At 33.7% G+C, this 143,375-nt stretch overlaps 13 protein-coding genes and 3 pseudogenes across 19 annotated transcripts; 8 read left to right on the forward strand and 8 right to left on the reverse strand.

The window, feature by feature from the left end:
• The first annotated feature begins 4,817 nt into the window (after nt 1–4,817).
• On the forward strand, nt 4,818–12,046 carry LOC110665792 (DEAD-box ATP-dependent RNA helicase 3, chloroplastic). Its single transcript, XM_021826052.2, has 10 exons — nt 4,818–5,494; nt 6,098–6,234; nt 6,355–6,769; nt 7,180–7,278; nt 7,988–8,212; nt 9,123–9,500; nt 10,151–10,294; nt 10,393–10,488; nt 10,586–10,851; nt 11,594–12,046. The coding sequence occupies exons 1-10, from the start codon at nt 5,003–5,005 to the stop codon at nt 11,670–11,672; spliced, it is 2,331 nt and encodes a 776-aa protein (XP_021681744.2). The 5' UTR covers nt 4,818–5,002; the 3' UTR covers nt 11,673–12,046.
• Nucleotides 12,047–13,404: 1,358 nt separating this feature from the next.
• LOC110665775 (uncharacterized) lies at nt 13,405–17,270 on the reverse strand. 3 transcript variants are annotated; one of them, XM_021826018.2, is made up of 3 exons: nt 17,015–17,270; nt 15,534–15,638; nt 13,405–15,453 (listed from the first exon to the last, which is right to left on the reverse strand). In XM_021826018.2, the coding sequence occupies exon 3, from the start codon at nt 15,318–15,320 to the stop codon at nt 13,536–13,538; it is 1,785 nt and encodes a 594-aa protein (XP_021681710.2). In that variant the 5' UTR covers nt 15,321–15,453; nt 15,534–15,638; nt 17,015–17,270; the 3' UTR covers nt 13,405–13,535. The 3 variants fall into 3 exon arrangements, with proteins under 3 accessions (XP_021681710.2, XP_021681718.2, XP_021681723.2); XM_021826026.2 differs by having other exon boundaries at nt 15,534–15,641; XM_021826031.2 differs by lacking the exon at nt 15,534–15,638.
• Nucleotides 17,271–28,407: 11,137 nt separating this feature from the next.
• On the reverse strand, nt 28,408–29,957 carry LOC110665767 (putative F-box protein PP2-B12). The gene is made up of 3 exons (XM_058144621.1): nt 29,620–29,957; nt 29,261–29,379; nt 28,408–29,163 (listed from the first exon to the last, which is right to left on the reverse strand). The coding sequence occupies exons 1-3, from the start codon at nt 29,902–29,904 to the stop codon at nt 28,647–28,649; spliced, it is 921 nt and encodes a 306-aa protein (XP_058000604.1). The 5' UTR covers nt 29,905–29,957; the 3' UTR covers nt 28,408–28,646.
• A 2,351-nt stretch (nt 29,958–32,308) lies between these two features.
• Nucleotides 32,309–35,856, forward strand: LOC110665758 (probable serine/threonine-protein kinase PBL26). The gene is made up of 5 exons (XM_021826004.2): nt 32,309–32,772; nt 33,445–33,638; nt 33,754–33,943; nt 34,351–34,742; nt 34,880–35,856. The coding sequence occupies exons 1-5, from the start codon at nt 32,658–32,660 to the stop codon at nt 35,546–35,548; spliced, it is 1,560 nt and encodes a 519-aa protein (XP_021681696.2). The 5' UTR covers nt 32,309–32,657; the 3' UTR covers nt 35,549–35,856.
• A 1,809-nt stretch (nt 35,857–37,665) lies between these two features.
• On the forward strand, nt 37,666–41,729 carry LOC110665748 (inactive protein kinase SELMODRAFT_444075). Its single transcript, XM_021825996.2, has 10 exons — nt 37,666–38,014; nt 38,098–38,255; nt 38,349–38,443; nt 38,737–39,215; nt 39,300–39,893; nt 39,986–40,149; nt 40,280–40,356; nt 40,479–40,626; nt 40,834–40,983; nt 41,096–41,729. Exons 1-10 carry the CDS (start codon nt 37,837–37,839, stop codon nt 41,465–41,467), a joined length of 2,415 nt encoding a protein of 804 aa, XP_021681688.2. The 5' UTR covers nt 37,666–37,836; the 3' UTR covers nt 41,468–41,729.
• A 1,991-nt stretch (nt 41,730–43,720) lies between these two features.
• LOC110665717 (uncharacterized) lies at nt 43,721–50,565 on the reverse strand. Of its 2 annotated transcripts, XM_058144623.1 has the most exons (9): nt 50,277–50,513; nt 49,472–49,718; nt 48,234–48,335; nt 47,824–48,058; nt 47,327–47,742; nt 46,300–46,355; nt 45,903–46,213; nt 45,479–45,798; nt 43,721–45,285 (listed from the first exon to the last, which is right to left on the reverse strand). In XM_058144623.1, the coding sequence occupies exons 2-9, from the start codon at nt 49,658–49,660 to the stop codon at nt 43,978–43,980; spliced, it is 2,937 nt and encodes a 978-aa protein (XP_058000606.1). In that variant the 5' UTR covers nt 49,661–49,718; nt 50,277–50,513; the 3' UTR covers nt 43,721–43,977. The 2 variants fall into 2 exon arrangements, with proteins under 2 accessions (XP_058000606.1, XP_021681647.2); XM_021825955.2 differs by having other exon boundaries at nt 47,327–48,058; nt 50,277–50,565.
• An 875-nt stretch (nt 50,566–51,440) lies between these two features.
• Nucleotides 51,441–69,311, forward strand: LOC110665738 (sterol 3-beta-glucosyltransferase UGT80A2-like; annotated as a pseudogene).
• LOC131168939 (sterol 3-beta-glucosyltransferase UGT80A2-like) lies at nt 69,114–70,435 on the forward strand. The gene is made up of 3 exons (XM_058144624.1): nt 69,114–69,241; nt 69,938–69,985; nt 70,071–70,435. The coding sequence occupies exons 1-3, from the start codon at nt 69,239–69,241 to the stop codon at nt 70,269–70,271; spliced, it is 252 nt and encodes an 83-aa protein (XP_058000607.1). The 5' UTR covers nt 69,114–69,238; the 3' UTR covers nt 70,272–70,435.
• Nucleotides 70,436–71,442: 1,007 nt separating this feature from the next.
• On the reverse strand, nt 71,443–76,648 carry LOC110665731 (protein LUTEIN DEFICIENT 5, chloroplastic). Its single transcript, XM_021825980.2, has 16 exons — nt 76,303–76,648; nt 76,051–76,213; nt 75,726–75,942; nt 75,525–75,596; nt 75,320–75,430; nt 74,792–74,983; nt 74,495–74,656; nt 73,789–73,884; nt 73,616–73,717; nt 73,304–73,336; nt 73,126–73,206; nt 72,945–73,027; nt 72,575–72,706; nt 72,249–72,309; nt 72,063–72,128; nt 71,443–71,817 (listed from the first exon to the last, which is right to left on the reverse strand). The coding sequence occupies exons 1-16, from the start codon at nt 76,442–76,444 to the stop codon at nt 71,629–71,631; spliced, it is 1,902 nt and encodes a 633-aa protein (XP_021681672.2). The 5' UTR covers nt 76,445–76,648; the 3' UTR covers nt 71,443–71,628.
• Nucleotides 76,649–105,187: 28,539 nt separating this feature from the next.
• LOC110665699 (probable UDP-arabinopyranose mutase 5) lies at nt 105,188–108,673 on the reverse strand. 2 transcript variants are annotated; one of them, XM_058144625.1, is made up of 3 exons: nt 108,352–108,673; nt 106,621–106,750; nt 105,188–106,403 (listed from the first exon to the last, which is right to left on the reverse strand). In XM_058144625.1, the coding sequence occupies exons 1-3, from the start codon at nt 108,463–108,465 to the stop codon at nt 105,337–105,339; spliced, it is 1,311 nt and encodes a 436-aa protein (XP_058000608.1). In that variant the 5' UTR covers nt 108,466–108,673; the 3' UTR covers nt 105,188–105,336. The 2 variants fall into 2 exon arrangements, with proteins under 2 accessions (XP_058000608.1, XP_021681618.2); XM_021825926.2 differs by lacking the exon at nt 108,352–108,673 and adding an exon at nt 107,138–108,101 and having other exon boundaries at nt 105,188–106,522.
• A 1,272-nt stretch (nt 108,674–109,945) lies between these two features.
• LOC110665668 (uncharacterized) lies at nt 109,946–114,116 on the reverse strand. Of its 2 annotated transcripts, XM_021825887.2 has the most exons (5): nt 113,978–114,108; nt 113,631–113,710; nt 111,246–112,582; nt 111,032–111,135; nt 109,946–110,265 (listed from the first exon to the last, which is right to left on the reverse strand). In XM_021825887.2, the coding sequence occupies exons 3-5, from the start codon at nt 112,579–112,581 to the stop codon at nt 110,050–110,052; spliced, it is 1,656 nt and encodes a 551-aa protein (XP_021681579.2). In that variant the 5' UTR covers nt 112,582; nt 113,631–113,710; nt 113,978–114,108; the 3' UTR covers nt 109,946–110,049. The 2 variants fall into 2 exon arrangements, with proteins under 2 accessions (XP_021681579.2, XP_021681573.2); XM_021825881.2 differs by lacking the exon at nt 113,631–113,710 and having other exon boundaries at nt 113,978–114,116.
• Nucleotides 114,117–114,826: 710 nt separating this feature from the next.
• Nucleotides 114,827–122,895, forward strand: LOC110665687 (protein PELOTA 1-like; annotated as a pseudogene).
• Nucleotides 122,896–124,619: 1,724 nt separating this feature from the next.
• LOC131169248 (dynamin-related protein 4C-like) lies at nt 124,620–126,922 on the forward strand. Its single transcript, XM_058144626.1, has one exon. It carries the CDS (start codon nt 124,771–124,773, stop codon nt 126,784–126,786), a length of 2,016 nt encoding a protein of 671 aa, XP_058000609.1. The 5' UTR covers nt 124,620–124,770; the 3' UTR covers nt 126,787–126,922.
• A 7,276-nt stretch (nt 126,923–134,198) lies between these two features.
• On the reverse strand, nt 134,199–138,666 carry LOC131178769 (uncharacterized). 2 transcript variants are annotated; one of them, XM_058144628.1, is made up of 5 exons: nt 138,302–138,666; nt 137,955–138,034; nt 135,530–136,867; nt 135,316–135,419; nt 134,199–134,549 (listed from the first exon to the last, which is right to left on the reverse strand). In XM_058144628.1, the coding sequence occupies exons 3-5, from the start codon at nt 136,233–136,235 to the stop codon at nt 134,334–134,336; spliced, it is 1,026 nt and encodes a 341-aa protein (XP_058000611.1). In that variant the 5' UTR covers nt 136,236–136,867; nt 137,955–138,034; nt 138,302–138,666; the 3' UTR covers nt 134,199–134,333. The 2 variants fall into 2 exon arrangements, with proteins under 2 accessions (XP_058000611.1, XP_058000610.1); XM_058144627.1 differs by lacking the exon at nt 137,955–138,034.
• LOC131178458 (uncharacterized) lies at nt 136,275–136,866 on the reverse strand. Its single transcript, XM_058143424.1, has 3 exons — nt 136,810–136,866; nt 136,333–136,767; nt 136,275–136,280 (listed from the first exon to the last, which is right to left on the reverse strand). The coding sequence occupies exons 1-3, from the start codon at nt 136,864–136,866 to the stop codon at nt 136,275–136,277; spliced, it is 498 nt and encodes a 165-aa protein (XP_057999407.1).
• Nucleotides 138,667–140,253: 1,587 nt separating the features above from the next.
• The window catches only part of LOC131178459 (protein PELOTA 1-like), a 10,240-nt pseudogene continuing 7,118 nt past the window's right edge, over nt 140,254–143,375 (forward strand).

Here is a 143,375-nt window from a genome sequence, read left to right on the forward strand (position 1 = left end):
CAAAAGTTATAAGTTATGGTTTAGTATGAAATTGGGAATTTGATGATATGTTAATAAAGTGATGTTGTTGAGATCAATTATGGACTACTTGAAGTACATAGAATGTGATTTGAGGTTGGTAAGAGTGTGGAATGGTAGTATTGGGAGTGTTGTGTTTATGCAGGATTTTCTGGACCTTGAGTCCAGTATGGTTTTTAGGCCATAAGCAGAGTTGTGTTACTCTAATTAGTGTGAGACCAATTGGAGATGAAACCTAAGACAATTTGAGACAACTTTGATGAAGCAATCTTGCTCAGAAAACAAACTTAAGATGACCTAAAAATTGGCCAAATCCAGGTAACTAATTCTAGACCTGGTAAAAGTGACCAAATGAACAATTGCTCATAACTCAGTGTAGAAAGGTTTAATTGACCTGAAATTTATATTAATAGAAAGCTTAGACAATTTAGAATAACCTTCATGTAGAACACAAACTCAAATTATAGATTTAACCTAATGGAATTATTCACCAAAGTCAAGACACTAAATCTGGCAGAACCAATTCTGCGCAAAATTCTAGGTACAGGTCAATCCGGCTAGTTATGGTAAAATTGTCATAATTTGAGTTACAAAATTTCAAATAGAGTAATTCAAAAAGAGAAATTGAACTACACACAATAAGGAACAACTTTGATTAAGAACATTTGACCAAATTCTCACTGTAGAATTGCCTAATGGAATAGTGAACTCTAGCACTCAAAACTGAAAATTTTGATTTATTTCCTATTAGTTAGAAGTATTGATTGGCAACCAATGCTAACACTTTTGTGAACCAAATGTGGAAATTTCATGTGGTTAGAACTCATGTAACTATTATGTATGAGAAAGCCAATTTTTAAAGGGAAATGGTAATGTGAATGGTAACCCTAATGATATAGGAAATGACATAATAAATTAGAAAAACTATTAGGATGGTTAATATAAATAATGTGATCAATGAAATAATTGTTATAAATTGTGATTTTTGAATTTAAGTGACCCTAAAACATAAAAGAATGTTTTGAGTACAATGGTACATGAGAACCATTATTGTGAATTGTGATCAACACAAATGATATAATAAATGAATGTATAAATTATGATAAATGCATAATTTATGTAAAATTATATTCTAAAAATTTATATTTCTGTTACGAATAGAATTGAAATATTATAAATTATAATTGGAATTTATTGTAAAATAATGAAATAATAAAACAAAACACATTAACATTTAATGGTACTTATGTGCCCATGTATTGCCTAGACACGTGTGTCAGATTATAGATAGATTGGCATGTCAATAGGGTATTATTTTAGAAGTATTGCGTAAGGGTTTATGCCTATATTCATAGTTTTATACTCGCACTCATGGTTTTTATGCCGATTATATGTTATCATGGCTTTTTAGCTATACTGACTGCATACGCGGTTGACTTTTTGCTTCCCATGGTATGACGGCCCGAGGCACCGCGGTGTCCAATGGCAACAACCCGTTATCCAGTTTAGTCAGTCAGTCATAGGTTACCTAGGTAGTGTAAATTATTGAAATTTTTTAAAGAATATTAGTAATTAAAAACATTAGAAAGTGTTAAATGAAATGAGAAAAAAGATTAGCAATGGAAACATAACTGAATCAAGTAGTATAAATGAAATTTTCAGAATTATAGGAACTGAAAATACAATACTCCTATAATTAATTTGTATATCGAATATTATTACTGTATAAACTCAGCACTTCCAAAGAGGGACAAAATAGAATATAAGATAGTTGATATTAGAAATATCATACCAAATTTAATTGATACCTGATGATCTAAATTATACTTTAGAATTATACTTCAGTCTTTCTTATTTGTATATATTATTTTCTTGTTATATTATTGCACCACTAAACAGAAATGTTTAGCGCGATGGATTTGTTTCTTTCGCGCAGGTGCTGAAGCTAAAATTCAGTGGACAATAAACTGAAATTTTTGGAGTCTAGATCTGCAGAAGTGTCTGAAGTATTTCAGCAATGAATATAGATAGGGCTCACAAAAGTTATTTTATGTATTTACAATTAGTTATTAATTGTAATGTAAATTATGGTATTGTAATTAATTATATATCATGTAAATTGTGAATTTATGAAATTAGCTTGTAAATCATGTAAATTATAAAGTTTGAGAATTTTGATACATAAATTGAGTATAAATGGACATGTATGCAAATGAGTTACAAGAATTGAATGTGTGATGAGATGATTATGAAAATAACTGATGAGATTTTATTGTGAAAATATTGTTGAAATTTCAAGCAGGTGAATAGTAAAATACGCTAATGTGAAATAAAATAAGGGAAACTCTACTGTTTCTTTATAGAAAAACAATTGATATTAAAATATAATAATTTGAAAATGATTAAAGGAATAAAGTACAATAAGATAGGGTGCTCCAGCACTGAGTGTGACATATCTTACTCGGTTACATTATAGTCGAGTGAGGGGTGTTACATATCACTCAAAGACAACAAATTAAAAAAAAAACTTCAGAGGCTATAGATTGTCATTCCAGTACATATAACACAAGGGATTTGAACTTTGGCAGCAGGTGCTGTGAGTCTCCTAATACATCATAATCTCACTAAATTCAACAATAAGAATAATCAATTTGTCAACTTCAAATGTCATGGGCAAGTATACAAACAATGGAAAGGTTCCATGAAAACCATAAATACTACCACTTGAATTGGATCCATTGGAAAACCCACAATGCTTACTGAGTTCAGTGACATCCACAGAAATTTTGGAGAAATTGCTATCAATGTAATTCTCATGACATTAGCTCTACTACATGCCAACATGCTGAATAACCTCGAAGAACATGCTGCTGGAAAAACCCACTTCCAATCTTAACAATCTCTTTCCAATGACAACACCAAGAAAAGCTTCAAAAACAAAAAAGCTAATGCCATAATGAAAATGCTAATGGCAATGATTCAATGTAAAATCAATGAGATTCAGTCCATAATTGAAATAATTTGCATCAGACAAAAGCCTCATTAGACAATAGCTTTCTTGAAATGAGCATGGTTAGGAGGGAAGAATAGAGAATCGATAAAAGCGAAGATTAGGGAAGAAAACTGTGCTAGAACAAGGAAGATAATAAGTTATTAACAATGGAAAGTATGGATTTGGAAAGGGTAGAACAAAGAATTGAGTATGACAGCCTCAGTCATCTGCAACTCATGCACCAGATGCATTGTTCATACACAACCATTTCATTTCATTAGAAAGAAATATTTCAGTGTTAAGAGTTGATAGATACAAAATAAGATGCAAGCATGCCTGCAATTTCACTGTGGAAAGCGACACATTGCTGGCATGTAATGTCTGAAAACTAGAAACAAATGCATGCAGATGAATGTTGAATATAGAACAAAAGTGTCCGTAAAACGCAATAAGCGTCTTGCCGTTTCCAAGACTTAATGTCTTTTATATCATTGACAATCATCTTCCTTTCCATTATGAGGATGAACCCCTTTTTCTTATATTAATTGGGATTGAACTCCATTGAAAGTATTTTAAGATTATTTATTTTGAATGCACAGTACAAGGAGTAAGATATTAAAATCATTCCAGGAAAGAATTAATCTCCATGTGTGTCAGTTGATTCGAAAATACTCTTAACCGTACATACCAACAAAAATATGGCTTAATTTAAAAGTTTTAAATTTAATTTTCTAAATTTGTAAATATAAAAACATTCAATTGAATTCATTAATAATTTATTTGTTAAACGTAAATTCTCAATTAAGCTTTTTATCGTGCTATTATTTAGAGGATATTTATTTTAATTTATAAATTAGATAAATTATTTTATTAACTTTAAAAATAAATTAATATATTTATTTATTATATTTTTTTGAGCTTATAAACTAAACTTCTAAGTTAAAAGAAAAAGATAATAACTTTTTATTTTGGTGCTATTATGCCTATAAAAGGAAGAGGAAAATGGTAGTAGTAGGAGGTAAAAAAAGGCAAATTCCCTTATTTTATTAGAAGGAAAATAATGAAAATGCATATTGGGTCTTTGAAAAACTTCAAATCATTTTAATAAAAATTAGTTTGCACTGTTTTACGAGAAATATTAAAATATTATAATAATAAAATAATATATAAATTTCTAAATGTTATATAATAAAACAATCTATATATCATAAATAATAATATTTATAGAATAAATATAGAATAATAATAATATAATATATACTATATAAAACTAAATAAATAATTTCTAAAAATAAAATTAAAATAATAATAATGCCTTTTTCCTTAAATAGTTATTTTCTAATAAAATTTTATTTATTAAAAATAGAAATAATTATAAAAATATAATAATTTTATTTTTTATTTTTTATTAAAATATAAAAATAAATAAATAAATTTATTTCCTTTCTTTCCTTTGTGAAAAGGATTTATAAAAAAATAATAAAATTTCTTGCCATAAAAATTTTATTTTCTTTATAATTTTATTTTTTTAACTTCTCTTTTTTACAAAATACATTCTAAATATAATTATAAAATATTTTTATTAAATAAATAAATTATTTATAAATATTTTAATAAAATATATAATTATTTAAATTTTTATAAATTTAAATTAAATTATAAACACTAATATTATAAATTTATGTCAAACATTCTGTAATTTATCTAAGAGGAAATGAACCTTGCCTTTTATTAGAGTCGGGTTAAATACCGACAAAAGAAAAAAAAAAAATTCTTTTTGTTTAGGGTTTATATTTTCCTTAACGGCAAAATCTCTAATAAGAGGTGAAGGGGAAACAGGATAGTAACCGAGGTGGAGCTGTGTGAGTCTTACATTTTCAAGGCGGCACTTTTCCCTCACACTCTGCCATTATCCTCTCTTAAGTCTCTCTTTCTCATTTCCTCTCCATTCCCACTCCCATCTTCCTTCCCAAACTCACTTTACCTACACTAATGGCTTCTTCGGTGATTGGAGTTTCCTCTATCCTCCATACTCCTTCTATAGAACTTTCATCTAGGAGGCCCCACTCAGCAAATCCCACTTTATCCTCTTCTTCTTTTTCCCTGCACTCGTGTGAGAAGTCTCACTTCAGTTCTTTGGTGGCCAGTGGCGGAGGTGGAGGTGGAGGAGGGAGACCCCCTTTGGTTCTTCAGAGTAGTGCCCACTATAAACATGGGCTTTCTTTTGTTCCTTCTGCTATTGCTACTTCCAATTCTATTCTCAGTGAAGAGGCCTTCAAAGGCCTCAGTGGCGGCCTCCCTGATTTTGATGATGATGATGATGATGATGATGTTGGAAGCAGAGACTATGAGTCTGAAACTGAGACCGCCGGTGGTGAGAGTCTTCCTGATGAAGATGAACTTGCCATTTCTAAGTTGGGTTTGCCCCAGAGACTTGTTGACTCTCTTGAGAAACGTGGAATTACTCATCTTTTCCCCATTCAGGTATTCTTTTTCTATCTCTCTCTCTCCCTCTTTTAATTTTAAGTTTTCGAGAAGAATACAAACAGAGGAAAGGTGAAACTATGTCGTCTCATTTCTTTGTGAGACATCTAAACGAAAGTTGAAATTTTGTGGGTTGTGCCCATTTGTTTTGTATTCAGTTTTTATTCACTAATGTTTGTGAATGGCTATCCATTTCATCGAAAATGTTGCTATTGCTTTTGAGGAAATGCAAGATTGTTTGGCTCAACCCTCTCTATTTTTTATGCATATGTGCGTACTTTTCATGCTTTTTCTATTTTAGTATGCACTTGTTTTGAGTTTGTGTAGATGCTCTTTCGCCATCTTGTATACTGTAGTTCTATTAGCTAATCACTTACACAGACAAAATATCCCATTATACTGACACGCTTGGCATTTTATCTGTTCTGAATTGAATCCTATTGGAGGGTTTTCCATTAGTTTGGTGAGAATGGCAAATATTTACGTAGAATCATGGTGGAAAAGGGTGACAATTGGTGGTTATTATTTTTCTCTCAATTTATATTTAGTATCTTTTAAGGGCAAGCCTTTTCTTTTCTTATTTGTTTCTCTTCAATGATATAGAGGGCTGTTCTAATTCCGGCACTAGAAGGTAGAGATCTCATAGCTCGGGCAAAGACCGGGACTGGAAAGACTTTAGCCTTTGGTATCCCAATAATTAAACGCCTTACTGAAGATACTACACAAACAAGTCCACAGAGGTATAAATCAGATCTCAATAATTTAAATGCTTTGTTGAAGATGCTAAGCAAACGAGTCAATAATGTCACCAAATGCCATTGAATTCTGTTCAATCTATTTATTTTTTTGGTCCTTTACAGACGAACTGGTCGGCTTCCCAGAGTTTTGGTCCTAGCACCAACTCGGGAATTAGCAAAGCAAGTGGAGAAAGAAATTAATGAGACTGCACATTACTTGAATACTGTTTGTGTTTATGGAGGGGTTTCATATATCACACAGCGAAATGCTCTTTCTCGTGGGGTTGATGTTGTGGTTGGAACTCCAGGTCGAATCATTGATTTGATCAACAGCAATAGCCTTAAATTGGGAGAAGTTGAGTATTTGGTCCTTGATGAAGCTGATCAGATGCTTTCATTTGGTTTTGAGGAAGATGTGGAAGTAATTTTAGAAAATCTCCCATCAAAACGACAAAGCATGCTTTTCTCTGCAACCATGCCTACTTGGGTGAAAAAGTTGGCGAGGAAATATTTGGACAACCCTCTTCAAATTGATTTGGTAAAATCCATTTTCTTCTTATTCTTTGTTCGCTTTAATTTTTTTCATTTTCTTTGATTGTTTTTACTTACTAATTTGAGATTTGCATGTTACTTAAGTTGAAGTTGTTGCGGATTTGAAAGTATAGCTTATTCATTCTGCAAATCATAGTTTGAAACTTTGCCTAGAAGTATGCTTTGAAGTTTTAGATGTGCTGTCTAAAAGGGGGACCTTAATATGTAGTAGGAAGTGAAAGATAATGTCACTATATGGTATTTGTTGTCTAATGGCTACATCTATTATGTCAAATGTATAGATGCTAGTTTTTGTTCTCTGAAGAGTGATAATAAACTAAGGATGATAGTTTACATGTATAAGATTTACTGATTTTGAAATTAAACCTTGGATTTTGTTGTTGATACCTTTTGCAGGTTGGTGACCAAGAGGAAAAGTTGGCAGAAGGAATCAAACTCTATGCCATATCAACCACTGCGACATCAAAGCGGAGCATTCTTAGTGATCTCGTGACAGTATGAATCAGCAATCCATTCCATTGAAATCTATTTATCCAATTACTTGCTGAACTTCCTATGAAAGCTGGACCCTGCATGAGTTTCTGCTGTTTTGATGAGTTTCTTATATTCGTATGCATTTCCTGATAATTTATGAAGGATTTTGCATGTTCAGAATATAAATATTGCATGTTAAGATACAAAATTTCGCCAAGAATCTACAGAGAGTAAGAGTTGTTGGAAAGATTGTAGGGTTTTTAAGTTGACTTGGTTACTTTGTTGTGATTAAGAGGACACGGCTGACCATATGCAAGGAATGAACATTGGGAAATTGGACTTGTGGAAGCATCACCATGAAGCATCCAAAATAACGCTATCACTATCTTGGTCATGCATGTCGCATTTATATTATCAATACAGGGAGTCATATAATACTAGGATAGTGGGATTTACTTACACAAATGTGTAGATTCTCATTTATAGTTTCTTTATTTGTATTTGTATTTCTGAAGAACAAAACTTGATTTTAAAATTAATTTCATTTTGTTACAAATTCAAGTTAAAAGCACACATTCAAATCTGTGGCTGTTGTTTGTCTCTTGCATGCTATAAACCCATTGTGTTCATTAATGCACTTCTATGTTATTCATTATTTGTAGGTTTGGTATTGATCATTTTTTGGGAAAACTCAATGTTTTGAAGAACTGAATATTGTCATTATGCTCAGGTTTATGCAAAGGGTGGAAAGACTATTATCTTTACTCAGACTAAACGAGATGCTGATGAAGTCTCAATGGCATTAACAAATAGTATAGCTTCTGAGGCATTGCATGGTGATATATCTCAGCATCAGAGAGAGAGAACTTTAAATGGTTTCCGGCAAGGAAAATTTACAGTGCTTGTTGCCACAGATGTTGCTTCTCGTGGGCTTGATATTCCAAATGTTGATTTGGTAAGGTCATGAAATTGCATTCATAATCCTTATATTAAGAACTTTCCATTCCCTTGAATTTAATAAAACTTTTTTAGTTGGCAGTGCACTATTGCACATTGTTGAACTAGGAACAATTTTTTTTTTTTTTTTTTAATAATTCCATAATCTTTTTTGTTGTTGTTTTTAAAAAATTATTAAGGATGGCATGCAGAACTAGTCCATACCTTATCAATTAAAAATCTAAATCTAGGAAATTCTTATAACCGCTGTTAATAAAGATTAACTTATGTATGCAGCAGAACAATGTGACATTACATTGCATTATTTTGGAGAAAATGTTGAATTTATTATTTTGCAGTGTGTGAACATTTGAAGGAGTTTGCATTTACGAGGTGCATGTTTGGGATGCCCTGAAGCTACAATATCTGAGACATTGATACTTTTTCAGGGTTAATGCTCTATTTCACCTCCTGTACTTATTGGGGATGTTTAATTTAGCCATTTTTAACTTTTTGTTCAAATTAATCAAGAAGTTTCAATTTAAGCTCAATTTAGCCTAGAAATAAAGAAAATCAAGAAATTGAATTCTTGATTTTTGGGCTAAATCAAGAAATTGAACTTTTTTTTCTAAATCAAGAAATTTAGCTAAGAAATTTTAATTTTTGGATTAAATTGAGCTCAAATTGAAATTTATGTGTTAATTTATGCAAAAAGTTGAAAATAGGCTAAATTGAACATCTCCAATAAGTGCACGGTTGAAATTGAACATTTAGCATAATTTGTCATAGCTAGTTTGTATTTTGTTTTTCACACACGACCTTTTCTGTGGAAAATTTTCCATTTCCTCTAATTCTCACTCCAACAGTCAAATTCCAATTGGATTAGCAAAATGTTAATAACCTTTAGCCTCTTTTGCACCTTTTTCCAGGTTATCCATTATGAACTTCCCAATGATCCCGAAACTTTTGTGCATCGATCTGGTCGTACTGGACGTGCAGGCAAGGAAGGTACTGCCATTCTGATGTTCACTGGCAGTCAAAGGAGGACAGTTAGATCCCTTGAGCGTGATGTGGGGTGCAAGTTTGAGTTTGTTAGTCCACCAGCAACTGAGCAGGTTTTGGAGTCATCAGCTGAGCAAGTGCTCGCTGCTCTAAATGGAGTGCACCCTGAGTCTGTTGAATTTTTCACCCCAACTGCCCAGAGATTGATTGAAGAACAAGGCACAAGTGCTCTTGCTGCTGCACTTGCACATTTGAGTGGATTTTCCCAACCTCCTTCATCTCGGTCTCTTATTAACCATGAGCAGGTAACCTCCTGCCATCAAATTTCTAAATTGTATTTTGCAAGTCCTTGGTTTTTCTGGTGGGCATTTTCATTGTGAAATCTGATTTTAGATTCTGACCAATGCGTGATTTTATGTTTAAGGATATCATGGCTTTCCTAAGTTTACATACTTATGTTTGGATAAGGAATCTGGAGATCAAGAGTTTAAAATTGAGTTTTTAGTTCAAATTGTTAAATGTTAAATAAAGATCTGGACTTGTAAAAGAGTGTGTAATTGAAATTACAACTTGTTAACCAGTACAAAACAAGTTTTCCTCCATTTTATCAATTTCCATTAATTAATATATCCAGCTAAAGAAATCATCTGTATTATGAGCACCATTTAAGCAATTTAAAGTAAAATATATGACCAAAAAAATCCTTTCATTTAAAATGCACACCCATTCATAGGAACCTATAATTGATATATTATTATTTTACCAACTACTTACTTAGAAGAGAACTGCTCAAGGAAGTATTTTTGTGCAATGCTAGTGATTACGTAGCAGTTCAAACCTAGAATTTGTTTTCATGTAGAGTTGTATTGTTCCTTTTCTTTATTTGGATTCCTATCTATCTAGTCAATATTTGCAGTCTCGTGCAAATAATTTGAACTGGACCCTTGCGTTTCAGGGATGGATAACATTGCAGTTGACAAGGGATCCAAGTTATTCTAGAGGGTACTTGTCTGTTAGATCTGTCACTGGTTTTCTTAATGATGTTTATACTGCTGCTGCTGATGAAGTTGGAAAAATATATTTGATTGCTGATGAAAAGGTATGGTTTAGCACCCTGTTGCAAACATTTTGAGTTAAGTGTTTATTGATTGATGCATTGACTTCTTCAAAATGAGTAAGTGATTTTTTTTTTGTCAGGTTCAAGGGGCAGTTTTTGATCTTCCAGAGGAGATTGCTAAAGAGTTATTGAATAAGCAATTGCCACCTGGAAATAATATTTCTAAAATCACAAAGGTCTTTTATTTTGGTCCCTGTCTTATTATCTCTATATGAACACATATTACTGTTTATTGACTTGAGGTAATAAAATATTTTATTGAATTGTTTGCAGTTGCCTTCATTACAAGATGATGGGCCTCCTAGTGATTACTATGGCAGGTTTTCTAGCAGGGATCGAGGTGCTAGAGGAGGCAGTAGGGGAGGCCAGAGAGGTTTTAGAGCTTCCCGGGGTTGGGGCGGTGGTCGAGATTTTTCTGATGATGCTGAAGATACATATAGGCGTGGACAACATGGTCTTCGAAGCTATTCAAGAAGCAGGAGCAGCGATGATTGGCTGATTAGTGGTAGAAGATCAAGTAGGCCGTCACCACGGGACAGGTATATAATTCTGCATAAGAAACTTGGTGCTTTATCTGGGGTTGTTTTATGGTGCTTCTTATGTTGACTGTCTGATATGGCTGAGTTGATTCACATTTAAAGCACAGAGAAACAATTTTTTTTTCTCTTTGCTGAAATCTGATACAAGAATGGAAGCATGAGAATTAGTGTGTGCAGTGCTCGTGGTTGTGAAGGGGTAAAACAAAAGTGTCTTTACCAAGATATCTTGTATTAAGCCATTATGGAAATAGGATGTCTGTGCAGTGCTCGTGGTTGTGAAGGGGTAAAACAAAAGTGTCTTTACCAAGATATCTTGTATTAAGCCATTATGGAAATAGGATGAGGAATTTTTATTTATTATTAATATTTTTAATCTTTGTCAGAACTTGCTTCCATTTCCATTGTTGTAACAGGTGACCGTCTTCAAAAAGTTTTTTGCCATTTTGTTTTTCCATTATGAAAAGGAGTCATATTTAAGCTGGTAATTGTATTTTCGAGCGGAGTTTCAGTCCCCTTAATGGGAATGATAGCAGTTGTACACTCCTGATGCTGCCATTTTTGCCTTTTCCTCCCATTTTATGATTTTTCTAATGGAAGTTGTGTTTGACATTTATGTTTTCGTATGGTTAAGGCTTTTGAGGATGTTTTTCTTGTAGAATACTAGAATGTTATCACAACTTAATTTTGATCAAATATACATATATTTATTTAAAAACTGAGTATATTTTGATTTTCATTACAGAAGCTTTGGAGGTGCTTGTTTTAACTGTGGGCAGCCTGGGCACAGAGCATCAGATTGTCCTAACCGGGGAGCCTTTTAGTTCTGATCCTGTAAAAATCAGGTTTGTCAGCAAACAGAACAAGTTACAGGTTGCTGGTGGGAGTTCCTGTTCAGCTCTTTTGTTTGCAACCATAGGCCCTGTAATTTTCCCAGGGAAGGAGTTGGGGGAACCGAGTTTTAATCTCTACCCTTCTCTCCCTCCCTCTCCCAACCACTGCTGTCTGAAAGGATAATCCATTGTAATGGGATTTTATTTAGGCAGTGACATTGTTAATCTTTGATTCTGTTTAGTTGTACGTTTTCTTTTGCTCCCTCTCACTCATATTTTGCAAGGGAGATTCAAACCACATACCTCTTGTTATGTAATTATTTGGTTAGAATTAACTGAAAAGTGAAGTGTTAGAAAGTTAAAAATGATTATCCCATTAGCTAGAAACCCTGTGATGTGGCTTAGAGATGGCCCAGAAGTCATATTGCAAAGAAAAAATAGAAAGAGGCTTAATTAACTTGCAATCAACTGTTCCATTTAGAATATTAAAAAATTAATCTGATTTGAGTGTAGGAAAGCAAGCCATGGGAATGCATAAGCTAACAACATAGCTCTTCTTCTATTTAACAAGTACTAATTACTAAACCAAGTTTAAGGAACTTTAACTTTATAAAATTGTAATTATCTTTATATTTGTGAAATTATAAATTTAAATCCACATTAATAATAAAAAAAAAGTAGAAATGAATTATATTGTAGATAGCAATCTTAAAAACAGAATGAACAGTCAAAGAGATATCTATCTTCTCCGCAAGAAAAATAGTAAATGCAATTTAATATCATAGGCTAAAATTCCTAACTTCTTCTAATCCAGAACTCCTAATATTCTAGTAGCTTTTATCAAGTCAGATGCCTTACCACGATCAGGAACTCATTAGAAGTGGTCACTGTCCTGTTTGGAACTAGACCGAAAAGTAACCGAATTAATTTGAAATTGAATTTGGTCAAATCCTGATTTACTGAAATAGGACTTAAACCAAATTAGAACCAATCAATCCAGTTTCCGATCAAATCATTTTTTCTTTAAAAAAATAAAATATCAAAATTAGATTGAATCAAAATCAAAATCGAAACCAAAATTAAAACCAAATTTAGATCAGAACTAGAATCAGGGAGACCCTTTGATCCGTTTCTGATCCCTCAAACCGCCAGTCCAGTTTTGGTTCCGGCCTGGAACCAACACTTCAGTTTGACAAATCAACACAAAGGCAAATTAGTCTGATAAGCTTATTATGCAATCTCCAAGTACTGTTGTTGGCTTGTTGCAACATTGAGCTAGTGCTTCTCAATCAGTTGGCCAAGCTGTGATTCTCCTTCCAGACATGTGCTCGCTGAACCTGTCAGAGATTGTACCGTGCAGACTACCATTATCAAATCTAGAATGAAAATTTGACCATCAGACACATTTGATGCTCTACCTGTCTCATTCAAGACATTCTTCACTGAACTTGTATTTTAAACCCTATAAAACACTGTTAGTTGCTTTCTGCCAGTGGAGATATTGCTAATTACAGGATGACTAGTCTGCATAGAACATTGACAAACAGAAAACTCAGCACAGCCAATTGATAGATTTAAAATATCAATTTCCTGCATAATAACTACCATGTAATGCAGAAAAATATGCATTGAAAGTATTTCTGACTGGTTACAGTAACTAGACCGTTCTTATCAAACTAAATGTGAAAAACACAAAAATGCTTCTACCATATGCACATAGAACTATACCAAAAGGATTAGATCCTTGTTATTCTATGAAATAGTTCAAACATACATCAGATTACAAACACACCATGGATTCTTTTGTAATTCCAGAATAAGAAATGAAAGAAATGTTAAGAAGCTATCTCCTGTTCATAGTGGCATTGTGCATTTCTTTTGAGAATGTCCTAACAAATGACAGCGACCACATTGAACAACTCTCTTCGGACGCTTAAAGTTTTCTACACGAAGCACCTTCTTTTTTGGTCTTCCAGGAGGCCGCCGAGTTTTGGGTGGGCGTATTGTGATATCAACCTTGGCACCTCCACCTTCAGTTCCCTCACCTGGTTCCCTCCATAGGCTTTTATCTGGAATATGGTTTATCATCTGTGAGTAAGTCTCTCGATAACTTGCAACTGTGAAACAGGGTTCTGCAAATAGATGGGCATTTTGTCCACAAGAAATAAGTGCAGCAGCAGCATGTGCACAAGGTAAACCATAGAGCTGCCAACGGCGACACGAGCACACACGACTTCTTATATCCACAATATTTGTCCGCTCAGTTGACACAATCTCAAACTCAACTTCGTTTGCACGTAGGACTTGATAGCAACGGGCATCTGCAATTGCCTCCAGAATCCGCTTCTCAGCAGATGGAACAAGAATTGAGGTCCACCTCATACCAATATCCCGACGATCATTAAACCAAGATGCCAACTGATTACGCATATGCTCCATCATTTGCACAATTGGAAGCTCATGACATTCGAGAGCCCAATTATACAACAACTCAGTGATCCCCAATGTAAAATGGCCATATCGCATGCCCTCAAAATATGCCACTGCCCAAAGTTGAGGAGGAAAGTGTTGAAACCATGTCATAACATCTTGTGAAATCTCTACCATCTCAGAGATTTTGCTTTCAAATTCAGCTGTTGTAAGGGCATAAACAGCATTCCAAAATATATTCACTAACTTTGTATTCTTAAATGTATCACGGAAGTTTTCACTAACAAAACGCAAACAAAATCCATGAAAAGCACTAGGAAAGTGCGTTTCAACTGCCTCTACAATGCCTCTTTGCCTGTCAGACAGTATTGTAAGTCTAGGCATGTTATCAGTATTTACTCCAAGGAGCTTACGTAATTCTGACATGAACCACATCCAATTTTCATCACTTTCTGTATCAACAATAGCAATGGCCAGAGGAAATAATGCATCATCAGCATCAACAGCTGCAGCACAAAGTAATGTACCCAAATATTTTCCTTTAAGATGTGCTCTGTCAAGTTCCAGAAGTGGCCTACAAGCATTTATAAACCCATAAATACATGCACGATAAGAAATAAAGAGGCGCTGGAAACAATTTTCCTGTCCAGTAGCAAAAACCGAAGCAATGCTCCCTGGGTTTGTTTTCCTTATCTGCTCACAATACACAGGCAGAAGGCGGTACCCTTCTTCAAAAGTACCATGAAGTGCAGCCATGCTGCGCTCCTTTCCACGCCAAGCTTGCATATAAGACACAGCAACCCCATGTTGGTCACGGATATCTTGTAGGATTTCCTTTGGTTTGTATTGTGGATTATCCCGAATTCGGGCTTCTACAGATCTGGCTACCCAACCTACTGATGCTTGCTGATGGTGCAGGTTGCGGACTCCTTCACATGTATGCTCTCCATGTAACGTTCTAATTGTAAAGGTTGGACCTCCGGGGCATTTTGCAACATGGACACGCCACGGACAACCTTCTTTGGAGCACTTGGCTATAAACCGGCTTCGATCTGATTTCACTATCCGAAGATCAAAATGCAGGGCTATAGCAATATCTTTCAATGTTCTTCTGCAAGTTTCAACATCAGGAAATTCTTGTCCAATAACTAAACTATGTTCTATCAAAGGAAGAGAAACATCAGGCACAACTAAAGCATGATCAGCCATGAATCCACCAAAATAAGGAGCACCAGATTTATGTGATTTCCCCTCTTCCTTTGTGCTGCATACAGAATTGAATCAGTTCTAAAATGATATTTCTCAAAACACAGCTACTGCAAACTCCAGTCAGATATGGATACTGCAATAGAAGACCACGAGTAAGGAAACTAAAAATAAACATAACTCCAGGTCAACACATCCAAAGAAAAAGAACTATACCAGGTTCAATTAACAAGCAGTGAAATGGAAAGGACCATCTTGACAGAATAAGATCATTGCAATCAAATCCACTGGTAATTGGTTTACTCATTAAGAACAAAGCACCTGCTGGACCAAGAAAAACCATGAGCAAATTTTGTACATCTCAGATATTTTTATCGTAATGCGTGCAGGTGTAGGTGTTTTTGGTTGGGGTGGGGCGGGGGGTGGGGTTGTTGTGTGCGGGGGGTGAGAGAGAGAGGGAGTGGTGAATGGGAAATTAAGGATCTTGGGATAGTTCAGCTTTCAAAGGTCAAAACCAAATAAAATCAAAATTTAGAGTAACCAAACCAAATAGACAAAACAACATTTGTTTAGTTTGGTAATTAAGTTTTCACCATATAATGCTTACCCCTAGAAAGAACATAGACAACTTCGATAACAATTATAAGCAGGGATGGGAAATCTCCTTCTATAGCCACTTGATTTAATTGAACCTCAGCAGCGCATAATCATCAAAATTTAACAAAATTAGATTAATTTTCTTAGAAACCAGGAAACTTTGTTTGCTAATCCTACAGCATTCTTAATTTGCTTTTGCATAAGTCTTCTCCATGTAAGACACACTCATCACAAATTTTAACATTCCATCTTATAGTCTGATAGACTCCAAAGCAATGTTCTGTACCTACTGTTCACCAAGTCAATCTGACTATTGGTAAACTAGGGAACCCATTTGTTAATTGAAAAATTATATTATTAACCCTAACATGAAAATTGAAATGTCCAAGAGAAATAATAGATTGTTAGATCGGTGAAGAATCCTATGTGTTGAACAATCTTCTTCCAATTACTTAACTTAGAGCATCCTTTGATAAGTCTATAAATTTATATCTCTATACCAAATCATCAAACCCAACTCTATCATAACAGCCATTATACTTATGGATCATCATTAACCATTCAGCAGTCACCCAAATAAGGGTCCTAATTACGCATTCCCAGTGGACATCTTCAAAGTTGTGGACTGCGTTTAAAACTCAAGCATTCCCTCATGAAGCGAAAATGCAAATCCCTTTGACGCTAAACGCCACCCAGAGTAATAGCAAAAAGACCTATCTAAGTCCCTGCCACTTCGCAACAACTTCTGACTACTATTCCTAAGCCAAATCGTCACTAATTGAAAGGTTTGAATTCTCCATCTGCGTGGACTATAATTCTCTTCAAGGTAAATGCAGCTCAAGAAAAAGGGAAAAATGCTTATGAAGACCAAAACCAAAATTTGAACGAAGAAAAAAAAAACAATTCCCAAAAACAAAAAACGCAAGGACTATAACAAAACCCAAAAATGGAAAGGGAATCGGCATTCTCATAACGGATCCGACCCCCCAAAAGAATTGGAAGAATCCAATTTGAGAAACCCACAAACAGTAACCCAAAATCTCAAAAAAGCAGCAGTTGTATACTTGTACTGTGTAGAAAAAGAGGAGGAAGAGAAGCACCTGTTATGGCCTGTGGTGGTAGTACAGAAAGGGTTTTGGTCCTTTTATGTTCTTGCTTCCTTCCTTGTGTGATGGGTTTCTTCTGTTGCAGTGGTGTTGGGTATTGGAGGACCTGAGGCCTTTAAGGTCGTGGGCAATTGAAGGAGATGGAGGTGGAGGCGGAGATGAAGGTGGTGGACCGAAACTCAACAGAAACCTTGCCAGAGATTGTTTTCTCCGATAATCTTATGTGAAGCTTTCTTTTCATTTTATTTTTGTATATTTGCATTATGTACTCTCACTTTCTTCTTTTTCTAAAATTGGTCCCCTCTCTTATCAATTAATTGAAATTAAACACCTTAAATTACATAAAATATATACAATATAAACTCGAAAATGGATTTTATAACTGTTATATTGAATAATTGTATTAAATTTTCAATTAAAATATGTTTAATGAGAGGATAAATTTAATAAAATTAATTATTTTAACATTATAAAACTCATTATTATATAAAATTAAATTTAAATAACAATGACAATTTTCAATTTATCTTCCATAATATATATAAATTAGAGATTTGTCTGCATTAATGCACGTGATTATTAATAATTTTAATTTATATATATTTTTTAATTTTAATATATAAAAATAATATAATATTTTAATTTTTTTATTAATTATTTTAAATTTTATTTTTAGTGCTTTATCTCTTAGACTTTTTAATAGAGATTTCATAATAAAAACAATTAAAATATATTTATACATAATATTAATTAATATATGTTAATATATTATAAATTTATCTTATAATAATAGCTACTTATTATAATACTAATAAAGTAACTATTAAATAATTTATAAATATAATAGAAAATACTATATATCAATACTATGAAAGAGAATATCACGTATTATGTGACATCCTTACTTTAGATAGTCCGTACATTCTACTGTTTCGGTGACTAATGTTTGTTCGGATAGTCAGAATGTCTGAATGATATTTGAACTAAAGTGAGGAGTCAGAAATAAACCAAATAATAGTAAGAAAAATTAAGAAAAAATTTAAGCAATGAAATGCACTAAGGTTAAATGAGCCAGAGTTCCAGCGATGGGTGACCTAATGTGAAGCGACTGTAAAGGCAACTAGTAACCCTAGACCCGAGGAGAACCCTGTAAAATAATTTTTGCGACTCAGTAAAGAGTTATTACAACCTAGATGACCATAGAATGCCAAGAAAATGCTAAAAAAATTTTCTAAATCGGTACAGACGATTTTAGCTCAATAAGTTAAATGAAGGACATTTTGGTCATTTCATCTGCAGAGATAATTTTTGACCAACTTGTCCATTCAAGTAAGTAAGGATTATAACATAAAATGTGAATAATTTAATTAAAAATGATAAAAGAAATAAGAAAAAGAAAATAAAAATAAAATAAAATGAAATTTAATTTAATTATTACATAAGGATGACATCAATAAAAAGCTTCCCACTAATTAAAATTTAACAAGCCTACTTATAAGAGACAAAAGGGATTAAAATGTAATAAAGATCAGCTTATCTTCCTTTTTCTTTCTCCATAGCCGAACCCCTTTTGCCATGCCATCCTTCATTGATGAGCTTATCAAGCTCATAAAACCCTAAGTCCTCTTCATATTTCTTATAAGTCCTAACACAGAAACTTAACTATAGACCTTGATTGAGAGTTTGGGAGTAAAAAGAAGACATGAATTTGAAGTTAGGGAAAGCTGGGAATTCTTCAATTGAGGTTAGTGTTAATTCTCTTTTCTCTCTCTATGTACTCTTTGTTAAGATCATGAATATGATGAGAAATTGCAAAAATTGAAACAAAATATGCATGTTTGATTAGCTTGAATTTTGGGCAGCCTTATATAGGTTAGGGTTTTGATGATTTAGTTGAATTGAAAATGGAAATTGATGACCCCTTGACATGAATTCAGTAATTAGAACATTGAAGTGTATGTGTAGTGCAAGAATTAAAATTTTGGGAATTAGGGTTTTGAGTAAAATTAGGGTTTTGTTCATGTGATGGTGAATGAACATTTGAATAGTCAATTAGTGACCATTTGGTAAGGTTTTACTACAAAATGAAGTGAATTGTGGCATTAGATTAAGGATTTAGTGTACTGCCCTGTTGTGCTTGCAGGTCTGGACTTGAGTCCAGTGTGATTGGGTAGCCCTAACTTGGTTTGTGTAGCTTCAATTGGTACAAGGCCAATTGAAGGTGAAACTAGGGTCATAATGTCACAACTTTGATGAAGAAACCCTGCCCAGAAAATCAACTTAGGATGACCTAAAAATTGACTAAATCTGGGTAACCAATTCTGGACCTAGAAAATTGACCAAATAAATAATGTTTGTTCAATTGGCCATAACTTTGTCTAGGAAGGTTATAATAACCTGATTTTTGAACAAATGAAAAGCTTAGACATATTAGAACAACTTTCATGAAGAATAGAAACCCAAATTCTGGCTATAACCTAATGAAATTATCCACCAAAATTAGAACACTAAAACTGGCAGAACTAAATTCTACCCAGAATTCTGGAATTGGAACAATCCGGCTAGTTATGGCAAAAATGCCATAACTTGAGTTATAAAACTCCAAATGGAGTGATTCAAAAAGGAAATTAAAGAAGACACATTAAGGAACAACTTTGATGAAGAAAGTTTAGCCAAATTCTCACTGTCAATAGGTCCAATGGAACAGTAAACTTAGGTGACCAAAACAGAAAATTTAGAAATACATCTAGGGAACTTTGAATTGTAATTGGCAATTAATGCCAATAAATTTAGAACCTAAAATGTGGTATTATGGTGTGATTAGGACTTGACTATCTATTAAGTATAAAAAAGTCAATAATTTTGTATGAATAGTATTGTGAATAGTAATAACTAAATTATGTGAAATAATATAATAAACTATAAAAGCCATTATAAATATTAAATATATGATGTGATTAGTAACTTATAATTTTTGAATTTGAATGACTCTAAAACCTAGGAGAATAATTCATATGAAGAACCTTAGGCTAACATGTAACTGTAACATGTCCAAATGATTGGACAAAGTTGGGATTCCGAATGCCTGGTTCTGGAATTAGAAGGAGACAATGAACCAGTTATGGTTATTTGACCGTAATTGGAGTTCTAAAACTTTGATTGACATAATTCAAAATAATATGAATAATTAAGATGAAGAACTAGGACTTTATTGTAAGAACCTGAAATCAATTCTGAGCCTAAGTGCTTAGAATTGTATGAGAAAGGAGATAGAAATTTCTGAAATTTATAGACTGTCTAGGGTCATTAATCAATTAATTATGATTAGAATTATACTATTTTAAGGTGAATGATTTAAAAGGAAATATTTAAATTAACATGTAAAGCAACAACTTCCATGAAGAAAGTATGGCCAATAGACTATGCATATTGGCCAAATTTTTAGAAGGAAATTAAGGCCAAAAATTTGAAACCCATGAAATGTTCATGAATTATTTGAAATATGAATGGTAATTTATCTAAATCATAAGGAATAGATAGTTAGAACTTATATGCTCATTACAAATATAATTCATAATACATTAGCAATTCAACTCGAAATATGAAATTGTAATTAATATAAGTAGATTGTCAAATGTATAATGAGATGAAGTCATCATGAGGATTTATGTTTCATTGTAATTATAACAATAATAATAATATCCTACCCAATAAGTGGTACATGAGAGGAAATAAAAGTGAATTATAAATACTTAGTAAGCAAAATATTTTTTGAATTATGAATGGCAATTTATATAAATATTATAGTGAATAAGCTAAATGAAGGACATTTTGGTCATTTCATCTGCAGAGATAATTTTTGACCAACTTGTCCATTCAAGTAAGTAAGGATTATAACATAAAATGTGAATAATTTAATTAAAAATGATAAAAGAAATAAGAAAAAGAAAATAAAAATAAAATAAAATGAAATTTAATTTAATTATTACATAAGGATGACATCAATAAAAAGCTTCCCACTAATTAAAATTTAACAAGCCTACTTATAAGAGACAAAAGGGATTAAAATGCAATAAAGATCAGCTTATCTTCCTTTTTCTTTCTCCATAGCCGAACCCCTTTTGCCATGCCATCCTTCATTGATGAGCTTATCAAGCTCATAAAACCCTAAGTCCTCTTCATATTTCTTATAAGTCCTAACACAGAAACTTAACTATAGACCTTGATTGAGAGTTTGGGAGTAAAAAGAAGACATGAATTTGAAGTTAGGGAAAGCTGGGAATTCTTCAATTGAGGTTAGTGTTAATTCTCTTTTCTCTCTCTATGTACTCTTTGTTAAGATCATGAATATGATGAGAAATTGCAAAAATTGAAACAAAATATGCATGTTTGATTAGCTTGAATTTTGGGCAGCCTTATATAGGTTAGGGTTTTGATGATTTAGTTGAATTGAAAATGGAAATTGATGACCCCTTGACATGAATTCAGTAATTAGAACATTGAAGTGTATGTGTAGTGCAAGAATTAAAATTTTGGGAATTAGGGTTTTGAGTAAAATTAGGGTTTTATTCATGTGATGGTGAATGAACATTTGAATAGTCAATTAGTGACCATTTGGTAAGGTTTTACTACAAAATGAAGTGAATTGTGGCATTAGATTAAGGATTTAGTGTACTGTTGTGCCAGTGGTGTCCGGACTTGAGTCTAGTGTGTTTGAGCAGCCATAACTTAATTTGTGTAGCTTCAATTGGTACAAGGCAAATTAAAGGTGAAACTAGGGTCATAATTTCACAACTTTGATGAAGAAACCTTGTCCAGAAAATCAACTTAGGATGACCTAAAAATTGACTAAATCTGGGTAACCAATTCTGGACCTAGAAAATTGACCAAATAAATAATGTTTGTTCAATTGGCCATAACTTTGTCTAGGAAGGTTATAATAACCTGATTTTTGAACAAATGGAAAGCTTAGACATATTAGAACAACTTTCATGAAGAATAGAAACCCAAATTCTGGCTATAACCTAATGAAATTATCCACCAAAATTAGAACACTAAAACTGGCAGAACTAAATTCTACCCAGAATTCTGGAATTGGAACAATCCGGCTAGTTATGGCAAAAATGCCATAACTTGAGTTATAAAACTCCAAATGGAGTGATTCAAAAAGGAAATTAAAGAAGACACATTAAAGAACAACTTTGATGAAGAAAGTTTAGCCAAATTCTCACTGTCAATAGGTCCAATGGAACAGTAAACTTAGGTGACCAAAACAGAAAATTTAGAAATACATCTAGGGAACTTTGAATTGTAATTGGCAATTAATGCCAATAAATTTAGAACCTAAAATGTGGTATTATGGTGTGATTAGGACTTGACTATCTATTAAGTATAAAAAAGTCAATAATTTTGTATGAATAGTATTGTGAATAGTAATAACTAAATTATGTGAAATAATATAATAAACTATAAAAGCCATTATAAATATTAAATATATGATGTGATTAGTAACTTATAATTTTTGAATTTGAATGACTCTAAAACCTAGGAGAATAATTCATATGAAGAACCTTAGGCTAACATGTAACTGTAACATGTCCAAATGATTGGACAAAGTTGGGATTCCAGAATCTGCCTGGTTCTGGAATTAGAAGGAGACAATGAACCAGTTATGGTTATTTGACCGTAATTGGAGTTCTAAAACTTTGATTGACATAATTCAAAATAATATGAATAATTAAGATGAAGAACTAGGACTTTATTGTAAGAACTAGGACTTTATTGTAAGAACCTGAAATCAATTCTGAGCCTAAGTGCTTAGAATTGTATGAGAAAGGAGATAGAAATTTCTGAAATTTATAGACTGTCTAGGGTCATTAATCAATTAATTATGATTAGAATTATACTATTTTAAGGTGAATGATTTAAAAGGAAATATTTAAATTAACATGTAAAGCAACAACTTCCATGAAGGAAGTATGGCCAATAGACTATGCATATTGGCCAAATTTTTAGAAGGAAATTAAGGCCAAAAATTTGAAACCCATGAAATGTTCATGAATTATTTGAAATATGAATGGTAATTTATCTAAATCATAAGGAATAGATAGTTAGAACTTATATGCTCATTACAAATATAATTCATAATACATTAGCAATTCAACTCGAAATATGAAATTGTAATTAATATAAGTAGATTGTCAAATGTATAATGAGATGAAGTCATCATGAGGATTTATGTTTCATTGTAATTATAACAATAATAATAATATCCTACCCAATAAGTGGTACATGAGAGGAAATAAAAGTGAATTATAAATACTTAGTAAGCAAAATATTTTTTGAATTATGAATGGCAATTTATATAAATATTATAGTGAATAAATGAATCAAATAAATTTGAGAATGGGCAATCATTAATCAATCGACTATAACCAGAGTTATTTCAAAGTAAATAAGTAAGAAGAGAAATTTAAGTTAATCTGAAATCCATGAATGGTTCATGGATTACTTGGAATATAAATGATAATCTACATAAATATTGTGATGATTAAATGGATTATATGAATGCATGAATGGGACGTTAGTTCTCATTATTGGAGAAAAGAAGAATGTTTTGAGTACTATGGTACATGAGAACTATTGTTGTAAATTATGATCAATATGGATGATATAATGAATATATAAATTATGATGAACATATAAACTATGTAGAATTATGATTTAGAAATTTATGCTTCTATTAGGAACAGAATTAAAATGATAAAAATTATAATTGGAACTTATAATGAAATAATAAAATATATTAACATTAAATGGTACTAATGTGTCCATGTATTACCTAGACACGTGTATCAGATTGGATAGATTGATATGCCAATATGGTATTATTTGAGCTGTACTGCGTAAAGCTTTGTGCCCACATTCATGGTTTGTATGCTCGATTATTTGTTACCATGACTTTTTAGCCATATTGATTGCATACGTGGTTGATGTTCCGTATTTCACATCCTATAGTATGACGACTCGAGACACCATGGTGTCTAGTGCCCAGAGACCCGCTTATCCAGTTTAGTCAGCCTGTCATAGGTTACTTGGACAGTAAAATAAATTAAGAATATTAGAAACTAAAATATTAGAAATTAAATAAACGAGTTAGAAATACCTGAAATAAATTAGATTAGCTCTAAGAAATTATTTATTTGAAAGACCTGAAATGAACTAGATTAATATTAAAATTTATCTATTATGAAATAACTCTAAGAATTTTAATTATTATGAAATGATCTAAGACAACCTAGGAAATATTGAAGAGGTATTAAAAAGATTAGCAAAAGAACTATAACTTAAATAAACATTGCAAATGTGTCATACATAATAATATAAACATAAATTTAATAATTTTAGATTATTTTTATATTGTATATTATTATTGTAAATTTATGAACTAAGCACATCCAATGAGAAATAAACAAATTAGGAAAAAAGATAGTTAATATTAGAAATTTTGTACGAGATTAAATTAATTCTGGATTACCCAAATCATGCTTTATTTCTATATTTATTTGTATATTATTTATTTGTTATATTATTGTACCACTAAGCAGCAATGCTTAGTGCGATGGATTTGTTTCCACGCGTAGGTATTGAAGATAAAACCCAGTGAACATTAAACTGAGATTTTAGATTTCTGATCTGCAGAGTGCTCAAGGTTGTCACCCCCTCAGCAATGCATGTAGATAGGGCCCATATAAGTCATATTATATATCTTGTATATAACAAATATTTCTTATGTTATAACGTGACTATGAAAATGTAATTAATATGTATGTGATGCAAACTAATAAATTGGCACTGTCATATGTAATTAATTTGTATATCATGTAAATTATAAATTTATATAATTAGTGTGTAAATCATGCATCTTAATGAAGTTTGAAAATTTTTATGTATAAATTAAGCAAAAATGGATTTGTATGGGAATGATTATGTAATATGGAATACGTAAATGATATTTGAAATACTGAGATGATTATGATGTGTATGAATGAGATTATTACTGGAAATTATTGTTGAAATTTTTAAACAGGTAAATAGTGAAATACGTCAAATGGTAATAAAATAGAGGAAACTCCGTCAGTTTCTCTTTAGACTATAATTTATAATAAGAACAAATTATTAAAGGAATAAAGTAAGATAAGATAGGGTGCTCCGGCACCGAGTGTGACATGCCTTGCTTGGCTACATTGTAGACTGGTGAAGAGTGTCACATATTAGTCATGTGATAATACTATAAAAAAGAATATTACGTGTCATTCGAGAATTGCCCATAGACGTGGATATGAACAATTTTAATTTATATATATATATTTTTAAATTTTAATATATAAAAATAACGTAATGTTTTAAATTATTTATTAATTATTTTAAATTTTATTTTTTATTATTTTTATCTCACAAACTTTTTAATAAAGATTTCATAATATGAATAATTAAATTTTATTTATATATAATATAAATATAAATATATGTAATTAATATATATTAATATGTTGAAAATGACTACTTATTATGATATTAATAGGGTAATTATTAAATAATTTATAACTTACGTATAATAGAGAATATTATGTAATAATACAGAATATCACGTGTTTGTCATATGGTAATACTATAAAAGAGAATACCACATAATATTTTTTTTTGAAATACCTTCATGTTTTAGCATTGTCAACCAAAAGACTCTCTCCTTTCGCTAAAGCTTAACATCAATTTAGTTTTAGGGGAGTTCCAGGCCATTTGGCCGTCGACCCTATTCGCACCTCGTTTTTAGTTTGTGTTCATTTGTAGTTTTTCTTAGTTGTTTTTTTTTTTCATTGTCTAGTTTCCTTAGTCTCCAATTTGGAGTTTTAGTAGCCTTTTGGATAGGGCTTTATTGGACCTGTCTATGACTAATCTGCATGTTGATTGTTTGAAGCGTGCAATCAGTTAAGGGGGCTTCCTATGCTGCTTGTTATGAAGTAAGTGGTTGGTTTCTAGTGTTTTCCCTACCAGCTGGCATCTCAACAGTTGATCCATTGCCATTCTAAATGGTTGTTGATCTCAAATCCTATGGACTATATGAAATTGAGAAGTTTAAGCACTGCCAAGCCTCTCCCAGTTCGCTGGCACCCATAGTCCTTGTTTATTGAATTCAGCTTTGAGCCTGGTTTCTGGCTTGCCTGTGCCTTAGAGTTGACATTGTGTTGGGGATCTCTGCTTGGTTTGGGGAGAGGGTGTTTAGCTAGCATTTCCATGTATTGGTGGAGTTTCCTCTTTTAGTGTTGTGGTGGATGTCTTTACGGCATCTGGTGGAACCTAACGCAGTGGCGATGCTTTGTTTCCTTCTATGTTATGCGGGAATAATGGTTGGGATCTGTTTACTTAGAATTGGCCAAGGTTTCAAATAAGGGTTAAGCATTAGGCTTTTGGTCTAGACTTTAGAATTTAATTATGCTCTCCAAGTGTATTGTGATTTGTAATGGACTTGGGACCATGTAAACTTGATTTCTATAAATGGTATCTACCTTTTTTTGTTAAAAAAAAATATTAATTTGTCTCGTTGATATCTTAGCTTCGACTTTGATCTAGCTTATGAAAATTAATTTATAAACACTAAGTATTTATTAACTAATTTAAATTTATAAGTACTTAAAATTTGAAATATTTATGTATTTGATTTGTGTTTATAAGTAATTAATAAATAGTTGATGTGTTTGATAAAAAAATGACATATAAACATATTTATTATTAAAATGATTAAAAAGGAAACCAAATGTCATCTATGATGAAATTTTAAAAATTAAATGAGAACAATATTATAATATACTTAATCAATCAAGCTAATTTATGAGTATAGTACTTATAGGCATAAAAATATAAGTTGGTCCTTCAAGTTACATTTTTTCCCTCAATTTATTTTTTTTTTTCTTTAACTTACAAGTAGGGGAGAGCAGTTTTCGGTTTAAACCGAAAAATCGAACCAAACCGAGTCAATTCGGTTCAATCGGTTCGGTTCGATTCGATTATTTTCATAAAAAATAAAAAATCGAATCGAATCGAAATTATTAATATATATATATATATATATATATATCAAGGAAATCAAAGAAAACCGAATCGAACTACAAGATTTAGGTTTGATAAGTTTAAAATCGAACCGAATCCAATTGGAAATCAAATGCTCAATTTATAAATTTTGGTTTGATAGGTTTAAAACCGAACTGAACCGATATTTTTATTAATCGGTTTGGTTTGATTTTTAAAATTTTTTATTTTTAATTTTTGATTTTATTGGTTCGGTTCGGAACCGAACCGACTGTTTGCATACCTCTACTTACAAGGTTAGCTTATAAACTAAAAAAATATCATAAGTAGACAAATAAGTTTATTTTTAAGCTTAAGTTAAGATAAACACCCTCTTAATTATTAATTTAAACTAAGTCAACTCAATTTTAATCTAATTTTTATCTGACTCAAAAGAATAAAAAAACCCATTCCAATTTAAATATATAAAATTTCAATTTAAATTTATTATTTTATGTGGTTTATATTTTGAATGTATCTTTATGCACTCAATTTATAACATTACCTGAAAGTTTTATATTGTAATCCAATTCAAATATTTTATGAGTTCTGTGATAATAGCAAGTCTAAAACCAATATAAATTTTATATTTTATCTATTATAACAATATCGTAAAAAATTTAAAAAATATAATTATGATTTAAAATTTTTAAGTGATTATATATATATATATATATATATATTTTACTTTTCCTCCCGTATTACTTAATTTTACTTAATTCTCAATTCATGTCTATACTAAAAGCCTCATACTTCATCTGCTTTATTTTGAATCCCCGTGTGGAACTTCTTCACAAAGAAATTTAATTTTTATGTTACATAACAGTTTTATAATTTATAATTATATAATTATATGTATTAGATTTGTGTATCTATTTTAATAAAATTAAATCATATTTTAATCAATCAAACAGTTACCTGATATATTGTAATTTTATAATAAAAGTACAATTTGCTAACAGTATCAAAGTACTCCCTTTTTTTTAAAAAAATAAAAATTTGCTTATTTGTTCAGAAGAAAATCTGGAAAAATATAATTTATTTTATAGTCATGTGATAAATGAAGTACAAATAAAAGTTATGCCCATTGAAATTTCAGGACCATGGATTAAGTTTGACGAGCCGTCTTCAGGGCAAGCGCTAATCCAAATAAAGCAAAGTACAACATGTACTCTTTTTTTTTTACACAGATAGTTGAAAGTCAAGCATCAGGATTAAAAAATTAATATTATGGATATCAAATCAGCTTTCAGCTGAATAAATTTGATAAGCTTAACATCAACCGAATGCATTGACAGCAAAAGTTGAGAGGCTTAGCACAACCAAGATACAATACCATCTCTAGAAATGAGAGTTGAATAACAAAAAAAAAAAAAAAAAAAAAAGGACAACTTCAAGATGATTAGGCCTAAGTCAAACATCACCATGCACCAGATACAAATACAATCATGACTAAACAATTTTTTTCTTTGGAAAGGAAGAGTTGAAGACCCTTACTTGCTTAGTTGTTTTGATATTTGTCCTCTTTCGGCCTGATCTCTATACCTTGAACAATGAGCCCACCTTTCCAATCACCTCCATTCACTTCTGAAATGCTTATTTCCAATTCCCCATCTTCACCTTCCCTGTTAAAGAACTCGCCAAGTTCCATCTCCAACCACCCATCTTCTCTTTCCTGTGAACGATTATGACCATTGTTCTTGTTCTCCCTAGTTGATGCAGGTGCTTGCAACCCCACTGCATGGCTGCGGGGGAATAACCCCACTCGCATCGCGACAATTTGGTATCGCTGCTGTCGCTCTCTTTCTTCATCCAAATAAACACTTCTCCTACAACCTTCAGTTCCGGCGAGTCCCACTGTGACATCTACAGGCTGGTGTTCAAAACCATAGGCTCCTGCTGTTGTCCTATACACAAGATAAGCTACATAGAGCGTTTCTCGGGATAACATATAAGTGTTAATTTTACCACGGATTTCAAGCCAGCACACGCCAATAAGCTCAGCTACGTCTGCAAATCTGCTCACAAATTCATAGTCATCCAAAAATCCTGTTATAATGATATACTAAAGGGGGTATGAGGATGATGTATGCAAGAAAAGAGAAATTGGCAAACCTGGATTTGAGTTCAGAAGTCCATCTCCAATATCTAGGAGTATCACCCCACACAATCATGAGGTCCCTCGCAGAAAGCATGTAACATTTCTTCCCACTCCATTTATGCAGCGAAAAGCTCTGTAGAGTTTGAAGGGGGGAAATTGCAGGCACAAAATGAATTCAATTTTCAATTTTTACAAGAAAAACAAATAGACCGTTGTTGGGCCAAAAGAGGAACTACACTGTTAATGTCATGATAAAATCTCCATACTAAAAATATAAAACCGACATTGACATTCCACATTTTGACCTAAAATATAGTAATTAAATAGGAAAGAACTTTTTATGAAAAAGAAGAATAAATAAAAAAAAAAAAACCTTCTTGCCATCATCAATGAGGATAGGATCGTCGCAGAGACGGAGAAAGAGATCTTTCTTGGAGGAAGAAGAGGCCAAGAGAGAAGAATCAGAAGAACCTGATATAATAGAGAGGTACTCTGAAGGAAGGAAACGCTCCCAAACGGAGTCGGATTCAGCAGCCGACTTGAATGTTGAAGAGACCGTAGACAATCTGCCCGCATCCAGAGGACCCGTAAGCGACAGAACGTTTGCTACGCAGCCTTCAGGTAAGACGCGTAAATCTCCACCGCTATTCCCTGACATTTTTGTTCGCAAAACAAAGGACGTTGAATCTCTCGCTCCCTTTCTCTTTCCTTTATATAGGGAGGAAAAGAGGACGTCCTGGATGAATTCTTAGCGGTTAAGGATTTTCTTTTTTTATTAATAAAAATTATTTTTTTAATGGCAATTTTTTTTAATATTATAAATAATTGAGAAATTTACTTAAAGTTAATTTACTTAATTTGATAAGCTACACCATGACTCATTTATTCATAAATTATATTTTTTAATTTACAAGCTAAGAGAATTTTCTAGAAAATTATGATTATAAGACAATAATTATTTACAAATTTTGAATTTTGTTGTGTGGTTTGAATAATTTTAATAATTTTAATATTTATCATGTGTTAATAAATTACTTAAATAAGTTAAACATACCTTATCATGTAATATATGTAATGATTTATTTAAATAAATTATATTTATGTAATTTGTATTATATATATATATATATATTTGTATTAAAATTAATTATTTAAATACGAGTAATGAAATGAAGTGTTCAATTGTCAATTCTAGTAAATTGAGTAATGTCACATGACAATTTTTGTCTTACTATTAAATTAATTATGAAATTGCTGATCATGTGGTTATTAATAATTTTAATATATATATATATATATAATTTTAATATATAAATATAATATAATGTTTTATCTTTTTTATTCTATCTTTTAAATTTTTTAATAAAAATTTTATAATAAAATTAATTAAAATGTATCTATAGATATAAATATATTTAATAAATATAAATACATGTAATTAATATATATTAATATTTATAATAATTACTTATTTTATTATTAAAAGAATAATTATTAAATAATTAAAAATTTATTTTTAATAAAAAAAAATACATAATAATATCATTAAAAAGAATATCACATAATAATATTATTTTTTTTATCAGTCTCTTAAAAATAAATGTTTGGTTTTTATTTTATTTTTTATTTTTATCTGATTCTTCAGTGTGGGCATTCTGATAAAGAAAAATAAAAAAAGTACTTGGCATTTTACTGACGTGACGCATCATCAAATATATATATATATACACATGAAATAATAAATTAATAAAAATTAATATGTAAATTGTTATAATTATTAATATTTATAAATTATTTAAATAATTTTAATTTATGAAATATATATATATATATTATTTACTTATCATTTTATATATAAAAAAATAATTATTTTATTCGATAATTTCCCATGAATTTGATTTAATAATATAAAATTAAGGATGTGAATGCTGTTATAGTAAATAATAATTTAAATGTATAATAATATAATAATTGTAATTTTAAATTACTTAAAAGCTTAAAAATTAAAAGATAACTATCAATAATAGCTAAACTGAGGAGAATTATATATATATATATATATATATATATATATATATATTTTTTTTTTTTTGATATTTGAGTTACCACTGTGAATAGAATATATAAAATAATATTAAGAAGAATATAAAAAGAAAACCAAAGTTGAAAGGAATTGAAGAAGAAGAAGTTGGGGACGCGTTGGAAAGTGAGGGGGGAGATGGCATCTTTTATATAAATGAAGGCTTCTTTCTGATGTGTCTTGTTATTGGTTTGCATGTGTTTTTGCTTTCTTTCTTTTTATTTGTTTAGCTTTCATGCAATGTTCACTCTCTTTACTCTCGTCATGGGGGGCCATTTGGTATTTGGATTCTCTCCTTTTTGGATTTCAACCTTCCATCTCTCTCTCTTTTTTTTTTTTTTATTATTCATAATTTTTGTTAAAATTTTCTTCTAAATAAATTAATTTGTGGTAAAATTGGTGGCTCACATTGTAGCATTCGGCCCAAAATGCAGCAGAAAATCGGGTCATTCAGGCCCATTTAGGATTCTAACCGGGCCTGAGCATGGAAAAGTTTCATTTCAAGACTGTTTCGCTGCAAAATGCCAGATGAGTTCGAAATTTGGCGGGACGGATTTGGAACAATATAAAAAACCTTTTAGGAAATGATATATTGAAGTGAAGTTATGCATGCATTAAATTTTAATTTCAATTAAAATTAAAAAATATAAAAATATATTTTTTAAATATTTATCGAGATAATTTTTTCTTATTAATAACTTCTATCGTGTTTATCGGTTGCATCGAATAATACATCGATTTGATTAACTAAACTTATGTTTTTGATAATGTGGCCAAAACTTCTTTGTGATTAGATAAAATTGGCATCCCTAGCTTTAAGTTAAGAAAAGTTAAAATCTTTGGTATAGTTGCGCCAACTTTGCAATAAGGATGACAGAATTTCCATACTTGTGTTAAAATGGTTGGAGGGTGTCTCCCCCTATCTCTAGTTCTCCATGGCCAAGAAAGGCAATGATTTTCCTACACTGCACTGAAACATCCACACATTTTGCTCTCTTATGGGGAGGCCACATCTCAAAGCCTCCAACCAATTCTCCTTCTTTTTCTCCGAGAGGTCTAATTCAAACATGGCAAAAAGTCTCTCATTTTCTTTGACCCCCCCAAAAAATAATATGGCTTCTTTCAAACAAAAATTTTCTTCTTTGCCTGAATCCTTTCTCCTTTAGGGTCCTTCAATAGAATTGAAGGACCCTTTTCTCTACCCATCTCTCTCTCCTTCCCTTCTCAAGCTTTCCCTTTGTTCTTCCTTTTTCATATTTTTTTTATAAGGCAAAGCCACATTTTTTCACCTCTGCATAATATTATTTGTTTTCTTCAACAAGGATCAAGAAATGAATTGCTTTTCGTGCTTCCAGTCACAGAAAAGCAGGAAATCGCTTACCAAGAGAGAGCATGGATCCTCTACTAGCAGTAAAGATAGAGAAGTCACGGAGACCAACTTCCCTGGTATGTTGTTACCTTTCATATTTGCTTAATTTTCACCCCTACCTTGGTTCTTGCATTTTTTTTTTTTGGTTGTTGCTTCTTTTTAACACATCAAATATGCAAGGAAGGAAGTTCATTCCGTAGGAGACAGCCCTATTTGTGGGCTAAAGGCCTATGCAACATTGCCCTACGGAAATTTTTTGTATTGATACTTTATATCATCTATATTCCTTTGTTTTGCAGATTTTTAAAGATATAGAAGAGGGTCCAAAGTCCTCTCAATGCACAGAATGGGATGGGCTAAGCCTAAGAACAGAGCATATAACATTCTCTATAAAGATTTCTTTCAACTTCATTTTCCAATTTTTATTGGAAACCAAGTTAATTGGTCCATTTTAAATGAAAAATGATTTAAATGCCATGTTTTTAACATTTCTTCCTAGAAAATGTATAAAATGTATTCTTGGAATGGCAACTTCCTTGAAGTCAATTTCCTTCTCTTGTTTCTCCCTGACTTATTTTATTTGGATTGATATGAAAACATAACAACCATTCTTTGATCTTGAAAAATTTTCAGAACAGAAAACACAATTCCGTCAACTATTACACAAGTTAATTCGAATGCGAATTCACAGTGAAATGTCCATTGCTGCAACTGGAACCTGAATCATCATTGTGTTTTTCTTTGTGCAGAGACTAAGAAGCAAAAACCAGGAGATGAAGTAAGAAAAGAGGAAGCTAACCGAGTTGATGAAGAAAATATTGCAGCACAAGCATTCACCTTCCGCGAGATAGCGGCTGCAACAAAGAACTTCCGTCAAGAATGCCTGTTGGGCGAAGGTGGAATTGGAAGAGTTTTTAAAGGGACACTAGCTTCAACTGGGCAGGTTACAGAATATTTTCAACTTCCTCCAAGCTTATTTTATTCTTTAGTGTGCCTTCTTCTTTATAATAAATTGATTATTGGAAACTTATATTTGATCATAGTTCTTTTTTGCTTAGGTAGTGGCTGTAAAGCAACTTGACAGGAGTGGGCTGCAAGAGAACAAGGAATTCCTTGTTGAGGTTATGATGCTAAGTCTTCTACACGATCCAAATCTTGTCGATCTTGTTGGATATTGTGCTGATGGGGATCAGAGACTTTTGGTGTATGAGTTCATTAAAGGAGGTTCTTTACAAGATCATCTCACTGGTAATCTTTTGCCAGTTCTTTGAGCTAGAGTTATTTATACTTTAAGCAGTATTATTTATCTTGTTTTGTTAAGTTTGTAATTGTGGAAAATCCTTGGTGCAGCGAGTCAGTGCTGCATTAATTACAGAAAATGAATGCACAGCTATAGAAATTGAATAAGTTGTTAAAATGTGATTACAGAATGTGAGTGAACAAAATATAATTATAAAACTTGAATGAACTAAATACAGAATGTGAATAATGAAAAACAGAAAGTGAATGACTCATATGAAAAATTCTGTAATAAAAAAAAATTGTTTTACTACAATATTATTTATCGTAGTGAGTCATTATACCTAGCTGAACTCTTTCTTTTTGTGTTTGTACAAAATAGATAGTATGCCGTAAGTCACTTGATTTATTTGCAGATGTATCACCAGATAAAAAGCCACTGGATTGGTTTACCAGAATCAAAATAGCGTTTGGTGCTGCTAAAGGTCTAGAGTACCTGCATGACAAGGCCAATCCTCCTGTTATATTTGGCGATTTGAAACCCACAAACATCTTGTTGGATGAAGATCTGATACCAAAGCTATCAGATTTTGGACTTGTTAAGCTTGGCCCTTCTGGGGACAACATGCATGGACCATCAAGGTTGATGGGAACCTATGGTTACAGTGCTCCAGAATATGCGAGAGGAGGTGAATTGACAATAAAATCAGATGTATACAGTTTTGGAGTTATTTTACTAGAGCTCATCACTGGAAGAAGAGCCATAGACACTACAAAACCAAATGACGAGCAAAATCTAGTTGCTTGGGTAGGTAATGTGATTTTAATTGTTGTGTTTATGTTTGAAATGAAGGTTAGAGAACATTTTCATTAACAAAATGTTATAATCCTTTAAACTGTCCATAATAGTATCTATCTTTTTTTTGTATGCTTGTCATCAAACAGGCACAACCCATGTTCCGGGACCCAAAAAGGTTTCCTGATATGGCAGATCCAGTTCTTAACAAGCAATTTCCAGAAAAAGATTTGAATCAGGCAGTTGCAATAGCAGCAATGTGCCTGCAAGAGGAATCAGCAGCCCGTCCATTGATGAGTGATGTTGTAACAGCTTTAAGTTTCCTTTCAGTAGCTAAAGATGAAAGCATCCCTTCTCCTCCACCCCCCTCAACCCCACCTTCAGAGGAAGTCATTACTCATGACCAACAGAAACATGAAGCTGGTGATAGTTCAGAATCAAGTGATGAGGATAGCAACAGTGATGATAATAATAATAATAATAAAAATAATCAAGTTAGCAGAAAATGGAGCAAGAACAGCAGGAGATCAATGGATGATAATGGTTCTTCAAGCCATAAGAGCAGCAAGAGAATGCGGGACAGAGATGCTTCTCTAAGCAGGAAGAATGGCAGTGGATCAAGTTGTGGAAGTTTTTCTTCAAGTCACAACAGCAGCAGGGAGTCACAATATCTTAATGTCTCTTTAAGCCGCAATAGCAGCAGGGGATCTAAGGAGGGAAGTGTTTCTTCAGGCGAGAAAAGCAGCAGCAACATTGATTCACCTGATGGAACCGAATCATTAAGTCAAAGGAGCAGTGTTTCTGGTGATGATTGTTAGCATTACTAAATGGAAATTTTCTTTTTAGATCAGACCAACAGAAGGAAATCAGAAGATGAAGTTTGTATTCATCAAGAAGATCTTAATCTGATCACCAGCATCATTTTGCACACATAATTTGTCATTGCTAGCATAATTCTTAGTTGGGGTGATGAAGGAAAAATACTGTTCTTTTTTTGTTGTGGGAAAGGCTACAGGCAAACGATGTATTTCTTTTAAGATCCTCTTCTCTTAGCTTGTTGTGTCTCCAAACATTTTTTGTGATCTTAATTTGTTCAGTATGCATTAAATATAACAAACTCTGTTCATATTCAACTGCAGATAGGATTGCTTTCCATTTAGCTATCAATGCCACTTTATATATATATATATATATATATATATATATATATATATATATATATATATATATATATATAAACGGTGACCCAGAAGCATCCCACATTTGTGGGCTCTGAGGAGGTTCATGCATGTAGGCAGCCTTACCCTTGCTTTGCACAACGGCTGTTTTCATGGCTGGAAAATTTATCATCATGTATTTGTATGTAAAAAATTTATCATTCAGTATTAGATCACATGAAAAATCCTGAATACGTACATCCAGACTTTGCATTAGGGTTTATTTGTTCAAAGATAAGATATTTCACATTTGTATATGTTTCCTTTATATACCTATTGTATTCTATAACAGAAACCTATATTTTTTTGGGGAAGGAAGATGACAGCAGGCAAGACAAGGAAACTGCAAACCTGACAGACCACTGCAGTAGAATTAAGTTGCTTTGCTTTGTCTACTGCGTTAAGATCAGACATGAGCACTGTTCGAAAACGATAAGGTAATCTAATTATTCCTGAACAGATATTGTATCAATAATTCCAACAGAAATAATCTCTTGAAGCACAGCTGTGAAGTATTTTGGGGATATAAAATGTAGCCGCAAAAAATATAACCTGGCAAAACCAATCTATATTATTAAAATATAGAGCATTGTCAATTTCATTTCAGTTCTTGTTTCTGGTTGGATGGTGTGCCCTCTGAATTTATATCTTTTGCAACTCCATTATTTCTTTGTGTTGGGAATTTTTCTGGTTTGATGATTTCTTTTGGGTTCTGGAGATCTCACAGCCATGGAGTCACTCTAATACCACTAAGATAAAGCTCATTGGGTGGTTTGGTACTTTCTGTGTGTATTGTAAATTCATCTTTCTATATTTAGAAACAAGTGCCACCAGATGCATGACAAATGCAGCCTTAATATAGACCAGAACAGGCCTAATATTCTGATAGTATCTTACATATTAAAACCAAAAGTATGGTCCGAAATTCCATAAAAACCCATGTTTTTGTGATTCTTTGGTGCTCGATCTGTCCATAATGAACAAGGGTTTGAATCGATAGTACATTATGAACAAATATTAGATTGTCAAGAACAAGACGAGTAAAAGGAATTGTCACCATCCAGTGAAAATTTTCTATTACTGTAATATGACAAAAAACCTTAATTGTCATGAATTATTAGTTCTATTTAATATTATTTTATTTTTGGGACAAAAGCCTTATGCCTCCAAAATCTAAAACTTTATGCAATTTTTTTTTTCTTAAAATTTCAATTCTGACCAAGCATTTTATTTTTTGTAGTAATTCTGGTAGGCTAAATTTGCAACAAAACTTAAAAATTTGGCCAAAATTAAAGTTAGATGATCCGTCTATTGGTTTGGTTTAAGAAACAGAATCATGTTGGACGGTTCTTGGATTCATATTTTTTTAAAAAAGGAAAATTAATTAATTAATTAATTAAAATACTTAAAATTACTACTATAATATGTTTATAATGAGGTTGACAGATGCATGTCTGCCAACTGGAGAAAAGGACTGAATTCAAAATGAAATATATTTTATACATATATAATTTATAATAAATTGATATAAAGAAAAAGTCAAGAAGAGCTAGCCTATTACCTTGACATAAATGAGATATCTGAAGCTATAATTATAAGGTTTCAAAGAGTTAAATGATGGAGAAATTGCAGTTCCCTCCAAGAGCTAACAGACACAAGAAGATCATTTCAAATGTTTCACCGTATGCAGCCCAATGTTCCCCTTTCAACACTCGTTCTCTCCTATGCCCTCTCTGTTTTTTCTGTTAACATATTAAGCCAAGAAAATAAAAATGGAATCTGAAAAAATCACTATTAAAATGTTATTGCAAACTCTTATTGGTTTCTAATTGTATGATTCTTCCATTTCTTTGCTTTAGATTCCTGGGAAATAAAAAGAAAGGAAAGAAATGGATAGTGAGGTGATAATTGTAGCAGTTGATGCTAGTAAAGAAATCACAGATTATGCTCTAGAATGGGCAGTTCGAAATGTAACCAAAGCTATGGATTCTTTAACCATACTTGCAGTGCTTCCATGTCATGGACGTCCTCCATCTTCTGCAAATGGGACTAACCACTTGCTTTCTTGTAGGGTTGGTTTTTTTTTTTTGAATAAAATGGTGATGATGGGCCTCAGCTTCTGATATAAATTTTTGCTCGCTCATTTTTAGGCCTGCTAAGGAAATGGGGTTGTGGGGATAAGGACAAGGTGAAGAATGCATCGGATGATAATGGCCTTGATAAAACAGCTCAACAGGATTCATTCCGGAGAATAAACAACGTTTGTATGCAGATGATGCGGCAACTGTGTTCAGTCCACAGTAAGCAAGTAAAAAAATCTTGTGTACTTTTTTTTTTTTGGTTTCATTACATAGTTAGGATTCTGATCACCTGTTCATAATTTCTTGTGGGCAATATATAGATTCATACTCAAGTGAAAATTGTAGCTGATGCGCAGCAGGGATCAGTGGCCACAGAAGCCAGAGAGCTGGAGGCAAACTGGGTAATCTTAGATAGGTCAGATTATAAGCATTTTCCCTCTTTCCTTCACAATACTAATTCATGTTCTTTTACCTTTAACTGAATGACAAAAATGGAAGAGATGGGCACCACTTTATAAAGATTTCTGTAAATAGGGAATAAGACGGAATGAAAACTTTCATAATCAAGAGAGATTATGATTTGGTCAAGAGATCAGATTGCTGCTTCGCTGCCACTATCTTTTTACTGATACCATTATCTCTCTCTCTCTCTCTCTCTCTCTCTCTCTCTCTCTTTTTCTCCAAATAATGGATTTCTTCAAATTGCAGATGCTTGAAGAAAGAAGGTGATTTCTGCCTGAAACAATTGACTTGCAATATTGTAATCATAGACCATGCCATTCCAAAACTTCTTAGAGCAGTTAACCCTCTAGCTGGGAACAGACTTAGTGTGAGTACAGATCAAAGTGATAAGCTTGGAATGCTACCTAGTAGCACTGGCAATCACAATAGTACAACGACTCGAAGTAATCTTGGCATCGAAAGTACAACCTTTCATACAGAATCATTGTCAAGCCCAGGAAAGGAGCAGTTCAACAAGGCTAGTAGTCCTTCTACCATCAAGTCCAGATCCCACACCCCCATTTTTCATTTAAATTCCGATTATTTCCATCAAGAAGTTCAAGTGCAAACAATATTTAGCCCCTCTCCTTCTTATAGTAAATCAGACTTGGCATCAAGTTTTAAGATTGGTGACCCCTTGGATGGGAAAATAAAGAACTATAGTGGCCATTTGAAGACTAAATTTGGTAAGAAAAGTTTTGCATCCTATTCTTAATTCACTTTGTTTAATCCATAGGGGTGATTACAATATTTTAGATACTGTGAAACAGATATGCAAACAGTTAACGGTATAAAAGCGACACAGATAGTATCAGTTCCAACTAGAAGATCAGCAGACTCACCACGCTTGTTGAGAAAGCCTGAAAGCCCAAATCAGCTCACTAGCAGAAAGTATTGCATGATTAGTCCTGGAGAAGAAAACCCTGCATCCCCATCTTCACCAACCTTTCAACGAACCTCAAGTATCAGGAAGGCTATGTCCCTTTCTATTAAGCATCCACCAAAACCCCCACCTCTTTGTTCCATTTGCAAGCACAAGGCACCCATTTTTGGCAAGGCAACGAGAAAGTTCAGTTACAGAGAGATAGAAAGTGCAACTGATGGATTCTCAAGTGATAATCTCTTGGCGGATGGTGGATATGGTTTAGTATACAAAGGAATATTGCCTGATGGACAAGTTGTTGCAGTGAAGCAGCACAAGACAATAAGTGCACAAGGAGCATCAGAATTTTGTTCAGAAGTTGAAATATTGAGCTGTGCACAGCACAGGAATTTGGTGATGTTGGTGGGATACTGCATTGAAATAGAATGGCTTCTCATTTATGAATTCGCTTGCAATGGTTCCTTAGATAAGCATTTGTATGGTAAGTTGAATAAAGATGCATTCACATGCAATATTTTTCATTAGTTTTTATTTATCAAATTATATAATCAAAATTGCTGTTAATATACACAGGAACTGAGACAAATAAGGTTATGGCTTGGCATAAAAGAATGAAGGTTGCAAAAGGTGCTGCTAGAGGTCTGAGATATCTTCATGAAGATTGCCGAGTGGGATGCATTGTACATAGAGATTTCAGACCCAACAATATCCTCCTTACACATGACTTTGAACCTATGGTCAGTCCATTTCTATCATTAAAAGAATATCTTCATCTAGGACATCTATTTTCCACGAAGAAACACCATTTGTTTCTGTATCAAAGGATTTTAAACTACTTGATCCTAATAGTATGTGTAGTCCAAATAGGTGGGAGATTTTGGTCTTGCAAGACGGCAAGTAGATGGCCAGTCAGCTGAGGAAACACGAGTTATTGGCGCTTTTGGGTACTAAAATTCTCAGATTCTATTCCAGATATTCGATCATATATCCTATCCTAAAGATATTATGCAGTAGATTTTGTGCAAAAGTTTGTAATTTTCTTCTTCCTTTGATCATGCATTTGTAGGTATTTAGCACCTGAGTACACACAATCTGGGCTTATAACAGAGAAAACTGATGTATATGCATTTGGGGTTGTTTTGTTGGAGCTTTTGTCTGGCCTTAAAGCAACTGAATTTTCAAGAATTACAGGACAACAATTTGTACAAGAATGGGTAAGTGAAAAGATCAGTTAGGATAATAGCAATATTTTCCAGTTGCCTAATAGTTTTCTTAAATTTAATGGTTCTAGTCATATTTCATCGTTTATTTAGCATTTAAAAGTTGAGATATGGAGGGTTATTTGGTTTAGACTCTACTGTCCAGTATCCATAATAAGCAGTATGCTTTTCTAACCGTTTAGTTGAATCTGCATACTGCAGGGTTGTCCATTGCTCGAGAGGAAGATGATTGATGAGATTATAGATCCTCGACTAAAGCAAAATTATGAGGAAAAAGAAGTACAATGTATGATGCATGCTGCCAGCTTATGTATCTCACCAAACCCAGAAAAAAGACCAAGAATGTCCAAGGTTCTTTGTAATCCACAAACTTAAGTAATTACATTACTGGATATTTTATGTTTCCTTTGCCTCGCTTCCTTCCCTTTAACCATCTTATAGCGTTCTATATTGAATGCTGCAGGTATTGAAAATATTGGAAGGAGATATTCCCACTGACCTGGCTTGTAATTATGGACAATACCCCACTAGTTACTTGAAGCAATATACAAATAACATCTATGGTACAGAGACAGAGAGTCCAATGATTCCATCACTTCATCATAGCCCTTCTTCCCTTCTAATGCAACCAATGCATGACATGAACCTAAGCCCATCCAGAAAAAGTGTGGACAGAAACAATGGCACATTCAAGGCATTGGCACCATTTAAAGAACATAGAATGGTGAGGGGCGTTCACGAATGGAAACAACCTGAATCAAACATCAGTGGGGAATATCAAGCATATTTACAAGGGTCACTAGCCAAATTTATTCAGAAGCTTAATCAACATTGAAAAACTATGAGGTTTTTGCAAGTAAAGTTTTCTTTTTGTATTTTCTTTCCATTTTCACCAGGCCGGGTAACTGGACATGATGTACATGCCTAAATACTCTCTCAGAAGAACACTGCAAGAAATTTCCTCTTGAGAAAACAATGTTATTGAAATAAAATAACAGCTGAGAAGAAACCTTCATGTATAGGATCGTACACGTTTCCAGGTCTCTGACTGTGCTTTGAGAACATAGGCCTTTGTTCTTGGCGTATGTAAATTTATTAATGATGGATGGAAGATAAAACTCAGAAACATCAACAGATTTTGTGTGCCTCACAAAAAAAAAGTTTAAATTCTGCTAACTTGTTTGTGATAAAAGGAAAGGTTACTGATAATTTCAAATGATTTCCTATGCAAATAGAAAAGAAAAAGAACATTATTATTTATAAAGCACCTTTTAAAATTTTGTTCTGCAAACCAAACTGCATATAACATTGACATCAACAGTGGCATATTATAAGTACTCTTAAGATATGCTAATTTTGCAAAGATAGTCGTATCCAACCATCGTAATATGATGATCATATTCTAGCTCAGTGAATGATCTGAGAGAAATGTAAAAAAATCTGAGATCTGCACCTTAAAAGAAGCTATGGAGACTTTGTTGGTTGAAACTTGATGATTTCTACTTTTATCTTTTCATCATCCCTATCATCCTCATATGGAAGAGCAAATTTTACCCTCAAACCGCGCGATTTAGCATTGTTATCCTTCTTGAAACAAGATTTCAATGGCTTGTACTCCTGAGAACTGTTAGGCTCCAACCCACTATCAACTTTTGGAAATGCAACCCCAACGCGTGCATCGGTAGAAGCAATATCTAATGACAATGAAGATCTTGGCTCGCCAAAAGAATTAACTGGGGCTTGCTGCTTAGGTTCTTGGTGAACTTTGAAACCAAAACTTGCATGACAGAGATCAATTGGGAATGGTTTCTCAGGAAAATCATCAAAATGTTCAAGCTCATAGCGGGACTTGATTAATGATTCTTCACAGCAGTTTGGAACATGGAACTGCGCATTTCTAAGTACACACTTGGGGAAAATGATATCTTTAGGCCAGTCATCAATCTTGCAATCTACTTTAGTTCGTTTTGGCGACATATTAGGATCCTGTTGCTTCAGAAGCTGATGGAAGTACGGCACCTCAACTGAAGAGTCCAGCGAAACTAGTTGCAGGAGTAGGGGGTCTTGATACTGGCATCTGTTTCTCTGCAGCAAACGATGAATAGTGTGAAATGGAACAATGTAAAAAACACCTCCGGGCTTCAAAAGAGACTCAGGCCGGACCACAATCCAGGGAAACCTGAACACATCCGGCCGAGTAACGCAGTGTCTGGGGTTCTTTTTCATGACCTCATCAGCTCTTATTGGACACTGATGAACCTCTACAAAGCCTCCAGGGTGCACCAGCTTGAGGACACTACCATTCTTCAAATCTTTAACAAGTCTCATTAGCACTGCAAATGCTTGAGGAACAGAAGAAACAGAGAGGGGAAAGGCGTGGGAGACAGAACAATTGCTTATATTCAAACTTTTAGCCAGAGTAGTGTTGGTAACAGACAATTTTAGCTGGTGATAATTCTTATGAAAAGGATCTTGGAGAAACATAGGAGTTCTCATTCTATAATGTCGTGTTGTAACAATTGGATAACATCGAAGAATTTTTCACAAGAAACTAAGGAAATTTATCTAGGAAGAGGCCAAGTGGGCACTTTCTTTTGGCCATTTTTGCTTTCCTTGTTCAGATATTTTGTTTATATATACCTGGACCTTTTATAACCAAATACTTCTATTTAATTATTCATGGCATGAAAGAAGATTCAAGGATTTAAATTGTGTCACTTATTCATTCAAGGAATAGAAGAATCAGCAAATAATTCACATTATTGTTAGAATTGCTGTACATATTAAAAATTAATTTAAAATTAAATATGAACTTTAAAATAATGAATAATTTTTTTAGATTTGAATACTCATTTAATAATTAACCATAATTTGGGAATCCTTAAACCTGGTTATTCATCATTATACTTGATGTCAACCTTCATTTCCATGTAAATTAAACTAGATACAAAAATATTAAAAGATATTATTACAGAATTCATATTCTTTTGGTTTTTTCTTTTTAATATTTTCAGAACAAACCAAGCAGGTGACTAACAATAAAGTTATCCTCCTGCTCAGAAAGGACTTTCAAATTATCCACTTCTCGTGTTGAAACTAGTGATCTGTTCCCAAGGCCATGAAAAATACACAGATCATTACAAGTCCAGTAAAATAATTTTCCAGATACTGCTAGCCTCTAGAGAGTATGAAGCAGACTACTACATCAACTAGTGGGTCTAATACCGATAAGGAAATCAGTTGGAACCTGTTTACAAAATGCTAAACTGCAAAACTGTACAGCAGACAGTGAATACATTTGAGAAAACTAGAGAAAAGAGTCTCGCTTACATAATCTCTTCAAAACTAGGGCCTAGCACTATGATCATCTGATATAGTCTCCTCAGATGATGCATCACTATCAATAATGATCAAGTTGTCTGGTTTATTAACAAGACCTTTCGAACTGCACATGTCAGAATTTCCATGTCTCATTCCCAAGGAGACATTGTAATGATGAGCACTACCAGATGGCTGCAGCTCATTTGCCCTTATACCACTAAAATCTTCATCTATACGAGTCATCATGCCACTAAAGTGTAGCTCGCGAGGATCTGGATATGGCTTGAAAAACCTATTTGCCCCAGAATGAGCAATAGATGAAAAATCAGGGAGTAGAGTTGCCTTCATTGGCCTTGGAGGAGTATTTACTGCTTCTCTTAGCCAGTGAGGCAAATTACCTTTGGATGCCAAGGCAGTGAAAGGGGTATTAATTAGCAATGGATCACACCTTGGCATAGTCATACACCCAAAATGACCATATGATCCCTTGCTACATATCTCACCCTGAAAATCTGGATAAGATGCATTCCTTGGGTAAGTAGCAGGTCTACGTTGCTTTTTGATGTCATTACTTTCAACACCAAGTAAGTTGGCACGCCGCCTCTTTGAGCTGCTGTTAGTTCTATGAGCATATACATCTCCTAGTGAAAGTCTAGTTTCCTCAGTTGCATCTTCTCTCCAGATTCCAGTCTTTGTGCACATGTAGTGACTGTTATTGTCCGAATAAACACCATGTGTTGTTGGAGACTTGAATTGTAAAACATGAGTGCCATTCAGCAGTTTAGCTTCCTCCTCCTCCCACTGCTCAGAAAGGTCCCTTGCTTTTTTCCAAGAAGAAAAATGGAGTCTTGGGTCCCTTAACATTGCATGCCAGTTGTCTCTTCCATGTCTCCTCACACCTATCCAAAGAGAATCAAGTTCTTCTTCTGACCACATAGTATATGACTTAAACTTGTCTTGAAAAGCACCCTTTGCATTCAAAGCACTTGCTTGAGTTACAATACTATCAAGCATCAGCTTATGTCTCAGCAATGAAGCTGCATGGTTAGAAGAAGATTGAGGCAGTGCATCTTGAACAAAATCTCTGATTTTACAATCAGAGTTCCAAATTGGTGATGTGATGGAGCGCTTTTTCGAATAAGAATGGTCCGTATTAGGCTCTGTTGGCAGGGATAAACCCAAATCTAATAGAGAACCAAATGAAGTCTGTCTCATCTGATTATAGTCGCTTCCAAAATGAAGAGATTTGCTTTCATCTAAAACCATGCTGGCAGTAACTTCTGGCTTTGTAATTGCTAGGCGGAAACTGTTGCCTTTTTCTTCAGAAAATAGCTGTATTTTAAAGAAAAAAAAAAATCCTTATTCAGGTAGTCACATCATCCACAGAACTGACTAAAGAAGAAAATCTTAATTGAAGAAATCAGGGAAACTAACATGGAACAACAATTAATATAATAGTAAAAGATATTGTAGCAAAGAGATAACAGTCGAAATTGACATATGTACACAATGAGATAAAACTTGCCTGCAGACATTCATTTTTTGATGTATTGTCCATGGAGAACTCATGACAGTCTACATCATTATCTTTTGAGTTGACACCAGCTTCTTCCTCTGAAGTAGATGCATCACTAAATACCCTTGTTGAATGAACTGGTGAGACTTCCTCCACTCTCTTATTCTTACATTGCAATAATTCAGAAGGGGACATTCGATCTAAAACAGTAGCATGACTTCTGCTTGTGGAGTCCATTGAGCCTCGAAGAGATTCTGAAGCACCATGAGCAGGCTCCTTTTGACTGCCCAAATCCAAATTGACATCATGGTCCAATGTCCCACATGAATCTGCAAAAAGGGCTGAATGAATAAACTGCACAGATAATTTCAACAACGAAAGATGAAACTACCAACTTATGCCTTTTCTGTAGATGTGCAAAAGCAAAATGTACCAGGAGTAACAGACATATCCAAATAAGGTTGCTTTCTTTCTTTTGTGTAATCAGGAACTATCGTTGCTTTTGCACCATCACTCGACAGAATTTCAGATTCACCTTGACATTTAGTGTTTACCAACTCTGTATCTGTGACTCTAGCTTCACAAGGATCCTTAGCAGCATCATTCAATGAGATCTGTAAACTGCCCAGAGGAGCTCCTACAGTGTTCACGTTAACTCTGAAAATCTGCCCTTGTCTGCTGATAGGTGAGATCTCATTGGATTTGCTTTTAGAACCATGGGATATTTTTTCTTCACAAGTCAAACTGCATGAAAAATAATCACTCTATTATGCATAATTAGCAGTAAATTCCAATTTTAACAACAATTTACTAAGTAATTGTTAATTTACGTCTTAGCTTCCAAAGCAAAATTCGCATGAATGTGTGCAGAATCAACAGCTCTTATCTGTCACAAATGAAGTAAAAGCATGAGTGACTGCATATCAAGTTTTCAATATACATTAACAACTAACCTACTGGAACATTATTAAGTCCATCTGCAGGCACAGTAAACAGAGAACCAGAGTTAACAGAGAAGAAAGAGATGTATTTCAGTCAACTTCATCTTAAACCAAAGTAAACTGCATCAATATTCAATGGTGAACCATATATTTGTAACTTTAGTCCAGTGCCAGGTGCTAAAGAGCATTCAAGTTTTGATGAAGGATGTTATTTCTTGAGGAAAAGAAAAACAAGGCTGAGGATTGCTAAATGCCTAAATCAGTCTGTATCAATTGGTACTGCTGTACACAAGTTAGAAAATAAAAAGAACATTTGCAGACGCACAAATGCACTTCTTGCCATATCACATCCTCTTCTTACCATCTCTCTCTCTCAGTGCCACATACACATACCATGTACAGATAATTTCTTACGATCAGTGATCCCATATACTTCACCTCAATAAAAGAATTTAACTCTAATCCCTTCAGACTATCCAAAAAAGACAAATGCACAAGCATTTAAGAATTTAAAGTTGTAATTGTACATATCAAAACACAGAACAAGAAACAAACTTTACGGTTTGCCATATGTAAATCAGTGCTATTATACTGTAGGTACTTTATACTTATATGTGAACATATAATGCAAAAACAACAAAAAGGATATCTTCATATTTAAATTTTTAATAAACCAAAAGCAGCGTACATCAAAAGCAGGGTACATCCCTTGCCTTCAAAAGTGAAATAAATATGAAGAAGTGGATGATAATATTGACTGGGCTCTAAATGTTACAAAACAATAACAATGAATAATTAATTACCTTTATAGTTTGGCAAGTTAGTACCATACCTTACCATCAACTTTTATTTGTTAAGAACCAGAACAATTCAAAAAACATAAGAAGAATGTTATTCAGAAAGAATGAGGATATACATTATCTTGATTTTGATGAAACATATTCCCTGAATCTATGTCCACCCTGGGTATCTCCATTTCTCTTGAATTATCTTCAAAGGAGACCTTAAGAGAAGCTGCACCATCAGTGGTTTTACTCCATTTGGTAAGAAATGAACAATTTTTCTCCTCAAGAAATGAACTTTTTATATCATCCTCAGTATCGTCTTTTTTCCTTTTACATCTTCGACTAAAAGTAATTAATGGATTACTCAACTTGGTTGGCCCATGCAAACAGCCAGTACTGTCAGTAGACTTATCTTTAGAGTTTGTACCAGTGCCTTCCAAGTTTGATGCTTTCAGAAAACATGAACCAGTATCACACACAGCATTGCAACTACCTTCTAAGGATGATTTTGAGCTGATAAAATCCAAACTCGCTCCGGTATTGATCCCTGTTGACTGAGAAATTAATTTCTCTTCAGAATCTACATTCATGACTGAACATGAATTAACTTGAACATGATGTAATTTACTTTTCAAGGATATATCCAGATAACTATGTGCCTCTGTGTCCTTCCCAGAGGTGCCCTCGCCAAGAATCCCCACAACAGGTGATTTACAAGAACTAACAGTCATTAGTTTCTTATCAGGTCCCCCAGTGTGTTTCATTGTTTCCAATCTGCTTGATTTTTGGATTGGCTGAAGCACAGAAGAATCTTGTAGTTTACAACCACAGCTCACACTTTCCCTGTTCAGAATATGCTTCGACTATGCATGTGTGCATGCATGAGAAAGAGACACAGAGAGGGAGGGAAGTAGAGGAAAAGAGAGGTGGGGAAGGGGGGCAGAGAATGGTTCGTTAGATAATAATAATAAAATTTATGTTGTTAACTGAAACTTGATGGCATTTTTTCCCCTTCTCCTCAGTAAAAGTTTGGAATACCTTAGGCAACCTATCAAGGCACTCCTGATGATAAGGTTGATGGCAGTCTTTGCATTGCAGCAGGTTGGCTGTGACACCACATACAAAACATCCAGGAAATATCTGCATAAAAGTTGCAAAATGGATAGAGAAGAAAAATCAGATGGACTTGAAAAGATAAAGAATAAGACACACATCTTTACAGAAATTAAAAAACTATAATCCATAAGAATAATTGTACATATAAATTGATCAAAATTTTCAAGTTAATTTTGCTAAAAATTTTGAGAAGCTTTTGTGAAACAAGATACTTTGGAAGCAATGAAGCCAAAATGGCAGGGCCTCAGTCAAACCCAAATTCATGTCTCTCATGTGTAAGCATAAAGTCCTTCGAGGAGACTACAGAATTTGCTTTTGCCTCTTACCTATGTTTGGCTAACATGGTTACTTGGATCCATTGAAGATATTACAAAGATTTTCAATCTTAATCCTGAAAGTGTCTCTTGTGTGCACTTTTGGATGTATCTTCCAAGGACACAAAACACCCCCTTAAGACTCCTTAGTCATTATTGAAAATGGGATCATTACATGGACTCCTTATATCCAGTGGAAAAAAATGATGTTCAAGCTATTTGTTAATTGTTATTCTAGCGTCATGGAAAATTTTGATCATCCATTTGCAATTTGAGGGTTCTTTATCTCTCACTCTCTTTCCTCATATTGCCTTTGGTTTCCCCTTGTACATATCAGCTACACCTGGATCCAACCACGTTCTCAAGAAGCTCCGTGTTGACACTCCTTATCTAATCTTCAAAATTCTAATTTTCTAGATTTTACGCAGCAAGAGAAATTGGGATCATCTCCTTTTATATCTGATATGATATCCCACTATTTTCCTTTTTTAATAGAAAAGCAGCATTTGAGTTACCACTCTTTTTCCATCTTCAACATAATCACAGTAGAAATATTTTATGGAAACTTTAATATTAGATAATCAAGCCCCTGAAAAACCAATAGTAAACAGAGAGCATGCCATTTGAAGCAGTGCACAAAAAATGTCGTATATCAAGGCAGCAGTGAGCTTTTATAAATAAAAAGGAGCTAGTAATACTTTAACACCAAAACAACTTTTGAAGAAAATTGTTATAGACACAATAATATAACTAACATCTCATAAAATTGCAATCCAGAAACACCAAACAACTACATATTTATTGATTATGAATTTATGAGCAATTGTCAAGTTTAGGCAAACTCACCAATGAATTCCTTTGCTGATTTTCTGATTTGTGCTCATCAACTGGTGCATCATGCTTATCTGGGGCAGTCACATCAGTGTCACTTGGTCCTTCAGAAAGTGAATTATGGCACCCATTTTGATGGGCAATGCCAGTTCTAGATAATGGTAGCTTTCGTTTGTACGTCAGATAAACCTTGCTACTAGGCATTTTCAACCGACTCCACTATGTAGTCATTCCATCATTTCACATTCACATTCACATTCATCTGCAAATTTTCGAGTTTTTAACCAATGAACTTTACCTCACTGGAACTGGAGATGAGTTATGAGTTCCAGTCCTAGTTGACAGCCAAACGAAAATTAAAAAAAAAAAAGTTTTAACGAAATTATCTAGGGATTACTACAGACGCCTCCAACCACAGCCCAAAAAAAAAAAAAAAAGAAAAAATCTAGGAATGTGACTAAACAAAAAGTAAGTAATGCTTCCATAAATGCGGCAACTTAATTATCATCAACTACTTACCAAGTCCTCTTTCATTGAAAAATTTATCTTCCCACAAATTTTTACTTTCCTTTTCTTCATCTACTTTCCTCGTTTAATCAGCAAGAAATTTAGACTTAAACTAATAATCAATCGGATTTCTCAACAACAAAAAATTAAAAATAGAAAAAAATCCCTCAAAAATCAAAGAAGAAAACAAAAAAAAAAACAAGAAATAAGAACTAAACGGTTATGCATTCAAAGAAGTGTACATCCAACCAACAAACACCAGTACTGAAACTACAAAGCGAATGTTAAGCTAAGAAATAAAGTATGATCGAACCAGAAAACACCGGCCGACGTGCGCAAAGCAGAAACGACAGCGTATATCGGTTGTGTTCTCCAACTCACACTGAACACAACTAAGAAGAAGAGAAGAGAGTTTCAAAGACTTTCTTGCTTCTCTCACTCTATCTAGAGCAATGGAAAAAAAGTAATTAATTAATTAATTACAAAAGAGGAAGAGAGAGAAAAAGAAAAAGGCACTGAGGGCTTTTCTTTTTGCCAGTTTCTGTTATTGCTAGAGAGAGAAGCATTTAATTGCCAGCAAACTAAAAACGAAACGTTTCATTCCATTTCTCTCTCTCTCCCAATAACGATCCAAAGGTTACATTTAAGGACGGACTGTTTAATTTAACCGTTAAATATAGGTAATACTGTTAATTTGATAATTATTATTAATAATTAATAATAATTAATTTATATTAAATATTTAATAAAATTATATTTAATAATTATTATTAATATATAAAATAATTAATAAAAATATATATATTATATAATTTATTTTAATATTAAAATAAATATATAATTATTAATTTATTATATTATTTAATTTATTATTAAAATAAGAAAATAATTAAATTTTTTAAAAAATAATTAAATAAATTTAAAAATATAAATAAAATAATAAAATTATTATTATTGATAAAGAAAAAAATTATAATTAATTTTAAATTTTTAGATATAAATAAATATTTATATTTTATATTATTAATAAAAAATATTTTAATAAAATTAAAATATATTAATTAAAATATTAAAATTATAAATAAATATATTAATAATATTAATATTCAAATTAAATGAAAAATAATATAATTAAAATAAAAAATAAAATTACATCAATTACAAATTAATAAAAAATAATTAAAAATAAAATTTACATAGTAACTTTACTGGATAAGAAAACCAAACACCCTTTACATTTCTCATCTGGCCCATTTTTTCTCTCTCACCTCAGCGTTCTCACGTGTTAAACCTCAACACGTGATTAACACGTGAGATGGCTTACTCTGATCAGTTGGGGTCCGTACTCGGCCGTCAGCCGGTCAGGTCTGTGACTGTATGAATGATAGTTGACAATGTTTTGGTGGTTGGGCTAGAGTTTCGGCCCATCTCCTTTTTGCTTTTCTAGTTCTTAACAAAGACGTGTTGTGTCGAACGAAACCGCCTCAGGGTTCCACGTGGCAGTCTTTTATTTCTTTTTCGTCAGACTTGTGTTCTTTTTCGGTTCCTGCTTCGCTCACCGATCGTTCCTCCTCTCTGTGTCTTTAGCTTACTTTTTTTCTGAGAAGATGGATGAGTTGCCGGATAATCCTCACTGAAGGAGTTGTTCCGGCGATAAGGTTGTGCTCGAAGTTGAAATCGCTGGAGGCGAAGATGACATTGCCTCCAACTCTTCTGCTTTGTCTTCTTCTTCTTCTTTTTCCAATTCGCATTTTTAACATTGCTACTACTTCTGTGAGCTCGACTTTTGAGTCATTTTATGATTTTCGTGTATCAACTCGTTACAGTTAATTTAGCGTAGTCATATTCATTTATCAATAGGATTACAATCCAATTACAAATGGTGATAGGTGGATGATAGTTAGGGAGTGCCTGGAATTGTTGTTATTGATTATTTTTAAAGTATGAAGAGTTGGCTTTGTATCTGGAGATTCCTATCTCCCTAGATAGTTTTTATGTATGTGCCACTTTTTCTTTGTGTTTGTGCAGTAACATTTGGCCTGTTAGTTTGTTCATATCGTAATCATATGCTATTTTATATCTAAATCTTCTCCACTCAGGGGTTATTGACGGTAGTTTGTTCAAACATAGCATGTCTGGAGAAACATCAACCACTGGGGAATCGGATTCAGGTTCTAGCCATCAGGGAAAATCTGGTGGATATGGAGAGACTTATAATCTGCGCATTTTGACAGCAAAATTATTCGATGATAGAATTCCTTTCAAAAAGAAGGTTTGTTAAATCACTATTATTTTGGCCATTCACAATAATTTTTCTTTCTTTTGCCTATATTATTAATTGAGTGGAATGCAGGGCATGTAAAATCTGTTGTCTGTGTGTAACAAGATTAATTCCCACAAGGTTGAAAGTCAATAGTTTGCTTGAGCTGGGAAGCATTTGTGTTTTAAATTATTTTTAGTACACTGGGTTCTGCCATAGATGTGGGTCAGGTCTGTATTATTGTCTTTGTTTATGACCTAGAAACTTCTTTATTGTCTAGAGTTGTACAGGTAGAATGTTCAAGTCATAGATCTGTAATGCACAAGTTGAATGGCATTATTAGTGAATAGCGAGTGGCATGGTTCTGGGATAGTCTAAGAATCTATCTTTTCTTTGAACTTTCTAGCCTGTTGAGATGATATGGGATTTCATATTATTAATTGCAGGGTTATCTTCTTTATCAATGTTTCCTCAGTGTATGTTGTTCTCTTTTATATATTTGGTCTCATGGGATGGAGGTGATTATCAATATCATCACTGCAATTTGTTCATTAGATTTCAATTATTGGAAAATTGATTTTCTTTTGGGTCAAATCTCATTTATGATATGATCATACCATCTTATGAATATTCTACTTAATTATGTCTTACCCCACCTTAATTGTTTGGGCTTTCAATAATTTTTTTGATAAAAAATTGCAGCTCAAATTACTTCATCGATTTGGAAAATTGATTTTCTTTTGGGTCAAATCTCATTTATGATATGATCATACCATCTTATGAATATTCTACTTAATTATGTCTTACCCCACCTTAATTGTTTGGGCTTTCAATAATTTTTTGGATAAAAAATTGCAGCTCAAATTACTTCATCGATTTGCAAATGTTAAAGATGATGGAACTGTACAATTAGAAGTGCCTGGAGATATCAAACCACTGAGGATGGATCTTGCCAAAGTTGCTCAAGATGAATGTACTAAAGAGGAACCTTTTGACACAGCTGAGCCTTATGATATACCTCCCTTGCAAATAGTTATGCTTATTGTTGGAACACAGGGAGATGTTCAACCATTTATTGCCATTGGAAAGAGTCTACAGGTTACATTCATTCTCTGTATTTTACGAGTCTTCTAAAACAGTCTGGTCCAATGCATGTCAACTTGTTGCTTGTATTGTCAATTGTCATTACCTTAGTTTGTTCACTATCTGAGGGCCATATACACGCCTAGGATTTTTTATCAGGCTGAGGCGTTTTTATGAGACTAGAGAAGTTGGTATCAAAAGAGGAGAGCTTGCCTAAGAGATGCATGATTCTTTTTTGCTTTGGCTCCTTCTAGAGTCATGTGGTATCAGAGCACATCTGATTCTTCTATCTATGAGTTTTTATTGCTTGTATTCTTCAACAATGTGAGAGTTTCGATTGTCCTCTTGATGGATTAAGATATGCTTTCAGCTGGATGTGTTAGAGATGTGAAAACCTGTGTACATAAATGTAGTCAGTGCTGCAAGATGCTTTGAATTGCTGCTAATGTCTATTTGCATACCAATGATGTAGCATAGCATTTAGGCTCAATCTAACTTGCATTTCTGTTTCCAATTTACATTAGTCCGAAACTTTTAAGTCTGTTCTGAAGGAGCGGAAGCATGAAAAACACAAGTTTATATCATTGAATTCAAAAATTTTTACCTAGGGTCACATGCATCATGCAAGATTTATTTTTATCTATTTGATTTCAATGATAAACAACATATTAAAACTCTTTTAATATGTTTTTGGATCTGTATTTGCCATTTAAGATTTTAGAATTAATCAGATTAATTTTAGAACCCTAGATTAGATCAAGAACAAGTGCACTAACCTCTTGATGCACTGCAGTGTGTTTGGCACCTTTGGGATGCGTCTTTAGGACACCAGATGTTGTCCCTCTAGCTTGTCCACACCAAGATCACCTATGGCAGCCCTTGAACAGCTTCTAAAGCTTTTTCTATGAATTAGAAAATCAAGTTTTGCCTTTTGAGAGATTAGAGATGTAAACAGAATATTAGAAATAATTTCTAGTATTTTTAATTCAAGAGATTGTTTGCTAATCTCTTGGAATTGATGAGAGATGAAGAAGAAGAGAGAATGGCAGCCTCAAGGGTGGCGGCACAAAGGGAGGCAGCAGCTGGTTGTGTTTTGTTCTTTCATCCTTACACTTATATAGCTAGGTCACCACTTAAAACCCTTGACACATGTCACCTTCTGATTGACTCTAGGTTTAATTGACCCAATCACATTGTGCCAAGTGTCAAACCTATATTTAATCTTAATTTTAATCATCATACATGATTAAACAACATTTGGCAAGCTTATGTGTAGTGCCATGTGTCACCATCTCATGGTGCCACATGTCATCCTATGAAATGATCAAAATGCCCATGTGTCTTAATTTTGAGTTCTCAACCCAAAATAATTATTTATTTTCTTCTAATCAATTTATATCAAATATAAATCAATTAATTAATCTTTATTAATTAATTTCTCATTAATTAAATTCATATTTAAACACTTTAAGTATAAATTTAACTTATACTATACATCCAATAATCTAGATTTGATTTCAAGTAATGCTAGGGACTTTGCAATCTAATTGCAAACCAAACCTATTTAATTAATCAATTAAACTCTTTAATTAATTAATTAAATCATATTTAATTTGGTGATTACTTTTGTATGTGTGTGACTTATTAGGCTCATCACTAATTGGCAATGAGATATGATATCAACTCTTAATATCATCAGAACTCTTTCTTACCATAAATGATTTCTCTAAACTATTTTATGCACCTCATAGACCATGGTTAACACCTAGCATAGCATGTCATGGCCACCCAATCAGTAATAAAGTTTACCTTAAATGAACCTATAATCATATGTTATCATGCACTAGAATCTCTCTGTTACAAAATCTCAATTCGAGCTGGAGTCATAGTTTATGTCAAACCCCATTTGCTATGAATATTATTTTCTCTTTTAATTCCAGTTCTTGATTAAAAGGATTTTCTCATCAGAAACTCTTTTCTGATGCCAGGAACTTGAAACATCAAAAACAATTAAATGAACATAGGATTTTATCCCTATTTACTTAGAGGAACAGATTTCATCTTGATCAATACCTACCTCCATATATAACTAGTAGGAGCCAACATATGCCTATATACCCATACACAGTACAAGTATGAAAGTAGTATCAAACTCAAATCACCTATACACAAGATAACTGTGCTATCTCAGGTTTAAAGATTATATGCACTGATATGATTTATGACAATACATTGACAAGAGTAAACTCCATGTGCTTGTCATAAATGTCACTGGTTCGACCTACTTATCATGTATAAGTGCCTATCATGTTTGTTATATGGCATGAGACTCACCATTCCATCTTATTTACATCTCATATAAATAATTTGGGAACAAACATGATTACAATCTTTCTGGATGAGTCATGTCCTTATTGTGAAGTATCCTCGATTGTGAACCTATTTATTATACTTTGTGTTAGAAATACTGTCACTCATATTCTTAACAACTTAAAAATAGAATTTCTAACAAAATATCAATGGACCTTTTCTATTACACATAAATATATTATGTAAACGAAAAAGTGAAAATGTCTTTTATTAATAAAATATATACAAGATACATACTAAATGATATGCTCTAGGGCATACTACTAACAATCTCCCATTAGCACTAGAGCCATTCATTACAATATCTTAAACCCATTTTTCTCAAGATGTTGGTCTAACTGAGCTTGTGACAAAGGCTTAGTGAATGAATCAGCTGGATATTTCAGCTGATGCTATTTTCTGCATGGCTATATCGCTTTGTCCAACCATCTCTCTAATAACATGGTAGGGCCTTTCTATGTGTTTGGGTTTCTAGTGAGACCGGGATTTCTTATATCCAAACAGCTTCCTTTGCAGCATCTGATGCAGCAATATACTCAGCCTCGGTAGTGGAATCTACAGTCGTACTCTGTTTGGAACTCTTCCAACTGACTGCACCTCCATTACAAATGAACATATACCCAGAGGTAGACTTTTTATCATCGATATCTGATTGAAAATCAGAATCAGTATAACCATCCAATTGCAAGTCACCATCTCCATAAATCAAGAATAAATTTTTAGTTCTTCTCAAGTACTTAAAGATGTTCTTGACAGCTATCCAGTGTTTCAAACCTAGATTGGATTGATACCTGCTAGTCAAACTAACAGCATATGCGATATCCGGCGTAGTACACAACATTGCATGCATCAAACTTTCAATAGCTGAAGCATATGGAATCCTGGCCATTTTATTTCTTTCTTCAGGTGTCTTTGGAGACATCTCTTTAGAAAAGTGGATACCATGTCTCACTGGTAACAATCCTCTCTTGGAATCAAGCATGTTAAACCTCTTTAACACCTTTTCCAAGTATAGACTTTTGGGATAAACTAATTATTCTTTTTGCTCTATCTCTATAGATGCGAATCCCAAGAATATAGGTTGCCTCCCCTAAGTCTTTCATGGAGAATGTATTTGACAACCATACATTCATAGTTGTCAACATACCTGTGTCATTACCTATCAACAGAATATATTATACTAGTAAAGCTGGTACTAGAAGGAGAAACAATAAATATAGTTAATGCTTATGCCCCACAAATAGGACTAGACAGTGAGAGTAAACAAAGGTTTTGGGAAGATACGGATGATTTAATGCAAAGCATACCGAATGAAGAGAATGTTTTCATTGGTGGAGATTTGAATGGACATGTAGGAAGTGATAGACAAGGTTATGAGAATGTTCATGGAGGTTTTGGTTTTGGCAGTCGAAATGAGGAGGGAAAAAGCATCCTGGATTTTGCTATGGCATACGATCTAATACTAGCAAATACCTACTTTATAAAAAGAGAGTCACATTTAGTGACTTTCAAAAGTGGGTAACATAGAAGCCAAATCGCCTTCCTCTTAACCAAGAAAACAAATAGAGCTCTATGTAAGGATTGCAAGGTCATTCCAGGAGAGGCTTTAACAAGTCAGCATCGGTTGGTGGTCTTGGATGTCAAGTTTAGGAACAATTCAAGTAAGGTCAGAAGAAATAGTGTAGCTTGAACAAAGTGGTGGGAGTTCAAAGGAGTAAAGCGAGTGAAGTTCAAAAATGAGCTTCTCGAGTCTGAAGTATGGAAGTTGGATATAGAGGCCAATGATATGTGGATACAAATGGCATCAAAGATTAGAGAAGTAGCTAGAAAAGTACTTGGAGAGTCTAAAGGACATGGACCACCCTCAAAAGAGAGATGGTGGTTGAATGAGGAAGTACAAAAAGCAGTGAAGAGAAAAAGAGAATGGTATAAGAAATTACCTAAATGTGATAATAACGAGACATATGAACAGTACAAGATAGCAAAGAAAGAGGTAAAAAAGGCAGTTAGTCAAGTAAGAGCACAGGCCTCTGAAAAGTTATATGAAAAACTTGGAACTAAAGAAGGGGAGAAATATATTTATAGATTAGCAAGGAGGAGAGAAAGGAAATGTCAAGATCTCGATCAAGTTAGGTGCATTAAGGATAAAGAAGGAAAAATGTTGGTGAAAGATGAGGACATTAAAGAAAGATGGAGAAATTATTTTAATGATCTCTTTAATAATAGTCAAAATGGTAATAGCGTGAATATAGATTATAGAACAATAGAAAAGAATGTGAATTATACTAGAATGATTAAATCTTTAGAAGTAAAGGAAGCACTTAAGAGAATGAAAGTGGGTAAAGCCTGTGGACCCGATGAAATACCAATTGAAGTGTGGAAATGTTTGGGAGATATGAGAGTGGTATGGTTAACTAAAGTATTTAATAAGATTCTAAACTCAAAGAAAATGCCTGATGAATGGAGGAAGAGTATTTTAGTACCTATTTTTAAAAATAAGGGAGACATATAGAGTTGTTCAAACTATAGGGGAATTAAACTCATGAGCCATATTATGAAGTTGTGGGAGAGAGTTGTGGAGCATCGACTACGTCATGATACTTCTATCTCTCTCAATCAATTTGGTTTCATGCCCGGTCGTTCAACTATGGAAGCGATCTTTCTCATTAGAAGCTTGATGGAGAAATATAGAGATGTGAAGAAAGATCTACACATGGTTTTTATTGATTTGGAGAAGGCTTATAATAGTGTTCCAAGAGATGTCTTATGGAATGTGTTAGAACAAAAGATGGTAGCTATTAGGTACATACAAGTGTTGAAAGATATGTATGAAGGAGCAACTACTATTGTGCGTACAGTGGGAGGGGACACAAGAGATTTTCAGATCTCAATTGGATTACACCAAGGATCAGCCATAAGCCCTTACCTTTTTACATTAGTTTTAGATGAATTGACGAAACATATACAAGAGAGTATTCCTTGGTGCATGATCTTTGCGGATGATATTATTCTGATAGATGAGACACGAGAAAGAGTCAATAGAAAGCTAGAACTTTGGAAAAGTACTCTAGAGTCAAAGGGTTTTAAGTTAAGTAGAACAAAGACAGAATACATGCATTGTAAGTTAAGTGAAGGCCAAACTGGGGATAGGGAAGGAGTTAGTTTGAATGGAGTGGTACTGTCCCAAAGTAATCACTTTAAATATCTAGGCTCAGTCCTTTAAGTAGATGGGGGATGTGAGGAGGATGTTAGTCATAGAATTAAAGCCGGATGGTTGAAGTGGAGACGTGCCACGGGAGTTTTATGTGATCGTAAGATCCCCAATAAGTTGAAAGGAAAATTTTACCGTATAGCCATTCGACCAGCTATGTTATATGGTAGTGAGTGTTGGGCACTGAAAGACTCGTATGCGTATAAGATAAGAGTTGCAGAGATGAGAATGTTAAGGTGGATGAGTGGTCATACTAGACTAGATAAAATCCGTAATGAGAGTATTGGAGAAAAGGTAGGAGTGGTGCCAATTGAAGATAAGTTGAGAGAAGGGAGATTGAGGTGGTTTGGTCATGTGAAGCGTAGACATACGGAGGCTCCAGTTAAACAAGTAGAGCACATTAGGTTAGAGGATAGAAAGAAAAAAAGGGGTAGACCTAAATTGACTTGGAGGAGAGTAGTACAATATGACCTAGAAGCATTATACATTTCTGAGGATTTAACCCAAAATCGTTTAGAGTGGAGAAAACGAATCTATATAGCCGACCCCAAATTTTTGGGATAAAGGCTTAGTTGAGTTGAGTTGAGTTATGACAAGGAAAGTGATCACACTATCACTAACCTTCTTATATATAGACATGGCTCATCCTCATTTTTGACAAAACCAAATGACTTAGTGGCTTCATCAAAACGGATGTTCCAACTCCTCGAAGATTGTTTTAACCCATAAATAGATCGCTTTAGCTTGCATGCCTTGGAACCATCTTGGGATTCAAAACCCCTAGGTTGTTCCATGAAAATGTTTTCTTCAATGTATCCTTTGAGAAAAGCTGTTTTGATATCCATCTGCCAAATCTCATAATCATAGTATGCAGCTATTGCTAATAAAATCCTAATTGATTTAAGCATAGCAACAGGCGAGAAAGTCTCCTCATAGTCGATTCCTTGCCTTTGGCGAAACCTTTTCGCTACTAGCTTTGCTTTATAGGTCTCTACCTTTCCATCAGAACCAATTTTCTTCTTGAAAACCCATTTGTTCCCTATAGGTACAATACCTTCAGGTGGGTCAACAAGATCCCAAACTTGATTCTTATACATAGAATCAATCTTGGATTTCATAGCATCAATCTATATCTGATATAACTTCTTCATAGGTAAGTGGATCATCTCCATGATCTACTTTTTCATGAGTAGACAACTCTTGTTCTTCTTCATGAAGGAAACCATATCTCACTGGTGGGTGAGATACCCTGGTTGTTCTACGATGAACAACTGTAGATATTTCATCAATGGGTGTAGGTCGACTAGATGGATCTATATCCATCTGATCTGTTGGTTGGTCAGAATTCTCAAATTCTAACTCTATTTGCCTTCCTTTGCCTCCTTATTGAACAAACTATTATTCAAGAAATGTGGCATCTCTACTTCTCACAACCTTTTGTGATGTAGGCAAATAAAAATAGTATCCAAAACTATCTTTTGGATATCCAACAAATCGACCCTTCTGATCTGGTTTCCAATTTATCAGCGTTCAACTTTTCGATATAAGCTGGACAACCCCAAATCTTAACATGCTTAAGACTTGGTTTTCTTTCATATCATATCTCATAAAGGTGTGGAAGAAACTTGTTTTGATGGAATCCTATTTAGAATATACAAAGCTGATTCTAATGCAAATCTCCAAAAAGAGATTAGCATATCAGTATAGCTCATCATACTACGTACTATATCCAATAGGGTATGATTTCTCCTTTCAGATACACCATTCAGCTGTGGTGTTCCTGGAGGAGTCAACTGAGAAACAATGCCGTGCTCTCTCAAGTATTTATCAAATTCAGTACTTAAGTATTCACCTCCACGATCTGATCAAAGAGATTTAATATTCTTTCCTGTTTGATTTTCTACTTCAAATTTAAATTCTTTGAACTTTTCAAAGGATTCATGTTTGTATTTCATCAAATACAAATACCTAAACATTGATTTATCATCAGTAAAGGTAATAAAATAATGAAAATCGCCTCTAGCCATTTCTTTAAATGGACGACATACATTACTATGTATTAGCTCCAAAATATTTTCAGCCCTTACCCCTTGTCCAACAAAGGGTGATCTAGTCATTTTGCCCTGAAGGCAAAATTCACAAGTTGGAGTAGGCTCAGAGCCCAATGAGGAAATAATCCCTATTTTCTCCAGTTTTGCAATCCTATCTTCTGCAACATGACATAACTTTAAGTACCAAATATATTTTGAACTTAAGTTGATTTTCACCATGGCATTGCATTCATTTAGATCACTTGCATTCATTTTGTGTTTGTCATTATTATCCAAATAATAAAGACCATTATTCATATAACCCGAACCAACATATTTATTTCCGAAATAAATATTGCAAACATCATTTATGAACTGGAATTCATAACCATCTCTAGTCAAACTAGATATAGAAATGATGTTCTTAAAAGGTATCAGGTATATGCAAAACCTTGTGTAAATACAAAACATGTCTATACATGTATAAAGATTTAGATCCTATGGCTAAAGCTTCAACAGTTGAGCTTTTGCCAACCCGTAGTCTAATGTCTCGTTAGTGCAAGCTTTTATTATTGGCTATATTCTGGGCAATTCCTATTTCTATGCCCATCATTATGGCAATGGAAACACTTTCCTTTTTCCTTTGTCAACTTTGGTTTTCCCTATCTGTTTAGCTTATCTTCTTGGAAGAATTAGGAATCTGAGGTTTCTTTTTCTTATTGTCCTTCTTCTTGTTAGACTTTTCAGCAGAAGAAGATGCAATCAAAGCTACCTCTTTTTCTTTATTGCCCGGCATATTCTTTTGGACAATAACCAACATGTTGAGTAAACCAGCCAAAGTGCATTTCTACTTAGTCATATGGAAATTTATCACAAAATTCTCAAATGACTCAAGAAGGGACTGAAGGATCAAATCCGTCTGCAGTTGGAAATCCATGTTAAAATCAAGATGTTTCAGCTGCTCAATCAGCCGAATCATCTTGTGGACATGATCCTCAACATTCTGTCCCTCAGACATCCTTATGCGAAATAGCTGTCTAGATATCTCATACCTAGCATTCCTGCTGTGCTCACCATACAACTTTTGTAGGTGAAGAAGGATCTCACTCGCACTCTGCATGTTCTCATGCTGCATCTGTAACTCATTTCTCATGGAAGGAAGCATATAACACTTAGCTCTTATATCGTGCTCCTTCCACTTGTCCAAAGTTTTATGTTTCTCTTGAGTGGCCTCTGGAGGTAAGGGACCAGGAACATTTGAGTCTAGAACATATCCTATATGTTTAAGGTTCAGGACAAGTTTCAAATTTCTTAACCAATCAGACAGATTAGGTCCTGTCAACCTATTATGATCAAGTATGCTTGCAAGAATATTGGATGGTGGTGGTTGTTCAGTGCTCATTATTATAAGAAAATTAACTGCAGAAAATAACCAGATTTATTAGTAAATGTATCATGTAATTAACCAAAATGATTATGATTTTTTAATCAAATTGGTCCTCCCACTAACTTAGCGAATCCTACACTTCCAAAGTAGAAAACGGAAATCCTAGTTGGATGAATTTCTAGTGGGTGATTGAATTCTTATAATTCTATTGATCATCCCTAGGTACATCCATTATTGGAATTACAATAAACTATAAGTGAACAACTCCTTGCCCATCACATCTCATGTGAGGTTACCTAGCCCCTAATGCTCAAAATCTCAGGTATATCCATTATTGACTTATCTTGCATTAGTTAAGTTGATCCCATTGAGCCAGTAATTATGCAAATAATTTTAATGTCCTCAGGTATATCCAATATTGGCCACCAAACCATTTACATATTTACAACATCTCATGCTTGACAATTATTCTTAAGAAAATCTCTTAAATTAATTGCATCTTATGCAAGTATTTAAAATTTCTTAAAATAATTGCCTCAATGAAGGGTCCATGTTATAATTACTTTAATTATAGCATTTCCAACTTAATCATTTGTTTGGAAGATTTTATGGTCATACTAATTACTATTAAGGTCTCACTTTGCACATTATCCATTTAGCATGCATATACTATATACTTGCATACATTCACATACATCTTATGCATTCATGGATAAACAGTAAATATGGTATGATCATGGACTTTCTAAGGGATTCAATTCTTAGCCTCCAAGAATTGAATTAGGGCATTCCTAGGTGCATTTCATTCATTCATTCATTTTACAAGAGTTGCTGAATAAGTATATAATCAACACTTGATCTTGAATTCTTTCCATTGGTCCCACCAATGCTCTTGACCTCCTTGATCTTCTTGCAATCCAATTACATAGTAATCCTTGGCATACCAAGGCGAATTTACAAAAAACTTAAATAAATAAAATTACAACCCAAAATTATTACAACCTTAATAATATATGCCCAAAATAAATTAAAATAAATTAATTAATTTACAATCTCAAAGAAACATAAAAGAAATAAATCCAATCACATTGGTCTTTTATAGTCCATGATCATCCATCATGCATATCACTATTTAACAATTAAATAAAATATACATACTTAAATTAAATTGAATATCTCATATTCAACTTAAAAATCCAGATTTGAATATGATTCAAACAAATTTAAAACTTCAGATTTGAATCACATTCAAACAACCTTAAAAATTCAGATTTGAATCACACTCAAACAATTTTTAAAAATCAGATTTGAATCACATTCAAACAATTTTTAAAAATTCAGATTTGAATATTATTCAAACAACTTTAAAAATTCAGATTTGAATCACATTCAAACAACTTTTAAAATTCAGATTTGAATCACATTCAAACAATTTTTAAAATTTTGATTTGAATCAAAATTTAATTGTGTGATTAAAACTCTAATTAAACAATTTAGTTAGACATAGGATGAGCTTTTAGATCATACAATAATTGCAAATTAAAAAGCCAAACCTTATGCACACCATGGGAGGAGCCAAACCATATGCACCCATGGTGCACTCCACCATGCCGCCACCTTGTTCATTCCAACTAGCAATGAATTGATCAACTTTTGATCAAATCACATAATCAAATCTCATATTGAATAATCTAAATGGCAAATATAGTGACTCTGATACCAATTGAAGGAGCGGAAGCATGAAAAACACAAGTTTATATCATTGAATTCAAAAATTTTCACCTAGGGTCACATGCATTATGCAAGATTTATTTTTATCTATTTGATTTCAATGATAAACAACATATTAAAACTCTTTTAATATATTTTTGGATATGTATTTGCCATTTAAGATTTTAGAATTAATCAGATTAATTTTAGAACCCTAGATTAGATCAAGAACAAGTGCACTAACCTCTTGATGCACTGCAGTGTGTTTGGCACCTTTGATATGCGTCTTTAGGACACCAGATGTTGTCCCTCTAGCTTGTCCACACCAAGATCACCTATGGCAGCCCTTGAACAGCTTTTAAAGCTTTTTCTATGAATTAGAAAATCAAGTTTTGCCTTTTGAGAGATTAGAGATGTAAACAGAATACTAGAAACAATTTCTAGTATTTTTAATTCAAGAGATTGTTTGCTAATCTCTTGGAATTGATGAGAGATGAAGAAGAAGAGAGAATGGCAGCCTCAAGGGTGGCGGCACAAAGGGAGGCAGCAGCTGGTTTTGTTTTGTTCTTTCATCCTTACACTTATATAGCTAGGTCACCACTTAAAACCCTTGCCACATGTCACCTTCTGATTGGCTTTAGGTTTAATTAACCCAATCACATTGTGCCAAGTGTCAAACCTATATTTAATTTTAATTTTAATCATCTTACATGATTAAAAGACATTTGACAAGCTTATGTGTAGTGCCATGTGTCACCATCTCATGGTGCCACATGTCACCCTGTGGAATGATCAAAATGCCCATGTGTCTTAATTTTGAGTTCTCAATTCAAAATAATTATTTCTCTTCTTCTAATCAATTTATATCAAATATAAATCAATTAATTAATCTTTATTAATTAATTTCTCATTAATTAAATTCATATTTAAACACTTTAAATATAAATTTAACTTATACTATACATCCAATAATCTAGATTTGGTTTCAAGCCATGCTAGGGACTTTGCAATCTAATTGCAAACCAAACCTATTTAATTAATCAATTAAACTCTTTAATTAATTAATTAAATCATATTTAATTTAGTGATTACTTGTGTATGTGTGTGACTTATTAGGCTCATCACTAATTGGCAATGAGATATGATATCAACTCTTCATATCAGCAGAACTCTTTCTTACCATAAATGATTTCTCTAAACTATTTTATGCACCTCATAGACCATGATTAACACCTAATATAGCATGCCATGGCCACCTAATCAGTAATAAGGTTTACCTTAAATGAACCTATAATCATATGTTACCATGCACTAGAATCTCTTTGTTACAAAATCCCAATTCGAGCTGGAGTCATGGTTTATGTCAAACCCCATTTGCTATGAATATTATGTTCTCTTTTAATTCTAGTTCTTAATTAAAAGGATTTTCTCATCAGAAACTCTTTTCTGATTAAATCTATCTGTCCTGGCCAGGAACTTGAAACGTCAAGAACAATTAAATGAACATAGGATTTTATCCCTATTTACTTAGAGGAACAGATTCCATCTTGATCAACACCTACCTCCATATATAACTAGTAGAAGCCAACACATGCATGTATACCCATACAGAGTACAAGTATGAAATCAGTATCAAACTCAAATCACCTATATACAAGATAACTGTGCTATCTCAGGTCTAAAGATTATATGCACTGATATGATTTATGACAATACATTGACAAGAGTAAACTCCATGTACTTGTTATAAATGTCACTGGTTCGACCTACTTATCATGTATAAGTGCCTATCATATTTGTTATATGGCATGAGACTCACCATTCCATCTTATTTACATCTCATATAAATAATTTGGGAATAAACATGATTACAATCTTTCTGGATAAGTCATGTCCTTATTGTGAAGTATCCTTGATTGTGAACCTATTTATGATACTTTGTGCTATAAATACTGTCACTCATATTCTTAACAACTTAAGAATAGAATTTCTAATAAAATATCAATGGACCTTTTCTATTACACATAAATATATTATGTAAACGGAAAAGTGAAAATGCCTTTTATTAATAAAATAAATACAAGATACATACTAAATGATATGCTCTAGGGCATACTACTAATATGTTTTTACCAATTTATGTCATTCTGAAACTTTTAAGTCTCTCTTATTTGAGAAGTTCCTAGGATCATTGAATATGGGCAATTTGAGTTGATGAAGAATTGAACACTTGCTTGCAGGAAGATGGTCATAGGGTTAGATTAGCAACTCACTTAAATTTCAAGGACTTTGTATTGACTGCTGGATTGGAATTTTTCCCTCTAGGTGGAGATCCAAAAGTTCTTACTGGCTGTAAGTATACAGATTTCTTTCTCTAAAGTACTTTCTTATGCTCACCTACTTTTATCTGATTCTTTTTTTGTGTATTGCAAAAGTTGTGGGTAAAGACTCTTTGATCAATAACAACCCCAATTTTTATCTGATTCTTGCTCTCTTCTATTCATGTTTAGTTATTTCACACAAGGACATGGATGAAGTGAACAATTCATTCAGTTCTCTAGATGACGTGTTTTTTTAAGAAACTGAATTGTTAACTGAATCAGATTAGAACTTGATGTCTGAGATATAATTTTCAGATGTAATATTCAAGATAAAATTTTCTTTTGAGCACTCCTCCCTTCTCCTTCTCTTCCCCTTTCTACTGTTGAATTTTCTGAGGTTGCTGCTTCACCTTTAATGTGCTTTCCACATAAATTATTTTTTTCCCTGCAGATATGGTCGAGAATAAAGGTTTTTTGCCATCTGCTCCTTCAGAAATACCTATTCAGAGGCAACAAATAAGGGATATCGTATTCTCTTTACTTCCTGCATGCAAGGATCCTGATCCTGATACAAACATTCCATTTAAAGAAGATCCCCCAGCATATGGTAAGATCTCTTTACTTTTTCTTTTCTTTCCCTGGATTAGTCAGTAACTCAGCATCTCCTCTACGGGTACGTTTTAATTTGGTATATTTTGTGTAACTGTCCAATGAAAAAGATTTTAATTAATTAGAATAATGAAATTTGATATAGGAAACAATAGAAAATAACATTTAAGAAGCAAGAGAAGGTAAGAAAGCTAAATAAAAGGAAGAGTTAAGCTGTTGATGATTAACTTAACTCTGCAATTCATCTTGGAAGTCCTTTTATTGGCTTTATGTTGGATCTATTATTTATATTTTTGAGGAGCTTATTCTCAAAGATTATTTACATTCTTATATGTACTTAGAACCATTTTTGTTGGCTGCTTATTGGAGACCAAGGGAATGAAGAATGCCATGGAGCAGTGCTAAGATGTGTCATGGGATGTTCTCTTTAGAAACATAGTAGTAGTAGAAAAGCAGTCTTATTACCGGCTTTAGATTCTGGGTATGTAGCCCTAAACCAAGTGGAATGGAAAATGAGTCCATGTAGCCAACTCCAACCACCTTGGGATTAGTGTTTTGTTGGGTTTAGTTGAGTTGATTTTAATATGCTATAATGCTATTATACATTTATAGTCAATTTAACTCTTCATGGTTCTGATCAGTGAAACTTCTGTCTTATCTTCCTTTTTTTTTTTTTTTTCCAATTCTAACACAGAAATAATTGTACAGGACATACACATATTGCAGAGGCACTAGAAGTGCCAATTCATATATTCTTTACAATGCCTTGGATGTAAGTCTTCTTCGATGGGGATAGTATCAATCTTATGAATGCTTTTGGATTGAAAGTTTTTATTACAAGCGCATCAACATTATTTCTTTTTTATTATTATTATTATTTTGTTTCGCTCATGCACACAAACACACTCATATATGAGTTTATGCTTTTAAGAAATCGCATTAAATTCAGGTAGTTAACTCTGGTCTAATTTGCTTTATTCTTGAAGGCGGGTTACATGTTTCTAATTTAAGTTGAACTCCATGTTGATATCTGTTATCCTTATCAGGCCTACTAGTGAATTTCCCCATCCTCTGTCTCGTGTTAAGCAACCAGTTGCTTATAAAGTGAGTATATATATATATACACATACATATATGTTTTTCTGTCTAATCTCATTGGTTTTGTTCATTTTGAAATAATTTATGTTTGGTTTGTAATTTCTATTTTAATTAACCTTGACCACTTGCTGCAGTTGTCATATCAAATTGTAGATTCAATGATTTGGCTTGGAATACGAGACATCATTAATGAATATAGGAAGAAAAAGCTGAAGCTAAGACCTGTCACATATTTAAGTGGATACTATAGCTCTCCTCCTGATCTGCCTTATGGGTATATGGGGAGTCCTCACCTTGTTCCCAAACCAAAAGGTTGTTTATTTATGCTGATAAGACATCCCAGATTTTATGTTATGCATTTGTTTGGTCATCAAGGGTTATCCTTTGAAGGATTAAAGTTTTATTATTCTTTTTTTTTTTGTTGTCGTTCTACTTTTTGTATGGTTGATTTTTCCACCAATTGTGCAGATTAGGGAGCAAAGATTGATGTTGTTGGATTTTGCTTCCTTAACCTTGCATCAAACTATGAACCTGCTGATTCACTTGTGGAATGGCTAGAAGGTGATGATCCACCCATCTATATTGGTTTTGGTAGCCTTGTGAGTTTCTTTCTCAGTTATGTCACCTAGACTTTATATCTACTTCTAATTTAGCCGAACAAAAATAATGAGACAATGAGTTATTGTTAGGATGCCTATTTTATAATCTCTTGCATTGAGAAATATGTTAATTAATTGTCAAGTATTTATGGGAAAATAGAGGATAATTGGACAATCATATTGGATTTGTTAAAATGGAAGTATTTGTACATAAATTTAGTAAACATGCTCACATTTGCAAAAGCCTCTTCAAGAACCAGAGAAGATGACCCATATCATAGTTAGAGCATTGGAAGAGACTGGTCAAAGAGGCATCATTAACAAGGGCTGGGGGGATCTTGGGAATTGTAAGTCTTGATTTGTATCTTAACCCTTGAAAAATATATGACATCTGATAGTTTTTCATATCTAATACATGCTCGAGCTTTGAATTTGGATAATGTGTACTTATCTGTCTTCTTTCCAGTGGCAGAATCAAAGGAGTCTGTCTACTTACTGGACAATTGCCCTCATGACTGGCTGTTTTCAAGATGCAAGGCTGTGGCAAAACTTAACTGTTATCATGGCTGAAATTATTATAAGCTAGAATTGAAATTCATGGTTGTCCAGTTAATTTTGCACTTCTTCCTTTGTCATTAATTTTAATCAAATTGGTTCTTTTTTCTGATTCTCTTATTCTTTGCTGAATTTAATTTTTATTTTCTAATAAACAACTAAATCACTTAATAACAATATGAAGAGCAAAAACAAAGAGGTTGTACTTTCAAAAGGCCAAATCTACTCTTATTTTGGCTTGAAATGGAATATTTTGTGCTAAATCTTTAGCTATAATATCTCACATTATAATTTTCCCTCTGAATTTCAATTCAAATTATCTCAATATCATTGACATGCAATAGACAATTTAATGCATAAAAATAAAAAATGTAACTTGAGGATGTCAAAGATTATGCTGAGTTTAGACTTTCAAATGACACATACCTTTTCGAGTGTGACAGTTCGGCAGTTTATTCTTTTGCTCTTTTATGCGCATGGCTTTATAATGCTATTAGACTGAGGTGCAAAAAGCTATTATTTTACTAATAAGCTTTACCTTAGTAGTACTAGAGTTGTCTCCAGAAGTTTGAGGTATTGAGTTCAAGGCCCAGGTAGAACCAAATGATAAAAAAAACAAAAAAAGTTATTATTTTTCAAAATATGGAATGAAAAGCATTGATATCGTATAAGTGGGGTTTTTCTTTTTCTGATTTTTAAATTGAATAATTGATATGCTTATTGAAACCTTAAAATTTTCAGGTTCATCATTGTGGTGCTGGGACAACTGCTGCTGGTCTTAAAGTTGGGGTAAATTGATGTACTTCTTTTGAAAACTAATGTTTGTATGAATTGTATTGCTAATTTATGATTGGTGATCGATTCTCTTCAACAGTGTCCTACAACCATAGTTTCTTTCTTTGGGGACCAGCCTCTCTGGGGAGAGCGGGTTCATGCCAAAGGATTAGGTCCTGCACCAATCCCAGTTGATGAGTTTTCACTTGAAAAGTTGGTTGATGCAATATACTTCATGCTAGATCCCAAGGTAGGCATGTATTTCCTGTCAAGTCTGCTTCGTTATAGAAGTTTACTGTAGTGCTTGGCCTTTGTCCCTGTTGTTCATTGGGTATACTAAGTCCAGGTTTGGTTGCTACGATTTCTTGCTTTTTCATGCTTAGTTGGATTAACCTTTTGTAAGGAGATTGCAAGTTCTTCTTAGATTTTTCTTCTTCTATAATATGAATGGTAAATTGCACTAAAGGTCACTGAATTATATTGTAGTCATAAAAGATCAATTACTATATTTAAGTCAGTAAACTTTAATTTTATTTTAATTAAATCTAATTGAACAAATTACAATCAATCAATTAATAGAAATCTATAGTGGGAATTTTGTGAGGTTTTCTTAGCTTGATATCAAACAGTTTGGGATCCATTAGATCAACTTATAATATTTTACTCTCTCCTAACAAGCTAAAAACTATAGAAGAAAATCACTACCTATTGGTCTTGTGAGCCCTAAATGATTTGAGATCAGCTTAATAAAACAATAAAAAGTCTTTTTTTTTTTTTTTTTGTCGTGTAAATGATGACTGAAATAGAATTTGGTGATTAGTTTAGTGACTAGATGCAATTTACCCATAATATGTATAAAAACCTTGTTGTGACTCTATAAAGGGAAAAACTCTGGTGTGATCTTAGATAATAGGTAAGAACAACAATTTTTAGATAAGAGGGGTTCGGGCCATAATGAAAAGGAACTTGAATAAATGGAAATAGATCAATAATTGTGTGTTACATCGTTGAAGCCAAAAAAAAAAAACAATAATGTGGGGGCTTCATGCGGGTGAAAGAGCGTGCCGTGGAGTTGGCCAAGGCCATGGAGGAGGAGGATTGGGTACAAGGTGCAGTAAATGCCTTCTATAAACATTTTCCTCGCAAAAAATTGGAAACTTCATCTGAGCCTAAGTCTGCACATTCAAAGTTTCCTTCCATAAAATGTTGTTTTGCTTGCCATTCATTTTCAACAGACATATATATATATATATATGTATATTCACCTTAGGAGTATTCGTATGTCCGTTTTGCAATGGTAATTTTCTGCTATTTGTCATTTTGCCTTTGTAATCTCTTTTTTTTTCTTTTATTATGGTTATAAAGTCTCGAATTTGAATATCAGGTTTAAGTCTGGATTGGATTCGAAATTTTAAGTTTAAAATTTTCTATTAGAATTTTAGAGATTTGGGCTTGTAGGAAGTACGGAAATATTAAATTTAAATAAATTATTAAGATTATTAAGAATATTGATTCAAACTTGATCCGAACAAACTTCAAAAACTTGGAAAAAGAGTAAGTGCCTAAATTGGTTTTTTTTTTTTTTTTTTTCCCCTCTATTACCTTTCCATGATATGTATCTGATGCTGTATTGCTGAAATGCACCAAGGCTTTAGCAATTAGGAATGGGCAGTAGAAACTTCACCTTTCTGACCAAGCTTGGGTTCCTCACTGGAAACATTAACAGGTGCCTCTACTGTCACTGCAGGCATATCCAACATTGGCATTATGGGAGGTTTCATTCTTCGTGTGACCGTCATCTTTAACCCTTCTGTTGTGTGGATTGTTGCTCCTGTTGTCATCTTAACCTGCATAGTTAATGAATTTTTAGATATCTGCATCATCTTTTCTCTAACTGTGATCTAGCTTTGATAACATTCTACGGCATAACGAGTAAAAGACCTGAGAAGACTGTCTGTTGGTTCTGGAAAATTTATAAAATCCATTGATCACACCTTTGGTTTATTCGTAACATCTATAAATCGGGGCTAGCATTTTCAGAACCAAGTTATCTGAGGGGCATTATTAAGTTTATTTTACATGTTTAACTTACTGGAGGTGCTCCAAATGCCATTTGAAAGTTGAATCTCCGAACAAGCATGGCAACAGCAACAACAGTCTATAAATCAATATAATGAAAGGTCAGATCTTATAACACAAATCCAAATGCTTGCCAAATTGTGGCAGTATATTAGCTACCAATGAGTTGAATAGTTATGTCCTTCCAGCAACAAATTACCTCAAATGACGCAAACATGTCCCCTACACATTTCCGTGGTCCTCCACCAAAGGGCAAGTAACTGAAATAAGGTTTTATTGCTGTTACTGATTTGGAAAGGGCACGAGTATCAAGTATCTAACAGCATGACTAACAATATAATAAAGTGACGCTTGGTGCTTTACATGGCAGAATCATGAAGCATAAGCAGGTTAGTCCTTAATCACCCACTTAACCAAATAACTGTGTGTGTGTGTGTGTGTGTGTGTGTGTGTGAGAGAGAGAGAGAGAGAGAGAGAGAGAGAGAGAGAGAGCTGACTAAACAAGTAAAATCGTAAGCAAGGTACCAGAAATTTTGGTTGGTCTCATTTGGGTTGGGTCCATCTAAAGGCCATCTTTCAGGGTTGAACTTTTCGGCATCATCCCATAGATGAGGACTTCGATGCAGGTTCCAGACAGAAATAAATATATCTTCATCCCTGTGCATACAAAGTAATTTTTTTAAATCTTTCTAACACCTTCACTTTTTGTGATCTATATGATTGAATTCTGCGTGAGTGTGTGAATTTTCTGTTTTGACAACACAAGCAACTTTCTCCTTTAATTGAATAAAACAAAAGGCAATGAAGAAAATTTTACAGCAGAGAGGATGAAGAAATATGTAGATTCACTAATTAACAAGCAGTGTAACTGTACTGACAAGTTTATTTGGATAACCTTTTTATGGGGTACTTTCCAAGCATATCATTCTCTAAAGAACGACGAATTAAAATGGGCGGTTGAGGATAGAGCCTCAAAGACTGCAAAGAGATTGGAAAAATAAGATTTTACAACCTTTAAACCTGTTAAGATAAACAATTTACTTAAAATGTTATGGAAAATAACTTTACTTTCTTACTTCATTAATTACTCGAGTTGTGTACTTGAGTTTCTTCATGTCTTCTATAGTTGGAAATCGATCTCCTAGAACAGAATCAACCTAAGAGGGAATGTGATTAGAACAATGAAATGCATATAAAATCCAAACATGTTACGGTATCTTCAATGCAGTATGAATGCATAAAACTTTAAGTTACCTCATTTTGGAGCTTGGACATGACACTTGGCTCCTGCAGCCATTACGAAGGAAAATGGTTAAAAAATTTACTAAGCAGCCGCTATTCCAAGAGCACAAATATGAATATTAATGTGCCTTTCTGTGTTAGAATAACGTGTGCATACATTAAAATGAATGTGGAAGTCACATAATTCACAAATTATTCGTATTTCTACCAAGAGGAGAGAGAAGAGGACAGGAAGAGAAGCTGAGGATGAAATAGAAGAATTCTGTGCAAGATTAGCATAAAGTAAAATAGCTTCTGCATTGCTGAACCTTGACTCTGCATTACCTTGGATAAAAGATAAAATGTCCACGTTAAAACTGCAGCTGATGTTTCATGTCCAGCTATAAGCATTGTCATCAAGTCATCCCGAAGTTGCTTGCTAGAAACCTGCAAATGGTTGTAAGAAAATTTGCTTTTATTTGAACTACTAGCAAACACTTTGGCCAGTAAATACATACGTCATCTCCTGATGCCAACAGGAAGTGAAGAATACTTGGATCTTGTTCATTCACGTATTCCTCATGAAACTGTAGCTCTTCTTCATCTACCATCCGCTGCAGGAGTAAATAGTTACAAGAAGATGAAATGCAAACAGAAACTATATAAGAAGATTACAAATTCATAAGAACTTAATCAACTTCTTTTGGTGATCAATGAACTTTCCTCCGATGTTCTCCACTCATTCCAATATACCATTTTGATGGAAAAAGTTGAGTTTAAACTGAACAAATTCATGAGAAAAATATCATGTGAATGTATTTTTGAATCAGTTTAAGGTGAAGAAGAACATTTTAGTTGGAGAAAGTGATACTTTACAGAGAGGGAGAAAGAGTTAGAAGAAATCCTTGGTTTTGGAGACTTCAACTTTACAACTGACAATCAAGACCACAAAATTTTGTAATCAATCAGTAGCTTGAAATCATTTCAAGGACAGATGATTCAGATTAAGCCTTGTGGATTTCATTCCAGTTTTTCTTAATTCCACTGCTTCAAAATAAGGCACACTTATCATAGACATAAAATTTAATCAGGCTCAGAACTCTCTTGGGTGTTGTTATGTTGTGGGATGTACAGTTACATTGGCATAAATAAATACACACCCATGCATCAAATTAATAAATAAGAAAGCAAAGCATTTGCAGCGAAAAACATTGATAACTATACCTTGCATATTGCGATAAGCTCATTAAGTGTATCATTGATCAACTTGAGGGCTGCTGAAACTTTCCTTTGGCGAGGTGAAATGTCTTTCCAAACTGGGATCTCCCAGACTGGAATTGGTGCAACACTTCGATCTTCTGCTTCTCTAAGGACTGTGTAAACAGCCTGCTCTAGCCAAAATATAGATAAATAAATATGTGAAGCAATATGAAAAAGCATTGCAAAACATTGACAGTTCAGATAAATGAAAAAAAAAAAAATAATGATGTTAAAATGTTACGTGAGAAGAAAATAAAGTACCTCAACTATTCCAGCATCAACTGTAAGTGAATCAAACTCATAATTAAATACTGCCTTGCCAATGATGTCTAGTGTCAAACGAGAGAAAAGTGATTCCATCTCTACATCTTCCCCATCAGATGCAGCTGCATCTAGCTTCTTGCAAAGCCTATCTGTTGCTTGTGCAAATAGGCCAATCATGGCCGCTACATACTACAGAAGAAATAGGGAATGACATCAATAAAGCATGTAAGCCAATTTAAAAGATGTTTCAAATTGATATTTTTGACGTTTTCATTCGGTGAGGCAATCCCATTTGCCACATTCTGTTGCTTGTTTCAAATTGAAACCTCAAATCAAGATGACAATTGTATTATTCTTGTCCCTAAAATTGTTGAACTTTCTAAGGAGACCTTTGGGCTGCTATCAAAAAATTCTGGGTTTGCACAAGCCATTCATAAACTTGATTCTTTTGTTGTTGATATTTTTTTTGGACATCTTTGATAACTGAAAAATAAGGAAGTAATAGAAATTAAATTGATAAAATACCTTCTGATGCAATGCTGGGACTATAGCACGTCGTCGAACACGCCATACTTCTCCATCAGCTGGGATGAGTCCCTTCCCCATGACAAATTCAAGAATTTCTGCTAAGATACCCTGCAGATTGAGTAAAATGGTTGTTAAGGCCAAATGCTTTGCAAATACCAAAAGGAAGGGGAAAAGAACATTAATTAAATTGGCAAATTTTTACTTTTGAATACGCTTTGGAATTGTCCTTCAGTATATGTTTGGCAATAGAAGGATCAGAAACAATTAAAACGGACTGCAAACAAGAAAAGGAAATGGTTAACCAAAAACTGCAATTGTTGGAACACCTTCAAAGTAATCAAACATATCTAATTTCAGAAAAGATAAAAGTAAGGGTTTGCATATAAAACAGAATGAAACAAACCTTAGGTCCAAAAGTCAATCTAAAAATTCCACCATATGCGAGGTAAAGCTCATACAAGGGTATGAAGAATGCCTCACTCCTAATGGCACTAACTGCTCCTTTTGCCTCAGGAATCTTTGGATAATCTTCACCATCATCAACCCATTTGAGTAAAAATTCCAAAATCTCATTTGGAACACCTAGTTTTGACAAACCATTCTTCAATATTGATGGAAAACTTGTTCATACAAGACACCAAAAGACAACAAATAGTTAATACCAAATCCACAAAAGTAGAAGATAAACAAAAAAGGAAACTCCCCAGAAAAAGAAGAAGGCAGCATACCCAGATTTCTTTACAGTGAACTCCCCAGAAGCAATCCTAGCAGACAATTCGGCACGTCGTTTTTCTTCAAGAATTCTCTCTACACTCTCGACTCCACCTTCAGTTGACTCGGGCTCTTTCCCATTCGAAGAAGCGCAAGAAATAACAGCCAATTTACACTTCCCTAAACAAGAATGTAAAAAGATCACTATTTTATATAAAAGCAATAAACTTTTCTACAGATTAACAAAAAGCAACAAATACCCAACATACCACTTTGGATTGGAGCGAATAAAGATGGATTTATGGGTTTAAATTTTTTGACCAGAAGTTTGCTTTGGATAGAGTGGTGCTGGTGCTGGTGTTGAGAAGATAAGGATGAAGGGACTTGAAGTAGAGAAAAATGGGCAGCCATTAGCCGCTGCCCTCTCTTGGTTTCGGAGGCTGCAGAGAAGAATTAAATGAAAATCTAGGACTATTAGCGATGATCAATAGTGAGAAGAGAGGGAAAGTAGCGGACGATGGGGTCTATCTATGAGTTTATGTGTTTGTTTTAGCTACAGGCATATATGATAATGCTGCCTCCAGTGAGCTTGGCTGTCTTTATAAGCCTGTACGAACCGCTAAAACAACAGATTTTGGAATCTTTCCATGTGCTTTTGTTGCTAACTAGTTTTGTGCCTGAAAGATACCCGGCTCGTTTTTAACCTCCACGGGAAAGCTAAGCAACGTAATTATCAAGAAAATGTCGTGACCCAAAATTATGAAATGTGATCGGTATATAATTTAAATATTTTTAAATTATGTAAATTTTATTTAAGTATTTTAAATAAATATATTATTATTTATTAATAAAAAAATAGATAAAATATAAATAAATAAAATACTGAATAAACATCATAAATATCTCATTAGTAAATTGCGGAGTCTTTATAGATTCAAATAAAAATTTAAACTGTTTAATAAACTAAACTAATTATTAGTCTGAAAAAATATGAATTCGGACATACTATGAGAATAAATCAAAGATTGTCTCTCTCTAGAAAATGGATTGAATATTTAGATCAGCCGCAAAATTCTACTTATCTGAAACAGATAACAGACAGAGAGACGTTGTTTGAGCTAAATGCTCAGTGAATGATAATTATAGCACACAATGAAATAAAAACAGGCAGACGCTTGATTTATTTCACAATAAATTTTTCATTCAATAAAATAATGCTCATGCTATCAAAATCATTAATAAAATAATTTCATAAAACATATATATAAAAGAAGTTCATTCAACGATTTTTTACGGTACAGTACACCAGGGTGATGATACTCCACATCACCAAAGGCTAGATGGTAAGCGCGCTACCAAATATTAGATATCTTCCTCTTTCTTCACAGATATCAATGCATATGATATTAATGCAAACCATTAATTGCAATGATGCATGACTCAACAATGCAACATAATACCGTGATAGTCCACGCGGTGGGGTCAAATAACAGATACATGTACTAATTCAAAACAAAAAATCAATTTGTACAAATCAATCAAAATCAACAAAAAAATTTCAGATAGCAAATAATAACTGATAGTGCAATTCCAATAGTTTATTTCAATAATTTCAGAGAGTCAATAAGATCAAATCAATCTCAAAAAAATTCAGTGTAGCATATCAGTAAATTTTATAATCAGATATCAATCAATATAAAGGCACTAAAGGTCTGTTCCTGGAATCCTAATGGCTCTAATGCAGAGATAATTGATAAAATCAATTATTTAATCAAAATCGAAATAAAATTCAATAATAAAATAAAACTCTAGAAACTCACATGTAAAATAATTGTTAAAATACTGATTTAAATTTTCATTTAATAACAAATTTAATGTTAAGAAATTTTAAAAGGGACTAAAAAAGTGTCATGTACTATAATTACCACTCACCTGGAACCTCCAAGACAATAGTTATATTCAATGAAAGAGAGACAATTTCAGCTGATAGATTGAATATTCGAATCTCTTTGAAAATATAATCCAAGGTGATGAATAGAGAATTAAGAATTTATAGATTCTCTGCGCACATCAGATTATAAATCATATATATATATATATATATATATACACACACACACACACATATAACAATAATGAAAGACGATGAAAATACCTGTTGAGAGTATTTGGTAGAAAAATGAGGTGATAAACAGGCTTTGAAAGCAAAGTTTAGCAGAAAGAGATGATTAGAGTATATATATTTCAAGAGTTCTATTATGTATAGAATGGGATAAGAGTTATTATTGAACTGGGTTGTTCAGATTACAGATATATATTTAATTTCAAAAATAATATATATATATATATATATATATATATATATATATATATATATATATATATATATATATATATATATATATATATATATATATATATAAGGAGGCCATTCAATAAAACATTTCTCTTTTTTTTTAGATAATTATATTAAATTATTGTTAGCTAATTAAAATAAATAAATAAATGGATAAAATATTGAGTTTCCACATACTTCCCCCCTTAAAAGAAATTTGGTTCCCGAATTTAAACAGATAAAATTCTAATCTGAAGAATCACATAAGTGAGGATATTTGGCTCGCATTTCAAATTCTGCCTCCCATGTGGCCTCACTACTTGAGTGATTATGACACAAGACTTTGACTAAAGCCACTTCCTTAGACCAGAGTTTCTTAATTTGTCGATCTAAAATCTTTACTGGTTGCTCCTCATATGACATATCAACCCTTAATTATATGGTCTAAGGTTGCAAAACATGAGATGGATCTAGTACATACTTCCTAAGTATAGAAATATGGAAAACTGGATGTACATGTGCAAAATCAGGTGAAATGGCTAAACAGTAAGCAACTGCTCCAATTCTCTCCAAAATTTCAAATGGACCAACAAAACGAGGACTAAGCTTCCCTTTCTTCGCAAACCTTATGATTCCTTTCATAGGTGAAACTCTTAGAAATACATGATCACCAACCATAAACTCTACATCTTTACGCTTAGGGTTAGTATAACTTCTCTGTCGACTTTGAACAGTCAAAAGTCTATTACGAATTGGCCGAACCTTCTCTGAAGTTAACTGTATCAACTCTAATATAGTAAGTCTTCTTTCTCCAACTTCATCCCAACAAATTGGTAACTTACACCTTCGACCATATAATGCCTCATATGGAGCCATCTCTATACTTGCCTGATAACTATTATTATAAGCAAACTCCACTAAAGGCAAATGATGATCCCAACAGCCACCAAAATCCATAACACATGCATGAAGCATGTCCTCCAATGTCTGTATGGTCCTTTCTGACTGTCCATCTGTCTGAGGGTGAAAAGCAGTACTAAAGTCTACCCGTGTTCCTAAAGCTTCTTGGAATTTCTTCCAAAATCGAGAAGTAAACTAAGTACCACGATCAGAGACAATGGAAATTGGAACACCATGAAGACTAACAATCTTTTCTATATACAATTGTGCAAGTTTAGCAAAGTCATATGTAGTCTTCATAGGAAGGAAATGAGCAGATTTTGTCAATCTATCTACTATCACCCAGATTGCATTGTAACCACCTCGTGTACTAGGTAAACCCACAACAAAGTCCATAGCAATGTGCTCCCACTTCCACTCTGGAATAGGCAATGGCTAAAGTAACCCATATGGTCTCTGATGTTCTACCTTAACCTGTTGACAAGTCAAACATTTAGCAACAAAGTCTGCAACATCCCTCTTCGTGCCATCTCACCAATAATGCTCCCTTAAATCACGGTACATCTTAGTTGAACTTGGGTATATTGTGTAAGTAGAATGGTGTACCTCCTCCATGATTTCTCTTCTCAACTCATCAACACTAGGGACAAAGTCTAGTGCCATAACGAAGAACTCCATCATCATCTAACATGAACCCATGAGCTTGGCCTTGATGGATACTATCTATAATCTTACACAACTAAGAATCCCTCTTCTGAGCAGCCTTAATTCAATCAATGAAGATAGGCCTAACTAGAAAATGTGCTAAGAATGATCCAGATAAGATTTCAAACTCTACTCCCTGATCTAGTAACTCATATAATTCACCAATCAGAGGCCTTCACTTGGTAGATATATGGGCTAAACTGCCAGAAGACTTCTTACTTAGGGCATCAACCACCACATTAGCTTTTCCAGGGTGATACTATATCGTGCAATCATAATCCTTCAACAATTCTACCCATCTCCTTTGCCTAAGATTAAGATCACGTTGGTCAAAGATATATTTGAGACTTTTGTGGTCAGTAAAGATTTCACAAGTCTCACCATATAGATAGTGCCTCCAGATTTTCAAAGAAAAAATTACTGCAGCCATTTTCAAATTATGAGTTGGGTAATTTTTTTCTTGCCTTTTCAATTGACGAGAAGCATAAGCAATAACCCATCCATGCTGCATCAAAACATATCCAAAACCAACCCTAGAGGCATCACAATAAACTGCATATCCCCCCTGATCCAGATAGAAGAGCAAACACTGGTGCTGTAGTCAAACGATTCTTAAGCTCTTGAAAACTCTTTTCATAAGCCTTAGACCACTGAAATTTTACATTCTTCTATGTCAACTTAATTAAAGGTACTGCAATATAAGAGAAGTCTTGAAGAAATTGTCTATAATACCCTGCTAAACCTATGAAACTACGAATCTCTAACACAGTTGTTAGTCTAGGCCAATGAAGCACTGCCTTAACTTTCTTCTTATCAACACACACCCCATCCTTAGACACTGTATGGCCTAGGAAAGCCACACTATCTAATCAAAACTCACATTTTGGGAACTTGGCATATAGTTTGTGTTCTCGTAAGGTCTAAAGGACAATTCTCAAATGCTGCTCATGCTCTTCTTTACTCTTTGAGTACACTAGAATGTCATCAATGAACACTATAACAAACTAATCTAAGAAAGGCTTGAAGACTTTATGCATAAGATATATAAAAGTAGCTGGGGCATTGTTAAGACCAAAAGGCATTACAAAAAATTCATAGTGTCCATACCTAGTCCTAAAGGCAGTCTTGAGTATGTCTTCCTCCTTGACCCTCAATTGGTGATACCCAGATCGAAGATCAATCTTGGAAAAACACTTTGCACCTTGAAATTGGTCAAACAGGTCATCTATGCGTGGAAGAGGATACTTATTACGCACAATTACCTTATTCAATTGCCTATAATCAATGCACATTCTCAAAGACCCATCCTTCTTCCGCACAAATAACACAGGAGCACCCCATGGAGAAACATTAGGGCAAATAAACCCCTTATCTAGTAGGTCCTGTAACTGCTCCTTCAACTCCTTAAGTTCTATAGGTGCCATACGATAAGGTGGCATAGATATGGGCTCAGTTCCAGGAGCTAAGTCTACACTAAACTCTACCTATCGCTCCGAGGGTAAACCTGATAAATCTTCTGGAAACACATCAGGGAACCCCTTAACCACTGCAACATTCTCCAAACCTACACCTCCTACCTGAACATCTCTAACATAAGCTAGATACCCCTTACACCTCTTTCGCAATAATCTTCTAGCACTCACTGCTGAAATAAGATTACTAGAGGCTATATTACGATCTCCCTGAAATTGAAATTATGTCTCCTCAGGAATTTTAAAGAACACAACTTTATTATGACAATCCAATGAAATGTGATAAGTGGCTAACCAGTCTATGCCTAAAATCACATTAAACTCAAACATATCTAAAGAAACAAGATCTGTAACTAATTCCCTATCTCCAATGTGAACTATACATACCCTATACACCATATTAGTGTCTATTGCATTACCCATAGATGTTGTTACAGATAAAGGATCTCGAACAAAGTAGATGGTGTACTAAATCTCATGGAAAAGTATAGAGAAACAAAGGAATGGTTGTGCCCCAGTCTTAGCCATAAGCGTCTGTTCAGATGTCTGATTAATAGTTTGAGGTGGTACCTCCCCTGTTCAATCAAGGTTTACACCATTAAGACCCTTGGCCCTAGCTCTCCTCTTATGATTAACAGACCCAGACACTTATTCATTTTAATAAACAAGCATTAAATCTGAAAATGTAAGCCAAATTAAGACAGATGAAAAACTACGAAGGACGCAGATATCTAAAGCAATGATAAATTGAAAAGACGTTAAGGATCCTATGCTCCGCAAGTTTACTAGACCTAAACCAGGCTCTGATACCAACTTTGTCATGACTAAAATTCTGAGCTGTGACCGGCGCATAATTTAAGTATTCTTAAATCATGCAAGCCTTATCAGAGTATCTTGAATAAATATATTATCACTTACTAATAAAAAAAAAAAAAGACAAAACATAAATAAACAAAATACTAAATAAACATCATAAATATCCCATAAGTAAACTGCGGAGTCTTTATATATTCAAATAAAAACTTAAACTATTCAATAAACTAAACTAATTATTAGCACGAGAAAATATGAATTCGGGTATACCATGAGAACAAATCAAAGATTGTCCCTCTCTAGAAAATGGACTAAATATTTGGATCAGCTGTAGAATTCTACTGATCTGAAACAGATAACAAACAGAGAAAACGTGGTTTGAGGTAAATACTCAGTGAATGATAATTATAGCATACAACGGAATAGAAACAAGCAAACGCTTGATTTATTTCATAATAAATTTTTCATTCAATAAAATCATACTCATACTATCAAAATCATTAATAAAATAATTTCATAAAACATATATATAAAAGAAGTTCATTCGAAAAAAAATTTTTATGGTACAGTATTCCAGGGTGATGATCCCCACATCACCAAAGGCCAGATGGTAAGCGCGCTACTAGATATTAGATACCTTCCTCCTCCTTCACAGATATCAATGCATATGATACTAATACAAACCATAAATTGCAATGATGCATGACTCAACAATGCAGCCTAATACCGTGATAGTTCACACGGTGGGGCCAGATAACAAATACAGATACTGGGTATAGGTACCAATTCAAAACAGAAAATCAATTTGTACAAATCAATCAAAATCAACAAAAAAATTTCAGATAGCAAATAATAACTGATAGTGCAATTCCAATAGTTTATTTCAATAATTTCATATAGTCAATAAGATCAAATCAATCTCATAAAAATTCAATGTAACATATCAATAAATTTTATAATCAGATATCAATCAATATAAAAGCACTAAAGGCCTGTTCCCGGAATCCTAATGGCTTTACCGCAGAGATAATTTATAAAATCAATTATTTAATCAAAATCGAAATAAAATTCAATAATAAAATAAAACTCTAGAAACTTACATATAAAATAATTATTAAAATACTGATTTAAAATTTTATTTAATAACAAATTTAATATTAAGAAATTTTAAAAGGGACTAAAAAAGTGTCATGTACTATAATTACCACTCACCTGGAACCTCTAAGACAATAGCTATATTCAATGAAAGAGAGACAATTTCAGCTGATAGATTGAATATTCGAATCTTGTTGAAAATATAATCCAAGGTGATGAATAGATAAGTAAGAATTTATGGATTCTCTGCGCACATCAGATTATAAATCGTAAATTTATATATATATATATATATATATATAACAATAACGAAAGACGATGAATGTCACGACCCAACCTATGGGCCGGACCGGCACTAGGACCTGGGCCAGCCTAAAGCCCCCAAGGCCCATAGTAAGCCTAACTATTCATTAACCCAACTTTAAGGCCCATTTGGGCCCAATTTCAAGAAAACAACCGGACAGAGTCCGGCCATAAAATGGACCTACCAACGGGGAGTTTTTGACTCACCCGACCTGTAAACACAATAAATACTCAATTGGGGGGCTCAGCTCACCCTCTACATACTCATATCAGCATAAAAATAAATGGGAGCTCAGCTCCCTCATCCAATCCATCAAACGGGCATATCATTATATGTTTACAGGTCCAACATGATAATAATATTACAGACCAAGATCAAATAAATACTTCTAACACATGCGGAAATTCTAGAAGTTAATAAAATTACACAAACATTGATAAACAACCTGCGAGGAAAGGAAGCAGGTTAACCTCAAAGATATCCTCCTGTGGCCTGGAAAAATATTGAACAGGAGTGAGCGTTCGACTCAGAGAGTAAAATATCAATTTAACCCATAATCTCTATAACTATCTAAAACTAATGCACCATGTGGATTGAAATGCAGCATCAGCAATAAATTCACATCATAACAGCAAAAAGGTAATTTGGAGCACTCACGCACCCAGCAATATCAATCATATATATATGGGGTGATCCCTATCTGACTCTCTTAATTCCAAGCGTGCGTGAAGAACTCATTTCGGACTTCCACTTAATATCCAAATCGGGGTCCCAATGAAGAACTCAAGCCGTGTCTACCCGAAGGGCCGGGTCAGTGAAGATCTCAAGCCGTGTCTACCCGTCCTATCCATAGTCCACACCACATCACACGCACGCCAACGCACGCACACTGCTCCAAATTACCACAACAACATACATGGCACTTTCACAGTTATGAATGCAACATAAATCGTGCCTAAAGTTTATCTACATAAATATATGCATATAAGTGATGCATGGGCATGCTTGAACATATAATAATAGTGAAATTACAATTAAAATTAATATTTTACTCACAGACTTGACAACGGTCACTGTGGCGGCTGGGCGGAGGAAGAAGGCTGTCCCAGCTCACCTGACATTTACATTACATTTATTTAATACAAATGACTCAACACAAATTAAGAAAAGACCAAATACGTCCTAAATCGTGCCGAAAATCCGGCAAAGTTTTCCCTATACCTAGGACCTACCCAACCTGCAAAATGATTCAAAACACACTTCTATATTCACAATCCATATATCCACAACTCAATCACATCACACAGCCCCTCCTGGGCCCATCAAACCAATCATCCATCACAATATGTAAAATTTTAATTTAGTCCTTATAATTGATCATTTTTGCAAAAACTGTCCAAATAAGCTCTAAAAATTCTAAAACTTTGCCCCGCGGTCCTTAACAATAGTACTAAGCTATTGCAAAAAGAATCATAATTTTCTAAGCTACCATGAATATTTTATGGATTTTTAATCCTACTTAAGCACTAGAAAATTAAGAAAAAGCAAGGTTCGGGTTTACCTTTGCCGATTCTGACTTCCGGGACACGTTCGGGACGTCTGACAATGGGGGGATAGCCAAAACCTTGGTCCAATTCGGAGACTTTTCCGGTGACGGGTCTGTCTGGCCAGAAATTCACAAACCCGGTCAACTGTCGAATTTCCGCGAATTGAGGATACCTACACGAAGCCCAAAATACGGGGGTTAGTACATAAATTTTTCAGAATTTTCTAAGCTCATTTAATTTTCGGAAAAACACTGCGAAGTTCCGTGGGACCCACCGAAAAACGGTGTCGAAAAAATTCAAAATTTATATCGCCGCGAAGCTCTCGAAGAGTGGAGCGCTCTGGTACTCTCGGTTTTCTCGTGGGATTCACGGTTTGCGAGAAATCTAGCCCGAAAGTTAAAATGGGCTAAAACTTCCCGGACAAAAATTGGACAAACCGCTCGATGGATTTCGGCCTTCTTGGTGTCTATGGAAAGCTCTCACCGAGTATATGATTTTAGACACAAGACCCGGTCCAATTGGTGGCCGGATCGGTCGAATTTTGGCCGGGAAGTCCAAGCGTCGCGCGCGCGCTGCGCGTCCCTTCAGAGGCCGTTTTCCGGCGTTCCAGGCGGCGGCCGGCCGTGGGAGGAGGCAGAGGTGGCGCCGCGAGGTGGGAAGGCAAGGGAGGCGGCGGCGCGGCAAAGGGAGGAGGGAGGAGAGAGAAAAGAGAGAGAGAAGGGAGAGAGGTCGACGCACGCGGGAGGAAGAAGGAAGAAAAAGAAAAGGTCGGTCCGATTCGACCGGTCCGATCCGATCCGGTTCGATTCGGCTGGTCTTATTCATGATACAAAAATTTGAATTTTTACTCTACCTCAGGACCGAAAACGAGGTCCAAAAATTTTGAAAAAATTCTAGAAAACTCAGAAAAATTCGTAGACTCCAAATATATTTTTAGTTTTGCCACGTGGTCTTTAAATTAATTTTTAAAAATCATCAAAGTTTATATTTTTGGAAAATCGAACCCGATTTTTAAAATCTGAAAAATCTCAAATAATTTCTTAAAATTTAAATAAAATTAAAATACCAAAAATACTCATAAAATAATAAAATTTAAAATCTTGGGGTGTTACAATAAAAATACCTGTCGAGAGTATTTGGTAGAAAAATGAGGTGATAAATAGGTTTTGAGAGTAAAGTTTAGCAGAAAGAGATAATTAGAGTATATATATTTCAAGAGTTCTATTAGGTATAGAATGTGATAAGAGTTATTATTGAATTGGGTTGTTCAGATTACAGATATATATTTAATTTCAAAAAGAAAAAAAAAATATATATATATATAAGGAGGTCATTCAATAAAATATTTCTCTTTTTTTTTAGATAATTATATTAAATTATTGTTAGCTAATTAAAATAAATAAATAGATAAAATATTGGGTTTCCACAGAAAATCAACTATTTTTAGAGTTAATTTCCTACTATAAGATTTCAGTTTTAATTATATAACATGATAAGCCATGATGATCGTAATGGGCCCCAGTGAAGAATTCAAAGTATTTTGATTGACAAAAGAAGTTTTAGTCCAAGTGGTTGCGTTGATCACTAGAATGCTTGCTTAAAAATAGGATCAATTATGATCATGTTTCCTTTATTTGCATTGTTGTAGGAGTGTTATCCTACTTGTCAGTTATTTGCTTTATTGTAGGAGTGTTATCCTATTTCTCAGTATAGTGATCTGAGTTATAGGGAGAAGTTGTTATTTTTCATTATTTAAACCTTTCAGTAATTAATAAGAAGCAAGCAATTTTCTACCAAAATATTTATTAGTTTATTCTCACCACAAGCAGAATATTTTTCTAATTTCTTGTAGCTTTGACTGGGACCTATTAGTGGTATCAAAGCTGCTCTTTATGGCCACAAACAAGAACGAATTGAAAATTTATAAGTTGGCTTAGGAGGACTCCAACATAGCTTCAACACCATGGAGAAAGGTGTCAATGATAAGTTGCACCATCTGGAAGAGGCAATCAATAAGATGACAGCATTACTTATGACTAATTCCACCACAGCATCTTCAAGTAACACTCAAGACTCTCCTGTTGCGCCTCCACTTCTCATTTCCAGAAATGATTCTCACAATCAACCTGAGGGTAACCGATCACGGTTCTCTTCTAAATTAACTAAGCTGGAATTTCCTCGATTTTCTGGTGATGATCCTACGGAATGGTTCACAAAAGTGGAACAGTTTTTCAAGTATCACGGAACCACATAATCGCAGAAGGTGCCTTTAGCTTCTTTTCATTTGGAAAGGGAAGCTAATCAATGGTGGCAATGGTTAAAGAGGTCTTATAAGGAAGAAAATAAGATGATAACCTAGGAGATTTTCCATGCTGAACTCTAGGCACGATTTGGTCCTACTGACGGTGAGGACTTCGATGAAGCTTTGTTCAAAATTAAACAATTAGGCTCGTTAAGGGAGTATCAGAAGGAGTTTGAAAAATTGGGCAATCGGGTTCAAGGATGGACACAGAGGCCTTGGTAGGAACATTTATGGGAGGTTTAAAGCCAAAAGTAGCAGATGGCATCAGAATGTTCAAACCAACATCTTTGAAGGAAGCCATTAGTCTCGCTCGAATGTGAGATGAACAGCTGACTCGCCAACGCTAATCTTTCCGATCTGTCAATAAGTCCACTGCTGAATCTTCATCTCCAACAAAAGCCATTCCACCTACAAAGTGACTTACTTGGAATGAAATGCAGAATTGATGAGTTCAAGGTCTATGCTTTAATTGCAATGAGAAGTTCACAACTGGACATCGTTGCAAAGGACCTCAACTGCTTATATTTGATGGCGAAGCTGAATACGCCGGTACAGATGAGCAGGATGACTCGGAAGTATTTCAACCTAAGATTTCACTCCATGCACTCTCAGGATAGACAACTCAAAAGACTATGTGAGTATGGGCTAAGATTGATAATCATGATGTGGTCATTTTAATTGATAGTGGATCAACTCATAATTTTATCAGTGATAGAATGGCAAATGTACTTCACCTTCCCGCAACTCCGATAAAACCTTTCGATGTCAAAGTGGCAGATGGCAAACCATTGACATGCAGAGAAAAATTTGACAATGTTAACATTATGATCCAAGGTATTCCATTTGCACTCACACTAAATGCTTTACCTCTAAATGGGTTGGATGTGGTTTTAGAAATTCATTGGTTGGCCCAACTTGGAACGGTGGTGTGTAATTTGAAATAACTCACAATGGAATTCCTCTAGAACAATCAGACTCAACGATTAGAAGGAATTGATTTTAACGGCATCCAATCAGCTTCCATGAAAGTTATCTCTAAAAAATGTACGATAAGGGGGTTCTGTGTTTGCCATTTGTTCCCAACCCATATCTGATCAAATACCATCAAACATCCATCCTGACATGCAACAATTACTGCAGCAATATCAAGATTTGTTTCAAGAACCTACGCAACTTCCTCATTCCCGAGAAGTAGACCATCATATCAACTTGAAGGAAGGCCCCAAGCTTATAAATGTGAGACCTTACAGGTATGCTTATTTTCAAAAAATTGGAATAGAAAAACATGTTCATAACATGTTCCAATTGGGCTTATTCATGTTAGTAGTATGCCCTAGAGCATATGATTTAGTATGTATCTTGCACATATTTTATTAATAAAAGGCATTTCCACTTTTCCGTTTACATAAGATATTTATGTGTGATAGAAAATGTCCATTGATATTTTGTTAGAAATTCTCTTCTTAAGTTGTTAAGAATATGAGTGACATTATTTCTAGTACAAAGTATCATAAATAGGTTCACAATCGAGGATACTTCATAATAAGGACATGACTTATCCAGAAAGATTGTATTCATATTTGTTACCAAGTTATTTATATGAGATATAAATAAGATGGAATGGTGAGTCTCATGCCATATAACAAACATGATAGGCACTTATAAATGATAAGTAGGCCGAACTAGTGACACTTATGACAAGCACATGGAGTTTACTCTTGTCAATGTTTTGTCATAAATCATATCAGTGCATATAATCTTTAGACCTGAGATAGCACAGTTATCTTGTATATAGGTAGTTTGAGTTCTATACTGCTTTCATACTTGTACTGTGTATGGGTATATGGGCATGTGTTGGCTCCTACTAGTTATATATGGAGGTAGGTGTTGATCAAGATGGAATCTGTTCCTCTAAGTAAATAGAGTTAAAATCCTATGTTCATTTAATTGTTCTTGATGTTTCAAGTTCTTGGCCAGGACAGATAGATTTATTCAAAAAAGAATTTCTAATGAGAAAAATCTTTTTAATCAAGAACTGGAATTAAAAGAGAACATAATATTCATAGCAAATGGAGTTTGACATAAACCATGACTCCAGCTTGAGTTGGAATTTTGTAACAGAGAGATTCTAGTGCATGGTAACATATGATTATAGTTTCATTTAGGGTAAACCTTATTACTAATTGGGTGTCCATGGCATGCTATGCTAGGTATTAACCATGGTCTATGAGGTGCATAAAATGATTTAGAAAAATCATTTATGGTAAGAAAGAGTTCTGATGATATTAAGAGTTGATATCATGTCTCATTGCCAATTAGTGATGAGCCTAGTAAGTCACACACATACACAAGTTATCACCTAATTAAATATGATTTAATTAATTAATTAAAGAGTTTAATTGATTAATTAAATAGGTTTGGTTTGCAATTAGATTGCAAAGTCCCTAGCATGACTTGAAACCAAATCTAGATTATTGGATGTATAGTATAAGTTAAATTTATATATAAAGTGTTTAAATATGAATTTAATTAATGAGAAATTAATTAATAGAGATTAATTAATTTATTTATATTTGATATAAATTAGAAGAAGAAAAAAAATAATTCTTTTGGGTTGAGAGCTCAAAATTAAGACACAGGGGCATTTTGGTCATTTCACAGTGTGACACGTGGCACCATGAGATGGTGACACATGGGATTACACATAAGCTTGCCAAATGTTTTTTAATCATGTAAGATGATTAAAATCAAGATTAAATATAGGTTTGGTATTTGGCACAATGTGATTGGGTCATTTAAACCTAGAGTTAATCAAAGAGTGACATGTGGTAAGGGTTTAATGTGTTAACCTAGCTATATAAGTGTTGTTATGAAAAAGAAAAGCAACTAGCAGCCACTCCTCTCCTTTGTCACGCCATTTTGAGGTTCTTCATCTATTCTTCTTCATCTCTCATCAATTCAAAGAGATTAGCCATCAATCTCTTGAATTAAAAATGCTAGAAATCGTTTCTAGTGTCCTGTTTGCATCTCTAATATCTTAAAAGGCAGAACTTGAATTTCTAATTAATATAAAAAGCTTTAGAAGCTGTTCAAGGGCTGCCATAGGTGTTCTTGGTGTGGACAAGCTAGAGGGACAACATCTGATGTCCTGAAGACGAATCTCAAAGGCGCAGACACGCTGCAGTGCATCAAGAGGTTAGTGTAATCGTTCTTGATTTAATCTAGAGTTCTAAAATTAATCTGATTAATTTAAAAATCTTAAATGGCAAATACAGATCCAAAAATATATTAAAAGAGTTTTAATATGTTGTTTATCAATGAAATCAAATAGATAAAAATAAATCTTGCATGATGCATGTGACTCTAGATGAAAATTTTTGAATTCAATGGTATAAACTTGTGTTTTTCACGCTTCCGTTCCTTCAATTCAATCTAGCACGAGCCCATTCTCATCTCCTGTTTTATTAGTAAAAAAAATAGATGGGTCCTGGCGTTTTTGCACTGATTATAGAGCTCTTAATTCTGCCACTATCAAAGATAGATTTTCAATTCCTACAGTAGATGACATGCTTGATGAGCTCCATGGAGCTATCTATTTTACTAAACTTGACTTGAGGGCCAGCTATCATCAGGTACGAATTCATTCCACAGATATTTCCAAAACTGCTTTTCGTACCCATAATAGCCATTATGAATATTTAGTCATGGCCATTTGGCTTATGTAATGCGTCATCCACTTTTCAAGCCATTATGAATTCTATATTTCTCCCTTACCTCTGTAAGTTCATCTTGGGATTTTTTTATGACATAATGATATATATGTCATCAGTTTTTGCCAAGATCAGTAAATGTGCCTTTGGTCTACAAGAACTTGAATATTTGGGACATATTGTTGAAGGAGTGGAAGCATAGTGATTTGTTCATTAGAGCATTGAATTTCAAAATTTTTCTTCTAAGGTTACATACATCATACCACATCTCTTATGTGCCTAATTAATTTCAATGCTCAGTTGCATATTAAAATACTTTTAATATATATTAGGATCTATATTTGCTATTTAAGATTGTGAATTAATAAATTAATTTATTTAAACCCTAGTTTAAAAGAGGAGTTAGAGCACTAACCTCTTTGATGCACTATGGATGTGATTGTCACCTTTAGGAAGCACCTAGGACCCCAAGTGTTATCCCTCTAGCTTGTCCACACCAAGATCACTAATGGGCAGCCCCCAATTTGCTTCTCAAGCCTTTGCCAACCAATTATAAATTGGGTTTTTACCTTTAGAGAGGTTGTATGTGTGTATAGGACACTAGAAACAATTTCTAGCAATTTTAATTCAAAGCAATTTGGGCAATTCTCTTTGAATTGATGAGAAAAGAAGAAGAGGAGAAGGAGAGCTATGTGTGCCGCCACCTTTAGGAGAGAATAAGAGTGAGTGTTTCTTTTTTTCTTTTCCCTTTTATAATTAGGTCATCACTTAAACTCTTTGCCACATGTCATCACTACATTGCATCTTAATTTTAATTGACCTAATCACATTAAGCCAAGTGTCAAAGCTAGACTTAATCTTGACTTTGATCATCTTACATGATAGAAAGAAAAATGGCAAGCTAATATGGTGCCATGTGTCACCATCTCATGGTGCCACATGTCACCATATGAAATGACCAAATTACTCTTATGTTGTAATTTTGAGTTCTCAACCCAAAATCATTATTCTCCTCTTTAAATCAATTTATATCAAATATAAATTAATTAATTAATCTCCATTAATTAATTTCTCATAATTAAATTCATATTTAAACACTTTAAATATAAATTTAACTTATACTATACATCCAATAACTTAGATTTGGTTTCAAGTCATGCTAGAGATTTTGCAATCTTATTACAAAGCAAACCTATTTACTTAATCAATTAAACTCTTTAATTAATTAATTAAATCACATTTTACTTGGTGATTATCTTGTGTATGTGTGTGACTCATTAGGCTCATCACTAATTAACAATGAGATATGATATTAACTCTTAATATCATCAGAACTCTTTCTTACAATAAATGATTTCTCTAAATTATTTTAGACTATGGTTGACACCTAGCATAGCGTGCCATGGCCACTCAATCAGTAACAATGATACCTTAATGAACCTTTAATCATATGTTACCATGCACTAAAATCTCTCTGTTACAAAATCCCAATTCGAGCTGGAGTCATGATTTATGTCAAACCTCATTTGCTATGAATATTATGTTCTCTTTTAATTCTAGTTCTTGATTAATTAGATTTTTTTGTTAAAAATACTTTTCTGACTAAATCTGTCTATCCTGGCTAGGAACTTGAAACATCAAGAATAATTAAATGAACATTGGACTTTATTCCTATTTACTTAGGGTAACATATTCCATCTTGATTTACACTTACCTCCATATATAACTAGTAGGAGCCAACACATGCCCATATACCCATACACAGTACAAGTATGAAAGCAGTATCAAACTCAAACCACCTATATACAAGATAACTTTGTTATCTCAGGTCTAAAGATTATATGCACTGATATAATATATGACAATGCATTGACAAGAGTAAACTTCATGTGCTTGTCATATGCATCACTGGTTCGGCCTACTTATTATGTACAAGTGCTTATCATGTTTGTTATATGGCAGGAGACTCACCATTCTATCTTATATATATCTCATATAAATACCTTGGGAACAAGCATGATTACAATCTTTCTAGATAAGTCATGTCCTGTGTGAAGTATCCTCGATTGTGAACTAATTTATGATAGTTTGTACTAGAAATACTGTTACTCATATTCTTAACAACTTAAAAATTGAATTTCTAACAAAATATCAATGGACCTTTTCTATTACACATAAATACATTATGTAAATGAAAAAGTGAAATTGCCTTTTATTAATAAAATATGTAAAAGATATATACTAAATGATATGCTCTAGGGCATATTACTAACAATCTCCCACTAGCACTAGAGCCATTCATTACAATATCTTAGACCCATCTTCTCAAGATGTCGGTCTAACTGAGCTTGTGACATAGGCTTCATGAATGGATCAGCTGGATTTTCAACTGATGCTATTTTCTGTGTGGCTACATCACCTTGCCCAACTATTTCTCTGATAATGTGGTAGCGCCTTTCTATGTGTTTGGATTTCTAGTGAGACTGGGGTTCCTTAGCTTGTATGACCACTCCATTGTTGTCATAGTAGAGTGGAACTACTGACTCAATGGAAGGAACTACTGCAAGTTCTGTCACGAAATTCTTTATCCAAATAGCTTCTTTTGCAGTATCTGATGTAGTAATATACTCAGCCTCTGTAGTGGAATTAGCAGTTGTACTCTACTTGGAACTCTTCCAACTGACTGCACCTCCATTACAAATGAACACAAACCCAGAGGTAGACTTTCTATCATCGATATCTGATTAGAAATCAGAATTAGTATAACCATCCAATTGTAAGTCACCACCTCCATAAATCAAGAATAAATCCTTAGTTCTTCTCAAGTACTTAAGGATATTCTTGACAGCTATCCAGTGTTTCAAACCTGGATTGGATTGCAATATCCGGCCTAGTACACATCATTGCATATATCAAACTTCCAATAGCCGAAGCATATGGAATCCTGGCCATTTTATCTCTTTCTTCAGGTGTCTTTGGAGACATCTTTTTAGAAAGGTGGATACCATGTCTCACTGGTAATAATCCTCTCTTGGAATCAAGCATGTTAAACCTCTTTAATACCTTTTCCAAGTATAGACTTTGGGATAAACTAATTATTCTTTTCGCTTTATCTCTATAGATGCGAATTCCAAGAATATAGGTTGCATCCCCTAGGTCTTTTATAGAGAATGTATTTGACAATCATACCTTTACAGCTGTCAACATACCTATGTCATTACCTATCAACAGAATATCATCCACATATAAGATAAGAAAAGTGATAGCACTATCACTAACTTTCTTATATACACATGGCTCATTCATATTTTTGATAAAACCAAATGACTTAATGGCTTTATCAAAATGGATGTTCCAACTCTTCGAAACTTGTTTCAACCCATAAATGGATCGCTTTAGCTTGCATACCTTGGAACCATCTTGGGATTCAAAACCCCTAGGTTGTTCCATGAAAATGTTTTCTTCAATGTATCTATTAAGAAAAGCTGTTTTGACATCCATCTGCCAAATCTCATAATCATAGTATGCAGCTATTGCTAATAGAATCATAATTGATTTAAGCATGGCAACAGACGAGAAAGTCTCCTTATAGTCGATTCCTTGCCTTTGGCGAAACCCTTTCGCTACTAGCCTTACTTTATAGGTCTCTACCTTTCCATCAGAACCAATTTTCTTCTTAAAAACCCATTGATTCTCTATAGGTACAATACCTTCAGATGGGTCAACAAGATCCCAAACTTGATTCTTATACATGGAATCAATTTCGGATTTCATAGCTTCAATCCATTTTGAGCAGTCTATATCTGATATAGCTTCTTCATAGGTAAGTGGATCATCTCTATGACCTACTTTTTCATGAGTAAACAACTCTTATTCATCTTCATGAAGGAAACCATATCTCACTGGTGGATGAGATATCCTGGTTGATCTGCAAGGAATTATTATAGATATTTCATCAATAGGTGTAGGTTGACTAGATGGATCTATATCTATTTGATCTGTTGGTTGGTCAGAATTCTCCAATTCTAACTCTATTTGCCTTCCTTTGCCTCCTTCTTGAATAAACTGTTGTTCAAGAAATATGGCATCTCTACTTACCACAACCTTTTGTGATGTAGGCAAATAAAAATAATATCCAAAACTTTCTTTTGGATATCCAACAAATCGACCCTTTTCTGATATGGTTTTCAATTTATCAGTGTTCAGCTTTTTGATAAAAGCTGGACAACCCCAAATCTTAACATGCTTAAGACTTGGTTTTCTTCCATGACATATCTCATAAGGTGTGGAAGAAACTGATTTTGATGGAATCCTATTCAGAATATGCAAAGCTGATTCTAATGCAAATCCCCAAAAGGAGATTGGCATATTTGTATAGCTCATCATACTACGTACCATATCTAATAGGGTATAATTTCTCCTTTCAGATACACCATTCAGCTGTGGCGTTCCTGGAGGAGTCAGCTGAGAAACAATGCCATGCTCTTTCAAGTATTCATCAAATTCAGTACTTAAGTATTCACCTCCACGACCTGATCGAAGAGTTTTAATACTTTTTTATGTTTGATTTTCTACTTCAGATTTAAATTTTTTGAACTTTTCAAAGGATTCATGTTTGTATTTCATCAAATACAAATACCTAAACCTTGATTTATCATCAGTAAAGGTAATAAAGTAACGAAAACTGCCTCTAGTCATTTTCTTAAATGGACCACATACATTACTATGTATTAGCTCCAAAATATTTTCAGCTCTTAGTCCTTGTCCAACAAAGGGTGATCTAGTCATTTTGCCCTGAAGGTAGGATTCACAAGTTGGAGTAGGTTCAGAACCCAATGAGGATAAAATTACCATTTTCTCCAGTTTTGCAATCCTATCTTCTGCAACATGACCTAATCTTAAGTGTCAAATATATTTTGAACTTGAGTTGATTTTCATCATGGCATTGCATTCTTTTAGATTGCTTGCATTCATTTTGTGTTTATCATTATTATCCAAATAATAAAGACCATCATGCATATAACTCGAGCCAACATATTTATTTCCAAAATAAATATTGCAAACATCATCTGTGAACTGAAATTCATAACCATTTCTAGTCAAACTAGATATATAAATGATGTTCTTAAAAACATCAAGCACATACAAAATGTTATTCAAACACAAAATATGGTCATACATGTAAAAAGATTTAGATCCTATGGCTAAAGCTTCAACAGCTGTGCCATCACCAATCTGGAGTCTAACATTTCGAGCATGCAAGCTGCTATTGTTTGCTAGTTCCTGCATATTATAAGAAATGTGAGAACTGGCACCAGTATCTAAAACCTAAGCTGTAGATGAACTATGAGCATCATCAGCATCTAAATAACAAGATATAGACATACCTTCTGAAGGTGTATCCTTCTTATCCTTCAGAGAAGCAAGATACTCTAAGCAGTTCTTTTTCCAGTGCCCATCCTTTTGGCAGTAGAAACATTTTCCTTTGCCTCCTTCAGCTTTGGTCTTCTCTTTCTGTTTGACTCCTCCATTAGCTTTGGTCTTCCCTTTCTGTTTGTCTATCTTCTTGGAAGGTGCTGGAACTTGAGGTTTCTTTTTCTTATTACCCTTCTTCTTGTTGGACTTTCCAACAAAAGAAGATACAATCAAAGCTATCTCTTTTCCTTTATTGCCCAGCATCTTCTTTTGGGCAATAACAAGTATGTTAAGTAATCTAGCCAAGGTGTATGGCTACTTAGTCATATGAAAATTTGTCACAAAATTCCCAAATGACTCAGGTAGGGACTGAAGGATCAAATCCGTCTGCAGTTGGAAATCCATATTAAAGTCAAGATGTTCCAGCTGCTTTATAAGCCGAATCATTGGACATGATCCCTAACATTCTGTCCCTTAGACATCCTTATTCGAAATACCTGCCTAGATATCTCATATCTAGTATTCTTACTATGCTCACCATACAACTCTTGTAGGTGAAGGAAGATCTCACTTGCACTCTGCATGTTCTCATGCTGCTTCTGTAACTCATTACTCATAGAACTAAGCATGTAACACTTGGCTCTCATATCATGCTCCTTCCACTTATACAAAGTGTCATGTTCCTCTTGAGTGGCCTCTGGAGGTAAGAGACCAGGAACATTTGAGTCTAGAATATATCCAATACGTTCTAGGTTCAGGATAAGTTTTAAATTTCTTAGCCAATCAAAAAGATTAGGTCCTGTCAACCTATTGTAATCAAGTATGCTCGCAAGGATATTGGATGGTGGTGGTTGTTGAGTGCTCATTATTATCAGAAGAATAACTACAGAAAATAACTAGATTAATTAGTAAATGTATCAAGTAATTAACCAAAATAATTATGGTCTTTTAATCAAATTGATCCTCCCACTAACTTGGTGAATCCTACACTTCCAAAGTAGAAAACGAAAATCCTAGTTGGATGGATTTCTGCTGGATGATTGAATTCTTATAGTCTTATTGATCATCCTCAAGCACATCCATTATTGGAATTACAATAAACTATAAGTGAGCAACTTCTTGCCCATCACATCTCATGTGAGGTTCAATCCTTTATTTAGCCCCTAATACTCAAAATCTCAGGCACATCCATTATTGATTCATCTTGCATTAGTTAAGTTAATCCCATTAAGCAAGTAAACATGCAAATAACTTTAATGTCCTCAGGCACATCTATTATTGGACATCAACTTATTTACATATTTACAACATCTCATGCTTAACAATTATTCTTAAGAAAATCTCTTAAATTAAATGCATCAAATGCAAGTATTTAAAATTTCTTAATTATACAATTTTCAACTTAATCATTTGTTTGGAAGATTTAATGGTCAGTTTAATTACTATTATGGTCTTACTTTGCACATTATCCAATTAGCATGCATATATCATATACTTGCATACATTCCCATACATCTCATGCATACATGGATAAACAATAAATATGGTATGATCATGAACTTTCTAAGGGATTCAATTCTGAGCCACCAAGAATTGAATCAGGGCATTCCTAAGTGTATTTCATTCATCCATTTTACAAGAGTTGCTGAGGGGGTACATAATCAACATTTGATCTTGACTTCCACTGGTCCCACCAATACTCATGACCTCCTCGATCTTCTTGCAATCCAATTACATTGTAATCCTTGGCACACCAAGGTGAATTTACAAGATCATGAACTTTAAAGTCCTCAAATAAATGAAATTACAACTCAAATTATTACAACACGTATAATACATGCCACCAAAAATAAAATTAATTATTTTACAACCCAAAGAAAATAAAAGAAATAAATCCAATCACATTGATCTTTTATTGTCCATGATCATCCATCATGCATATTACCATTTAACAATTAAATAAAACATACATACTAAAATTAAATTGAATATCTCATATTCAACTAAAAAATTCAGATTTGAATCTTATTCAAATAAATTTTAAAATTCAAATTTGAATCTCATTCAAACAAATTTAAAAATTCAGATTTGAATCTCATTCAAACAAATTTAAAAATTTATATTTAAATCTCATTCAAACAAATTTAAAAATTCATATTTGAATCTCATTCAAATAATTGAATCAAAATTTAATTGTATAATTAAAATTCTTAATCAAATAATTTAATTAAGCATGGGCCTAATTATGGGCCTTAAATACATAATAATTATACAAAGAGACCCATAGTCCATGCGCATCATGTAAACACTCCCTAGGAGTGTTCTCCTCAAAACCATGCGCACCATGAATGCAACCAGTAATGAATCAATCAAAATTAATTAAATCACACAATTAAATCTCATATTAAACAATCTAAATGACAAATATAGTGGCTCTGATACCAATTGAAGGAGCGGAAGCATAGTGATTTGTTCATTATAGCATTGAATTTTAAAAATTTTCTTCTAGGGTTACATGCATTATACCACATCTCTTATGTGCCTAATTAATTTCAATGCTCAATTGCATATTAAAACACTTTTAATATGTATTAGGATCTATGTTTGCCATTCGAGATTGTGAATTAACAAATCAATTCATTTAAACCCTAGTTTAAAAGAGGAGTTAGAGCACTAACCTCTTTGATGGACTATGGATGTGATTGGCACCTTTAGGAAGTACCTAGGACCCTAAGTGTTGTCCCTTTAGCTTGTCCACACCAAGATCACCAATGGGCAGCCCTCAATTTGCTTCTCAAGCGTTTGCCAACCAATTATAAATTGGGTTATTACCTTTAGAGATGTTATATGTGTGTATAGGACACTAGAAACAATTTCTAGCAATTTTAATTCAAAGGAATTTGGGCAATTCTCTTTGAATTGATTAGAAAAGAAGAACAGGAGAGGGAGAACTATGTGTGCCGCCACCTTTAGGAGAGAATAAGAGTGAGTGTTTCTTCTTTTCTTTTCTCTTTTATAATTAGGTCATCACTTAAACCCTTTGCCACATGTCATCACCACATTGCATCTTAATTTTAATTGACCTAATCACATTAAGCCAAGTGTCAAAGCTAGACTTAATCTTGACTTTGATCATCTTACATGATAGGAAGATAAATGGCAAGCTAATATGGTGTCATGTGTCACCATCTCATAGTGCCTTATGTCACAATGTGAAATGACCAAATTACCCTTATGTTGTAATTTGGAGTTCTCAAGCCAAAATCATTATTTCTCCTCTTCAAATCAATTTATATCAAATATAAATTAATTAATTAATATCTATTAATTAATTTTTTATAATTAAATTCATATTTAAACACTTTAAATATAAATTTAACTTATACTATACATCCAATAACCTAGATTTGATTTCAAGTCATGCTAGGGACTTTGCAATCTTATTACAAAATAAACCTATTTAATTAATTAATTAAACTCTTTAATTAATCAATTAAATCACATTTTACTTGGTGATTATCTTGTGTATGTGTGTGACTCACTAGGCTCATCACTAATTGGCAATGAGGTATGATATTAACTCTTAATATCATCAGAACTCTTTCTTACCATAAATGATTTCTCTAAATCATTTTAGGCATCTTATAGACCATGGTTGACACCTAGCATAGCGTGCCATGGCCACCCAATCAGTAATAAGGAATACCTTTAATGAACCTTCAATCATATGTTACCATGCACTAGAATCTCTCTGTTATAAAATCCCAATTCGAACTGTAGTCATGGTTTATGTCAAACTCCATTTGCTATGAATATTATATTCTCTTTTAATTCTAGTTCTTGATTAATTAGATTTTCTTGTCAGAAACTTATTTCTGACTAAATCTGTCTGTCCTGGTCAGGAACTTGAAACATTAAGAATAATTAAATGAATATAGGACTTTATCCCTATTTACTTAGGTAACAGATTCCATCTTGATCAACACCTACCTCCATATATAACTAGTAGGAGCCAACACATGCCCATATACCTATACACAGTACAAGTATGAAAGCAGTATCAAACTCAAACCACCTATATACGAGATAACTATGTTATCTCAGGTCTAAAGATTATATGCACTAATATGATATATGACAATGCATTGACAAGAGTAAACTCCAAGTGCTTGTCAGATGCATCACTGGTTCGGCCTACTTATCATGTACAAGTGCCTATCATGTTTGTTATATGGCATGAGACTCACCATTCTATCTTATTTATATCTCATATAAATACCTTGGGAACAAACATTATTATAATCTTTCTGGATAAGTCATGTCCTATGTGAAGTATCCTCGATTGTGAACCAATTTATGATACTTTGTGCTAGAAATACTGTTACTCATATTCTTAGCAACTTAAGAATAGAATTTCTAATAAAATATCAATGGACCTTTTCTATTATACATAAATACATTATGTAAACGAAAAAAGTGAAATTGTCTTTTATTAATAAAATATGTACAAGATACATACTAAATGATAAGCTCTAGAGTATACTACTAACAATTGTAACCTCCCAAGGGGTTAAGGTCGATCAGGAAAAAATTCGATCTATGCTCGATTGGCCTAAGCCTACTAATGTTTCTGAATTGCGTGGTTGTTTAAGACTCACAGGTTATTACAGAAAATTTGTGCGCAACTACGGCATCATCGCTAGACCACTCACTAATTTGTTAAAAAAGGGGAAGTTTGAGTGGCCCAAAGAAGCAGACGAGGCTTTTTAAGAACTTAAGAAAGCCATGACTACAACCCCTACTCTTGCGATGCCAAATTTTCAAGAGCCATTTGTAATTGAAGCTGATGCTTCTGGGGAAGGAATAGGTGCAATATTGAGCTAGCAAGGAAAACCAATTGCATTCATGAGTCGGGCTTTGGGTGTAAACAAACAATCTTGGTCAGTGTATGCAAAAGAAATGTTGGCTATTGTCCACGCCATACAAACTTGGCGACCTTATCTGCTGGGACAGAAATTTTACATCTACACTGATCAACGCAGCTTGAAACATTTGTTGGAGCAAGGAATCGTGACTCCCGAGCAATAGAAATGGGTGGCCAAATTATTGGGCTATGACTATGAAATCAAGTACAAACCAAGTTGTGAAAATAGTGCTGTAGATTCTCTTTCACGTGTCACTGGAAGTCCTTGTCTTGAGGCTATTTTTATTCCCCAAATTCATATATGGGAAGCCATCAAGAACGAAGCTAGCCATAATCCTTATATGCAGAAAATCAATAAGCAAGCTGCCGCAAATCCAGGCCAGCCATACAGTTCTAAAGATGGCTTGATTTGTTATAAGAATCGTGTAGTTGTGCCGCCCCAATCCTCTATCATCCAACAACTTCTCCATGAGTTTCATGATTCAAAAGCAAGTGGACATTCTAGAGTATTCAGAACTTACAAAAGGCTTGCTCAACAATTTTATTGGCCTTCAATGTATCAGAGAGTCCAACAATATGTCTCCTCTTGTGATGTTTGCCAACGTGCAAAGAGTGATACATTATCTCTAACTGGGCTTCTCTAACCCCTTCCACTTCCATGTCAAGTATGGGATGACATTACTCTTGATTTCATAGAAGGCTTGCCCTCTTCACATGGTAAGAATGCAATTCTGGTAGTAGTTGATCTGCTTAGTAAATCAGCCCATTTCTTGGCACTTTCACATCCATATACGGCAAAGGTGGTTGCTGAAAGATTCATTGACGGTGTTGTAAAGCTGCATGGCATGCCGAGAACTATCATTAGTGATAGGGATCCTATTTTTATAAGTTGTTTTTGGCAAGAATTCTTCAAAATGTCAGGCACTCAGCTAAAAATGAGCTCAGCCTACCATCCGCAAACAGATGGTCAAACCGAAGTTGTTAATCATTGTCTAAAATAGTATCTTCGATGTTTCGCATCTCAGCAGCCTCGAAAGTGGTATACTTTTCTTCCTTGGGCAGAATTCTGGTATAATACAACCTGCCATGCATCAACAGGCATGACCCCCTTCCACGCTTATATGGACGGCCTCCACCAGTGCTTTCGTTATATCAAGAGGGCCATACTCCATTTAATGAGGTTGATCAAAGTCTGTCTTCTCGTGATGCAGTGCTACGTCTGCTCAAAAGCAATTTACATGCAGCTAATAACCGCATGAAGCAGCAGGCAGATTCTAAGAGACGTGATGTTGAGTTCTAGGTTGGTGATTATGTGTTCCTTAGACTCCATCTTTACCGGTGGTATTCTGTCTTCAAGAGAGCAAACCAGAAGCTAGCCAACAAATTCTATGGACCATATCAAATTGAAGAACGAATCGGTATGGTGCCCTACAAATTAAAGTTGCCTCCTAGGTCATGTGTTCATCCTGTTTTCCACATTTCACTTTTAAAGAAGAAATTGGGTGAAACTGTTGCTACTAACAATGAATTACCACCAGTAGATGATGATGGAGACGTTCTTATGGAATCAGAAGCCGTTCTAGATGCACGTTGGGTCAAGAAAGGATCTAAATTGGTGGAGCAGAGTTTAATTAAGTGGAAACACTTACCAACAGAGGAAGCCACATGGGAAAATGCTCAAGACATCCAGGACACATTTGTCAACCTTGAGGACAAGGTTAGTGTCATAGGGAGGGGTATTGATAAGCCACGACAATCGCAACGGGCCCCAATGAAGAATCCAAAGTATTTTGATTAACAAAAGAAGTTTTAGTCTAAGTGGTTGCGTTGATCACTAGAATGCTTGCTTAAAAGTAGGACCAGTTATGATCATGTTTCCTTTATTCGCATTGTTGCAGGAGTATTATCCTACTTGTTAGTTATTTGCTTTATTGTAGGAGTGTTATCATATTTCTCAGTATAGTGATCTGAGTTATAGGGAGAAATTGTTATTTTTCACTATATTTAAACCTTTCAGTAATCAATAAGAGGCAAGCAATTTTCTACCAAAATATTTTTTTGTTTATTCTCACCACAAGCAGAATATTTTTTCTAATTTCTTGTAGCTTTGACTGGGACCTATCATAACACATAATTATTTAATGAAAAATGCTATAAGATTTCAGTTTTAATTATATAATACATAATTATTTAATGAAAAATTAGTCTCAAAATTAGCTAACCAATTCACAGAAAAATGTTTTAATATCAAGAATCTCTCATCTCAACCAAGTAAGATGCAAATTCTTATAATTAGATTTTGATTATTGCTAACCACTTTATTGGTGCCATTAATCATTTGATCAACACTAAGTTATCCAACAGGAATCCTTCTCCATATTACAGACCCAACATTACAATTTAAGAACTTGGAAAAACTTGAGGAATAGAAGGATTCTGTCCTAACACAGATGGTTTAGTTCAAAAAAAAAAAAAAAGGATTTTTTTATGAAAAATTGGAGGACTCCCTTAGCCCAGAGGCGGATTAAGGTTTCTTTCTAAGTCATCTTGTTGATTTTCCATTTGAAAAATGATTTGACACAAAATATGTCCAATGGTTCATAGAGAGAAGTGGTTATATGCCTACTAAGGTTCTCCCTTATTTACGTGTTTCAGAAGAAAAACGATGTCGTTTATTCCATTACTTCGTCATTTCCAGTCATCTCCAAAAGCTTTGCGATGGAGATTTAGCTTCTTCGATGAGAAATTATGTATTTGGTGTGCGTGTGGGTTTCCAGGTTTTGCTTTTGATTTACCTACCGTTCCCTTTTGGCTTACCCACTCTTCCTTTTCTATTAAATTTCTCTATCACTTTGATTTATTTTGTACTTGGTTTGACAATTGGTGGAGAGTATTGAGTTCTTTGAGATGGTAGCAGGTAAGTAGGTATCGTATAATTTTTTTTTCCACCATTCATGTTTGATTTACGCCATTTTGTTTGTATATAATATTTTTATAATGATTGCATTATGAAATGATTTCTATTTTACAAAATTGATTGCAGACTAACTTTGGTTTCTAGTTTTAATTAAGGGTAAATTACTATACACTAATAACTGTTACTTGCATTTCATTAGGTTAAGCTTAATGTAATACAATTGTTATTGATATTTCCTTTTGATTTATTGATTGAAGCCGGTTGGTATTGATTTACTCAATGATAAATCATTGTTAAACTTACAAGTTTACAATCCAATCATGTTTCCATGAAAAATGCAATGGAAAGTAATAGCCAAGAAGTTGTTCGCCCAGTTACAGACTTGCAGAGGTGGAGACTTTGTGTGGTTGTAAATTATTTTTATGACAATTTTCACATAAAGAATCCGTTGTGTTTGTGCTCATTCAGAAACTCTTGATGGATTTTTCCCAGCCGACAAAAAGAAGTAGAAGAAGAAGAAGGAGAAGAAGAAGCCAAACCCATAGGAGGAGATCACCCAGAAATCCAAAGTCGCTATTTCCCATTCCACATCACAAGTAGCAGCAGCAGGGACTTTATATGGGCGATTCACATCCAAAAACAAAAGAAAAATGTTGTTTTCCACAACATTTTTAAAATGATATGGTCCCATAAGTGAACTAAGCAAACCAAAAACTTACAAATAATAAACATGTTTTATTCTAGCCCCAACACCTCATGGTATTTATAGGGTTTAAGTTAGCAACCAGTAGGAACTTTTAAATGAAATGCAAGCAAATAGAATGATTCGAAGGCCTAAAAGAGCAACAAAACCAACACTAACTCCTACAGTGGTAAGGAACCGGAACCAAGGGCCTTCCAGAGCTTGATCCACTCCGACATGGCCTCAGCAGCACGAGCAAAAACAGGATCCAATGGTCCCAACTTTTGCTTCACTGCCTTTGCGATCTCAACCACACAATCTTCCGCTGTGGCTGCTGTTCGTGGCAACCTCACTGACTGAAAGAATGGGACGACTTCCTCCATTAGCTTCACCCCTTCCCACTCTTTTTTCAAGCTCTCTATGGCATTACCTCTATCTCTTCTCCACACATAAGGCAGCCCACTTTTCACGCCCATCCCAAGGTGATCACATACAATCTTAACACACATTCCACTCCATATGTCTTCCATTGTTTCCCATCTCAACTTTCCTTCTCCAGCTAACCTCAAGGCTGGTAACAAAGTAGGGCCTATTACTTCACGATCAAAAGCAATATTGATTCCACTGATAGGCATCATGGCCCTTGCTGGAACAGTCATCACCGCATCAACATATCGAGAATTCCTCTGTCCTGGCTTGAGGGCTTGGGTAGGTGCATCAAAGTCAGCTAAATTAAGCCACAGTCCACATGACAAAGCACACATAACCCCATTGCGAAGGCTAAATGGGTATCCACGAACAAAATCTGCTCCCTCACGATAAGGGTCATAGAGCGTATTAAAGAAGAAAGGGGTGGCTGGAGTTGTCAGGTTCATAATATGCTGGTCCACAGCATCTACCAAGAAACCTTTTTCATCCTTGGCTGGAACACAGTCATCATCAATCGAAACAATGTACTTTTTACGTGATATGAGAAAGCCAAAATACCTGCAAGAATATCCAGAGAAGAGAACAGAAGTGGAAGAGCCCACTACATGATCCATATGAGACTTAGCATAAACATCTACATTAAATCCTTCTGGTATCTTGAGTTCCTCATTAAGATCAGGGTCTTTGACAATTATCAAGTGGAAACGAGAGAATATTGATCTCCATTCATTCATGAATGATGTCAGGTCTGAGCGGAGGGCCCCTATTATAATATCAACATCACTGTCCTTGATGTTAACCACAGACATCTTCCCGAACTCTAAGAACAAATAATTCAATCCAAGAATTTGTTTGGCGTCCTAAAAGGCAGTTGCTGCTTAGCTCAAAATATAATTGACTGGGCTCGCACAATTATTTCTTAGAATTTCTCAGAACATCCTATCAGGAGAAAAGTAGCATATCAAAAGAAAATAAAATGGAATTCAGCTCAAAAATTCCCAGAACAATAAGATGAAAAATTTTCAAATATTACTTACTGGTAGGAAGTACAGGGGTGAGGACATGCTGGATATTAAGTGCCTGGATAACTGAAAGGATTTCATCTTTGCCGGTCGCCATGAACAGATTCAGAACTTTCTCATTCAGCTTTCCAGCTTTCAAAGTTCTCTACTCAAGAATCAACATGAAAATAAAATATACTACAAGGATATATTACAAGACCAAACAAAAAAATAAAGGTAAATGATAATTAGAAGTAGGAATGAGAATAAGACTAGACATCAAAATGCATCAGATTTGTATATATTTCAGTACTGAATCAAGGAGTCTCAATCCTTCTGTTGAAGCGAAGATCTTCAGCTTTTGTTAGAATAAAAGAAAAAAAAAAAGCCACAATGGCCTATGCAAATGATGAAAATAAGAACATAATGACAAATGGGACAACTAGGTGATCAACTAGCACACAAATATAAAAACTATAGAAAAACCATGTCAAAAACAAATGATACAAGGTCAAATTGCTTTTCGATTAAAAAAAAAAAAAAAAAAAAACACCTTATCAACGTCTAAGGCCTTACACCATCACCTACCCCAGGGTCCCTCTCCAAATAATCTATCAAGTGTACCTAAGGCAACATGGGAAACAAGTGAGTGCAGGACATCCACACATATAATTAACCAAATAAAATGCGACATAACTCCATGAAGAATTCAAAATCCGATAAATGTGTCCATAATGCAGTTCCATGGCCCAGTGATGCTAGCCCACCAACTGAACAGGACTTTTGAGTCATTAAAGCTCCAGAATAAGGTTGCACTATTGTTTGAGAATTTGTAGCAACCAACAACCAATATAAGTGCCCATTGGCTGAGGGATGGTTTATCCAAATAAAAATAAGGCAAGAAATGAAATTTTAGATAATGAAAGAAGAAAGACAAGTCTATCCAAACACTATTTAAATTCATAGCTTGCTAAAAGCAGGAAGGAAAAACAAACAAATATTGAGAGCGGAGAACCTATGCGTTCACTTCAAAAGAACTGTAACATAAACAAATTTTCAATTGGTGTCACTTTGAAGAAAATCAAAGGAATTAAATTTTCAATGTTAGTTTTTCTCCCCCAAAAATATTAAAAAGCTCGAGTTCCAATTGAACTAGGAAAAGAAACTGTAACCTAATTCAATGTTTCTGCATCCATACATGATGTTCTGGCATACAGCTTAAGAACATGTCATATGATCCAAACTAGCTAGCCCAAATAAGTAGTAATTTTAAACATGGTGGTAATAATTTTATGAGAATCTGATAAAAACAAAGACAGATTTTTAGAATCTAGGCCATAGATCTAAAGCTCAGCTTATACATCTAGCCGGCTATAATTCCTGATGCAATTAGTTCCTTCAAGGGAAAAAAAAAAAAGTATAACAACTAAAAAATGAACAACTTGACGATAAAAGAACAAATCAAAACAACAAATGCCAAAGGTAATCAATTAATTATTATAAAAAAGTGAAGCATACCCTTCCCAAAAAAAAAAAAAAAAGAACCCAATTCACAACTTCCATAATCTAGGAGAAAAAAAAAATCAAAGAATCCAACATTCAAAAGAAACCCATTAAACAAAAAAAAAAAAGAAAAAGAAAAAAAAAAGATTTTCCCCTTAACCAGAAAAAAAAAAAAAAACCCAACCCAGTTCACATCATAGATCATACACTTCACATCAATTAAAAACAGAGAAAAAAAAGAGGCATAAAAAAGGAGAAAGGTACCCCGAGGAGATCGAGGAGGATGTGATCAGGAAGGGGGGAGAGATCGGAGAAGTGAGAAAGATGAAGAACAGCAGTGTCTATTGCCAGGGAGAGCAACGAAGGCTGGGTTCTCATTCACACACTCATCTAACACACACATATATATATATATATAATAAGCAGTGTATGCGAATGAGCTAGATCATCATCTATGGCTTCTCTCTCTACTGGAAAGAAAGGAGCGATTAGCGAAGAGACAGAAAGAATTGGTCCAAGCTTTGTTCCGAGGTCGGTGTTATCTCCGTCCCTAGCGCTTATTAGCAATAGGATAATAATACCTTAATTTTAACACGTAATAATATTAATATTATGTTTTGACCTCTATAATTTCTGCCATTTCTTTTTTTTTTTTTTACTTAAAAATATATTTATTTATGTAATTTTTTAACTGAAAAAATTATTAAATATGATAATCACTGTCTATTTCCCATTTTTCAATTTAAATCACTTTATAAGATATATTTTTAACAATAATTAAATCTGAATCTAATAAACAATTAGAAATGTCAGGCATTTCTAGTGTCAGATTACTATTTGATTAATTATATAATTTAAATAATCTTTTATAATAATTTTATTATTTTTAAATGAAAATTAAATTATATATTTTGATATATTGATTTTGACTATAAATTAAATTTAAAATTTTAATTACTTAAAGTGATTTTAATGTCAGAGTTGTGATAGATTGATACCCAATATAAAAGTAAAGTCATTTCTAGATTATTATGTGATGAAATTATAATTTTATATTTTAAATTTACAGCAAATTTAAGTGAATAAAGCTAGTTATGTTAATCCTAACTTGAGCTAATGCTTTCAATTGCAATAATTGGATTTGGATCATTTCATAAGCATTAGATCCAAGTTCCATTGCATTTTCTAGCCATTAGGTTAGCAATTAATTGGTTGTATGTGACAAACCACATCAGCAGATTCTCTGTCCAGAAAATGAGCAAATTCTTTTTCTTATGGAAATGACTAGATTTTTGAACAGATGATTTAAAGGCATTATTCCATCTAGAAATGCCAAAGCTATGGTGGGAAAGTCAAGGTTACGAAGCAGGCATATTCAAAGGGATCAAGTAAAAGACCAAAATGCATATTGGAAGTATCCTTGATGGGCTATTTCCAGTTTTCCAACTACAGGCCCTTTCAGCGGCAGACACGTAGGTATCTTCATCTCCCATCCTCTAGCTGGAGTGATTAAGGTAAATTTCAATGAAGCAGTTAAACAAGTAGGAATTTTTGAGTTATCGGTCCCTCTCCAGTTCAGAATTTTGGCATCCAAGGAAAGGAAACAGTCAGCTCCTCAGAAATCCACTTCTTTCCAGGAAAGAAAAAAAAACAAGTTTATAGAGAAAAGCATTATCTATACTTTGTTGCCCACCTTCATTCACCATGGTCTTAGCCGATTCTACTTCTACCTGCATGGCTGCATGGTGACAACCACTTGGTACTCAAAAAGATAAGAAATAGCAACAGCCTACAGAGTTCAAACATTGGAGGCCATCTTCTGTAAGTGTAAAAAAAAAAAAAACCTTCACATTGCACATACAACAAAATTCACATTATTAGCACAGCAACTATACCTCATAGGATGAAAATACTTGTAAAACATACAAAATCAAGTTCTTGATATACCGATAAACTAAGAGTTTATTTTACTCCAACAATGGACATTAGAAACCTAAGTCTATCACCGACTTCCACCAGATCAGAGGAATCCTTGATTGAGGCAGGTGGCTCAACTCCAGTGAAAATGTAAAGAGCCTTAACCTCCTCAATACATGTCCTATGCCGTGCAGCTGTATATCCCAGTATTGTGCACATTGCATCAATTTGTTTCCATATATTCTCCTCGCTATAAGGCACCTGCAGCAGAATAAGATAAGGACAGAATAAGAGTCGTATATAATTTCCAATTGGATGCAAAATGGCTGCTTCTTCTATAATGTTACTTCACTCTATATTTAACTCTTGCACTTGTAATCACTTTCAACAGCCATTATAAAAATGCATGCTTCACCTTAGTTTTAGAAAGGAAAATTTACAGTAGAGTATGTTCTGAGTTGAATAATCTATGCTCAAGCAATAATTGCAGAGGGCATTCAGATAGTGTATAGCGGCAGAAATTTACCCTCTTGCTTTTTATCCACTTTCTTCTTAATTTACAAACTATACTGATTGGCCCCCAACATTTTAATGTTAAAAGGATCCAGCCAAATAAAACTACTAATGTTCTTATCAGTAAAGATCTAAACATCAACCCATGCTTATAACCGGTGATAAAACCTGAACTCCATGTTGAGCATGAGCAGGAAATATGGAAGAAAACGCAATTAACTGCACACAGCAGGCAAGGCTTGCTGGATAAAACAAGGCAAAATATATATATACATTGAAAATGAGCAGATTTATTTAACACAGAGGGAAAGCTAGGCCTTTTTTGTTCCAAAACAAAGGTTGAGATCCTAAGAAAATAGTACAATTTGAAGAATGAAGAGTGTGTCCAAAGTGATCCTTTGGCCAAAGTATGAGCATCACATTTACTTCACCCCTTTTTTAATTTTATTTAACTAAGAGAAATAAATTAATAAAAAAATTTTTGATCTGAAATATAACCTGTAGCACATCATACCTGATCAGAAATTCCACTATGTTCCAGCGCATGTTCCCTTGATGGAATAGTGAGTTCCAAGGAATCAGCATTTTCTTTGAGTTTGTAACCTGGCTGCTCACTCCCTGAAGATGCATCAATAATTAAGTTCATAGACGAGATTAATGAATTAACCTAATGACATTGAAGAAAATTGGCTGCAATATAAATTTCAGAGTAGATTGCAGAACTTTACCTTCTGGCGTTCCATAATCTACAGAGGAATTCTGCAGGTCAGCTGCATTTTTATCATCAAACAAGTTGAATGCACTTTCATCTGCAATTTCTCTTGCATCTACATTTGAAGAAATTGTAATCTCCTCATCCCTATTGAGTTGATGATCTAGTTTGCCATGTTTAACCATATGTTCCTGTGCTCTTCCTGCAGATTTCTCCTCTTCTTTAATGTTATCATCAGCTCTTTTGCCAAATACTTGTTCCTTTGGGACAACAGGTGCTCTTTCTGTAGCTCCCTTCCATTCCACCTCCACAGTTTCAAGTAAATTTACCTTGTCACCATTTTCTTCTATTCTGCGATCAATTGTCCTGGCCTCTATGCCAACCTGGCCATAAGCATTTCTTTCTCCTAACTGTGTTGTGGCTTCTTTGACATTTCTATTGGTTTCCGTTAGCCCTTCCTCTACATCACTGTGCAAATCTTCTGCACTCTGCTTGTCTTTGTCCACTCCTTTATCAGCTTTACCCTCATCCCTAATTTTTTCTACTAGTCTTCTAGTCTCCCTCATTAATTCCTCATTGTCTTCATTATCTCCTCCCTGACATAATTCTACAGCCACATTTGTTACTTCAAATGGTACCTCCTCCTCTTTAGTATTGCTGCCACTGTTCTCCTTTCCCTCAATTACTATCATAACTCTACATGTCTCCTCTGCTGCATCCATGTTTTTTGCTGCTGGTGGATCTTCTTTCTCCTTTTCCCTTATTCCTTCAATTTGCATGTCAATCTCTTTTGATGATTCTTCTTCTTCTTTTTTTACATCCTCATTGACATCTACATCACATCCATTCTTCTCCACAGTTTCATCCTTATTATTCAAGAACTCTTTCTCATCCTCCTCAATTCCCTTTTGAGCATAAATGTAACCCATCAAAACATTCACTTCATCCTCATTTCCCTTCTCATCCGGCACAAACCTTATCTCAGCCATTCTTTTTAGCTCTGTTTCCTCTTCTTCCATACCATTATTTCCCCCAAACTTTCCATCTTCTCCTCCATATTTTTGCAGACCATCTTCCACGATAATAGGATTTCTGGGACTTGGAAGTAATTTATTCATGATCTTCTCAGTGCAAGCATAGGTTGCTAAGAAAAGTCCATAGGGGACTGAACAAGCAAACCCAAGTGCTGAGATAACAACAAGAGGTGGAAGAACCACTGGTGCAGAAGATAAGACAAAACCAGTAATCAACATCTTCTTTCCGAAAGCCAATCCTTTATCAAAAATCCAGCTCACCTTTCCACTGTTTCCTTCATATCCCCGGTTCTCCCACTCCATAGCCTGGTCTTCCATTCTATATGATCAAATTACCTTTATGTCAAACCAGGACGAAAGAAGCCAATAGACATCTAACTGAAAGTCCTAGCTTCTTTGAATTTTGCTAGGTATAATGTCACAAGTTAAATAATTTTTCACATATTCCATTCACTATCTATATTTGTTCATCCATTTTCTATAATCATTATCATGTTCATTATAATTACTTACAAAACCAAAGATTTTTGCTTTTCTTTTTGCATGATTGCAAAGAAAACAAAAAGGGGAAAAACTGAAAGAATAAGATAAACTAAACTTTAAAAAAAAAAAAAGAAAAAAAATCATATTCGCCCTAATAAGAGAAAGAACCATTGAAGGCATCCGCTGATGAAACATTTAGGGCCTGTTTGGTTTAATTGTTGAATATAACCGTTAGCTAATAGCTGTTATTATTAACTGATAGCTGATAATAGCTGTTTTATGTTAAGTTTTTGATAAAATTATATTTAGCTTATATGTGAAATGGCTGTGAAATGGCTAATAAGGGTATATATGATATAATTTATTTTATTATTTAAATAAATATAAAATTATAAATTTATTACATTATATTATATCATTTATTATATTATTTAAATAAATATATAATTATTAATCTATTATATTATATTATTTATTTTATTATTGAAATCAAAAAATAATTATTTTTTAAAATAATTAAATAACTTTAAAAATATAAATAAGATAATAAAGTAATCATTATTATTAATATAAAAACTTATAATTAATTTTAAGTTTTTAGATATAAATAAATATTTTATATTTTATGTTGTTAATAAAAAATATTTTAAGAAAGTTAATACGTTAATTAAAATATTAAAATTATAAATAAAAAATAAAAAATATTAATAATATTAATTTTTAAGTTAAATAAAAAAATAATATAATCAAATAAAAAATAAAATCAAATCTGACAAGAAACAGTTGATCAACCGGGTAACATATCAGTTTTAATTTTATTTTTTAAAATTTGACAAATTCACCTATATTTATCAACTATCAAGATAAATCAAACAACCCCTTACTAGTTTAGAGGCATTCTCTATTACAGGTAACCACCGTATTGTAAGGGCCTTAAAAATCTTGTAAAGAGGTCATTTGGATCCTATGAAAGGGAAAGACTTGATCAACAATCAAGAACACCAAATGGAAGGAAATTATTCATTCCATGAATAATCACCCTAACCCAGTAGACAAAGAGACAAGCAAATACAATCTGATTTATGTAAAACTGTGGAAAAAGAAGAAAAGGAAATTACTTTGATGGGTGCAATTTCACTTCCCAAAATTATTTTTCCTCGAAAACAGTTAGTGATGCTAGTAGCTAGCAAGAACCAACATGTGAAGAAAAGGAAAAATCTTAGTTGTGTACCTGATTATAGAGGTTTAACGGCGGGCATCAATGAATCCTGTAATGGGTTAATGTAGGAGGAGAGAAAAGCGAGAGAGTATAGTCGTCGAGTTGAGATTTGAGAGGGTGGTGGAAATAAGAAGAAGTATTAGTTGATGACACGCGTAGGAAAGAGGAGAGAGACAAAGAGGGAGATCTGGCAGTATCTGCATGGTGCTCATGGAGCAGATGATCATTGATGGATAAGCTTTACCCATTTCAACGTGGCTGCTGGTGGCCATCGCCATTAACTCGAATGATAAAAAGAAAATTTGCCCATTTGCAACATCTCATCGGCTAACCAAATCAGATGCTGGAAACTCCCTTCGTCCTTTCTGTTCTTCTCTCTCTCTCTCTCTCTTAACTTCCTCTATTTTTTCTACGCTAGCCAAATACCGATGTTGGATTATTCTTTTGCAGCTGCTTCTCACTCTCGGCCTCTCCGTCGGTCTATCAATTGTCCGATCCCAATCCCCACCAGCCTCTACTCTTTTCTATAACATCTTTTGTCCTACTTTACTCCGACCACCGTCAGATTTCAACAAATTTTTCTCTATTTCTACTAGACACCGCCACTGAATCTAAGTAATTGTGTAATTAATATTATTTGACTGATTCCTTGTTGGAATGGGATTCAATGCTTAAAAAATTCCTTATTGGCATAAGATTCACTAATCCCTCTACTTATCAGGCAGTGGAAGGAGCCATCGGCACCCGTTTAAATATAATATAAAAGACCCTACTCAATCGAAGTTTTGATCTTTAGAGCCCGCACTCAATCGAAGGAATTTGCTGACCTACTGCAAGTACTGAACTGAGTAAGAATCAATGTTTTAGGTTTCAGTGGCTGGAAATTGATTTTGAGTTTTCTACATTTACTTCGTTGCTTGTGAGTTTAATTTTTTTTTTTTTTATTTGTTTGATATTGGGATAGAACCTGAGGTTTGCTAATCTGTAATTGCAATCTCTCTCCTCTTTTGTGAATTTGATTTGTTCTTTGTTTGGCTTTCTACTGTTATTGAAATTACAATTAAAAGACCCTACTCAATCGAAGTTTTGATCTTTAGAGCCCGCACTCAATCGAAGGAATTTGCTGACCTACTGCAAGTACTGAACTGAGTAAGAATCAATGTTTTAGGTTTCAGTGGCTGGAAATTGATTTTGAGTTTTCTACATTTACTTCGTTGCTTGTGAGTTTAATTTTTTTTTTATTTGTTTGATATTGGGATAGAACCTGAGGTTTGCTAATCTGTAATTGCAATCTCTCTCCTCTTTTGTGAATTTGATTTGTTCTTTGTTTGGCTTTCTACTGTTATTGAAATTACAATTAAAAGACCCTACTCAATCGAAGTTTTGATCTTTAGAGCCCGCACTCAATCGAAGGAATTTGCTGACCTACTGCAAGTACTGAACTGAGTAAGAATCAATGTTTTCGGTTTCAGTGGCTGGAAATTGATTTTGAGTTTTCTACATTTACTTCGTTGCTTGTGAGTTTAATTTTTTTTTTATTTGTTTGATATTGGGATAGAACCTGAGGCTTGCTAATCTGTAATTGCAATCTCTCTCCTCTTTTGTGAATTTGATTTGTTCTTTGTTTGGCTTTCTACTGTTATTGAAATTACAATTTTTTTTTACGTTTGTAGTTTGGGAGAGATAAGCTTACCCCTAGTACCGATACCACCAAGTGAGTGGGTGCACCTTAAAATTTTCCATAAAGTTAATGCAAAACTCTTATTAATATAGTTAGTATTGTTCTTAATGGAGATGAACAAATCCCTACTCTGCGTAAATCTAACAGCTGAAAGAGCAGTTTGCACCCTCTTAAAATATACAAGATCCCATCTCCTTGATAAGGATCTCGTAATTGGTCTGTGTAGACTAGGGGGCCTAGGTTGGGTTTGTGGTGTGATGAGGGTATTGGGGGTGGTTTTTCTTCCTTCTACCTCTGGCTGCAAGACTTCTTGAATATCAAATACTCAAAACTGCACATAAAATTCTGATACCTTCTCCTTCATTTTCTGCATCTACACAAGTCTTGAAGGCATAACCACCTCCTAAAAACTGGGAACATGAAAGCATATGGAGGAATAACCTCCCACAGCTAGGAAACAAAAATTCAGAAATAACAATGGGAATAACTGACAGATCATGGCCTACAACTTGGAAACAGAAATTACAATTTGTTTTATGTTCGTAGTTTGGGAGAGATGTGCTGCACGTGCATACTCCTAGTACCTACACCTTCAAAAGAGTGGATGCTACTTTAGAGTTTTCCATAGAGTTAATGAATCATTCAAATTAATAGTGTAATTATTATTGTTTAACCGATTTCTTTTTGGAATGGGATGCAATGATCCCTACTCTATACTACTTATATTAAGAATTGTTCTTTCAAAGTTGTTTTAGAGAACCTGCTATTCAATTTCATGAAGATCACAAGAAGAAATATTGTGTTAGATGGCCCCGGTAGCATTAAGGTATAAATTCAAATTTTTAATCTTCTCAAAAGGAGAAATTTTCTTTCTTTCTAATTTTTATAGAATTGGTATGCATGCGCAGATTATACCAGCTGATTCAGACGATCTTTGGCTTATTTATAATTTGATATCTCCTGGAGATATGGTTATGGCTGTTACTGTCAGGTAACCTCAGTTTATGTTGTATGATAAAGATTCAGTTTTTACGTTTGGATAGAGTTGTTTTGTTGATTATTGATTTTATTTTATTACAGGAAAGTTTTAAGAGAGTTAGCATCCGGTGGGAGAGATGCAGAAAGAGTGAAGCTGAGGTTGGAAATAAAAGTTGTTGTATGAGAATTGGATAGAAGAACCATTAGATAATTATAATTATACAGTTTGCAGATTTTTATTGATTATAACAATTATTCTCTGTTTTTGTTTTATACTCTTAAGGCTATAGATTGTGATAAAGTAGGATCTGCCTTGCGAATTTGTGGAAAGAATATTTTGGAGAATGAATATGTCAAGTTAAGTGCAGTATTATATACTGATCTCTAGCTTAAAAACTGGATGGCCTTTATTTATTTATTTTGTGTAGAACTCATCATAGTTTCTTTACAGATTGGAGCATTTCATACTTTAGAATTAGAGCTTCATCGACCTTCTGTTTTGAGAAAGGTATGCTTCTGTTTTCTTTTATCTTTTTATGCTTAAATTTGTAAATAACTCTTTTAAGGCTAAATGGACAAAAAAGCCAGAACCTTTTCTCAAATTATCAATTTTAGCCAATTGTTTTATTTTTAAAAATATATTATCTTTTAAACTTTATGCAGAACTTGAATATTTTAGTGATTTATGGAGTTACAACAAATTTTTAAGTCGAAAATGAATTCTACATGATCTTAATATGTTTATAAATTAATTTGAATTGAACTATTAAAATTGGAATCAATCTTGAAGTTAAACAATAGATTGATAAAATGAAAAGTTCTGGAAGATTGTTGCCTTTCTGGTTATTTGGCCTTGCTGTTTTCACTGTGTGATTAGTTTATACTTTTATCATCTGCTTGCTTGCTTTTGGCTTATGTATATTAGGAAATTTGGGACTCATTGGCTGTAGATGCACTTGATCAAACCTCTGGTAAGTTGTTTTGATCTTTGAATTTCATGCCTTTCTCAATAATTCTTCTTTGAGGTTATATCCATGTGCAAATAATTTCTGTAGAAGTTTCACATTGGTGATTATTTAGAATTTTATGCCGTTAACTCTGTGGTTTACTGCAGTTATGTTCAAGATTCTTGTAGCTAAGGTTGATGCTGGTTATTATAATTTTCTGTTGGAGCTGGCAGTTTATAGCAATTGTATGCTTTGTTTAAGTTGGAATAGTGAGAATCACTCAATAGGTAGCATTAATGGGAAACCTTGACTTTTGTCATGTCAAAATTTGCAGTTTCATGCAGTTGAATATTTTTATAGAAAAGATGAGCTCTGTTGGTGCTCACCCACACTAAGTAGTTGAGTACTTACCACCATTTATAATGTTGAAACACAACTTAGCAAGATGAGGATCCTAATCAATGAAAATTAGATGTGGTCGTCCTTTGAAATGTTATGGTTTACTAAAGAGCTTAAAAAAGCTACCAACAATGAATAATGCCTAGAGAAGAATTGGGAAAAAAAAGTTTTTTCCTCCATATGTTAAGTAATTTCTTCTACTTGGTGTCACAAAACATGCACACTGAATGAAAACACATGCTACAACTAAAATTCTTAATCTGTTGGTTCTTGATGACCTGAAACTTGGTTTCTTTAGTCTGGGTGTTGCCACATAACTTATTTTTTGTACTCTTGAGCATTGCCTACCTTGAAGTCCCTCCTTTGAGTGTGCCACCTACTCAAGGTGGTGCTTTGGGGGTCTTTCATCAGTTTTTTAAATAGCCTTTTCTAGCTTTAGCATTTTGAATTGCTCATGTAGTAATTGATGAACATAAATATTTATAGACTAATTTAATTTAATTACTTTGTAGCTGATGTTGCTCTCCCTATAATTTCAGATCCTGGTGCAAGTGCTGATCTTGCTGTGGTTTTAATGCAAGAAGGACTAGCACACATCTTTCTTGTCGGTAAAAGGTAAGAATAGTTTCGATTTTATGGGTTCAGTGGTATGAGAATGAAACAAAACAATAAATAATCACATAACATGAAGCAAGAAAGCCAATAGGGAATAGCTTTCACTCTATTTCCTGTCTCATTTTTTTTTCCTGGATTCTTAATTGTTATTGTGCTGTTTTTAACAGTTAATCTTAGTACCTTATGGTCCTGTGACTAATGTATTACAGCATGACAACTACTCAATCAAAGATAGAGACTTCAATTCCTCGAAAGCATGGGCCTGCCATTGCTGGTTACCAGTCGGCATGCTTCTATGGTCCTGCCTTCATCTTTTGTATGGATTCTAAGGATTCATGAATTTATCAGGAGCGATTTAAGTCTTTACTTTTTGCACTTTGTCTTTTTTTTCAAACGATTCTCTCTCTTTCTTCTTGCTGCAGACATTGAAAAAGTTCTTTGAGCGTGTAGTACAGGTGAGTACTATTTGACTTGCATTTTGTGGCTTATCCTGTTTCTGAAAATATTCACAATGTGTTTCAGCAACATTATATACCTGAAGTACATGCTCCGTAGTACTTACTGATTTTATTAATGTGTAGGGTTTCCTAAAACATATTGATTTCAGTGTTATTCTGTTTGCTGTGATTGCAAGCCCTGGTTTCGCAAAGTTCTGTGATAAACGTATCATTTTTTTTCCCATTTCTAAAATGAAATGTTTTGATTGATCCTATTTTCATTTGAAATCCCTATTTGCTAATATGGTTTCAATCTCTTGTCAAGTGATATTTTGTATAGCTATATATATTTTATTCGAGTGTTTTCTTCCTGTGTACTTCAGGATCAGTTTCATTGTCTCTTATTGTTGGAGGCAGAGAGGAGACAGCTAAGACCCATTATTTAGAACAAGTCACGCATAGTTCTTGTGCATACAAAGCTCAGGATACAAGTATGTTGCTTGTTATCTTTGCTTCTAGTGTTCACTGCACAATGAATGAATGAATGAAACTTTGCAGTGGTGACTAGGAGTATCTGACATATGTGACCATGTGTGGGGCAATGTCAACATAACTGATGAAGAAACAGTGCCTTCCATAATTGCTTTCCTGTCATTGCATTTCATGGATCTGTCTATCAGATCAAATTTCTTGGACCTTTTTTTTTTTTTTTTTTTTTTTTATCTTGCATTGCTTTTCCTCCCATTGTTTGGCATTTAAATTTTTAAAGAAGGGAGAGGAAGGGAGTGTAGTCATTTTCCTTCATTCCTCTCCTGTAAGTTGAAATGGATTACACCCCAAATCGGAGTGTAAAAATTTTTTTAACTCTTGGAGGGGAAAACTGTTTTTATTGTTCTTGCCATTTTTGCCCTCATTTTTTAATGAAAATATAATTTGACTCCTTTGTCATTAATTTGGTCTTTTACAATTAAAATTCCCCTTCCTTCCCCTCTCCTCTCCGTCATCCATATCCTTTTATTAAATAATTTTTAACTTGCCAAACATAATAAATTAAATAATTTCTCCTGCCCTCTCTTCCCCTACCTTTTAAAATGTTTGCTTCCCTTTCCCTCCCCTCTTCAACTCATAGCCTTGCATAGTGTTAATCAAATGCATTGCTGGGGTCACTATACTTAATTGTACATCATGGACATGTGCTTCTACCTTTTCATTTTCTGTTGTTTAATGTCCATGCTTTCTACTACATATGGCTTCTCTCTTCCTTTTTGTCCAATATAGCTTCTCATGTGGCATTATTAACTCCTTTCCTACTTAGTGTTTATCATTATTAACTTAAGTATGAGACATTGTCTCGAAAATTGGTGAGATGACAAGGAGTAATAGCTTGAGGATATGCAGGGGCAATTGTGACAGAGATATCAAGCATAATGGCATACTGGAATATGGTTTTTTTGGGATAAACATTTAAAACTTATCGTATTTATGTTTTACATAATACGAGGTTTCTTTGTGATTGGTGTAGCACCCTGAAGTTTCTCTCTATATTAATCCATACTTGCTTTTTTTATTTGGAAGTAGAGGTAGTATAGCTGTTTGTAAATGGAAGAAAGATTATCCGACCAACATATTAGGGCACAGCCGTTAGAACACAACAGAACTTCTGTTGTACTCTCTAAATTTAGCGAGATGCATAACTTTAGTCTCATTAGCACGGCTATGATGGGGATTGAAAAATTTTCAGCGGTCAAGGTCAACTTATTGCATGGCTAGTTACACAGCTTGCTAACTGTTTGTGTTGATATATTTTCAGGTTCTGTGCAGCTTACTTCTTTTAATTGCTGAACATTAATCTTTGTTGAACAGGCATAGCTTGAGAGAGGTTCCTGATGCCCCAAATTTTATGAACCTGATAAAAGACACTAAGGCAGCACAAGAGGTAACTTAGACAACCAATTTGTCTGGCACTTTCATCTTGTCTCATTTTTGTTTTGCTGGACAATACTTGTCATACTGCTAGACCAATGCCTACCTGTGTCGAAGCATACAGTTTCCCACATATGTTCGAATGTGATAACAGGTTGTTCTTCCTTCACAGGTTTGAGCACTTAAGGATTTCTTTAACATGCTTTCAAATGTAAGGTTCTGTTCTTGAGATGCATGATTTTATGTTTTCTTGTGAATTTTTCTTTTAAACTTAATGATTAGAATGGACATACTGAAAAATGGATATACTTGAAAATAAAGTTACGATCCCAATTTGACACTGAGAACTAAAACCACTGGGATCCTGTAAATCTTAACATACCAGTAATGTTAATTGCTTAGAATGCAGTTTTAGTGTATTTAAATTCAGTCCCAGCTAAATTCTTAGAATGTGCTTGAATGTGGGTTTTTCTGTTAGGATCGAGGATGTTATGGACCAAAGCATGTAGAGGTTGCCCATGAACGCATGGCTGTCCGAACTCTTCTTATGACGGATGATCTCTTCAGGTTAGTGTGATTGTAGTACTTCTAATTGTTCAACAGTACTGTTGTCTAATTGAACTTGTATGCATAAAATGTGTAATATTCTGATTCCATAAGAATGTTTCATGGTGTTTATGTAATCTGCAGATGTGGAAGTATAGTCCTATTATTCTGGATGTATCTTTTAACCTTGAGTTGATGAGAGAGTTTGTGTTGTTCTACTTACTTCCACAAATCATTTTTGTCTGCTCAATTTCCTTAATGCTGATGGGTGAAATTGCTGGAAAAAACTTTTGTTCTTACTTATTGGCTTAAAATTACTTCGTTGTTTGCTGGCTTAATCGCATAAGGCAACTTAGAAGTCACTTTTTTTATCAATTCATTTTCATCATGCAAGAAACTTAGAACTAGTCCATGATGCAACATATGACTCTATATGAGAGATTGAGTGGAAAAATTCCTATATTTCAGAATACACCACGCACAGATTACTCCCACATATGCATGCTTTCACACACATGGGGTAGTGCCCGGCCATTTTTTGTCAATCCAAGTATCTTAATCATAACTCCCTCATTCAGTGGTTCCTTCCTTAGAATTTGCGTCATTTGTTTGCCTTCTTTTTTTTTTTTTCAAATCTGATCATGCCTTATCTAGGATTTCAAGTATTGCACATGGCAAAGGGATTTATAATTTCTTGTTATTGCTTGGCTTTCAGAAATGCTGATATACCAACGAGGCAGAAGTATGTCAATTTAGTCAGCTTAGTGAAGGATTCAGCGGGCGCTGGTCATATATTCTTATCGATGCACATCTCAGGAGAGCGTGAGTATCATTTCACTTTGTTTTTAGGCATTTAAGAACCAAGTATAAAATTTTGTCAGAGACCACATGAAAGCTTTTTCAATGATCTACCTAGAATTTTGTTTTCTGAGACCATTGCTTTTCTTTCAGGAAACAGAATTGGCGCAATTGACTGGCATTGCTGTGATCCTTCGATTTCCTTTACCAGACCTCGACGATATTGAGATGTAATGCAGAGCTTTCGTGGGGACGGGACAAGGATGACATGTGGAAGCATTGGTCTGTATACTAGGCTTGCCCGTTGGCATCAGCATGGAGTACAATAAATTCAACATTATTTAGAGTTGCATTAATTTTTACACCCAATGCAGAAATAGACTGCCTTGATGAAATTTTAGGTAGATTAGTTCAGTAGTAAACTGAGGCATCTGTGTGGGTAGAATATAAATTGTGGTTCCACTACACAACCTGTATAGCTGTCCCTATTGTACTGAATTGTCTTACTAGTCATTGTAATTCCTGGATTCTTCATTATAAATATACAGGAGTGATGGCCTGAAAGCAATGGGGAAAAATCACTCTTTTACTTGGTATTGGAGCTAATTATTGATACGTAAATCCCTCTCCACGCTACCTCCATAATATTAGAAATCATATTCTAGAAATCTTAAGGGTCTGTTTACTTGTATAAAGCAATTCTAGTTTTCATTTTGTATAGAAAATAAGAGAAAATATGAAATATATATTCACCTGCAAACGATTTTCCAATTTAAATAAATAAAAAATTATTTACATCTTTTATAATTAAAAAAATAAATTATTATAAAATATATTTAAAATTTTATTTTATTTTTAAAATTTTTAATATGTATTATTTATTTTATAATAATATGATTTTTTTAATCATTAAAAAAATTATAATATAATTTTCATTATAAAAACTTTATTATCTTTCATTTGAAAAACAGTTGAAAATTACAACTTTTGAAAACATTGAAAAATAAATTGTTCTTAATTAAATTTTTAAAAATTAATTTTTAGTTCTCTATTTAGAAAATTAACACATTTGGCACAAAACTCTCAATTTCTTAACAAGTGAAGAAGCCTGTTTTTCTAACTACTTCCTTCTCATAACCCTAAACCTACTTCTTCTCGTGCCGACACTTCAGGTGAACCAAAGACTTCTACTGCTGCTTCCAAGAACCAATCTTGGCGAGATGCCATTAATATTCAGTTGTGACGACTCTGGTTTCCAAGTATTCATTTTGATTTCATCTGTTGCCCTTTTTTCTCAAGTTGCATTTATTGCCCCCCGAGGATTTCAAACTTCACTAGGATAATCGGAACTGTGTTCATCTTAATTCTCATGTTTCAGACTAGAGAAGAAATTTCGTTGCTCTACACCACCCTAGAACTATGCAGTATTTAATGCTTATAATAACATCAGACATGGCTTCATTTCTTGGATTCTTCATTCTTTATTTCTTGGTTTTTCACATTCACTTCTTGGTTGCTACCTTTGGATTGAGTCTAGTAAAATTCATAAAATTGTCAAAATTTCTGAAATTGGAGACTTAATTAAAAAAAAAATTCATTTAAATAAATCTCTTTTCCTGTTAAAAATGTAGGATCTCAACGAGGAAGAGTATTCCCGTTAATTAAATGATTTCGTTAATTCGAATATCTTTTAATAATAATCTTCTGAAAAAACATTGAATGGATTTCAGATTTTTTTGAGTTCATGCATTTAGATAGAATTTATGGTTGAGTAAATCATGGAGATAATATTTAATAGAAATTTAAAATTTCGTAATTTTAAAATAATTTTAATACTATTAAATCAAAATTTATTAGAAACATTTATTTTTATCACCATATTTTAACAAAGGCTGATTACTATGATCGAACCATATGTGTTATACCCTTTCGATAAAATGTTTTTTTTTTTTTTCCATGGAAATAAAAATGAAGCAAATTTCTTGTGAAAAGGGGTCAATCCCTTCATGCTGAAGTAGTCGGGTACAAGCACAGCAGTTTGAACAAAGAAAAAAAGAGAGACCACTCTGCTTTGATTGGTCCTTTGCAAAGGACTTCAATTTTTTTTGTCTTGGTCTTTTTGTTTTTTCCGATCTTTTTCCTTCGAATCCACACTTTCCCCTTTCCCCACCAAGTTTTTTCTTTTTTTCTTTCTCCCTTTATCGAGCAAATCTCAGTCAGTTTGTTGCTATTGAAATCATAAAAAAAAAAAAAAAAAATCTAATAACAATATAATAATAATAATAATAATAATAGCGTAGCACTGTTCCTCTCCTTCACTTTCTCTATAAATTCTCTCCTCCTACTTCATTTGAACAACATCCCACGCAGTTTCAAGTCATCCAATTACAAATTCCTCTCTAATTCTCTCCCTTGGTTTTTCTTTGAGCTCTAAAACCAAAATTTCTAATTTTCCTTTTCTCTCTCTTTCTTTCCTAGAAAATGGGTTCTTACGAAAATGGTCAAGAGCTTGTAGAATATGTAGAGGATTCACTTGCTGTCGTTAATGAAGAAGAAGATGCAAATATGGAAACCCATGTACCCATCGTATCATCTTACAACGATCATATTCGTCCACTTCTTGATGCAGTTGATAAGCTAAGGCACCTCAAGGTCATGAAAGAAGGTATACAGCTTCCCACCATCGTTGTTGTTGGGGATCAATCTTCCGGCAAATCCAGCGTTCTTGAATCACTAGCCGGTATCAACCTTCCTCGTGGCCAGGGCATTTGCACCAGAGTGCCCCTTGTAATGAGGCTGCAGCACCACCCATCTCTCACATCAGAGCTTTTCTTGGAGTTCAATGGCAAAATAGTACACACTGATGAAGCCCGCGTTGCAGATGCAATTAATGTCGCCACTGATGAGATTGCAGGTGATGGAAAGGGCATATCAAACACTCCATTAACTCTGGTTGTGAAAAAGAAAGGTGTTCCTGATCTTACAATGATTGATCTCCCTGGAATCACTAGAGTTCCTGTTCAGGGTCAGCCCGCGGATATTTACGAGCAGATTGCAGGTATTATCATGGAGTATATAAGGCCTGAAGAGAGTATCATTCTTAATGTTTTATCTGCAACTGTGGATTTTCCCACTTGTGAATCCATTAGGATGTCACAGCAAGTGGACAAGACTGGTGAGAGAACTCTTGCCGTGGTCACCAAGTCTGACAAGGCACCTGAAGGGCTGCTTGAGAAGGTTACTGCAGATGATGTGAATATAGGTCTCGGTTATGTCTGTGTAAGGAATCGAATTGGTGATGAATCTTATGAAGATGCGCGAGATGAAGAAGCTAAATTGTTCAGAAATCATCCACTTCTTTCCAGGATTGATAAATCTATGGTGGGTATTCCAGTTCTGGCTCAAAAACTGACTCAAATTCAAGCAACTATCTTAGCCAGGTGCTTGCCAGATATAGTGAGAAAGATTAATGAAAAGCTGAATGCAAGCATTTCAGAGCTGAATAGGATGCCTAAGACCCTTTCCTCTCCTGCTGAAGTCATGACAGCTTTCATGGGCATTGTCGGATCAGCCAAGGAGTCTCTCAGGAAAATCCTAATTAGAGGAGAGTTTGATGAGTACCTTGATGATCATCATATGCATTGTACTGCTAGGTTGGTTGAAATGCTCAACCGTTACTCGAATGAACTTCATAACTGCCCTGAAAGTGACCCTAGAAGGAACTTCCTGATGGAGGAGATTAGTGTTCTTGAGGAATCCAGAGGGATTGAACTGCCAAATTTCCTTCCTCGCACTGCCTTCCTGAGTATTCTGCAGAGAAAAGTTGAGGGGATATCAAGAATGCCTATCGATTTCGTTGAAAAAATATGGGCTTATATTGAAAGTGTGGTAGTGTCTGTTTTGATGCATCACTCTGAGAATTACTTCCAGCTTCAGTTATCTACCAGACGAGCAGGCCATAACCTTATATCCAAAATGAAAGAGCAGTCTATCAGTTGGGTTATAGAAATGGTTCAAATGGAGAAGATGACAGATTACACTTGCAATCCTGACTACATGAGTGAATGGAACAAGCTCATGGAGACACAGGATACATTCAGGAATACAATCCTGACGCAAGGGTATTCTAAGGCAGAGATTAAAGGTATTGGAGTGGTTGAAGTTGGGGATATCAGAGCATATCAGAATGTTCTGCACCAAGCTTTTGACTTGAAGATGAGAATGACTGCTTACTGGAAGATTGTGTTGAGGAGATTGGTTGATTCTATGGCTCTGCATTTGCAGTTCAGTGTTCAAAATCTTGTGAACAAGGAGATGGAAAAGGAGATCATTAGCGAGTTGATTAGTAATCATGGAGGTGCAATAGAAAGAATGCTGGAAGAATCGCCCTCAGTTGCTGGTAAACGCGAGAAGCTGAACATAAGCATCAAGTTGCTTGGAGAGTCCAAGAAGGTCTTAGGAAATATCATGGACAAAATTGCTGCCTATGGTGATTAGAGTAGAGCCACTCTTTATCCTTCTTTAGTATGTTATCAGTTTATTAGTACTTAAAAGTGTTTGCTTTTTTGTTTTAGGGGAAGGGTTTGAGCATTTAACCCCATGACTCCATATAATATTTCCTTATGCTTGTGTATGATGCCTGAACACTTCTATCTTTCTTTCGTGTGTTCTCAATATCAAGGGTTTGCATTCAGGACTTATTGTCACGCATTTTTTTTAATTTAATTTTACATTTTATATGACAAAAAAAGGAAAAGATCTTTTAAAGAATGCTTGAACAGTTTTCAGGTTCTGGCTGCAAGAATTTCACAAATGTTTTCTAATGTTTATATTTTTTTTCATGCCTTTCCATTCAAGTAAAAGCATTTTGTTGTTACCATTATAATTGCTGTTGTGGTTTTTGTTCTTTTAGACTTTGCATCAGGCCTGATTAAAATGATTCCATGTTAAGTAGATTAGATGTGATGTAATGAGTATTCCTGTTCAACAAAGATGTGATGGAACTGAGTAAATATGGATATGTTGTCTGTCATTGATCTCTGTTTTGTGTTTCAATATTCATTCTTTTATGTTATTTTTTGTACTGAAGACATGACTCCCCACTCACTTAGGGAAGCAATGCATACAAGTCAACCAAATTTGGAAACAGTGCAGGTTGAATTTTTAAATATGATATTCATTTATTCACATCCCGTAGGGATTAGGGGTGAGCATTATTCGATTCAAACTAAATAAATTAAATCGAACCACCTTAATTCGGTAATTTAGTTTGGTTTTTAAAATAACTCAATTCGGTTCGGTTTTAAAGATAAAAAATCGGTTAAACATAACCAAACCAAATAGTTTTATTGATTTTTTATTTGATTTCTTTTTATAAAAAATTTATGAATTATATATAATTATATATATATATAAATTATTTAATTTCATTTATTAATGGTTATTAAGTTGAAATCAATGTCAAAATCAATCAAATAACTTAAAAATTAAGTCTAAATAAAAAAAATAAAAAATGAAAACCGATCAGTTTGAATCGAATCGAACCAAACCGAAATAGAGCTGTTCTGTTCGATTCGGTTTTTTATCTATTTCAGTTCGATTCAATTTCGAAAATATATAATTTTATTTTTTATGATTTAATTTTATTCAGTTTGATTTGGTTCGATTTGAACCGAATGCTCGCCCTCCTGTAGGGATGATCATGCACTTAGGCTTCAAATGTAGAAAGTGTGAGTATCAAGAAAATCAAATAGCTCTCTAGTGTTCCAAGGCATATGTGTCACACCTTACCCCATTGTAAAGTATAACATGATTCCGTAGTATACGTAATGAATTATCGAATTTCGCCTACCGATAATCCATTAAATATACTACAAGAAATTTTAAAACAATTCCATTCTAAATTTTAAATTTAGTGTGATGAGAAAAACAATTTTAAAGGAAAATTTATTCAAATTGATGTCATAATGTTTATTTGGAATTAATTTAACATTTTTAAATTTTACAAAAATTCGGCATGGTGCCGGCTAAAAATGGAATAAACAGTTCTTATAACCTATGGGAAAACAATTTATAAAATCACAACAATCATCAATTGAGCTCAATCAACTCATTTCATCTCATTTCATTCTCAATAAATTCCCTCACAAAGAAATTAGTTCATCATTTACAGAATTTCAAAAGAATTTAAATATTGTCATTCATTGAGATAATAAAGTTAATATTATAAAAATTTACATTATACCAAAATAATCAAAATAACATTATAAAACTTTTTTATACTACTTCTCAAAGTCTACACATAAATACATACAGATACATGCACATCAAAATGAATATACAAGGGTATATCTAAAATATATACCCGAAATTATGTCCTATCCTGCTCAATGCTACTCACTCTGCAGCTTCTTCCTTCCCTTTACCTGCGACAACACGAAATAGCTATCGCTGAGCAAACACTTAGTGGTGCATAACTACAATTTAAAACTTAATATAAACACAGTTTATCAAAAGGGGTAAACCAGAGTTTTCAACATTCACATTTCTATAAATTATGAACTAACATCCACATTTTCAATACCATTTTATCAAAATAATTTCATAAACTAGTGTTGCTACAATTCACACAACTTAGGTTATGACACAAAATTTTCAATCAATGCCGTATTGTACACCACAACAAAGCAATCTATAACCTCACGAACCGAAATTAATGAGGGAGGTGGCTAGTTAGCTATATTAGTACTTATCCGAACTCAACTTCAACTGGCAAGCCAGAGAGGAAGGAAACATAATCAAATTCAACTCCATAGATGGAGAAGGAACACAATAAAAATTGTCATGCCAAGTGTGGTTTCAAAAACCAATCCAAATAATGTCATTCAAATAATTTCATTGCAAATCAATAGTCATATTTCATTCATAAATTTCCCTTATAGGGTAGGCAACACCCACTTTCTCAAATTTAAAATTTTCAATGCAATAAAAATCATAATCATCCATATAAACTTATTCAAAACAATTTCTAATTGAAAAAAACAAAGGATTAGGATTAGTTGTGCACAACCCTTCTTAACTTATCTTGACTTAACTCAATTTTTCTCCTTCCTTGGAAAGCTCTTTTTCAACTGAAACACATAATTAAAATGTCTCAATACTCATCCAAAACATTTTCAATAACTAATCCAACAATTGCATCATATGTACTTAAGTTACTTATGAAGTTTCATAAAGTTTGGGTTCTGGATAGTTTCACTTCTTGACTTTTGAACCCAATTTCAACCTAGTTCTAGCCCTCATTTAATGATATAATCTTAATAAAAGTTGTTCCTTTATGTGTTAAGTTTAGTTTCCAATTTGAATCACTTAATTTAGAGTTTTATAGCTCTAGTTATGGTCAATTAACCAAGTACTGGTCCAGTGACCAATACTGTTCCAGAACATGACAGATTTTGGAACTCAGTTTTGTTAAACTAATTGGACTAGTTATAGTAATAATTTGGCTTAGTGTTCTTCATATGAGTTGTTCCCCCGTGTCTCACAGTTGCACAAGTTTAAAAATTTATAAATTTGAGGCTGTATAGGGTGAATTATAACCATTTAATCAATCTAGACTCATAAACCCTACAACTTTAAAATTCCAAGTTTCAAGTCAGTTTTACAATTCACATTTGAGGTCTTTACACTCAGAATTTGAGTAAGGTTTCTAAACCAAAGTTGTAGCCCTAAGTCTTAAGTTTCTATATCAGTTTGGCTCATCCCAATTGGAGTTTTTTACTGGGAGTTATGATTCAATTACTATCCGGGAGTCAAATGGCTAATTTGTCCAGGTGCAAAAATTTCCAAATTTGAATTCCTGATTTGTCCTAATAATTTCCTTAAGGTGCATTTAGTTCTAGGTTCTGACCAAAACATCAAAGTTGTAGTTCTAGGTCTTATGAAGATTTTGATTTTTAAATCACTACATTTTCAGTTTTGTAGTTCAAGTTATGGCCTTTTTGCTAAAACTGGTTGGATGGCCATTTGTCCAGGATTTCTAAGTTAGTTCAGAATCAGGCAGATTTGAGGTACTAAATTGGCCTAGCAATTTGATTAGGTTAGGATCAGAATTAGGGTTTCTGATCTCATGAAAAATAGTCTACAATGTCTAAAATTTCCATAGGTTCAAAAAATGGTCATTTGGAGCTTTCTACAATGAGTTATGCATAATTAACCAAACACTGTTCATGTGGTCATTTCTGCCCAGGTTCAGGACACTAATTCCGAATTTAAGCAAAATTTAAGGTAATTTATGGTCAGTTTTTAGGCAAGGTTTCTTCGTGAGATTTGTGACATTAGGCTTTAAGTTTCATCTCTAATTAGCCTCACACCAATTGGAGTTACGTCGCTCTCTCTACTGGAAAGAAAGGAGCGATTAGCGAAGAGACAGAAAGAATTGGTCCAAGCTTTGTTTCGAGGTCGGTGTTATCTCCGTCCCTAGCGCTTATTAGCAATAGGATAATAATACCTTCATTTTAACACGTAATAATATTAATATTATATTTTGACCTCTATAATTTCTGCCATTTCTTTTTTTTTTTTTTTTTACTTAATGTGAAAACCCATATATATTTATTATTTATTATTATTTTATTTTAATTAGCTAACAATAATTTAATATATTTATAAAAAATATACATATTTTATTGGATGGTTTGCTTATTTATTTTTAGATATATATATTATTTTTGAAATTAAATATATATCTGCAATCTGAACAACCCAGTTCAATAATAACTCCTATCACATTCTACACTTAATAGAACTCTTGAAATATAAATATACCCTAATCATCTCTTCTACTAAATTTTGCTCTCAAAACCTGTTTGTCACCTCCTTTTTCAATCAAATACTCTCAACAGGTATTTTCATTATCTTTTAAATTATTGTTATATATGTACATATATATATATATGTATATAAATATAAAAAATTTACTATTTATAATTTGATGTGCGCAGAGAATCCCTAAATTTTTACTTCTCTATTCATCACTTTCAATTCTGTTTTCAAGGTAAAAATTCTCATTCTTTATTCAATAATGGGTGAATTTGATTTTATTTTTTTTCCTTGATTTGTTACAACTACTTTAGAAATTTATTTTCTGTTTGATCATTGGTATTGAATTGGGTTGATCATGATTAATAGTAACATTGAATTTAGATTTTATATATATATATCCACCAATTCCTATATATATATATATATATAACCTTTGTCTGTCATTGTCCCCTGTTCATCCACGTCCACGTCCACTGAATACGTCCCTGCGTGTATATATATATATATATTAAAGTTATCTTATTTTATTATTATTTAATATTTTTCTTTTATATTTTGGGTATGTAGGAGATTCAAATATTCATTCTGTCAGCTGAAATTGTTTCTCTTTAATTGAAAATAACTACTGTTTTGGAGGTTCCAGGTGAGTGGTAATTATAGTACATGGCACCGTTTTAGTCCCTTTTAAAATTTCTTAGCATTAAGTTTGTTATTAAATGAAATTTTAAATCAATATTTTAATAATTATTTTATATGTGATTTTCTAGAGTTTTATTTTATTATTGAATTTTATTTCGATTTTGATTAAATAATTGATTTTGTCAACTATCTCTGCATTAGACCTATTAGAATTCTAGGAACAGGCCTTTAATGTATTTATATTGATTGATATTTGACTATAAAATTTACCGATGTGTTACTGAATTGATTTTAGATTGATTTGATTTTATTGACTCTCTGAAACTATTGAAATACACTATTGAATTGCACTATCAGTTATTATTTGCTATCTGAAATTTTTTATTGATTTTGATTGATTTGTACAAATTGATTTTCTATTTTGAATTGGTACATGTGCCCAGTATCTGTTTCTGTTATCTGGCCCCGCCGTGTGGACTATCACGGTATTAGGTTGCATTGTCGAGTCATGCATCATTATAGTTTATGGTTTGCATTAGTATCATATGCATTGATATCTGTGAATGAGGAGGAAGGTATCTAATATCTGGTAGCGCGCTTACCATCTGGCCTTTGGTGATGTGGGGTATCATCACCCTGGTGCACTGTACCATAAAAATTTTTATTGAATGAATTTATTTTATATATATGTTTTATGAAATTATTTTATTAATGATTTTGACAGCATTAACATAATTTTATTGAATAGAAAATTTATTGTGAAATTAATAGCGTCTGCCTGTTCCTATTCCGTTGTGTGCTATAATTATCATTCACTGAGCATCTAGCTCAAACCACGTTTTCTCATGCATTTATCATTTGGATCGGTAGAGTTCTGCAGCTGATCCAAATATTCGGTCCATTTTCTGGAGAGGGATAACTTTGATTTGTTCTCATGGTATGCCCGAATTCATGTTGAGGGACAACTTTAATTTGTTTACATGGTATGCCCGAATTCATATTTTCTCGGGCTAATAATTAGTTTAGTTTATTGAACAGTTTAAGTTTTTATTTGAAATCTATAGAGACTCCGCAGTTTACTTATAGGATATTTATGATGTTTATTCAGCATTTTGTTTATTTGGATTTTGTCTATTTTTGAGATTAGTAAGTGACAATATATTCATTCAAGATACTCTGATAAGGCTTGCATGCTTGCATGATTCAAGAATACTTACATTATGCGCCGGTCACGGTTCAGAATTTTGGGTCCTGACACTTAAAAATATATTTATTTATGTAATTTTTTAACTGAAAAAATTATTAAATATGATAATCACTATCTATTTCCCATTTTTCAATTTAAATCACTTTATAAGATATATTTTTAACAATAATTAAATCTGAATCAAATAAATAATTAGAAATGTTAGACGTTTCTAGTGTCAGATTACTATTTGATTAATTATATAATTTAAATAATCTTTTATAATAATTTTATTATTTTTAAATGAAAATTAAATTATATATTTTGATATATTAATTTTGACTATAAATTAAATTTAAAATTTTAATTACTTAAAGTGATTTTAATGTCATAGTTGTGATAGATTGATAGCCAATATAAAAGTAAAGTCATTTCTAGATTATTATGTGATGAAATTATAATTTTATATTTTAAATTTAAAGCAAATTTAAGTGAATAAAGCTAGTTATGTTAATCCTAACTTGAGCTAATGCTTTCAACTGCAATAATTGGATTTGGATCATTTCATAAGCATTAGATCCAAGTCCCAAGTTCCATTGCATTTTCTAGCCATTAGGTTAGCAATTAATTGGTTGTATGTGACAAACCACATCAGCAGATTCTCTGTCCAGAAAATGAGCAAATTCTTTTTCTTATGGAAATGACTAGACTTTTGAACAGATGATTTAAAGGCATTATTCCATCTAGAAATGCCAAAGCTATGATGGGAAAGTCAAGGTTACGAAGCAGGCATATTCAAAGGGATCAAGTAAAAGACCAAAATGCATATTGGAAGTATCCTTGATGGGCTATTTCCAGTTTTCCAACTACAGGCCCTTTCAGCGGCAGACACATAGGTATCTTCATCTCCCATCCTCTAGCTGGAGTGATTAAGGTAAATTTCAATGAAGCAGTTAAACAAGTAGGAATTTTTGAGTTATCGGTCCCTCTCCAGTTCAGAATTTTGGCATCCAAGGAAAGGAAACAGTCAGCTCCTCAGAAATCCACTTCTTTCCAGGAAAGAAAAAAAAACAAGTTTATAGAGAAAAGCATTATCTATACTTTGTTGCCCACCTTCATTCTCCATGGTCTTAGCCGATTCTACTTCTACCTGCATGGCTGCATGGTGACAACCACTTGGTACTCAAAAAGATAAGAAATAGCAACAGCCTACAGAGTTCAAACATTGGAGGCCATCTTCTGTAAGTTAAAAAAAAAAAAAAAAAAAAAAAAAAAAACCTTCACACTGCACATACAACAAAATTCACATTATTAGCACAGCAACTATACCTCATAGGATGAAAATACTTGTAAAACATACAAAATCAAGTTCTTGATATACCGATAAACTAAGTGTTTATTTTACTCCAACAATGGACATTAGAAACCTAAGTCTATCACCGACTTCCACCAGATCAGAGGAATCCTTGAATGAGGCAGGTGGCTCAACTCCAGTGAAAATGTAAAGAGCCTTAACCTCCTCAATACATGTCCTATGCCGTGCAGCTGTATATCCCAGTATTGTGCGCATTGCATCAATTTGTTTCCATATATTCTCCTCACTATAAGGCACCTGCAGCAGAATAAGATAAGGACAGAAAAAGAGTCGAATATAATTTCCAATTGGATGCAAAATGGCTGCTTCTTCTATAATGTTACTTCACTCTATATTTAACTCTTGCACTTGTAATCACTTTCAACAGCCATTACATAAATGCATGCTTCACCTTAGTTTTAGAAAGGAAAATTTACAGTAGAGTATGTTCTGAGTTGAATAATCTATGCTCAAGCAATAATTGCAGAGGGCATTCAGATAGTGTATAGCGGCAGAAATTTACCCTCTTGCTTTTTATCCACTTTCTTCTTAATTTACAAACTATACTGATTGGCCCCCAACATTTTAATGTTAAAAGGATCCAGCCAAATAAAACTACTAATGTTCTTATCAGTAAAGATCTAAACATCAACCCATGCTTATAACGGGTGATAAAACCTGAACTCCATGTTGAGCATGAGCAGGAAATATGGAAGAAAACGCAATTAACTGCACACAGCAGGCAAGGCTTGCTGGATAAAACAAGGCAAAATATATATATACATTGAAAATGAGCAGATTTATTTAACACAGAGGGAAAGCTAGGCCTTTTTTGTTCCAAAACAAAGGTTGAGATCCTAAGAAAATAATACAATTTGAAGAATGAAGAGTGTGTCCAAAGTGATCCTTTGGCCAAAGTATGAGCATCACATTTACTTCACCCCTTTTTTAATTTTATTTAACTAAAAGAAATAAATTAATAAAAAAATTTTTGATCTGAAATATAACATGTAGCACATCATACCTGATCAAAAATTCCACTATGTTCCAGCGCATGTTCCCTTGATGGAATAGTGAGTTCCAAGGAATCAGCATTTTCTTTGAGTTTGTAACCTGGCTGCTCACTCCCTGAAGATGCATCAATAATTAAGTTCATAGACGAGATTAATGAATTAACCTAATGACATTGAAGAAAATTGGCTGCAATATAAATTTCAGAGTAGATTGCAGAACTTTACCTTCTGGCGTTCCATAATCTACAGAGGAATTCTGCAGGTCAGCTGCATTTTTATCATCAAACAAGTTGAATGCACTTTCATCTGCAATTTCTGTTGCATCTACATTTGAAGAAATTGTAATCTCCTCATCCCTATTGAGTTGATGATCTAGTTTGCCATGTTTAACCATATGTTCCTGTGCTCTTCCTGCAGACTTCTCCTCTTCTTTAATGTTATCATCAGCTCTTTTGCCAAATACTTGTTCCTTTGGGACAACAGGTGCTCTTTCTGTAGCTCCCTTCCATTCCACCTCCACAGTTTCAAGTAAATTTACCTTGTCACCATTTTCTTCTATTCTGCGATCAATTGTCCTGGCCTCTATGCCAACCTGGCCATAAGCATTTCTTTCTCCTAACTGTGTTGTGGCTTCTTTGACATTTCTATTGGTTTCCGTTAGCCCTTCCTCTACACCACTGTGCAAATCTTCTGCACTCTGCTTGTCTTTTTCCACTCCTTTATCAGCTTTACCCTCATCCCTAATTTTTTCTACTAGTCTTCTAGTCTCCCTCATTAATTCCTCATTGTCTTCATTATCTCCTCCCTGACATAATTCTACAGCCACATTTGTTACTTCAAATGGTACCTCCTCCTCTTTAGTATTGCTGCCACTGTTCTCCTTTCCCTCAATTACTATCATAACTCCACATGTCTCCTCTGCTGCATCCATGTTTTTTGCTACTGGTGGATCTTCTTTCTCCTTTTTCCCTTATTCCTTCAATTTGCATCTCAATCTCTTTTGATGATTCTTCTTCTTCTTTTTTTACATCCTCATTGACATCTACATCACATCCATTCTTCTCCACAGTTTCATCCTTATTATTCAAGAACTCTTTCTCATCCTCCTCAATTCCCTTTTGAGCATAAATGTAACCCTTCAAAACATTCACTTCATCCTCATTTCCCTTCTCATCCGGCACAAACCTCATGTCAGCCATTCTTTTTAGCTCTGTTTCCTCTTCTTCCATATCATTATTTCCCCCAAACTTTCCATCTTCTCCTCCATATTTTTCCAGACCATCTTCCACGATAATAGGATTTCTGGGACTTAGAAGTAATTTATTCATGATCTTCTCAGTGCAAGCATAGGTTGCTAAGAAAAGTCCATAGGGGACTGAACAAGCAAACCCAAGTGCTGAGATAACAACAAGAGGTGGAAGAACCACTGGTGCAGAAGATAAGACAAAACCAGTAATCAACATCTTCTTTCCGAAAGCCAATCATTTATCAAAAATCCAGCTCACCTTTCCACTGTTTCCTTCATATCCCCGGTTCTCCCACTCCATAGCCTGGTCTTCCATTCTATATGATCAAATTACCTTTATGTCAAACCAGGACGAAAGAAGCCAATAGACATCTAACTGAAAGTCCTAGCTTCTTTGAATTTTGCTAGGTATAATGTCACAAGTTACATAATTTTTCATATATTCCATTCACCATCTATATTTGTTCATCCATTTTCTATAATCATTATCATGTTCATTATAATTACTTACAAAATCAAAGATTTTTGCTTTTCTTTTTGCATGATTGCAAAGAAAACAAAGAGGGGAAAAACTGAAAGAATAAGATAAACTAAACTTAAAAAAAAAAAAAAAAGAAAAAAAGAAAAAAAATCATATTCACCCTAATAAGAGAAAGAACCATTGAAGGCATCTGATGAAACATTTAGGGCCTATTTAGTTTAATTGTTGAATAGAGCTGATAACTGTTAGCTAATAGCTGATGATAGTTGTTTTATGTTAAGTTTTTTATAAAATTATATTTAGCTGTTATGTGTAAAATGACTAATAAGGGTATATATGATATAATTTATTTTATTATTTAAATAAATATAAAATTATAAATTTATTATATTATATTATATTATTTATTATATTATTTAAATAAATATATAATTATTAATATATTATATTATATTATTTATTTTATTATTGAAATAAAAAAATAATTATTTTTTAAAATAATTAAATAACTTTAATAAAGTAATTATTATTGTTAATAGAAAAACTTATAATTAATTTTAAGTTTTTAGATATAAATAAATATTTTATATTTTATGTTGTTAATAAAAAATATTTCAACAAAGTTAATATGTTAGTTAAAATGTTAAAATTATAAATAAAAAATATAAAAATATTAATAATATTAATTTTTAAGTTAAATAAAAAAAATAATATAATCAAATAAAAAATAAAACCAATTCAACTATTAGCTGATAAGAAATAACTCTAAAAATAGAGTTGATACAAACTGTAACTGATGAGTACCATATTAGTTTTAGTTTTATTTTTTAAAGCTTAACAAATATTATAATTTACTTATTTAGATATTTATTAACTATCAGTTGTGGCCAACAGGCCTAACAAGTGAACTAAACACCCTTTACTAGTTTAGAGGCATTCTCTGTTACAGGTAACCACCGTATTGTAAGGGCCTTAAAAATCTTGTAAAGAAGTCATTTGGATCCTATGAAAGTGAAAGACTTAATCAACAATCAAGAACACCAAATGGAAGGAAATTATTCATTCCATAAATAATCACCTTAACCCAGTAGACAAAGAGACAAGCAAATACAAACTGATTAATATAAAAATGTGGAAAAAGAAGAAAAGGAAATTACTTTGATGGGTGTAATTTCCCTTCCCAAAATTATTTTTCCTCGAAAACAGTTAGTGATGCTAGTAGCTAGCAAGAACCAACCTGTGAAGAAAAGGAAAAATCTTAGTTGTGTACCTGATTATAGAGGTTTAACGGCGGGCATCAATGAATCCTGTAATGGGTTAATGTAGGAGGAGAGAAAAGCGAGAGAGTATAGTCGTCGAGTTGAGATTTGAGAAGGTGGTGGAAATAAGAAGTATTAGTTGATGACACGCGTAGGAAAGAGGAGAGAGACAAAGAGGGAGATCTGGCAGTATCTGCATGGTGCTCATGCAGCAGATGATCATTGATGGATAAGCTTTACCCATTTCAACGTGGCTGCTGGTGGCCATCGCCATTAACTCAAATGATAAAAAGAAAATTTGCCCATTTGCAACATCTCATCGGCTAACCAAATACAGATGCTGGAAACTCCCTTCTTCCTTTCTGTTCTTCTCTCTCTCTCTTAACTTCCTCTATTTTTGCTACGCTAGCCAAATACCGATGCTGGATTATTCTTTTGCAGCTGCTTCTCACTCTCGGCCTCTCCGTCGGTCTATCAATTGTCCGATCCCAATCCCCACCAGCCTCTACTCCTTTCTATAACATCTTTTGTCCTACTTTACTCCGACCACCGTCAGATTTCAACAAAATTTTCTCTATTTCTACTAGACACCGCCACTGAATCTAAGTAATTGTGTAATTAATATTATTTGACTGATTCCTTGTTGGAAGGGATTCAATGCTTAAACAATTCCTTATTGGAATAAGATTCACTAATCCCTCTACTTATCAGGCAGTGGAAGGAGCCATCGGCACCCGTTTAAATATAATATAAAAGACCCTACTCAATCGAAGTTTTGATCTTTAGAGCCCGCACTCAATCGAAGGAATTTGCTGACCTACTGCAAGTACTGAACTGAGTAAGAATCAATGTTTTAGGTTTCAGTGGCTGGAAATTGATTTTGAGTTTTCTACATTACTTCGTTGCTTGTGAGTTTAATTTTTTTTTTTTTGATATTGGGATAGAACCTGAGGTTTGCTAATCTGTAATTGCAATCTCTCTCCTCTTTTGTGAATTTGATTTGTTCTTTGTTTGGCTTTCTACTGTTATTGAAATTACAATTTGTTTTACGTTCGTAGTTTGGGAGAGATAAGCTTACCCCTAGTACCGATACCACCAAGTGAGTGGGTGTACCTTAAAATTTTCCATAAAGTTAATGCAAAACTCTTATTAATATAGTTAGTATTGTCCTTAATGGAGATGAACAAATCCCTACTCTGCGTAAATCTAACAGCTGAAAGAGCAGTTTGCACCCTCTTAAAATATACAAGATCCCATCTTCTTGATAAGGATCTCGTAATTGGTCTGTGTGTAGACTAGGGGGCCTAGGTTGGGTTTGTGGTGTGATGAGGGTATTGGGGGTGGTTTTTCTTCCTTCTACCTCTGGCTGCAAGACTTCTTGAATATTAAATACTCAAAACTGCACATAAAATTCTGATACCTTCTCCTTCGTTTTCTGCATCTACACAAGTCTTGAAGGCATAACCACCTCCTAAAAACTGGGAACATGAAAGCATAGAGGAATAACCTCCCACAGCTAGGAAACAAAAATTCAGAAATAACAATGGGAATAACTGACAGATCATGGCCCACAACTTGGAAACAGAAATTACAATTTTTTTTTATGTTCGTAGTTTGGGAGAGATGTGCTGCACGTGCATACTCCTAGTACCTACACCTTCAAAAGAGTGGATGCTACTTTAGAGTTTTCCATAGAGTTAATGAATCATTCAAATTAATAGTGTAATTATTATTGTTTAACCGATTTCTTATTGGAATGGGATGCAATGATCCCTACTCTATACTACTTATATTAAGAATTGTTCTTTCAAAGTTGTTTTAGAGAACCTGCTATTCGATTTCATGAAGATCACAAGAAGAAATATTGTGTTAGATGGCCCCGGTAGCGTTAAGGTATAAATTCAAATTTTTAATCTTCTCAAAAGGAGAAATTTTCTTTCTTTCTAATTTTTATAGAATTGGTATGCATGCGCCGATTATACCAGCTGATTCAGACGATCTTTGGCTTATTTATAATTTGATATCTCCTGGAGATATGGTTATGGCTGTTACTGTCAGGTAACCTCAGTTTATGTTGTATGATAAAGATTCAGTTTTTACGTTTGGATAGAGTTGTTTTGTTGATTATTGATTTTATTTTATTACAGGAAAGTTTTAAGAGAGTTAGCATCCGGTGGGAGAGATGCAGAAAGAGTGAAGCTGAGGTCGGAAATAAAAGTTGTTGTATGAGAATTGGATAGAAGAACCATTAGATAATTCTAATTATACAGTTTGCAGATTTTTATTGATTATAACAATTATTCTCTGTTTTTGTTTTGTACTCTTAAGGCTATAGATTGTGATAAAGTAGGATGTGCCTTGCGAATTCGTCTAAAGAATATTTTGGAGAATGAATATGTCAAGGTAAGTGCAGTATTATATACTGATCTCTAGCTTAAAAACTGGATGGCCTTTATTTATTTATTTATTTTGTGTAGAACTCATCATAGTTTCTTTACAGATTGGAGCATTTCATACTTTAGAATTAGAGCTTCATCGACCTTCTGTTTTGAGAAAGGTATGCTTCTGTTTTCTTTTATCTTTTTATGCTTAACTTTGTAAATAACTCTTTTTAGGCTAAATGGACAAAAAAAGCCAGAACCTTTTCTCAAATTATCAATTTTAGCCAATTGTTTTATTTTTAAAAATATATTATCTTTTAAACTTTATGCAGAACTTGAATATTTTAGTGATTTATGGAGTTACAACTAATTTTTAAGTCGAAAATGAATTCTACATGATCTTAATATGTTTATAAATTAATTTGAATTGAACTATTAAAATTGGAATCAATCTTGAAGTTAAACAATAGATTGATAAAATGAAAAGTTCTGGTAAGATTGTTGCCTTTCTGGTTATTTGGCCTTGCTGTTTTCACTGTGTGATTAGTTTATACTTTTATCATCTGCTTGCTTGCTTTTGGCCTATGTATATTAGGAAATTTGGGACTCATTGGCTGTAGATGCACTTGATCAAACCTCTGGTAAGTTGTTTTGATCTTTGAATTTCATGCCTTTCTCAATAATTCTTCTTCGAGGTTATATCCATGTGCAAATAATTTCTGTAGAAGTTTCACATTGGTGATTATTTAGAATTTTATGCCGTTAACTCTGTGGTTTACTGCAGTTATGTTCTAGATTCTTGTAGCTAAGGTTGATGCTGGTTATTAATAATTTTCTGTTGGAGCTGGCAGTTTATAGCAATTGTATGCTTTGTTTAAGTTGGAATAGTGAGAATCACTCAATAGGTAGCATTAATGGGAAACCTTGACTTTTGTCATGTCAAAATTTGCAGTTTCATGCAGTTGAATATTTTTATAGAAAAGATGAGCTCTGTTGGTGCTCACCCACACTAAGTAGTTGAGTACTGACCACCATTTATAATGTTGAAACACAACTTAGCAAGATGAGGATCCTAATCAATGAAAATTAGATGTGGTCGTCCTTTGAAATGTTCTGGTTTACTAAAGAGCTTAAAAAAGCTACCAACAATGAATAATGCTTAGAGGAGAATTGGGAAAAAAAAGTTTTTTCCTCCATATGTTAAGTAATTGCTTCTACTTGGTGTCACAAAACATGCACACTGAATGAAAACACATGCTACAACTAAAATTCTTAATCTGTTGGTTCTTGATGACCTGAAACTTGGTTTCTTTAGTCTGGGTGTTGCCACATAACTTATTTTTTGTACTCTTGAGCATTGCCTACCTTGAAGTCCCTCCTTTGAGTGTGCCACCTACTCAAGGTGGTGCTTTGGGGGTCTTTCATCAGTTTTTTAAATAGCCTTTTCTAGCTTTAGCATTTTGAATTGCTCATGTAGTAATTGATGAACATAAATATTTATAGACTAATTTAATTCAGTCACTTTGCTCTCCCTATAATTTCAGATCCTGGTGCAAGTGCTGATCTTGCTGTGGTTTTAATGCAAGAAGGACTAGCACACATCTTTCTTGTCGGTAAAAGGTAAGAATAGTTTCGATTTTATGGGTTCAGTGGTATGAGAATGAAACAAAACAATAAATAATCACATAACATGAAGCAAGAAAGCCAATAGGGAATAGCTTTCACTCTATTTCCTGTCTCATTTTTTTTTCCTGGATTCTTAATTATTATTGTGCTGTTTTTAACAGTTAATCTTAGTACCTTATGGTCCTGTGACTAATGTATTACAGCATGACAACTACTCAATCAAAGATAGAGACTTCAATTCCTCGAAAGCATGGGCCTGCCATTGCTGGTTACCAGTCGGTATGCTTCTATGGTCCTGCCTTCATCTTTTGTATGGATTCTAAGGATTCATGAATTTATCAGGAGCGATTTAAGTCTTTACTTTTTTCACTTTCTGTCTTTTTTTTCAAACGATTCTCTCTCTTTCTTCCTGCTGCAGGCATTGAAAAGTTCTTTGAGCGTGTAGTACAGGTGAGTACTATTTGACTTGTATTTTGTGGCTTATCCTGTTTCTGAAAATATTCACAATGTGTTTTCAGCAACATTATATACTGGAAGTACATGCTCCTTAGTACTTACTGATTTTATTGATGTGTAGGGTTTCCTAAAACCCAGATAAAAGAGGAGGGTTGCGGTAGGTGACAACCAACGTAAAAATTTCGTCACACCTTATAATATGGATTCAAATGATATAAACGTTGGGGCGTCCTCTACTAACGACGCGCTACATCGGAGCCCGGGTGTAGTGAGAAATATGCAAGGCTGTAGGGCGTTCACCGAAAGCGACGCGCCATGCCAGCGCCCGGGTGTGGTGTTAAGTGAGCAAGGGTTCCCACATCATAGACGGGTGTGAGTAAAGAAGTTAGTCCATAGGACAGATGGTAGAACAGATAGTGGAACAGAACACAAGATAGACAAAGAAAATAATAGAAGATATCATAGAAAGAGACCAATTAGGAAGGAGCAGGTTAGGAGGAGGATCAGGGTTCGGACTTGGAATGTTGGATCACTTACAGGAAAATTAATGGAGCTTGTGGATACTTTGGAAAGGAGAAGGGTGAATATTGCTTGCATTCAGGAGACTAAATGGATAGGAGAG

Source organism: Hevea brasiliensis, chromosome 3 (genome assembly GCF_030052815.1).
Source record: "Hevea brasiliensis isolate MT/VB/25A 57/8 chromosome 3, ASM3005281v1, whole genome shotgun sequence".
Lineage (NCBI taxonomy): Eukaryota > Viridiplantae > Streptophyta > Magnoliopsida > Malpighiales > Euphorbiaceae > Hevea > Hevea brasiliensis.

Coding starts and splice junctions, on each gene's coding strand:
- LOC110665792 (XM_021826052.2), top strand. CDS start 5,003: ATGGCTTCTTCGGTGATTGGAGTTTCCTCTATCCTCCATACTCCTTCT. Junction 6,770..7,179: donor ACCCTCTTCAAATTGATTTG/GTAAAATCCATT, acceptor TACCTTTTGCAG/GTTGGTGACCAAGAGGAAAA. Junction 10,852..11,593: donor AGGCCGTCACCACGGGACAG/GTATATAATTCT, acceptor TTTTCATTACAG/AAGCTTTGGAGGTGCTTGTT.
- LOC110665775 (XM_021826031.2), bottom strand. CDS start 15,320: ATGGCTGATCATGCTTTAGTTGTGCCTGATGTTTCTCTTCCTTTGATA.
- LOC110665767 (XM_058144621.1), bottom strand. CDS start 29,904: ATGTCAGGGAATAGCGGTGGAGATTTACGCGTCTTACCTGAAGGCTGC. Junction 29,380..29,619: donor TCATTGATGATGGCAAGAAG/GTTTTTTTTTTT, acceptor CAAACTCTACAG/AGCTTTTCGCTGCATAAATG. Junction 29,164..29,260: donor ACTTCTGAACTCAAATCCAG/GTTTGCCAATTT, acceptor ATTTGTGAGCAG/ATTTGCAGACGTAGCTGAGC.
- LOC110665758 (XM_021826004.2), top strand. CDS start 32,658: ATGAATTGCTTTTCGTGCTTCCAGTCACAGAAAAGCAGGAAATCGCTT. Junction 33,639..33,753: donor CACTAGCTTCAACTGGGCAG/GTTACAGAATAT, acceptor TTTTTTGCTTAG/GTAGTGGCTGTAAAGCAACT. Junction 34,743..34,879: donor AGCAAAATCTAGTTGCTTGG/GTAGGTAATGTG, acceptor GTCATCAAACAG/GCACAACCCATGTTCCGGGA.
- LOC110665748 (XM_021825996.2), top strand. CDS start 37,837: ATGGATAGTGAGGTGATAATTGTAGCAGTTGATGCTAGTAAAGAAATC. Junction 40,150..40,279: donor CACATGACTTTGAACCTATG/GTCAGTCCATTT, acceptor TAGTCCAAATAG/GTGGGAGATTTTGGTCTTGC. Junction 40,984..41,095: donor AAAGACCAAGAATGTCCAAG/GTTCTTTGTAAT, acceptor TGAATGCTGCAG/GTATTGAAAATATTGGAAGG.
- LOC110665717 (XM_021825955.2), bottom strand. CDS start 49,660: ATGCCTAGTAGCAAGGTTTATCTGACGTACAAACGAAAGCTACCATTA. Junction 48,336..49,471: donor ATCAGCAAAGGAATTCATTG/GTGAGTTTGCCT, acceptor ACTTTTATGCAG/ATATTTCCTGGATGTTTTGT. Junction 46,356..47,326: donor TTCATCAAAATCAAGATAAT/GTATATCCTCAT, acceptor CATTTGTGACAG/ATAAGAGCTGTTGATTCTGC.
- LOC131168939 (XM_058144624.1), top strand. Junction 69,986..70,070: donor CTGCTGGTCTTAAAGTTGGG/GTAAATTGATGT, acceptor TCTCTTCAACAG/TGTCCTACAACCATAGTTTC.
- LOC110665731 (XM_021825980.2), bottom strand. CDS start 76,444: ATGGCTGCCCATTTTTCTCTACTTCAAGTCCCTTCATCCTTATCTTCT. Junction 74,657..74,791: donor TTGATGCTGGAATAGTTGAG/GTACTTTATTTT, acceptor TGGCTAGAGCAG/GCTGTTTACACAGTCCTTAG. Junction 71,818..72,062: donor TGGCATTTGGAGCACCTCCA/GTAAGTTAAACA, acceptor TTAACTATGCAG/GTTAAGATGACAACAGGAGC.
- LOC110665699 (XM_058144625.1), bottom strand. CDS start 108,465: ATGAGAACCCAGCCTTCGTTGCTCTCCCTGGCAATAGACACTGCTGTT. Junction 106,751..108,351: donor TCCTCCTCGATCTCCTCGGG/GTACCTTTCTCC, acceptor ATTCTTGAGTAG/AGAACTTTGAAAGCTGGAAA. Junction 106,404..106,620: donor CACCCCTGTACTTCCTACCA/GTAAGTAATATT, acceptor ATTTGTTCTTAG/AGTTCGGGAAGATGTCTGTG.
- LOC110665668 (XM_021825881.2), bottom strand. CDS start 112,581: ATGGAAGACCAGGCTATGGAGTGGGAGAACCGGGGATATGAAGGAAAC. Junction 111,136..111,245: donor AGATTATGGAACGCCAGAAG/GTAAAGTTCTGC, acceptor ATGCATCTTCAG/GGAGTGAGCAGCCAGGTTAC. Junction 110,266..111,031: donor ATAGTGGAATTTCTGATCAG/GTATGATGTGCT, acceptor ATTCTGCTGCAG/GTGCCTTATAGCGAGGAGAA.
- LOC131169248 (XM_058144626.1), top strand. CDS start 124,771: ATGGGTTCTTACGAAAATGGTCAAGAGCTTGTAGAATATGTAGAGGAT.
- LOC131178769 (XM_058144627.1), bottom strand. CDS start 136,235: ATGGATGCAGCAGAGGAGACATGTGGAGTTATGATAGTAATTGAGGGA. Junction 135,420..135,529: donor AGATTATGGAACGCCAGAAG/GTAAAGTTCTGC, acceptor ATGCATCTTCAG/GGAGTGAGCAGCCAGGTTAC. Junction 134,550..135,315: donor ATAGTGGAATTTTTGATCAG/GTATGATGTGCT, acceptor ATTCTGCTGCAG/GTGCCTTATAGTGAGGAGAA.
- LOC131178458 (XM_058143424.1), bottom strand. CDS start 136,866: ATGGAAGACCAGGCTATGGAGTGGGAGAACCGGGGATATGAAGGAAAC. Junction 136,768..136,809: donor ATGAAGGAAACAGTGGAAAG/GTGAGCTGGATT, acceptor TTCGGAAAGAAG/ATGTTGATTACTGGTTTTGT.